This window comes from Dreissena polymorpha, chromosome 3 (genome assembly GCF_020536995.1).
Source record: "Dreissena polymorpha isolate Duluth1 chromosome 3, UMN_Dpol_1.0, whole genome shotgun sequence".
NCBI lineage: Eukaryota > Metazoa > Mollusca > Bivalvia > Myida > Dreissenidae > Dreissena > Dreissena polymorpha.
Window position 1 is genome coordinate 11,248,765 of NC_068357.1, and position 144,179 is coordinate 11,392,943.

Consider the following 144,179-nt stretch of genomic DNA (forward strand, 5'->3'; position numbering starts at 1 on the left):
CGCTGGGGTCGCGTCATCCTTTTGGGAGCGATACAGGTCTAATTCTTCAATGTACCACTCACTCGTGATTTCCTTACCACCAGGGTTTGGTTTAGAAAGTTTGTGTTTCTTATTCATGCAGTTACATTTATTCTTATTTGTCTGCACAGTTGATTTATTTTTTTCTGCTTCTGCCTGTTTTTGTAGATAAGCATCGATTGCCTCTTTTCCAGAGTGCATTTATTTTTTGAAGCGTTGTCTCGTCCCTAAATGCTTCAAACGGGTATAATTGGTTTTGGGAAATCGCTGTCTTGTCAAGTGGGTATATTCCGGTTTTCCTAAAGGCAGACACAATGTCCCGCGGACTCATAGCCTTAAGATAGGCATGACAGGCGATGGCAGCTATATCGTACTTAGTTACGATTTTACCCATGTTGCTTTTCATGTACGCAGCATCTTCACTGTAATAAAACCGCTTGAATGGTCCGAACACTGCGACATCAAGAGGTTGTAAAACATGTGAAGTGTGCGCCGGCAATATAAATATGTGAATGTTGTTGGAAAGCGCCCATTAAATCAAATCGGATGATGTATGAGTTGTATGTCCATCAAGTATAAGTAGGACGGGTCGGTTCTCGTGGTCCCATTTTACATGTTTTAAAAAATTGATTTTTTAGGTAATCCTGAAAAACTGCCGTCGTTGACTACCCGGACTCGGACATAGCATAACCGGCCCCAGCAGCTGCACCTTTCATTAAGTCTTCGTTGAATCTTGTTCCTGTTAAATTATATCATATTATTTAGATTCAATGTCCGAAACATATCGGTAGTATTGATCGAAAAGGACGTAATTTAAGTTTATCACTGTCAATTTATCGTTTTAAATGAGATAAATATTTTGAGTATGGCTTTCCAGTATAACCCATAAATATGTTATAACTTACATTTACGCACCTTTTACAGACGACACAGGAAACAATTGACTTCAGAAATCATTGTAACAGTCGAAGAATTTGCTCGTACTGAGTAGTTTCTCTTTCTTTTATAAAGTCATGTTCGTAATTTAAAATTGTCCGACGTAAAATTCTATAAGCTATGGTTAATGGCATAGATATTCGTTTTTATACCTCACCTTTAAAAACAAAGTATGGAAGTACATGTATGTTGCTTCCAGCTGCGTTGGCACGTACTATGAGGGTCGTTGTTGCTGCTCGTGGGGACGTTACTGAATGTGGTTTTTCTTTGGAAGGGGCAATAATATTGGGCGGTCTGTGTTCTGGACTTATGCCAGTCTCGTCCATATTAAATATCAGGTCTGGCCTGTTTTCAAGATGTAGGTTGTCAATGGTATTCTTAAGATTGTGAAAGTATGTCTGAACGGCCTCTGGGGAAGTATTTTTCGCTCTGTTGGATTCCAGAGCAAATGGCTTAAGGGTTGAAAGCCTTTCTCTCCAACGTCCTAAGAAACCTTAAAGCCAGCAGTTACTTAGGGGTTTGTCTCTTTTCCTTCTTCCAAGCTTGAACGCCAGTTCGCCGGTAAGTTTTTTCATTTCCATATTTGAATAAACATACCCCAATCTTGCACATTGTTCTTCATGTTCTACCAGCTCCAGTTCCTCTTCTGTCTCAAGCACGGTTTCCCTCGCAAAATCTTCAGCATCAACCTTTCTAGAGACTCTGTCCCTCAATGTCTGGAAGGTGACACCATATTCCCTCGCCGCCTTGCGCAGAGACGATCTATGTTCCTTTACATCATTGTAAGCCTTTAGCAGTTTATCTTTTGTATAATTTCTATACTTGCCATGATATCTGGATGGAGTGGTCTGTTGAACGAAAGACAATTATAGGAATTATAGTGCTCATTAATTGTAGAATTTGCAAAAAGATAAACGCCATAACGTTAATTGAGTTAATTGACTACAGACATCGCTATAACCCCATTGCGGGCCTCAATGTTTTAGCTAAAGCGTCTGAGTGATAAAATTAGGTCATTTGATCCGGGTAATCCAGACAGCCTTGCAGACGTAAATACAAATGTAAACACTGACAAAAAAAATGTGAATTAGATGCATATTTCATTAAAAGGATGACTGTTTTGGGGGAAAGGAAGGTTTATATTTTTGAAAAATAGTTAAATTGAATAGATTACTTACGTTTTTAGTTCGCATTTTACACAAATCTGGGGCCAAAATATATCCGGACAAAACTTGTATAGACACCGGGCACCTGCGACCGTTTGGATTGCGGCAAATTTCGCGTGAAGATTGTTCACGAATAGATAGGGCTGAACGAATAGATAGGAAAGAAGGATATTTTCAACACCATTTAGACGCGAGCAGAGTGAAGAATATACACATACAGATAACGTTCAGATCTTCAGTTTGACTGATTCAGTGCAATAGGTTTTATATGCTTACGGTATGAAAAACCTATTTATTTATTTTTCGAAATACAATTGACAAAATACAATAGAAAATCAATTATTATTTAAAGTGTTTTGGAATATCAAACAATGGCTTCATTTTACTTTCAGACACTGCAATGAAAATATAACAACTATGGAAAGACAGGATGTTAATATTCTAACGCTTCCGGAAGACGTCATTTTTCATATTTTCCAATTACTTCCCCAGTTCGAGGTTCTTCACAACGTTCGTCTGACATGCAAAGCCTGGAACCATTATTCGCGACATGGAATACTATGGCGAAGTATTCGAGCTCAAGACTTCATTCGCGCCACATTCAGAATTGAGAATTTTATTAGATTTCTTTGCGATATATCAGAGTACGTAAAAGAGCTAGAAATTGACGTCACACAGATACACAATTTGCAGAAGAAGAAATTCAAAAAATTAAGGAGTTTAAAGTTATATCAGCCATGTCAACCATGGATATCACCAGATAACGATAAGTGGACAGAGTACTCGCTACAAGTGATAACAGGGATGTACCCAACGTTGGAAGTATTACATTTGAATTATGTGTTTACTGACTTCGACATGACATACTGTCCTAAAGATCTGAAAAAGCTCGTAGTTGATCGCTGGTTTATGAAAGAAAGCAACAATGATAAACCTCATCGCACTATTCACGAGAATTTTAAGAACCTTACACATCTGCGTTTGATCAGATGTACACTTACAAATCAGACTGTGCTGGACTTGCTCAGTGAGCTACCGTGTTTGGAATCCATAGAATTATCAGGTACGATATACAATCACATGGACCATGATCTTACAAATGACAAAGAGTTTCCCAAAAAACCATGCTCCAAGAGAATACAGAAAGTTGTTTTGAAAAATATCGTCCGTTCTTTCTATCCGCTCGTATTTTAATACATTCTGGAATCGGCTCACGAAAGTATTCATGATATTGATATTTCTAAAACCAGCCATGGGTACGACACATTGCCATGCCTTCAAATAATTGCAGAAATGTGTGAGCAGCTTGACACTCTAATCATCGGTGACTATAATATATATGAGGAGGACCCTGCATATTTGATAGATCTGGATATAGATTTATATAAATACGAAATAAACAGAGCTATCAGAGATGTGGCCTCCAAAAACCAACATCTGTCTACCGTTAAACTGAACTACGTTGGAGCGATTATAGACGATGAGACTGTTATGCACGTTTTTAAAAACTGTTTGAAACTACAGTGGATTGAACTATTGGGATGTGAAAGTCTTTCAGACAACACATTGGGCAACATTTCAAACGAAGAAAGGCTCCAGGTGATGAAGATATCAAAATGCCAAATGGTGACGCCAGCAGGCATTGGTAATGCCGGCGACTTAGGACATTGAATTTGGAAGCATTTGGGACGATCCAACTTATTTTAGATAGACAGAGCTTGCCAACAATGAACTACTTGACGACTTTGAGTCTCGCCAACTGTTACGAGCTTTCTGATGAATGTCTCGACCAAATCGCAAAATGTTGCCCTATCTTGCGTAGTATCAACCTAACATGCTGTTGCAGAATAACGGACATGGGCTTCGTACAGTTTGCCCAGCAATGTGCAAGAATCACAGAAATAATCCTCAATGATAATGAAGAACACCAGATCGGTTTGACCGACCATGCATTCGCCGAAGTCGCTGAGTGCCACAACCATTTAGAACGATTAACTTTAGGCCGTTTCAGTAAAATCACGTACGAGGCTATACACGAGCTGATTTGCAACTGTCCCAAGCTTACCGAAATTTTGTTCTGCTACACAGACAGAGAATGGTCATTCGATGTCGTGATAACGGAGTCCAAAGTTGACATGACACAGGTCGAAACACTGGAATTCACGGAAAGGCTACGACGGGAATTAGAAAAACTACAATTTCTACGAGAAGATGATTTAGAATATTTATGGAGAAATGTATCTGCGATTCGCTTGCACAGGGACTGTTTAAGTCGCCGCAACAAAGAGAAGTTGTTCACGGACTGGGACAAGGCTGGTCTGCCATGGTTGTAAACATATAAATTGGTTAAAAGACATGTGCTGAATTAGATTGGTGATTATTCATCAATTTCTAGCTCCTATTCCACTACTACATCAACACACAAACATTGATTCTCGCAAAATCGGAAGAGAAACGTTAATATCTTGGATCAGTAAGTTCAAGCGTCTAGAACAAAGGCCTTGGCAAACAGCGTAGACCCAGATGAGACACCGCATGATGCGGCGTCTCATCAGGGTCAGCGCTGTTTGCTTAAAGGAATTTCTGTAAGAAATATTCTAAAAATTGAAATAAATATACTAGACAGCCCTTATTTTGGAAATAAATTGATCCAATTTAGAAGGATGGTAGAGTCCACTAGGCTTAAATGGGTTAATTGAGTTACGGATGTAAAAGCAATATCCGTAACTTCAAAAATGGCATCCCGTCGACGTATGTGTATAATTATGTAGAATAGGTCAATGTTACTATGTTTTAATGTCCAATGTACCAGTGATTATGTCCCTTATCTTGTATGTGTCTATTTAGCTCTCTTCTGAGATTCATTCCCTTTTGTGTGTGTCCAGCCATGTATTGGGATTTCATACGTGTTTTGTCCAGTGAGAATGAATGAGTAATCAAATATACAAGATGTGTATTGGTCAAGACAAAAAAAGTTGAAATTAATTGCAATTGCTGACCATGCTTTCCTTTGCTCCCAGGATGTCAAAAGACATACTTGTTAAAATCTACTATTAATGTTGTTTTTTGTTCATCTAATAAACTGGTGAGTTTTAGATTATTGGTATTTTTCAATTATGTATTACTAATAGTCTGCATTGTTAATGAATTGAACTATTTTAAATATTGTATTTATGTTTTAAAGGTTGTGTCATGGTTTAATTATGTTTAAATTTATTTGTAGGTTTGTATATTCTGTTAAATATGTATATTTATATATATATACACACATTTCCGATATGCTTTCGGCTCATAAAACCTTGGGCTGCGTTTTGATCTATTTCAACCCCTACCCCACTGCGATTAAATTATATTTATATGCATGTATCAACATGACAATTAAAATATCTAGAGTGTTTAATAGGTGTGTGTTCTGAATCATATTACTCATAATAAACATATATTATGACTACTGTGTCATGCCACTGCATGCGTGACAGATGACATTACAACTAAGTTTCATTTCTATATCCCCTTTTGCATGGGAATTCTTAATTACAGAAATAAGTTGTAACTCATTCGTTACGAACAATTTTATATTACATAATAAATGATTTTAAAGTGTCCATGAAATGCACAAAAACAACTGCACGAATGTTACAATGAACATTCTCAGTACTGTCCATTCCAATAAAAACCTGGTGTATAGAAACACAGTACTGAATCTTAAGTGCATTACTTACATCTGCATGAAATCAATAAATGAAACACAGAGTCGAAATTTTTATGAAAGAAATACGAATTTAAGTCCAAACAATGTCATCCCAATGAAATATTAAACTTGTACGACGACACAAAGGAATAGAGCATAATCTTCGAATATGTATTAACAACGTAAGTAGCAGAGCATGAGTAGACTCAATTACTGTCAAAGTCACTATCAGAACCAAAGATTTCTTACTCATCCTTCTTCCATCTCTCGCTGCCACTTCTATTGCAGCTCGCGCTGCATATACTTGATCTACTTGCGGATCGACTGCGGCTTCCGTAACGACTGCGCGATGTCGACAGCGTCGGCGACCTAAAAATACTTCTGCTTTTACTTTTTCTTCTGATAGCACTTCGAGAACTGCTGGAACTATTGCTTCCAGTTGTTGAAATTGACCTAATGTTTTACCGTAAACCTGAACGTCAACTTCCACTCTTACTTTGGATCTGGAGGATGGACCGGGCTTCTACTTCCGGTACTAGAACGAGGTCGTGACCTTGACCCACTTCCGCTTCGGGAACGCGACCTTTATTTTAAAATCGACCTTGAACGTGCCCTTGACCTCTTATGACGTTTTAGCTCATCATCTGAAAAAGAATACAGGTCAAAGTATGATTAGCACACTACAGAATTATGTTAAGATTTTACAATAGTTACATGATTCGGACAGTAATGCATGAAAATATTCAAGTACTGCCATTATAAGTACATTAATAAGCATTCTAGACTCATTTAAAATAGATTCCAGAACAGAACCATTTATTCCGGCAAACACATGTATGAACGAAACTGCGTTTGACTGTTGACTATCGGGCATAATTTTAGGCTTCCAAATATTCTGATAGAGTTAATAAGTATGACGTAATGCTAACACATACACAATCTTATACAAAAAACACGCACGTTTAACATGATCAGGATATAAACCATAGTTAGTGTTCTGGATGAATTCTTCCGCCTCCTCATCCTTCACTTCCTGGTTGCAGCATGGTCATACAAACATTCTTTAAAATACACACTTTTGATGCACAAGGAAAATTTGAAACAATGGTAAACATAGTTTGTTAAAGAACCTAGAAAGGCATATTTCTTAAGGATTCTTACATGTTAATTAATGCAAAATAATTATGACCAATAGAAAACCCCACAAAGATGTGGCTCTTCATTTAAAGACCACTTCAATAGCTGGACATTGAGGTGTCAGTAAATATGTTTCCTAACTTCTGTTAGTCTTGAAATTTTGTTTTGTAGGATTGATAAGTCCTCACATAATCGAGTGTCAAACGCAGAAGGACCTCATAAACTTCGATATAAATACCTAGTGTCTAGCACAGGTGGTTAGCGTGTTGCTATGATTATAATTAGTGAAAACATCATTTTGAATGATAAACAATCATATTATAACGAAAAATCAACTTTTCTGAAAAAAAATCACTATCAAATAAATAAATAAATAAATAAATAAATAAATAAATATATATATATATATATATATACACTTCAACACCGTTATTTCGAAGTCGTCGGGACTGTTAAAAAACTTCGGATTAACGATAATTCGAAATAAACATTTGACAGAAGACTTCTTTGATTCTGTAAAAAATGAATCGTTGTGGAATTCACATGGTTCGGTTACACGCTTACTGAAAAGCGTAAACTAGTCAGATAGCAATAGATTTCCACTTGTAACAAACGGAGGAATAAAACGATTATTTTTCTTGTTTTTATTTTTGTCTTATTACAGAACATATAAAATATAATGAATAGCACAATTGATCAGACATACATACATATTAATACATTTTCGGAAATTAATTAACATTTTTTTAACTAATATGCGATGTCTCTCTGAACACCGGCGTTCGCGCAGACGACAAAGGTGTAATTATCGGCTTTTGACGAGCCACGACAAAGGTGTGAAATTACGCTCAGTATTTTGCAGTTTTGACTTCGGATTAAAGATTGTTAATAAGGTGCGAATTATAGTGTTGGGACCGACTGAATCACTTCGAATTAACGATTTCTACGGTTTAACGAAGTTCGGATTAACAATGAAATTTTATATTAAACAAAGAAGAACCAATATCGGGACCCGAAAAATACTTCGAAATAACGGTGACTTCGGATTATCGGTGTTCGAAATAACGGTGTTGAAGTGTATATATATATATATATAATACTATATTAGGTTCCCCTATATACCTTAATTCGTGTTAATATAGAATAACAAGATGGCCCTAGTTCGCTCACCTGAGAGGAGTCGGTTCATTTAATCTTTACTTAACGTCAAACTTGACCTAGATCTTGTCTAGACAAACATCCTGGTCAATTTTCATAATTATTGAACCAAAACTCTGGCGTATGGAGTGTTTTTGTAAGATTTTACCTGGTGACCTATATTTTGAGTTGACCCCCCTTACCAAACATCAAACTTTGCTTACAAAAATAAATATTTTGACCAAGATTCATAAAATCTGAAACAAAATTGTGACCTCTAGAGTTTTTACAAGGATTTTGTATAATATAATGAAAAATTGGACAATCTAAGGGCAATAATTATGGCATTAATTATGTGATTTTGTTCATTATCAAACTTGACCGAGATCTTTCAGCAACTTGCATAAAGAATGCTTGAGAAGTGTGAATGCTAGAGTGTTTACATACCAAATGTGGACGAACGGACGGCGGACAAAGACCAATTCTAAAACCTCACCTGAGCAATCAGGTGAGCTAAAAAGTGTGTTTCACCGATCTGAGCCATTTTCCAACTTGTCCGAGAAATCAATAAAACCAATGTATTGACTAAGTTTCACGATGATTAGGCAAAAAATGAGACTTCTATAGTGTTCGATCCCAAGGTTTCTCTTTAGTCACATAAGGAAAACTGCCCCCCCCCCTGGCGGCCATGTTTTTTTACCAAACGGGACCATTTGCGAACTCATCTGAGATATATATAAAACCAATAATTTCACCAAGTTTCATGATGATTGGGTAATAAATGTGACTTCTAGACTGTTCACAAGCTTCTTTAACTATATAAATATAAAAAAACTGCCCCCCCCCGGCAGCCATGTTATTCAACTGACCGGAACCATTTTTTAACTCAACTCTCGTATCAAGGAAACAAATGTGACCTAATTTCATGAAAATTGGGCCAAAATGTTACTTCTAGAGTGTTCACATGTTTTCACTATATACATATTGAGAAAAATGCCCCGCCCACTGGCGGCCATGTTTTTTTCACCGATCTGGACCACTTTCGAACTCGTCCGAGAAATCAATAAAACCAATGTTTTGACCAATTTTCATGATGATTGGGCAAAAAATGTGACTTCTAGAGTGTTTACAAGTTTTCTCTATAGCCAAATAAGGAAAACTGCCCCGCCCACTGGCGACCATTTTTTTCAACGGACCGGAACCACTTTTGAACTCAACCAACATATGTGTGTAGAATACAGATACTACTGCACAAACCACTGACTCATCAGCTGGGAACTGCCTATCATCAAGTGTTTCTATCCTTTAATCCCAGGACACTCTCCGGGCAGTGGATCCGTAGTGTTGGCCAAACACTACGGGTCAGTGGTTTAGCGTCCAGCTCTTCTCCTCTCGCATCATCCACAGCCAGTTGGATGCTTTTTCTGCAGCTTGTCCAAGTCTGCCTACAGCCCTCTTCCTGTCACCTCCCTTGATCCCAATGTTGCTGAGCATTCTCCATACTGATTGGGCTGGAAATCCTCTGCACCCTATTTCAACGGGGAACAGCCAGGCACTCCAACCGCGACTTTTACACTGTTCTTGTAGCTCAGTGTACTTTCCCATTTTCCGCTCGTAGGCCTCATCACACCTAGTCTCCCAGGGTACAGTGAGTTCTATCATCACCAGTTTCTTGTCCTTGGGAGACCATATAACTATGTCTGGTCTCTGTGTGGTATGGACTATGTCTGGGAATACCAGCTGTTTTCCTAGGTCGACCTTCATCTCCCAACGCTCTGATTCATCAAGGATAGATGTTGCTGCGGTTCTTGCCTTCTTGGCAGTTTGTCCTTCCTTGACGAATTTGATTGTTGGTACTTCCTTCTTGTTGGTAGGTCTTGTCTTCCTTCTCTCCCGCTCTAGTATGTCTGCTAGCTCCTTGAGGACTGTGTCGTGCCTCCATCTGTAGCGGCCTTGTGTTAGCGCTGTCTGGCAAGATGAGAGGGTGTGCTGCATGGTTCCTGGTTTGTCGCACAGCTGACACTTTGGGTCTTCCACTAACCCCCATCTGTGTAGATTGACTGGAGATGGCAGCAGATCATATACGGATCTCAGTAGGAATTTGAGTCGTAGTGGTTCGTAGTGCCAAATGTCTACCCATGTCAGGTGTCTTTCTGTGGTCTGCCATTGTGTCCATGCGCACTGCCCTCCCATCCCGACTGCTCTGGCGCGCCTGTCTTCCTCTTCTGAAAGCCTGATCTCATACTGGACCATTTGGCTTCTTTCTTTCTTACCGGCAGTGCTCCAGCGTTGTGGATTTTGAACTGCCCAGGCCTTGTCTTCCTATAGCTGTGGTGCCTACGATGTCTTTGTGTCGTAGCCTGCTTTCTGCCTGGGCGACTGCCTGGCTTGCTGACCACTTTCGCCCTGTGCGTGTCTCGATGCCTGCCTTCCATATCATGTCATCTGATGACTCTTTGAGGGTTACCACCAGTCTTCCTTTGGCAACCTTGAACTTTTCAACTAGTGAGGTCATTGGGAGTTGAAGTTGGTTGGTTCTGCCATACAGTCCAATGCTGGTGAAACTAGGAGGGACACCAAGCCATCTCCGGAGATGCCGGTTGATCACTCTCTCGAATCCTTCTACAGTGGTTGTAGCTATCTCGTACAGCATAAGGGGCCACATAAGCCTAGGTAGTAACCCATGTTGGTAGAGCCATGCCTTAAACTTGCCCGGGAGTCCTGTCTGGTCTATAAGCTTCAGGCCATCTTGGAGCTGGTTTTTGACTCTAGTGATGTTATTAGTGTCCTTCAGGCTGGCGTCGTACCACTTGCCGAGGCACTTGACTGGACTGTCAATAATGGATGGAATGTCTTCCCCTTGCACCTGTAGAGTGAATCTTTTGGTGACCTTTCCCTTCTTGATAATCAGGCTCCTTGACTTCTTGGGTTTAAACTTCATTCGTGCCCATGTGACCGTGTCCTGTAGGGCTGTTAGTACCCAGCGGGCCTGTACATGTGTGGTGGTAGTGATGGTCAGGTCATCCATGAACCCCCTGCTGGATGGGAGGTGTATACCTGACGCTGTTTTTGGTCCTCTGGTTTCCCTCTTCGCGGCGTTGATGATAAAGTTCATGCCCATCACGAATAGTACCACTGAGATGGTGCAGCCAGTTACTATCCCCTTCTCTAACCTCTGCCATGGCGTTGTCTGGTCACCGATTGAGAATCGAAGCTGTATGCCATCAAAGTAGCCATTTATGATACCCTGTATATGCTCTGGGATATGATAGTGCTTCATTGCTTCTTCAATAAGCTTGTGTGGTATGGAGCCATAGGCGTTGGCGAGGTCTAACCAGACGACTGTGAGGTCATTGGCGTTCACCTTTGCTTCACGGATGATCTGACTGATGGCACTGGAGTGTTCAATGCAGCCAGAGAAGCCCGGACCCCCTCCCCTTTCTGTACTGATGTGTCAATGTACTGATTGGTTGTCAGGAACGTGGTCATTCGTCTTGCCAGGACAGCGAAGAATATTTTCCCCTCCACATTCAACAGTGAAATGGTTCGGAATTCGGTCACATGTTTGGAGCCCTTTTCCTTTGGAGTAAATATTCCCTCTGCCTGTTGCCAACAATCTGGGACTTTTCCTTTCCTCCATATCACCTTAAGTAGGGTCCATAGTCTTCGTAGTAGCATCGGGCACATCTTGTATACTTTATAGGGTATACCGTTTGGTCCTGGTGCGGAGCCGCTTCTTGCTTTCTTCACTACATCAGAAACTTCCTTCATTGTGGGTTCTTTTATGTTTAGTGGAATTGTGGGTTCTGGGACTGGTTCAATTCTTGGACAGCTTCCTAATGGATTATCTCTTGCTGGATCGGAGTGTGTGTCCTTTAGATGCTGTTGTATCTCTTCCATACTGCTTTCAAGCTTCCCAGATTTTTCTTTGTCTAGGAGTCCTTTGGAAAACTTGTATGGATTGGCTATGAACTCAGCTCGCCTCTTGGCTCGCTTCTTCCGCTTGTCTCGGAGTTGTTCTGCCTTACGAAGATCGGTCAGTTTCTGTCTGAGTTCATCTCTAAGCTGCTGAAGTCCGGGTCTTTCCTCTATATTTGCTTTTTGGTAGGATTTCCTCAGTGACTTCAGCTCTTTCCTAATCTCTGTGATCTGTCGTTGTCTTCTATTTGGCTGTGCAGGGGTTCTGGTGGGTTTCCGTTTCACCTCACCAAATCGTTCTTTGCCGATAGAGTGGACAAGGTTGGTCAGAGACTTCAGTTTCTTCTCTACTGGCCCTTGGAGTGTTGTTTCCAGGATGGTGTTGAGGTCTTCATCAAACTGTTTCCACAGGTTCCTGTCACTTGTCTTGGGCCATGTAATTCTAACCTTCTGGGCTGTGGCATTAGTATTGGAAGCTGTATTTCGGGTGTTGTGCTGTGTGTCTGTGTTTGGCCTCAGGTCTTCTGGAGTACCTAAAAGCTCTAGAAGAGGGTCATCTTCTTCGAAGATGTCGCTGACTTGCGAGACAATGTCAGGATCTGCTGAATTGGTGCGTGGCTTCTCAGCTGCGTAGAGGTCCCAAGTACTGTGGGTTGAGTCCTGACTAGGATCCTCCAACGTCTCACCAGATGTAAAATCTGAGCGTTGCCGCTGCCTTGCCGTGCTCCCGCATGCCGTTCTCCCTTGATGAATACGCAAGCCTCTAAGGTTCTTGCACACCTTTCCACATCTACACTTCACCTCTGCCTTTGTTCCGGTCAATGTCGATTGGACTAGCCGTGTCGTTGTCGTTGAATCCGTCTGATCGAGTCTCTCATCCTCCCCCCCTCTCGGGAAACTCTGGGGGTATTCTTCTATATCGGAGTCTGTAGCTTGATAGTGGGTGTCTTCTCACGAAGACTGCAATCTGGGATGCTACCCCGTCATGCCCCGGGTCCAGTCTGTTCCTGGTGTCATCTGTCTCTCCAGTGTCACTGTTCTATTCTCAGTCGTCATCCAGTCTTTCCTGGAAGTCACTGGTTGCCCAGATATATGATGTGTAGAATACAGATACTACTGCACAAACCACTGACTCATCAGCTGGGAACTGCCTATCATCAAGTGTTTCTATCCTTTAATCCCAGGACACTCTCCGGGCAGTGGATCCGTAGTGTTGGCCAAACACTACGGGTCAGTGGTTTAGCGTCCAGCTCTTCTCCTCTCGCATCATCCACAGCCAGTTGGATGCTTTTTCTGCAGCTTGTCCAAGTCTGCCTACAGCCCTCTTCCTGTCACCTCCCTTGATCCCAATGTTGCTGAGCATTCTCCATACTGATTGGGCTGGAAATCCTCTGCACCCTATTTCAACGGGGAACAGCCAGGCACTCCAACCGCAACTTTTACACTGTTCTTGTAGCTCAGTGTACTTTCCCATTTTCCGCTCGTAGGCCTCATCACACCTAGTCTCCCAGGGTACAGTGAGTTCTATCATCACCAGTTTCTTGTCCTTGGGAGACCATATAACTATTTCTGGTCTCTGTGTGGTATGGACTATGTCTGGGAATACCAGCTGTTTTCCTAGGTCGACCTTCATCTCCCAACGCTCTGATTTATCAAGGATAGATGTTGCTGCGGTTCTTGCCTTCTTGGCAGTTTGTCCTTCCTTGACGAATTTGATTGTTGGTACTGCCTTCTTGTTGGTAGGTCTTGTCTTCCTTCTCTCCCGCTCTAGTATGTCTGCTAGCTCCTTGAGGACTGTGTCGTGCCTCCATCTGTAGCGGCCTTGTGTTAGCGCTGTCTGGCAAGATGAGAGGGTGTGCTGCATGGTTCCTGGTTTGTCGCACAGCTGACACTTTGGGTCTTCCACTAACCCCCATCTGTGTAGATTGACTGGAGATGGCAGCAGATCATATACGGATCTCAGTAGGAATTTGAGTCGTAGTGGTTCGTAGTGCCAAATGTCTACCCATTTCAGGTGTCTTTCTGTGGTCTGCCATTGTGTCCATGCGCACTGCCCTCCCATCCCGACTGCTCTGGCGCGCCTGTCTTCCTCTTCTGAAAGCCTGATCTCATACTGGACCATTTGGCTTCTTTCTTTCTTACCGGCAGTGCTCCAGCGTTGTGGTTTTGAACTGCCCAGGCCTTGTCTTCCTATAGCTGTGGTGCCTACGATGTTTTTGTGTCGTAGCCTGCTTTCTGCCTGGGCGACTGCCTGGCTTGCTGACCACTTTCGCCCTGTGCGTGTCTCGATGCCTGCCTTCCATATCATGTCATCTGATGACTCTTTGAGGGTTACCACCAGTCTTCCTTTGGCAACCTTGAACTCTTCAACTAGTGAGGTCATTGGGAGTTGAAGTTGGTTGGTTCTGCCATACAGTCCCATGCTGGTGAAACTAGGAGGGACACCAAGCCATCTCCGGAGATGCCGGTTGATCACTCTCTCGAATCCTTCTACAGTGGTTGTAGCTATCTCGTACAGCATAAGGGGCCACATAAGCCTAGGTAGTAACCCATGTTGGTAGAGCCATGCCTTAAACTTGCCCGGGAGTCCTGTCTGGTCTATAAGCTTCAGGCCATCTTGGAGCTGGTTTTTGACTCTAGTGATGTTATTAGTGTCCTTCAGGCTGGCGTCGTACCACTTGCCGAGGCACTTGACTGGACTGTCAATAATGGATGGAATGTCTTCCCCTTGCACCTGTAGAGTGAATCTTTTGGTGACCTTTCCCTTCTTGATAATCAGGCTCCTTGACTTCTTGGGTTTAAACTTCATTCGTGCCCATGTGACCGTGTCCTGTAGGGCTGTTAGTACCCAGCGGGCCTGTACATGTGTGGTGGTAGTGATGGTCAGGTCATCCATGAACCCCCTGCTGGATGGGAGGTGTATACCTGACGCTGTTTTTGGTCCTCTGGTTTCCCTCTTCGCGGCGTTGATGATAAAGTTCATGCCCATCACGAATAGTACCACTGAGATGGTGCAGCCAGTTACTATCCCCTTCTCTAACCTCTGCCATGGCGTTGTCTGGTCACCGATTGAGAATCGAAGCTGTATGCCATCAAAGTAGCCATTTATGATACCCTGTATATGCTCTGGGATATGATAGTGCTTCATTGCTTCTTCAATAAGCTTGTGTGGTATGGAGCCATAGGCGTTGGCGAGGTCTAACCAGACGACTGTGAGGTCATTGGCGTTCACCTTTGCTTCACGGATGATCTGACTGATGGCACTGGAGTGTTCAATGCAGCCAGAGAAGCCCGGACCCCCCCCCCCCTTTCTGTACTGATGTGTCAATGTACTGATTGGTTGTCAGGAACGTGGTCATTCGTCTTGCCAGGACAGCGAAGAATATTTTCCCCTCCACATTCAACAGTGAAATGGTTCGGAATTCGGTCACATGTTTGGAGCCTTTTTCCTTTGGAGTAAATATTCCCTCTGCCTGTTGCCAACAATCTGGGACTTTTCCTTTCCTCCATATCACCTTAAGTAGGGTCCATAGTCTTCGTAGTAGCATCGGGCACATCTTGTATACTTTATAGGGTATACCGTTTGGTCCTGGTGCGGAGCCGCTTCTTGCTTTCTTCACTACATCAGATACTTCCTTCATTGTGGGTTCTTTTATGTTTAGTGGAATTGTGGGTTCTGGGACTGGTTCAATTCTTGGACAGCTTCCTAATAGATTATCTCTTGCTGGATCGGAGTGTGTGTCCTTTAGATGCTGTTGTATCTCTTCCATACTGCTTTCAAGCTTTCTAGATTTTTCTTTGTCTAGGAGTCCTTTGGAAAACTTGTATGGATTGGCTATGAACTCAGCTCGCCTCTTGGCTCGCTTCTTCCGCTTGTCTCGGAGTTGTTCTGCCTTACGAAGATCGGTCAGTTTCTGTCTGAGTTCATCTCTAAGCTGCTGAAGTCCGGGTCTTTCCTCTATATTTGCTTTTTGGTAGGATTTCCTCAGTGACTTCAGCTCTTTCCTAATCTCTGTGATCTGTCGTTGTCTTCTATTTGGCTGTGCAGGGGTTCTGGTGGGTTTCCGTTTCACCTCACCAAATCGTTCTTTGCCGATAGAGTGGACAAGGTTGGTCAGAGACTTCAGTTTCTTCTCTACTGGCCCTTGGAGTGTTGTTTCCAGGATGGTGTTGAGGTCTTCATCAAACTGTTTCCACAGGTTCCTGTCACTTGTCTGGGCCATGTAATTCTAACCTTCTGGGCTGTGGCATTAGTATTGGAAGCTGTATTTCGGGTGTTGTGCTGTGTGTCTGTGTTTGGCCTCAGGTCCTCTGGAGTACCTAAAAGCTCTAGAAGAGGGTCATCTTCTTCGAAGATGTCGCTGACTTGCGAGACAATGTCAGGATCTGCTGAATTGGTGCGTGGCTTCTCAGCTGCGTAGAGGTCCCCAGTACTGTGGGTTGAGTCCTGACTAGGATCCTCCAACGTCTCACCAGATGTAAAATCTGAGCGTTGCCGCTGCCTTGCCGTGCTCCCGCATGCCGTTCTCCCTTGATGAATACGCAAGCCTCTAAGGTTCTTGCACACCTTTCCACATCTACACTTCACCTCTGCCTTTGTTCCGGTCAATGTCGATTGGACTAGCCGTGTCGTTGTCGTTGAATCCGTCTGATCGAGTCTCTCATCCTCCCCCCCCCTCTCGGGAGACTCTGGGGGTATTCTTCTGTATCGGAGTCTGTAGCTTGATAGTGGGTGTCTTCTCACGAAGACTGCAATCTGGGATGCTACCCCGTCATGCCCCGGGTCCAGTCTGTTCCTGGTGTCATCTGTCTCTCCAGTGTCACTGTTCTATTCTCAGTCGTCATCCAGTCTTTCCTGGAAGTCACTGGTTGCCCAGATATATGATGTGTAGAATACAGATACTACTGCACAAACCACTGACTCATCAGCTGGGAACTGCCTATCATCAAGTGTTTCTATCCTTTAATCCCAGGACACTCTCCGGGCAGTGGATCCGTAGTGTTGGCCAAACACTACGGGTCAGTGGTTTAGCGTCCAGCTCTTCTCCTCTCGCATCATCCACAGCCAGTTGGATGCTTTTTCTGCAGCTTGTCCAAGTCTGCCTACAGCCCTCTTCCTGTCACCTCCCTTGATCCCAATGTTGCTGAGCATTCTCCATACTGATTGGGCTGGAAATCCTCTGCACCCTATTTCAACGGGGAACAGCCAGGCACTCCAACCGCGACTTTTACACTGTTCTTGTAGCTCAGTGTACTTTCCCATTTTCCGCTCGTAGGCCTCATCACACCTAGTCTCCCAGGGTACAGTGAGTTCTATCATCACCAGTTTCTTGTCCTTGGGAGACCATATAACTATGTCTGGTCTCTGTGTGGTATGGACTATGTCTGGGAATACCAGCTGTTTTCCTAGGTCGACCTTCATCTCCCAACGCTCTGATTCATCAAGGATAGATGTTGCTGCGGTTCTTGCCTTCTTGGCAGTTTGTCCTTCCTTGACGAATTTGATTGTTGGTACTTCCTTCTTGTTGGTAGGTCTTGTCTTCCTTCTCTCCCGCTCTAGTATGTCTGCTAGCTCCTTGAGGACTGTGTCGTGCCTCCATCTGTAGCGGCCTTGTGTTAGCGCTGTCTGGCAAGATGAGAGGGTGTGCTGCATGGTTCCTGGTTTGTCGCACAGCTGACACTTTGGGTCTTCCACTAACCCCCATCTGTGTAGATTGACTGGAGATGGCAGCAGATCATATACGGATCTCAGTAGGAATTTGAGTCGTAGTGGTTCGTAGTGCCAAATGTCTACCCATGTCAGGTGTCTTTCTGTGGTCTGCCATTGTGTCCATGCGCACTGCCCTCCCATCCCGACTGCTCTGGCGCGCCTGTCTTCCTCTTCTGGAAGCCTGATCTCATACTGGACCATTTGGCTTCTTTCTTTCTTACCGGCAGTGCTCCAGCGTTGTGGTTTTGAACTGCCCAGGCCTTGTCTTCCTATAGCTGTGGTGCCTACGATGTCTTTGTGTCGTAGCCTGCTTTCTGCCTGGGCGACTGCCTGGCTTGCTGACCACTTTCGCCCTGTGCGTGTCTCGATGCCTGCCTTCCATATCATGTCATCTGATGACTCTTTGAGGGTTACCACCAGTCTTCCTTTGGCAACCTTGAACTCTTCAACTAGTGAGGTCATTGGGAGTTGAAGTTGGTTGGTTCTGCCATACAGTCCAATGCTGGTGAAACTAGGAGGGACACCAAGCCATCTCCGGAGATGCCGGTTGATCACTCGAATCCTTCTACAGTGGTTGTAGCTATCTCGTACAGCATAAGGGGCCACATAAGCCTAGGTAGTAACCCATGTTGGTAGAGCCATGCCTTAAACTTGCCCGGGAGTCCTGTCTGGTCTATAAGCTTCAGGCCATCTTGGAGCTGGTTTTTGACTCTAGTTATGTTATTAGTGTCCTTCAGGCTGGCGTCGTACCACTTTCCGAGGCACTTGACTGGACTGTCAATAATGGATGGAATGTCTTCCCCTTGCACCTGTAGAGTGAATCTTTTGGTGACCTTTCCCTTCTTGATAATCAGGCTCCTTGACTTCTTGGGTTTAAACTTCATTCGTGCCCATGTGACCGTGTCCTGTAGGGCTGTTAGTACCCAGCGGGCCTGTACATGTGTGGTGGTAGTGATGGTCAGGTCATCCATGAACCCCCTGCTGGATGGGAGGTGTATACCTGACGCTGTTTTTGGTCCTCTGGTTTCCCTCTTCGCGGCGTTGATGATCAAGTTCATGCCCATCACGAATAGTACCACTGAGATGGTGCAGCCAGTTACTATCCCCTTCTCTAACCTCTGCCATGGCGTTGTCTGGTCACCGATTGAGAATCGAAGCTGTATGCCATCAAAGTAGCCATTTATGATACCCTGTATATGCTCTGGGATATGATAGTGCTTCATTGCTTCTTCAATAAGCTTGTGTGGTATGGAGCCATAGGCGTTGGCGAGGTCTAACCAGACGACTGTGAGGTCATTGGCGTTCACCTTTGCTTCACGGATGATCTGACTGATGGCACTGGAGTGTTCAATGCAGCCAGAGAAGCCCGGAACCCCCCCCCCCTTTCTGTACTGATGTGTCAATGTACTGATTGGTTGTCATATAATTATTAAGACAATTTTTTTTGACAAAGTTACATGAAGATTGGGCATGAAATGTAACTTCTACAGTGTTTACAAGTGTTTTCCTTTTTTGACCTAGTGACCTAGTTGTTGACCCGGCACGACCCAGTTTCGAACTCGACCGAGATTTCATTGGGACGAAGCTTCTTACCAAGTTTCATGAGATCGGACAATAAATGTGGCCGCTAGAGTATTTACGAACAAATGTGGACGGACGGACGGACAAAGACCGGTCACAAAAGCTCACCTGAGCAATCAGGTGAGCTAAAAAAGGGTATGGAGATATATGTATTTAAAGTAGGAACCCCGTGACCTATTTCTAAATCAGAGAAATCAGAGACCCCGTAACTGGCGATATGTGTGAATATATATTTATCATACCACCGCATTGATATCTGCCTGATATAACGTTGCCTGATATATTTTTTTATATCATGGCAACAGGAAGTTCTTATATCAGTCAATGTTTGGAGTTACGTGGGCTTTGCAATTAAGTCCACAATTTCTATCAACATGAATCAGGTTCAACAAAACAAACAATTTGATACCAAGAACGTACATATTTTATTCTAGTTTAAAGTCAAAAATCACAAAAACGTTAATTTTTTAAACACCACCACATCCTGCACTACAGAAGTTTAATGACGTCATCAATGGGACAATACATCTTAAATATCGATATAGATATTGCACTCGCAAGTTTTGCACAAAAAGTAAAGACACATGATAACTGTATGCTAATCCTCAACTATTGAAACAAAAGATTTAACACGCTTATGTCAATATTGACACCATCATCAAAATGTCAATCTCCAAATTGGCGTCTCCAAATTATTCGGTGAAGTGTGTTCTTCGATTAAATTTGTCGCTGCAGTACATTCCTGATCTCCAATTCAAGACGTTTATAATTAAAGCGGGCGTACTCTTCCCATTCGTAGTGCAAACGACTGTTTTTCGCTATACGATGTTAAAAATATATGATTATTCCTGTCGTCTTTTCGAACGCCGTTGCTACATGTATGTCAGCGTGTAAAAGCCGGATCAGCAAAATCAGCGGGGATCCGTACGTTTCAATATATAAATGCTTTGTTTTGCAGATTTTTAGGAAAATGTGGTATGATAAACAGAAAAACAGGTTACTGTCCCATCGTTTTGTAATAAATCGTGAGTTCCAAATAAGGTCTATAATGGACAAATATTTAAGGGATGATATTCTTTACAACTATGTTGGCAGCAGTTGTGTGCTGCTTGTTTCCTTGTTGAACTCACTGTTTATTTTACCCATATTTGGGCATGGTTGTTAACATAGCTTTTATATATTTAATTATAAATATGTGCAATAAGCTTGAAAATCAATATTGAACGCGAGAATGTGTTCCTCCAGTCTAAGCCTTTCAAAGTGCCTTACTTTTTCTAAGGAACTTTGTTGACAGCACCATGTTTATCAAAGGATAAAATCTTGGTGAACTTTAGGTTCACACTCTCATTGTGTAATAGGCGTGGCCCGTGGTGTCATGGTATCATTTCAAGTACCGTAAAAGTGATCCTTTTTACACTATCAATTCAATACATTTGACAATAGCATGAAATAAAGATTATGTTATGAATTTTAAAACTAAATGCTGCTGACGCCATTGTGAGGAGAGTAAAAAGGCTAAACGGAATCATAACATATCTTTAATGACCGACTTATCGTAGGTAAATATGAACATGATTTGTATCAATAAATGATAACGTTCTATAATGATGATAGGTTTTAACACATGGAAAAATGAAACAGTCATAATAAACAGCATCAAAAACACCGTGATAAAAACAAGAAGTGTTCTTATAGTGAGCTTTTGATACACAATCATGATATTATGTTTATTCTGCCACATATTTCAGATTGATGATGTGGCAGTTTGGTAAAATTTTCTTTAACCCTTTTCATGCTGGGAAATGTGTCGTCTGCTAAATGTCGTCTGCTGAATTTCTAAAATTAGCATTTTCTTCGATTTTTTTCAAAGAATACTATCAGAATAGCAAACAGTTTGGATCCTAATGAGACGCCACGTTCTGTGGCGTCTCATCTGGATCCAAACTGTTTGCAAAGGCCTTTAAAATTCGGTTCCCGCACTAAAAGGGTTAAGTTAAAACTAAATAGACTTGAAAAAGGCCCACCTGGACCATAGCCTTTTTACAAAGCTAAATAAATATTCAAGCTTATTTTTCTCACAAACTTCTCCAAATGTGTGTTTACTTCCAAGTATATGTGTAACAAATCAACAGACTATTTAAAAGCTAAGGAATGCTAATTCACACATTTGGAATTACAAAAAGAGACATTCATGGTAAGATTTTATAAACTATCACTTAGATAGTTTCTCTGAATGCACTTTTAATGGTTTATAACAAATCAGGCCAGTGATATTTTCATACAGATATTCACATACTGTATTGTTAACATTTGATCGAATGCCATACACTGTTATGAGTTCAAACTGTTTGTTAAAATCTAACAAATACAATTACTAAATGTAGTAACATATTTTAATGATGTTATGAATATCATGTCTATAGTCCAGTAAATAACTGCTTCAACGCCTGCCATCGAAATCATTGATTGTATACACTGATCATCTGTCTTGACAATCTTGACACCAACTATGACTTCACAATACTGTAATCTTGCAAAATGTCTGCAATATATATCTGAACAAAACATTGAACTCCCATACAAATATTCAGAACCCAATAATGTGAATGATGTTTAAACAAAATGATGGTCCACATCCTAATTTAACTATTTCTTTAGTCAATAAAAAAAAAAATACAATAAATTTAATTTGACAAACAATCTGCCTGCTGTGCACCATATCCCCATGTTGATGTCGTTTGCACTTCATTCAGATTTCACTCTGCACAGAATACTTCCAAAATCCATCACAGGCCTCTCTGAAACCTATTAATCACTTAATAAACAGTAACCTAATTTTCCCCATTGCTATTTGTCCCCAAAGCCGAACATGTTTCCCATTCCCCCCATGCCTCCCTTTCCACCGGCCCCTTGTTGGAACTGTCTCATCATGTTCTGCAGACCCTGCATTCCACCTGTAAATAAACATTGAACTATCATGATTAAAGAACAGACACACACACAAATGTTGCTACTCTATGATTTTCTTTTCACAATTTGGGGAATGTATTCCCACAAGGTTATCTGGTGACAACCCTTCAGAAGTTATTTACAAATCATGAAGTTTAACACTAAAACTGATCTATCCATAAGAGATTTTTCATTTAGCGGTATGATTTTTGCCTGAATATGCCAAAATTCTTAAAATTTCCCCAAACTGTCCTGATGAGATGAAAAAGGCAGCCCTTCACCAGCAAATCTACCAATTGCAAATGGTATTGGTTTTACATCAGCTTTTTGGACATTTGGCTAGAGACATCTGACTTCCCTTTTCAGATTTTAATTGTAAGAAGCAATGATAGATCACAAACAAAGATGTCATTATAATTGCCAACTAAATTCTAATCAATTTTAAAGTCAGGACAAGCTAAGTGCCAACAACTGACTTTTTAGGGCACCTATTTAACTGGCGTTGGGAATGTGTTTTTAAACGTCAATGTAAAGTATTGCCCAACTCACCCATCTGGTGTAGCACTCTGGGGTCCATCATCTTAGCCATCTGAGTGTTCAGTTTGGCCATCTGGGTAGGGTTCACGTTCTTGCTCATGTCACCACCTGATAACAACAGTAGGTGTGTCTCACACGTTACATGTGTCATATTCTGTGAAACTACATGGTTTCATATGTATTTAGAAGGGAATGTTTCATATTTGAATGTCAGCAAGATTGTTAGATTATTGTAGGGCTAACATTTATGCCCTCCTGCATAGCATTTTATATTTTATGTATTTGATGTAAAAAAAATTGTTTTGAAACGTTCTTTTTTTAATATAAATATTTTCATTTCCTGAAAAATAACACACTAGTCCTTCCAATGTGCTGCAAAATGGCAATAACCTTAATCAGCCAACAAAGTCAGAATAAAATCAAACTAGAAAATAGTCAATTCTTTCAAACAAGAAACAAATAATGTAATATTCCAAGGATTAAGATGTTTTTATATTTGTATATATATAATTACCTCAATATCTTTGGCCACATAATAAGTTTGTAACTTGTTCTTTAGCTAATTTAATTTTTTATAATGTGTGTATTCATTTTACACAAAAGACGTTAGCAATTAGTAAAATTCCAAATAAGTTATCTAACGACTATTTAACACCATGTTTACCCTTTCCCACTCAGAACCAAAATGAAAATGGCTATGTGCAACAAGCACAAAACCAGAACAGCCTGCGAGAAACTCACAGCCTGTTCAGGTTTTATGCTGTTTGCTGCTCATCAGTATCTAAGGAAAGGTTTGGAAATAGAGTCTTCAAACTTTGAGTCTAGTAAGAAAGGTCTTTAATAAAGTTTAACTTTCTGAGGGACTACAAATGCGTCAAAATAGATATCTAAATGGTAAAGGGGTAACCTACCCTTAAAGAGTCCCTTGATTCCTCCCATCTTTTTCACCATCTGTGCAAACTTCTTGTACTGTGTGAGCAGCTCATTGACCTCCCTTACGGACACACCCGCCCCTCTCGCCACCCTCTGGGCCCTCCCTGCCTGCTTGCTGAACAGACGCTCACCGTCCAGACTGTCCAACTCTAAAAATGCATAGGAGCCTCCTTCTTGGAAAAATGGTCTTAATGCATTTGCATGTTGGGAAATTTGTCGTCTGCAAAAATGTCATCTGCTGAATTTCTTAAATTAGCATTTTCTTCGATTTTTTTCAAAGAATACTATCAGAATAGCAAACTGTTTGGATCCTGATGAGACGCCACGTTCTGTGGCGTCTCATCTGGATCCAAACTGTTTGCAAAGGTCTTCAAAATTCGGTTCCCGCACTGAAAGGGTTAATGCATTTGTGCAGTCTTAATAGACTTATCTACGATGAAACTTTCTGATTTATAGAATTTTCTGTTCAAAGAAAGTCTCTTTTTAATGAAAATCCAGTTAAGACAGAAAGCGTTGACCTTGATTCACGTGCAAACTGCAAAAGACACAATGCACAAGCATTCAGCCCAGTTTTAACAGTACAAGATAAACATGCTTGTTCATATTTATTTTGAGGAAATGACCATATTTGATCTTTTTGTCACAGATTCAGAACAGGGAGTGAAATAAATTTAAAGAAGTAGAACATATTGAAACCACATTTTTGTTATCATTAATCATTTTTTGAAACTATATCATAGGCAAAAACATTTTTAACAAGAGATGTGTTTGTCAGAAACACAATGCCCCCTATAGCGCTGCTTTGAAATAGAATTTCAATATATCATTTGGCAGGTTTAGAAATTAGCTCCCTTTTAAAGCTTTTTACTTCCCTTGGATTGTATTTTTTGACTTTTGACTTTGAAGGATGACCTTGACCTTAAAATTTGTTTTTCTATTATATCCTTTTAATAAATATTACTTCCCTTGTGAAAATGATCTGTACCTGCCAAATGATATAAAATAGAAATTATCTCCCTTAAAACCTTGTTACTTCCCTTGGATTTTGTTTTTTGACCTTGAAGGATGACCTTTACCTTTCACCACTCAAAATGTGCAGCTTCATGAGATACACATGCATGCCAAATATGAAGTTGCTATATTCAATATTGCAAAAGTTATGGCAAAATGTTAAAATTGGGGCAAACAAACAAACAAACCAATGGACAGGGCAAAAACAATATGTCTCCCACTATAGTGGTGGGGGACGTAATAATAGTGTCGAACCAAATCCTCACTTACAAGACCATGTGACATTGACCTTGGACCTGGTGACCTTAAGATTAGTAAGCAACTTCCCCCTTCTAAAAGATTCTACTTTACTTTGCATGATCTTAGCATCAAATCATTCTCAAGAGCATTCTCTTGTGGAAACAAGTTTACTGTGACACACCCCTTTGACCTTTTCTTTTAACCTATGGACCTTAAAATCCATCTGCATCTTTTTTAACTCCCAATTTAAAATCATATAAATGTGCATGGTTGACGGTTTATGTGTTCTCTATATCAAGCAAAAATGAAAAGGCTACAAGAAACAAAGAGGGACTAAAAGGCTAACCTAATGAATCAGATGTTAAGGGGGCTAAAAGGCTTGCAAAAATAAACCATAGGGTAAGGGGACTATAAGTCTTACCGAAACGAATCATAGGGAAAGGGGACTAAATGGCTTTCCAAAATGAAACAGATGGTAAGGGGACTACAAGTCTTATCAAAATGAAATAGAGAATAAATAGACTATACAGCTTACCAAAATGAATCAGAATGAGGAGGGAGAACACGGCTAAGCTAAATGAATGCATTTAAACATTCTATTATAAAAATGCTTGCACTAAGGTTACAACTCTGGAATTTCTGACTGCCAAGGATTGCATAACATAAACAAGAGCACCGCAAAGCGGGTGCCAACGCTCGGCTGTGGGTGCAGTTTTGAATAAATGAAAGCTTGTCAAAAGAAAAGGTAGAAAGGTAATTGGCAAGAGTTAAAGTTTAATATTAGAGGTCACAGTGACCTTGACCTTTGACCTAGTGACCCAAAAATGGGTATGGCGTGTAGAACTCATTAAGGTGCAGCTACATATGAAGTTTCAAAGTTGTAGGTGGAAGCACTTTGATTTTAGAGCCAATGTTAAGGTTTTAGCACACGGACGGCGGACAACGAGCTAGCTATAACATTACCTCTGGTTTCTCTGGAAACAGCGGAGCTAAAAAGCTACACACATCTCAGTCACAAGATTAATACAAAATTTCGCTGTTGTTTGTGTTAATGGTTAGTTCTTTTAAAGTTTTTAAAATACCCCTATAACTTGTGACTTTGAGTTCAGATTTCTCTTAGAAGCCAAGCCTTATTTATAAGTTTAAAGAGGAAGGACTGATGGGTTATTATTAACCATTTATGCCTAGCGTCTAGAAAAAAGGCCTTGGCAAACAGCATAGACCCAGATGAGTCTCATCAGGGTCTGCGCTGTTTGCTTAAAGGAATTTCTGTAAGAAATATTCTAAATATAGAAATAAATATAAAAGACATCCCTAATTCTGAAAATAAATTGATCCAGTTTAAAAAGATGGGAGAGCCCACTAGGCATACATGGGTTAAGGGTGTTCAGTTCTCACCATCGTCATTCATGCTGTCCATGATAGTCATAAGCTTCTTCAGCCTGGCCATGGACTCCTGCTCACCTCCCTTCGTCAGGAAGTCAGAGCTGAACCCTGGGATCATGTTCTGAAATGGGGAACAGAATTTGAAAGATTTTAGCCCTTTGCATGCTGGGAAATTTGTCGTCTGCTAAACTGTCGTCTGCTGAATTTATAAAATTAGCATTTTCTTCGATTTTTTTCAAAGAATACTATCAGAATAGCAAACAGTTTGGATCCTGATGAGACGCCACATTCTGTGGCATCTCATCTGGATCCAAACTGTTTGCAAAGGCCTTAAAAATTCGGTTCCCGCATTGTAAGGGTTAAACTGCTGGATAATGTTCAAAAAAGTTTTTTGTTCAATTCACATGACACAGTTTTGAACTATGCTGAGATATCATTGGGAAAATGTTCTGACCACGTTTAATTGACTAATGACAATCAATGTAGACTCTAGAGTGTTCACAAAGCATGTGTTGACTATTTATGACGGACACCCCACTACAGACATAAGTCGTTCACAAAAGCTCACAATGAGAATGTTGTGCTAATAAGATTTATAAAGGGATTTAAATCAATAATTATTCGGTCCCAAGTAACGTTTCTTGTGACCTTTACTTCTCCTCAATAAGAATTGTCTGCCTTATAAGTTTCAAATTAATAGCTTGAACACTTTAACACTCATGAAAGAAAAAAATGAACATTTTGGAATTACCGTAGGAAACAGAAAAACAATGTCTGGACCCCAATGAAAAAATAATTACCATTAACCACTGTAACTTTTATTGGTTATTATACATAAAGCTTTAGGAAAAAAAATCTAAAAGTAATGTAAAAGAAACAATATATTCAAAAGTGATCAGAAAGCAATATGAATGACTACCATAATCTGTCCGAATGGCCCCATCTTCATAATGTTTTGAAACTGCTCATACATATCTCGTAGCGTGAAATGTCCTGAAACAAAACATGTACATTAAATGAAAATGTACTACATACAATAGGATATATGTATAATAATGCACAAAGAAAACTGTGATGGAAATAGTCAATACTGAGCATGAAGTTTTACATAAAGTTGTTTTGAATGCCCTTAGGGTTTAATAATGGTTAATATTAATAGTGGTTAACAAAAAATTAAAATTCACTTCCTTCCCAACTTAACCAGTAGGGACTACCCTACAGGCAACTAGAGCGATAATTTCACTCTCACGCCCGTGATATCACCCTACGAACCCAGAAAAGCGAAGATCAAGTCGCCGGATTTTTTGAGTAAACAAGACCGGGAAAGAGAAAATCAAGCCGCCCGATTATTTTTGCTCAGGTGTGCTACCACCCACAGGAGATTAGCAAGTTTATAATTTGTTGTTTATCTCACGGTTACAAAATTTACCCCCCGCACGAATTGTTAATTGACCGTGACAAAGCAGTCCCTTAATATTGGTTGCTATAACAACACTCACGTGCCTCTTCGCACGTGCCGTAAGTTGTCTAATGATTACGTGATAATTGATTGATCATCCGATAATTGCAGGTTTTTGGCAGACGGCAAGGTTAAAGAAAGTCGGCAAGAATAATTTAAGAACAAGAGCTGTCACCATAGGATGACTTATGCCCCCCTATAAACGCTTGATAGAAGTTATGAGCTTTTTTTGAAACCTTAACACAGATTTTGAAACCTAAACACGGACCCTAAGTTCAAGGTCACAGGGGTCAAAATTTGTGTGCATATGGAAAGGCCTTGTCCATATACACATGCATACCAAATATGAAGGTTATATCTTAAGGGACATAGAAGTTATGAACATTTTCCAAAACCTAAACGCAGATTTCGAGACCCAAACGCGGACCCTAAGTTCAAGGTCAAGGTTACAGTGGTAAAAATGTGTGTGAGTATGGAAAGGCCATGTCCATATACACATGCATACCAAATATGAAGGTTATATCTTAAGGGACATAGAAGTTATGAGCATTTTTCAAAACCTAAACACAGATTTCGAAACCTAAACGCGGACCCTTTGTTCAAGGTCAAGGTCACAGGGGTAAAAAATTTGTGCGTATGGAAAGGCCTTGTCCATATACACATGCATACCAATAAGAAGGTAATATCCCAAAGGACATAGAAGTTATGAGCATTTTTCGAAACCTAAACGCAAAGTGTGACGGAAAGACAGACAGACGGACAGAGGACAGTCCGATCACTATATGCCCCCTTTTCTTCGAAAGGGGGCATAAAAACCAAATTGTTCAAAGGTCTATTAATTACGTACAGCCACTATAAAGTCCAGCCAGTTTTGTCAGTTTGTTATTCCACCAATAATTACGAGTTACACCCATCATATATAAACAGGAATCACAGTTCATTTTTATACTAACAAGTCATTAAACTACACATAAACATTAAGAAAACACACTTCCTCGATTAGATATAAATTATCCGAGTAGAATTAAATTGCTACGTCATGACCTTCGACTTTGCAAATGGCGGACGTATTGTAACATTAAACTAGTGTTCAATTCAAAGCTGGCAATTCAAATTACAAGTAATACCAGTAAAAGTTGCTGTTTCCAGTTTCAACACACTTTTAAATAGTCATTACTGATCAGTAATCAGAAATGACCAGTATGCACACTGACCTTAACCTGTTTCTTTGTTTTCAACAATTTCAATAATCATTTTACCCACAGTTATTCAATTCAAGTTTATTATTATGTTTAATATTTCAGAGGTAACAAGGGACAAAATTGTCACAAAACCAGGTTTTCAATGTGAAAAAAAGTCTGATAAAGGGAGACAACTCAAACTGAAATGATTGTTTATAATTAACCCCTTTGTTTTAAAATAAATCTATTTTTAGTCCTGCCAACCTTGACCTTGGAGATATTGACGTAATTCCCCGTGCGACACACCGTCCTATGATGGTGAACAAATGTGCCATATGATTTTAAAATCTCACAATGAATGACATAGTTATGGCCCGGACAAGCTCATTTATGGCCATTTTTTACCTTTGAACTCAAAGTGTGACTTTGACCTTGGAGTCTAGATATCGACGTAATTCTTTCGCGCGACACACCGTCTAATGATGGTGAACAAATGTGCCAAATGATTTTAAAATCTCACAATGAATGACAAAGTTATGGCCCGGACAAGCTTGTTCTGCCCACCAGCCTGCCGACATTCGCCAATCTAATAACCAGTTTTTTCCTTCGGAAAACCTGGCTAAAAAATATTATAAATAATACATGGTTACATAATCCATTAAATAAACTTCAAAAACCTATAACGAACAGCCTTGACCAAACAGATTGGTGACATAATATAAGTTATCTATGTTCTGTGGTAAATTCAGCAGTGAATGTGATACCTTGTTTGATCTTCTTCATCAATTCCTCATTATCATCCAGTTTGAGCTCGTTGACCTTGTCTATCAAACCCTCGATATCTCCCATACCTGAAACAGTCATAGATATTGTCTATCAATCCCTCGATATCTCCCATACCTGAAACAGTCATAGATTACGTCTCCAGATGGAACTAGCAAACGTTCACAAATCACAGCATGGATAATTGATTGAATTGTAATCCATGTATGCCAGTCTTAACTCAGAGCTCTTTAAATATATTTATCTTGATTTTGTTAAGTTGCTCTGTTAGTGTTGCAGAAAGCTACTAATGTCTTCTTGTGTGTTTTGAAAATGAGACACATTTTGTTATGAAATCTTGAAAATAGTTTTTGTGCCAAAAAAACTATGGCTACAAAACACATTCCGTATTTAATTAATAATGTGAATCATTTTCTAGAAATTTTATTCAATACCCGTCTTATAGTTAAAATAATAGTCAAGTTGCACATGGATGATATTTGAGGCAACATCTACTGAATTTAGACCCACACTTTGAATGAACCAGGAAAAAAAGCAACAAAGATAACTTACCAAGCAACTTGCTAACAAAAGGCTGCACTTTGAAGGGTTCAAAGTCATCTATGTGCTCTCCTGTACCTATGAAGATCACTGGACTCTTTGTGGCTGCCACCCTGCAAGAAGGCATTTAGTGAACACAATAAACCATTAAAACAAGAGATGTGTTTGTCAGAAACACAATGCCCCCTATTGCACCGCTTTGAAGCCATATATTTGACCTTTGACCTTGAAGGATGACCTTGACCTTTGACCACTAAAAATGTGCACCTGCACGAGAAGTAAGAGATTGAATGGAGAAATATATATTTTTGTATTTTGACCTTTTACCTTGAAGGATGACCTTGACCTTTCACCACTCAAAATGTGCAGCTCCACGAGATACACATGCATGTCAAATATGAAGTTGCTATGTTCAATATTAAAAAAGTTATTAATAAACTTTAAGGAAGGTTAAAGTTTTATGAAAAAAAACTAACAATGATCTTTGACCTTGAAGGATTACCTTGACCTTTATTTTTCACCACTCAAAATGTGCAGCTCCATGAGATACACATTCATGCCAAATATGAAGTTGCTATCTTCAATATTGCAAGTTATAAAAGTTTAACCAAGGTTAAAGTTTTGTGACACACACATACAATGATACAATGACAGACAGGCCAAAAACAATATACCCCCGATCTTTCGATCCGGAGGCATAAAAACATAGTGAAAAGTGAAGCGATCAAATACCATATATCATTACGAAGGAGATTATCTAATCAATAATCAAGAAAAGAACAAAATCTAAAATGGACTTCAAAATCTTATTCAACTTAAAAGCCAATACAATTAAATCACCCACACTTAGTTCAGTTCAAACATAAAAACTGAAGTTGTATAAAGTGAAATTCCTTAGAAAATTATATCCATAAAAATTCCAGGAGGGTTTGAAAAGCAATTGATGGATGTTAATAAACAGCATTTTAGTGCTTCCCGATTGGGATAACAAACATTACACAGTGCGGAATGAGGCTATCAATATCCATTAATTTACATGAATCAGATTGTAGATACATATTAATAAATGTTTGTTTAGATGCAGTTTGATTTTTTTGGGGGGCATATTGACTATTTGACAGTGTTTCAGCCATATAACAGTGGCCAGTTAACCTACTAACAGTTTTCCTGGGTAATATTATTACCAGTGCTTAGTGCCCAAAGTTATGCCAGTAGTTGAAAACTTGAATATGTGGTAGGAAGACGATGGCTGTAAGATTCATATTAATTTCATGACAAATCTCCACAATAGTCAACTGGCCAGGGAGGGAATAAAACCTCTGAAATTTCTGATATCAGTCCAGTGCTTAACCAACTCAGCTATATTACCAAATATATTAAAGATAAAGCCATTTTCCTCATGGTCTATTATTTATTGTAAACGCATGTTTTTTGTGCAATTTTGATTCTCAAATGCTACAGATTCATGCCAACAGATCAAGATGCAAAGCCCATGAATCTATGATACAGCCGCAAAGCCCATGAATCTATGATACAGCCGCAAAGCCCATGAATCTATGTTACAGCCGCAAAGCCCATGAATCTATGATACAGCTGCAAAGCCCATGAATCTATGATACAGCCGCAAAGCCCATGAATCTATGATACAGCCGCAAAGCCCATGAATCTATGATACAGCCGCAAAGCCCATGAATCTATGATACAGCCGCAAAGCCCATGAATCTATGATACAGCCGCAAAGCCCATGAATCTATGATACAGCCGCAAAGCCCATGAATCTATGATACAGCCGCAAAGCCCATGAATCTATGATACAGCCGCAAAGCCCATGAATCTATGATACAGCCGCAAAGCCCATGAATCTATGATACAGCCGCAAAGCCCATATTTCTATGATACAGCCGCAAAGCCCATGAATCTATGATACAGCCGCAAAGCCCATGAATCTATGATACAGCCGCAAAGCCCATGAATCTATGATACAGCCGCAAAGCCCATGAATCTATGATACAGCCGCAAAGCCCATGAATCTATGATACAGCCGCAAAGCCCATGAATCTATGATACAGCCGCAAAGCCCATGAATCTATGATACAGCCGCAAAGCCCATGAATCTATGATACAGCCGCAAAGCCCATGAATCTATGATACAGCCGCAAAGCCCATGAATCTATGATACAGCCGCAAAGCCCATGAATCTATGATACAGCCGCAAAGCCCATGAATCTATGATACAGCCCTCGTACCAGTCCAAGACTATGATACATACGCGCTGAGGGCACCACCACCCTTGGCATGTCCGTCCAGCTTGGTGATGATGACCGAGCCGACGTCCACCTTGGCCTTGAACGCCTTTGACTGGGACTCACAAGCTTGCCCTATAGAGGCGTCCATCACGAATATCACATTGTCTGGTTGCTGGAAAGGAAGTGATCAGTTATAGAGGCGTCCATCATGAATATCACATTGTCTTGTTGCTGGAAATGAAGTGATCAGTTATAGAGGCGTCCATCATGAATATCACATTGTCTTGTTGCTGGAAATGAAGTGATCAGTTATAGAGGCGTCCATCACGAATATCACATTGTCTTGTTGCTGGAAATGAAGCGATCAGTGATCAAGCTTAATTACAGAGGTTTGCAGCGGTGTCCATTAAAAAGTATACTGGTAACATTGTAGGGTTGTTTGAGAACAACTCTTGTTTGATCATTAACAAAAGGCAGATAAACATTTTATTAAAATAGGTGTATTTATTATTTATAGAGGTGACCAATTAAAATTATCATGTTTTAATGTTACTGGGAAGGAAACAATGTAGAACATCCAGATCTATAGCAATTACCAATATCCAACAATCATTATCATACAACATATTGCAGAAAGAAACAAATGTGAAGATTGTTACAAATATTTATGAGTTGCCATTATTTTTGAAGACTTAATATTAATACATCTGTAACATGACCAACTAAATATCATCTATTGAGTTAATTTAAGATGCTCTTATACACTGAAATAAACTTGAATCTATTTTAAATCATAAAACAAAATGATCATAAAAATCAGCAACATACAATGTTGTTGTTCACTTGATACTTAGAATGTTGTTTTACACTTGATACTTAGAATGTTGTTTTACACTTGATACTTACAATGTTGTTTTACACTTGATACTTACAATGTTGTTTTACACTTGATATTTAGAATGTTGTTTTACACTTGATACCTAGAATGTTGTTTTACACTTGATACTTACAATGTTGTTTTACACTTGATACTTACAATGTTGTTGTAAACTTGAAACTTACAATGTTGTTTTACACTTGATACTTACAATGTTGTTGTAAACTTGATACTTACAATGTTGTTTTACACTTGATACTTACAATGTTGTTTTACACTTGATACTTACTATGTTGTTGTAGACTTGATACTTACAATGTTGTTTTACACTTGATACTTACAATGTTGTTTTACACTTGATACTTACTATGTTGTTGTAGACTTGATACTTACAATGTTGTTGTAGACTTGCAACATTTCCTCAAACAAGGAGTCCTCTTGTTTGTGTCGTCCACTTGTGTCCACGATGATGATCTCAAAGTTCTCTGACTTGAACTTGTCCACTCCTTCCTTGGCTATCTCTACTGGATCAATCCCGGTGTAGCTGAAGTATAGTGTACAGTACTAACTTAGGCAGATCTAGCTGCTGATAATAAATACAAACACAGCTGGTTATTAGAAATACAAACTTAGCTGCTTTTTAATGAAAACAAAACTTAGCTGCTTTTTACTGTCATATGCAAACATGCCTATTGCAAAAGAATTTGGAAGACAAAGCTACAATTCAAACGAAAGGTAATCAAATATTTAGGAAACTACTACTTATTATATTTCAATGCCCGTTTTTTTTTTGTAGTAATTATTAATTGCTAAATAACTTGTAATGTGCATTCTTACAGATGGTAGCAAAGCTTAGATTTTGGGGTGGAACATTGCACATATACATGTATCTTCAGACTCAATACAATTCACAGTTTACAATATAAAGAACCTCAGTCAAAATTAAACAAGAGCTTGTAACAGTAGTGCCAAATCCCCCCCCCCCCCGAAATGTGTTTGCTTGTATGACAACATTTGTTTTAGAGAGTAGAATATTTGAAAAACAAATAAAGGGAGATAATTCAAAAACTATGGCTGAAAGAGTAATGGTTCATGTTCACTGCAATTCTCCTAGTTGCCATCTGTTTATATTTCTAGTTTCAAGTAAATCCCTTCAGTAGATTTAGAGTTATGCTCCGGACAAAAATTTACTTTGTAATTAAAAAAAGGGAGACAATTCAAAAACTAAGGTAGATAGTGTTTTGGTTCTTAGTCACTGCACTTCTCCTACTTGCCATCTGTTTATATTTAAAGTTTCAAGTTAATCCCTTCAGTAAATGTAGAGTTATGCTCCTGACAAAAACTTACTTTGAAATTAAATAAAGGGAGATAATGCAAAAACTAAGGTAGATAGAGTTATGGTTCTTGGTCACTGCACTTCTCCTAGTTGCCATCTGTTTATATTTAAAGTTTCAAGTAAATCCCTTCAGTAGATTTAGAGTTATGCTCCGGAAAAAAAAAATATTTTAAAGTTATATAAAAGGGGAGATAATTCAAAAACAAAGGAATATAGAGTTATGGTTCTTGGTCACTGCACTTCTCCTAGTTGCCATCTGTTTATATTCTAAATTTAAAGTAAATCCATTAAATAGATTTGGAATTATGCTCCGGACAAAGTTTTGGACGGACAGACAGATGGGACCAATTACTACATCCCCTCTGAATTTTTTTTTGGCAGGGGTAAAAAACAAATCTGAGTTTGAAAAAGATTTTATGACTAGGACATGCATTTAAATATTTACCATGATTCTGAGGAGCGAATTGCACAATAATTTCACAATGCAAACATTGAGCAATAAGCATGTTAATAATCCGTAGTATAATGTTTCACTGTTTGGAGGGTCCGTGTATATACCGTCTTTTCCTTTTTCATTTTAAATTAGACACAACGAAACATGAGAATTAACGCACATTAGTTCATTTTCCCATTTTCTTATAACCGAAACAAAAACAAAGAACGAAAAAAAAAATTCTTTATATTGATTTTCGTTGTACTAATTATAAAACAAACAACGAAATGTATTTCCCTCTTCAAATTTTGTTTCAATCCTCTTATGACAAAAATCAATGATTAAAACTTGGTCCTGTTTACCGTTCTTGGTTTGATATTACGGTTTACAAAAAACGAAAAACGAGTGGCGCTGTTCAAAAATCTATAAATAAATATTTTTATTCATAGATCTTTGCTCTGTGCTGCTGTCTTGGGGAGGTAGCTCATTCGTGGCTATGCGCGTACTTTTTTCCTTTACATAAGAATAAGTCACTTATTTAGATCGACATGACTTCTTACGTGCATTTTGGGTGGAGGAAAAGACACGCCGTAAGGTAAGAAGACGTGAATATTTTCAGTTGTTATCCAATTAATGCATTTTTCCCAATTGAAATGGTCATGATCTGACATCTGAATGTTTTCCAACATACTGATATTTTATGTAGATCCAACCGATGTGATAGGGCTATAGTTAGTCTCTTATGACACTTCTTTTTCTTCGCCCCTATACTATGCAAATTCAGTACTAAATTTACAAAAAATACTCGTTTCAGTCCTATAATCAGGGAAAGGTCCTTACATTTTAAGAGCTGTAATTCCCCCTCCCCTGAGACCCATATTCCAATTAGGCAGTGGCTAATTGTACCGCCCCGTACAGCTAGACAAGAGGCTAACTATACGGCCCCGTACGGCTAGTCAATAGGCTAGCTGTACAGCTCTGTATGTATATATATATATATATATATATATATATATATATATATATATATATATATATATATATATATATATATATATATATATATATATATATATATATATATCCTTTCATATGGAGAAAGCACAATAATCGGCGGCTGCTAAAACGTCCCCTTTGTTTCACTTTTAACATCACTGTACATAATAGAATGTTAAAGTTGTATTAGTACTGCCAATATTGAAAGAAAAAACAGGAAAAAAGGAGAATTAATAAAAACGTGTTGGAATCATATGAAATGGTTAAGTGCAGGGTGTTAAATATAATTTTCAATTCGTTTGATTAAGTACAAATACATGTTATATTTCACAACCGAACGGTGATATGTCTAGTGATTTTATATTCTAACACGGCACGTGACTTGTTTTCTATAGACAAAGAAGGAAATCAAGCGTGGGTTATTCTGCAATAACTTATGGGCGGAGCTTATACACTGAAAGCACGCGCTGTAGCTAAACAAAACATGCCGATACATTTTCCACCAGCGTAATAATCCGGTATTTTATGAATGAAAGTCACGTGACAAAATACTACGCTATGAACAGAAATGCGTAAACTTGACCCAATTTCCCACGGTGTTCGTCTGCTGCTTCGATACTGAAATGGCTGAAGTTCGAATCGGAGTTGTTGTCTTGTAGATTCAACACTCTTGCGTTAATTTAAAGAGTACAATGAAAACATGTTAGTTTACGCAAGTTGTTGTTCTTAGTTAACCAAACGTGAGAAATGAAATGGGTTTTTTCCATCCAGTTTGGCTGTTATTGAGGGCGGAGATCTGATCGACAGAACAGCCGAAAGCTATTTTTATGGGCGGAGCTTCACATAAAATAGTATGCAAGAAAAATAAGATACATTCTATAAATCTTTAGTAAAAATCGTGTTAGAATCGAAATAATTCGTGTACGTTATAGTTTGTGATCGAATAACCCACGGCCGGAAGTTTAGATGCGTGGTTTCAAATTACTCGTGCTTCGCACTCGTGATTTAATCCCTACGCATCTAAACTTCCGGCCGTGGGTTATTCGACAACAAACTATAACGTACACGAATTATTTCTTAATCAGAAAGAGTTACAACCAAACACCTTATATGAAGCCGCTTTGCGCTTGAAATAATTATATATAATATAATATTAATAATATTGATAATATTAATAAATGTGCAAATTCAATAACTGATTTAACAAAAATTTTAATGTTCCGGAAACAGCGCTCAAGATGAAGGTAATGCTCACAAAATAATAACCTTCCAATGATATGAGTCGTGTTCTGAAAAAACTGGGCATAATGCATGTGCGTAAAGTGTCATCCCAGATTAGCCTGTGCAGTCCGCACAGGCTAATAAGGGACGACACTTTCCGCCTAAATTGGATTTTTGCTAAGAAGAGACTTTATTTAAACGAAAAATGTCATAAAAGAGGAAAGTGTTGTCCCTGAGAAGCCTGAGGACTGCACAAGCTAATCTGGGACGACACTTTACGCACATGCATTAAGGCCAGTGGCTTATTAAATATTTTGTTTAATCAGTTATTAAATTGGCACATTTATTAATATCATCAATAATATTATATTATTTATAATGCCGCTAAAAAAATGAATTTAAACAATAGGTTTCACAAAGAAGGCGAATAGCATGCGCAACGCCTATAGAAACTTCTTGCACGCGTTGAAATGTTTTGTTTTAGACCCTGGTTGTCTCCTAAAATGGAACTCGAATACCATTATAGAAAAGCTTGTATATCTGTAACTTTACGTGTATGATTTGCAGAGAGAAACGCATCTTCAAGCAAGCGTTGGCTTGCGTGACCTGTTAAAGTGCATGCAAAAGTCAAACAATGTATTAGTTCATTCCTTTTGTACAAATCCAGTTTATGTTAAGAGTCATTCGAAAAGTAGAAAAAAAACGTACCTAAAAACGTTATTCACAATATCATAGTTGTAACTAACATGGTATTTTGAATAATGGACTTTAATTAGCGTTAATTTTTCTATTATTATAATGTAATGGTCTTGTAATTTTTAACTAGATCTATTTATTTTCTAATTAGAGTAGCCAACAATAGCTGTCCCACCACACGACTATTCTTCGTCTTTAATTGTCTACATGTATGGATTCAAAAATAATAAGATCTAAGGGAGAACACTGCGCAAATAGATCAATCGTGACTTATCTCTCCAAAACAGCGTAGCACCCCTCATTTTTCGTATACCGTTTTATCAATTCAAGAACGGTAAACGGAAACAGGCACTTTTCATATATTGATGTTTGTATAATTTCAATTAAAACGAAATATTTATAGGGAAATAAGATTTGTTTTTTGTGTTGTTATTAGTACACCGAAAAATGATACAAAGAACTCAACGTTGTTTTTGTTTTTTGCTTTTGTTCCGGTTATAACAGTAAAGAAAATCAGAATATAAACTAATATACGTTGATTTTTGTGTGTTGAATGCAAAATGAAAAAGACAGTATATACAAGGACCTTGGAGCACAATTGTATTTTTATCTAGCACTTAATTTCAACTGCTATTCACCAGAGGTTGAAAACATTTCTGACTGGCCATAGATGCATACCTGCCATAGAATGGTATTCTAGCCTTGGTTGCATTCTGCTTCAGTTGGTCGAAGGCACCAGCTCTAAAAGTATCAGCACAGATCAGACATGTCTTCCAGCCCTTCTTCTGGTAGTAGTATGCCAGCTGGGAAAACGAGAAAATGTTGAGTGTTATGAGGTATAAGGTGTTTTACGAATTGCGAGATTTTGCAAAATTATATTGTCCTTGATAAAAAATGCAATTTAAAATGCATAATAATGATTGTAGTCTTTAAAAAATAAGAGAATACAACACGTTTCAACAGTTTAAGAAGCACAATCTTGATACATAATCAATTTTAAACCAACAGCTTGGGCATATGCAAACAACTAAGTAGATTCACAAGGTTTATAATAAACCAGAAATATAATACTAATGTCGATTCATCAAAACTCATTTCGCTTTTGCCTACAATAGGGGAAAGATCAAGGATCAGCAAGCAAATTCATTAAATTGATATCCCCGCCAAATAAATTTTGTTTATGGATGGGTGTAAAGCTTACGTGTGGTAGAATCCTTTCCAAATAAGGCATATTCAATCAAAATGTGTGATTTGACCTTTGTGTGTGACTTTGACCATGACCTTAGCAACCTGGATCGTATATTTGACACTCAGCTAGATAATGGAGAACTATTGTGGACAGTTATTACAGAATGCCTTGATGCATAGTAAAGGAATGACTAAATAATGAATAATTCAACAAATTTGTGACCTTTGACCTCAATGCATGACCTTGACCTTAGCCCCAAGGATTACCCCACAGATGATTGAGAACAACTTTGGCAAGTTTCATGGCTCTGGCTCATGTGTTAATGGAGATAAAGCTCTATGCTTATATTAAAAAGCATTTTTTCAAGATACAAAGGGCCATAACTCCGTTATTAACAAATGGTGTACAATGCCATTTGGCGTGGATCATCCTCATATCCATATATATAATCATACCAAGTTTCAATGAAAAAAACGCCTAAAGCAATTCCAAGATATGGCTTTGGACACAAAAGTGCTATATTAAAAAGCATTTTTTCAAGCTACAAAAGGCCATAACTCAGTTATTAACAGATGGTGTACAATGCCATTTGGCGTGCATCATCCTCTTATCCATATATATATACTCATACCAAGTTTCAATGAAATCAGCCAAAGCACTTCCAAGATATGGCTCCGGACACACACAAAAAAGTATTTTTTCAAGATACAAAAGGCCATAACTCAGTTATTAACAGATGGTGTGCAATGCCATTTGGCGTGCATCATCCCCTTTTCCATATATATACTCATACCAAGTTTCAATAAAATCTGCCAAAGCACTTCGAGATATGGCTCCAGACACAAAAGTGCTATATTAAAAAGCATTTTTTCAAGATACAAAGGGCCATAACTCCGTTATTAACAGATGGCGTACAATGCCATTTGGCATGTTTCATCCTTTTATCCATAATATATACATGTACTCATACCAAGTTTCAATGAAATCCGCCAAAGCACTTCTAAGATATGGCTCCAGACACAAAAGTGCTGGCCGGCCAGTCGGACAACACCAAAAAAATATCCCTCCGTCTATGGCCGGGGCTAGCAAAGGTACATGGTGCTGCTATGGAATGACACAATAGAAACCCTGACAAGTCTGGTAAAAAAAATAATTCCTTGGCTCGTTTCATATAGGTTATTAGTAAACCACTTGTAACTTAACTTTTTAAGCATTGTTTGCTTCAGTTGCCATTGGATTTCTGCAAAAATCTAATAAGTTTCTTAAGATACAGACACTGCTTTAACCAGAGAGGTGAAACAAAAGGGAGCATAAATTTAGCACCCAGCTATTTCGCTTAGATCTTTCCTTAATACAAGCACCTTGTTCCACTAACCTTAGTACAGGTTGTAGTCTTTCCACTACCCTGCAGACCAACAAACATGATGACATTGTTCCTGGCCTTGGTTGGCGTCCAGGCCTTCACTCCAGGGTCAACAAGCTGTAGAGAGGAAAACAACACAAATGCATGCATTGCCAGAACCTGCATTAAAGGTTTTATAATTTATAAGGTTTAAAACAAATGATTCAATATCCCTTACATATTTTTTTTCAAAAGTTAGTTCATCCCTTGTTCATAAGCTTTTAAGAACAATTGAGAACAGTTAGGGGTATTTTCAGAAATTAAATAGAAGTGTATGGCCAAGAAGAGCTTTTGAAAATATGATATTATCATGTGTGAAATTTATAACAATACATGTGAATATAAATGATGTAATGTACTAACAGAGTCAAATTAGATAATTGATTTTCAAAATTAATTTTATACTATGTTTATGATCCCCCACTAAATTTCAAATAGTGACTAGTACTCCAAAATACATTTCAAAAGGACTTATGCAATATTTTAATGGGTATCTACAAAAAAATACTCTTAACTTGAGCTATTCATGCTTTCCTTCTGACATGCCGGACAACACTAACGCTCATTGGGTTATTGTCGACCTGAAATGGCCCACAAGTCACCCTGGGATGACTAGAAGCCGATTCTTGCCACCCTAGGGCGACTTTAAGCCGATTTTAGTCACCCCCCGGGTGACTAGAGTCGGCTTGAGGTCACCCCAGGGTGACATGAATGGGCTTCTAGTCATCCCCGGGTGACTTCAAGCCATTTCAGGTCGACAATAACCCAATGAGCAACACTAACATGATGCAGGTTATACCTTGACAAGCTCCTTGTACACTGATGACTGGATCATTCTCCTCTTATTGAGACCTCCGGCCATCTCATCAAAGTCAATAATAGACCTGTTAATAATAAAACAATTTAATAATTACTTTATTTTAAATGAAGTTAAACAAATGTTTTTTTTTATTAATGGACAAAACCATTAACAATCAAACTTAATAAAGATCATACAGGTACTGTAATTTAATGTATATTAGTTGTTTTATTTACTATTAAATGATTATCATTTAATTTACATACAAAACCTACAGTTTACACCAGAACGGTACCATCATGGCAATAAAATGCATTATTTCCAATTATAATAATACAATCTACATGTGTAATTCGTAGATTGTTGATCTGACGTTCCTTCTGAAGGATGCAATTGTGTAAAATGTTTGACTTCCTTAATGTGACATATTACTGACCTGACATTCTCTCTGAGCTGCTTAACAAGACGAACATTAACATCAGCTTCCAGTAAGGCCTTGCATATCTCTTTTAGCATACCATCCAAAACCTGAAAATTAAAAAGATAGCAGCAGTTTCACTATAACAGGAATGTTGTTTTTAGCTGTTTATTCTTTTCATGGTGCGTTTCCTGTAAGATGAAAATGTTTTAAATAGACAATTCTTTACTTTACGAATAAGTTAACATTTAAAGTTAAAAAAAAAGAGAATTCTGTATATGTATAATTTAAGTGTGTCATGTATTATGCTAATCTTTCTGGACTGTGTTACCACTGAGAAATAAAATTGTAAATGCAAGAAGTCACCAAAGTATCTGACCTTTACAGCAAAATATGAAAATATGTTTATGTCTTATAAGTGAACTCGTTAACCAAGTGTTTGATTTAAAACAGTTGGAATTATCGTCGAGTATCCCAACATCGTGGGAGTTCTAACATCGTGGTATCCATTATTCTTGTGACATCTCGTCGCGTGCGTTATTTTTCCGCGTGCGACTTATGTCAAAAGTGACAGCGGTTTGTTTACACAGCTTCCGAAAGAAATTCAACAATAATGCGATTCAAACAGGTAAATAAGAATAAATGTATTACCATCTTTCTAAAAAAATGATATTTAACTATTCCATGTTCATAGCACGTGAAAAATTACCGATATAACGCCCTAAAGTGTTGCCCCCATTTATTTCATTTACAGAGCAGACGATGTGACCTTTCCAGGGCCGCGTATGCAAATGATTATTTAAATTTTAGGCCAAGCAATTTTTTTTTCGGTTAAAGTGACTTGATATTTTAGCTGTTTTCTACATTTTATCAATGGTCTGCAATAAAATAGCACTGAGTTAAATGGGTTAAAGTCTCTACTTAAACGCTCAAAATCAACGACAATTTCTTAAAGTATTTCGTCAAATAAATTTAACACCTAAACAATAAGTGTTCCTTATAGAAAAAGCCACAATTTCAACGCTAGATGTGGTATGATTACTAGATTTTTGTAGATACAAATGCTTGTTTTTATTTATTTGTGACCACAATAAATTCCATGTTAATTTCCTGTGATTATATCTATTGATACACACATGAACACTAAAATGGTACCATGTTAAAACCATAATTAAAAACAAGCATTTTGTATCCACAAACATCTAGTCTACCAGACCACATCTGGCGTCGAAATTTCGACAATGACCAAAAGGAACAATGATTTTTAATTGTTTAGCTTTATTTTACGAAATATTGTACGAAATTTTCGTTGATTTTGAGAAGTAATGTTACTTTATGCAGTGATTTTTTTAACCCAATTGGGAACGGGTCCGGTACCCATGCTATTGGGAATTTTTGCATCTTGTAATCACCAATTTGGGGGGAAAAAAAACGAGTCATGAAATCTTCCAATCGGGAAAAATCAAATTGTGCATTTTACCAATTAAAGAATGGTATTTTAATGACTTTGTTTAACTTTTGTCAGCTTTAAATGACACAGGAAAGCAACATAAACTTGTATTCACAGTCTATGACTGCATTTGAAACAAAACACAATCATAATGCATGGAACATCTAGTATATCTTTTACTGTTTATCCGAATACTATACATGTCCGAAATATCATTTTATGTGCCTTACCTGTTTGACTTTAATAATCCAAATTTTCCTTGCTGTTTTTTGGTTTAACAAACCTTATCAAATGTTTGCAAAATCCAGTTACTGCTTTCTCCATTATTGAATCACCATTACTTGTAATTTAAATCGCCAGCTTTGAATTGAACGCGGGTTGAATGTTGTCCGCCATTTGCAAGGTCATGACGTAGCAATTTAATTCTACTCAGATAATTTATATCTAATTGGTTTTTCTCAATGTTTATGTGTAGTATTATTACTTGTTAGTATAAAATATTAACTGTGATTCCAGTTTATATAAGATGGGTGTTGCTCGTAATTATCGGTGGAAAACAAACTGACAAAGCTTGCTTCACTTAAAGTGACTTATATCTAAAACAGTAGTGAATCTACGTAATGAATAAACCTTTGATTAATTTTGTTTTCTTTCATTATTTTTGCCGAATTTCTTTAACCGTGCCCAAAAACCTGCAATTTTCGGATGGTCAATCAATTAGCACGTAATTATTTGAAAACTTTCGGCGCACGCAAAATGGCATGAGTGTCAGTGTTGTTGCAGCAACCAATATTAAGCGACTGCTTTGTCACTGTCAATTAGCGATCTGTGCGGCGGGTAAATTGTGTAACCTTAAGATAAACAACAAACAATAACTTGCTAATCACCTGGGGGCCGTAGCACGCCTTGAGTAGCAAAAATAATCGGGAGGCTTGATTTTAGTTTTTCCGGTCTTGCTTACTAAAAAAATCGGGCGACTTGATCTTCGCTTTTCTGGGCTCCTAGGGCGAAATCATCGGCGTTAGAGCGAAATTAAACGTATTTAATTTACGAATGTTACGTTAAATGTTTAAACCAGTCAAAGATTGAGAAGTCAAATGGGGCGTAAGTTAAAACGGTCTCAAAATACGTCAAATTGGCGTTTTGGGTGATTTTTTTTCTGGAAATTGAGACGGGTCCGGTTCATTTTGGGAACAGGTCCGTAGGTTATTGGGAACAGGTCTGTTTACCGGACCCGTCCAAAGAAGGAAAAAAATCACTGCTTTATGTAAACGCAGCTAATTATATTATGTAAGGATTGGGGATCCCTATAACTGCATCCGGCCATTGCTGGTTCCGAGGAATAAGTTCTGTTTTAATGAGACATACGTACATAGTGTTTTTGTTATTTTCAGTGTTCAAAAGTTAGAACTTGTTAATCACACATAAAAAAATTCTCAGCTAAATAAAAGTTAATTAGTTACAGCAAACAATTGTTTTGAATGGCCTAATGCAAAAAAATAACATTTTGAAACCGGAAGTTGATCAATTTTAACCTGGAAGGTTTACCACGAACTTAGGATACACAGGGACCGAGACGCTGAGCAATGGGTACGCAATTAAAAGGTAGATTATGTAATATTTTGCTGCATGTTTTTTGTTTTATCTACCGTAGTAACATTAACCGATAACCGATGTTATATTAAAGTGTTGAACCGCCAAGATCTCTTGACAGTGTACATTGCGCGAGGCCGACTTTCGTTATTACCACGATGTTAGGATACTCGAGGATATAAAAAGTTAGCCAACATACCTCTTCATTGATGATTGTGGAATTATTCAAAGACCGCAATGCGGTGGTGATTTTCCGTCCTAAATCTGCTAACACCATTTTAAATGTCTATGCGTTTACTGCAATATGTAACTAAATTTCCACTTCTGAAAAAATCGGTTGAACTTTTGTTATGATTGGGTTCTATAAATAGTGTTCCAGTTTATACGTGTACCAATATAAACAATAACTATATTTTTAGCTTTTCATCACATAGCACATACATTAATACTAAAATGCCTTGAACTAGTAACGTTATTTTCAAGAAATCATAGTGATAAAACATAAATTTGACAGATGCTTATCCACGTCAAACGGTGCTACGGTCAAATTCGCCACTATAAATTAGTAAATTGAGCGAACGAAAAATAACTAAAAGGAAGTCTCCAGGCTACACGCGACTAAATAATGCAAGAAAAAAATGTACGTTTCTTAGTTTCAGTATTATTAACTTATCATTTTTGTATTTCCTTTAAAATCTAAGTTAATAACACACGAAATTAAATCATTTATTACATTAAAATTAAGATGAATTGTGTGTTTAACTTGATGCAAACGCTTAGGGACAATATAAAAATGAAATGTTTAGTTAAATGTCAACATCGATCCTTACATATCAAATGCAGCCGCAGACAGGAAGGACTTCCATCACCAAAAAACAGCATTACATCCTACAACCCCCCCCCCCCCTTTAAGAGCTCACTCAGTAAAGTTAGTTGTCTCTGTATATACGGCAAACCGTGGCTGTGGATAGAACTACTTAAACTTGTGTATATTTTTGCTATAACATGATGGGGCTCTTAATTGGCCTTGTATATGCGAAAAGTGTCGTCCCAGATTAGCCTGTGCAATACGCACAGGCTAATCAGGGACGACATTTTACGCTTTTATGGTATTTTTCGTTTAAAGGAAGTCTCTTCTACACGAAAATCCAGTTATGACAGAAAGTGTCGTCCCTGATTAGCCTCTGCGGACTGCACTGGCTAATCTGGGACGACACTTTACGCACATGCATTATGTCAAGTTTTCTCATTCATCATTCATATTCTTGAGAAGTTCAATACGAAAAAGGACTACATGCATGGAACATTTTATTGATCCCCAACAGTTCTCTCCCATATACTGCAGTAACATGATTGACCCGAGGTCGGACTTATTCGATGATTTGTTTTATGAAGAGTAGTCTTTATTCTCAATGAATGCATGAAAGATGTAAACATATCTAAACATGGAATATGTATAAACTAATTTTCAAACAGTTGGAAATGATATAAATACGCGATAAGCATTTTGCAAAACAAACAAACAAACGAACAACAACAATAGCACAATCAGAATTTTTTATGACACTTTTTATTGTAAGGAGGGGTTATACAAAATGCATCATTCCATTATTATCAGTTAAAGCCCATTTATTTTAGCTCGAGTGCAGAGACTAAAAGTAAAGACAAATAGAAAGCCCACGACTTACGGCACACTCTCCTGTCCGTTCCATGGGAAGTACCAGCACTAGATGTCGTCGGACATTACAGTGTCTTAGGTGTATTTGGGTCAGGCAAGAATATTTGTTTAATGTTATGTATTGTCAGACATTGCGTAAAACAACACCAAAATGTTTGTCAGACATTGTAGTAATGAATATCAATGTCGGATATGTCTGACGGTTGTCAGTATTTGTATATGATACTGTCATATGTTCATCTCCGTTTTAAATACAGATTCATAGGGTATAACAATCTGGGAGTTTGTGAGGACTATTAGTTTCATTCAACGCCGTAAGTCTACGTTATACAAATCCAATTTACCAGTCGTTCATCGTTTCAAACGCATTCTCGATTTTTTTTTAATAGAAAAAATCCTTAGTTTAATTATAAATGTATAAGTTGTCTTGTAAACGCATTTTCTATAGCGCATGACAGCAAGCGGACCCGCTATAAAATAACAAATACATCCAAATTTCAATGATTAAAAAAGCGGCAACATTATGGTGTTTATCTTTAGAAACTCAAAACTCAAATTTCACAAAAGATATTAATGTGTTTGCGTGGCGTTTACTTTTCAACTAACGCTTTATTAATTTTTTGACATGATTAAAACGTGATTTCCTTAATTGTATAACCTACAGTTCGTTAAAAAGGTCTTAATTTGAATGAAACAACATATCAAAATACAAAGTGAAAATAAGCTTCTTTTTTTTAATTTCTCTTTCCTTTGATTAAGAATCGTATGTTGCTCAGGCGTGTAACTTTCTATACATTTTTTTTAAATTGTCAAATCCTTTCCAAACAATTACATGTTGCAATAGAATTAAGTGTCATTGTGGTAAAAACGTCAAATATCCATAAGTTGATATATTTTGCTCCCGCGCAAGTGCTCTAGTAATAAAGACGTCATATTCCAATAAATTGGTCTAACATTGACTGAAGTCAACAAGTGTGCGCTTGTAATTACTTTCTATTATTTCCAATCAGAAATATCGCTTTAATGCAATAAAACAGCGGCGCATCGCTCGAAAAGTGTGTTAACTCCAATACGAACTACTTAGAAATTAATTGAACACCGCGAAGATCACTTAACCAAATCCTATTTTCCCTATTTCCTGTCTAATTGAATTTATTTCGCGGGAAATGAGCCTCCGCCACGAGAAATTTGTCACAAAAGCGGTTTGTAATTATCCCATTTCGCGCCGTTTCGTTTAATTCCAAATGACATATTAGCTTTTGGAAATGCGGGAAATAAGCTTCCAGAGCACGACCGCTAGTTGTAACAAAACTAATGACTCCCGCTGTAACCGTATTAGCAGCGAATTTGTTCCTGGAAATTATGACAACCATGATAGGGAATTTATCTAACGGGACGGCTTCGACCTCAGCGAGCGTATAGGGGAAGAATATTATTACTGACGGGCTGTAATAACCCGTCATACGGGGAAAGTAGTTATCATTTTGCAGCGGGCTGATCGATATAATCATCATGCATTGTCAGACGCGATTGATCCTCAGAGATGGCTCCATGTTCATGTTCATGGACTCACAGCTTGCGCATAAACCCATTTATGCCTAGTGGACTCTCCCATCCTTCTAAATTGGATCAATTTATTTCCAAAATAAGGGATGTCTCGTATATTTATTTCTATATTTAGAATATTTCTTACAGAAATTCTTTTAAGCAAACAGCGCAGACCCTGATGAGACGCCGCATCATGCGGCGTCTCATCTGGGTCTACGCTGTTTGCAAAGGCCTTTTTTCTAGACGCTAGGCATAAATGGGTTAACTCTAGATAAACCGTGATTGTTACCCTCCCATCAAATAAATAAAGTATCGAGCTACACAAGCTTTCAAATTTATTTGTATTTGTGTAAATTATTTATACACATGGCAAAGTATACAATTATGAATACATATTTATTTCGTTATGATTTTGCATATTAAACGTACCCAAGCTCTAATATGGGTAATTTAAAGTTCTATCTGTAATGCTTCTAATAATCTTTATTAGTATAGCAACAAATATCGCAAAATACATAGAGACTACACAAAATTTGCAACAAACATTGAACAATTCAATGAAAACATGAAATGTCTTTGAAATAACAGAACATTTTTACATGATCACGTGTGTCCACATGTTATAAGGATAAAAAGCGAATATAAGGTTCGTAACTTTTGAGAAAATGTTATATAAGAGAGTCAGATATCAAATTATGTATAAGTCTCACCAATTAGGCCTACTGACGATTTATCGTGAGAACGTAATTGGGATGATCAACTGCCGAACTGGACGGGGAAAGCGAGCAAAAAATGATTCATGAGTTGCATTTCGAATTTTGGGCGGTGAAAGCAACCATTCAATGATTCAGGAGTTGCATTTCCAATTTTGGACAGGGAAAGCAACAATTCACGGATTCGTGAGTTGCATTTCGAATTTTGGGCGGGGTAAGCAAACATTCACTGATTCAGGAGTTTCATTTCGAACTTTTGGCGTGGAAATCAACCATTCACTGATTACGGAGTTTTATTTCGACTTATTGGCGCGGAGAGCAACCATTCACTAATTCAGGAGTTGCACTTCGAATTTTGGGCGGGGAAAGCAACCATTCAGTGATTCAGGAGTTGCATTTCGAATGTTTGTCTTGTTTGGGATGTGAGTTTGTATTGAATTTTAGAGGACAAAAACGACAAGAGTACCGCATAACGGTTGCCACGCTCGGCTACGGGTGCAGTTTTGAATAAATGAAAGCTTGTCAGAATTTTTTTTAATGGTCACAGTGACCTTGACCTTTGACCTCATCAAGGTGCATCTACATATGAAGTTTCAAACTTGAAAGTGGAAGCAATTTGATTTTAGAGCCAATGTTCAAAACCTTAGGTTTTAGCACGACGCGGACGTCAGACGACACGACGAGCTGGTTATGACAATACCTCGGTGTTTCTCCGAAAACGCCGAGCTAAAAATTAATATAAATCAATAACTATTGTATGACAAAATCATTCCATTTTGTAGAAATAACAAAATCGATTAGTTGCATGAAAGACTAAGACATAGATGTATTGCGACATTTACTGGAATTTAATAACAGATGCAAGCAACTTCGTCCACACAATTATGACTCTGCTGCAAACAAAACCAAAATGCAAGCTCAAGAATGATCGGCATTTAAAGTAACATTGTGTTTTTTGTGGGTTGTAGAATTTTAGGTAACACTTATAAATTATGCATTTAATCATTCGAATTATTGTATACAATTAATTGTAAAAATGGCGATTGTTGAAATTGCATTCACGTAATTTGTTTAACAATGGCGTTTCTAAATTGTTTTCCCGTAAACAATTAAAATCATCTATCATTGATATATGCCTGTTAACCACTTGACCTACATATACAGAGCATAGTCAATATCTACATATCTATTACATATCTAGAGAAGAAATATAACAAGTCAATATTAAATTAACACCAATACATCTCTATCTACCAAAATTAGGAAACTTTATCATAACAAGGGCTGATTGTAAAACATGCATGCCCCCCCATATGGGCTGTCAGTTGTAGTGGCAGCCATTGTGTGAATACAACTTTTGTCACTGTGACCTTGACCTTTGACCTAGTGACCTGAACATCAACACGAGTCATCTGCCAGTCATGATCAATGTACCTATGAAGTTTCATGATCCTAGACGTAAGCATTCTTGAGTTATCATCCGGAAACCATGTTACTGTTTTGAGTCACTGTGACCTTGACCTTTTACCTAGTGACCTGAAAATCAATAGGGGTCATCTGCCAGTCATGATCAATGTACCTATGAAGTTTCATGATCCTAGGCGTAAGCATTCTTGAGTTATCATCCGGAAACCATTTTACTATTTCGAGTCACTGTGACCTTGACCTTTGACCTAGTGACCTGAAAATCAATAGGGGTCATCTGCCAGTCATGATCAATGTACCTATGAAGTTTCATGATCCTAGGCCTAATCATTCTTGAGTTATCATCAGGAAACCATTTTACTATTTCGAGTCACTGTGACCTTGACATTTGACCTAGTGACCTGAAAATCAATAGGGGTCATATGCCAGTCATGATCAATCTACCTATGAAGTTTCATGATCATAGGCCTAAGCGTTCTTGAGTTATCATCCGGAAACCATTTTACTATTTCGAGTCACTGTGACCTTGACCTTTGACCTAGTGACCTGAAAGTCAATAGGGGTCATCTGCCAGTCATGATCAATGTACCTATGAAGTTTCATGATCCAAGGCCTAAGCGTTCTTGAGTTATCATCCGGAAACCATCTGGTGGACAGACGGACCGACCTACCAACATGAGCAAAACAGTATACCCCCTCTTCTTCGAAAGGGGGCATAATAAAATGGTATTCCTTTATTTGTGTTATAGATTGAAACGTATCATATGCATGGCGGTAAATTTCTTCTTGCGAACATAGATCTGAAATCATGCGTTTATTGAAGCTAAATGCATGCAAAAGTTATTAAAAAACTGTTATAGTGTGACTGATAAAAAATAAATCACGAATTCAACAATAAGCCTTGGATATAACAATAACGGATTTCAAAATGAAATTTAAACAAGGGCTGTTTGTAAAACATGCATGCCCCCATATGGGCTGTCAGTTGTAGTGGCAGCCATTGTGTGAATACGTTTTGTATCACTGTGACCTTGACCTTTGACCTAGTGACCTGAAAATCAATAGGGGTCATCTGCCAGTCATGATCAATGTACCTATGCAGTTTCACGATCCCAGGCCTAATTATTCTTGAGTTATCATCAGGAAACCATTTTACTGTTTCGAGTCACTGTGAACTTGACTTTTGACCTAGTGACCTGAAAATTAATAGGGGTCATCTGCAAGTCATGGTCAATGTACCTATGAAGTTTCATGATCCTAGGCGTAAGATGTCTTGAGTTATCATACGGAAACCATTTTACTATTTTGAGTCACTGTGACCTTGACCTTTGACCTAGTGACCTGAAAATCAATAGGGGTCATCTGCCAGTCATTATCAATGTACCTATGAAGTTTCATGATCCTAGACGTAAGCATTCTTGAGTTATCATCCGGAAACCATTTTAATGTTTCGAGTCACTGTGACCTTGACCTTTGACCTAGTGACCCGACAATCAATAGGGGCCATCTGCCAGTCATGATCAATGTTCCTATGAAGTTTCATGATTCTAGGCGTAAGCAGTCTTGAGTTATCATCCGGAAACCATTTTACTGTTTCGAGTCACTGTGGCCTTGACCTTTGACCTAGTGACCTGAAAATCAATAGGGGTCATATGCCAGTCTCGATCAATGTACATATGAAGATTCATGATCCTAGGCCTAAGCATTCTTGAGTTATCATCCGGAAACCATTTTACTGTTTCGAGTCACTGTGACCTTGACCTTTGACCTAGTGACATGAAAATCAATAGGGATCATCTGCCGGTCATGATCAATGTACCTATGAAGTTTCATGATCCTAGGCATACGATTTCTTGAGTTATCATACGGAAACCATTTTACTATTTCGAGTCACTGTGACCTTTGACCTAGTGAACTGAAAATCAATAGGGGTCATCTGCCAGTCATTATCAATGTACCTATGAAGTTTCATGATCCTAGACGTAAGCCTTCTTGAGTTATCATCCGGAAATCATTTTAATGTTTCGAGTCACTGTGACCTTGACCTTTGACCCAGTGACCTGACAATCAATAGGGGTCATCTGCCAGTCATGATCAATGTTCCTATGAAGTTTCATGATTCTAGGCGTAAGCAGTCTTGAGTTATCATCCGGAAACTATTTTACTGTTTCGAGTCACTGTGACCTTGACCTTTGACCTAGTGACCTGAAAATCAATAGGGGTCATTTGCCAGTCATGATCAATGTACCTATGAAGATTCATGATCCTAGGCGTAAGCATTCTTGAGTTATCATCCGGAAACCATTTTACTATTTCGAGTCACTGTGACCTTGACCTTTTACCTAGTGACATGAAAATTAATAGGGGTCATCTGCCAGTCATGATCAATGTACCTCTGAAGTTTCATGATCCTAGGCCTAAGCGTTCTTGAGTTATCATCCGGAAACCATCTGGTGGACCGACCGACCGACGGACCGACCGACATGTGCAAAACAATATACCCCCTCTTCTTCGAAGGGGGACATAAATATATATATATTAAAACAAGTGACGAATTATATAATATCATCCAGTCATGCAATAAATAATTTCATTTGTACAACCGGATTTCTGAAACACTAAAAGCATGGACAATTACCCAGATACTATATGTTAATGCAGAGTCGACCGCCGTTATTTTGAACATCACTTAACCTAACTGAGTAATTCCTTATTTTTTTAAGTATTCCGAACATGCTGATTTTTGCAACATTTAAAAATGAATGACATTTTAATAATGATGATCATGATAATATAATAATAATGATAATAATAATACTAGAAATGTTTAACTCGAAGAATCGTAATTTCGAAGAATTAATCTTGATCCCGGCGACTTCGCAATAACGAGTCCGACTGTATACAAGCAAAAGCCAATTTAGAATTATTATATAAATATATATGAACACACGTTTCTGTACTGACTAGGGCAAGACACAGTCGTGCAACTATTCATATCGCCCTGTGCCAATACGGTTACAAACACAGCATTTCTTCTCACCTCGTGCAAACAAGAATGCAAACGGAACTCCCCAATGTTTCTTTAAAGATACTTCGATACGGGCACACCCGTCGGTACAGAGTCCCCATAGGTCGATGGTTGTTCACCGTCGTTGTTTCTGCTGTCAGACCCCACCCCCACCCCCAGGCACTGAGCTTTTTACTTGTTCCCTAGATTACGGCAACTTTGCCTAACGACTGTTATGAACATGTTTGATTTTGACGTACAATTAATGCCCGTTTCAAACAAATAAAAACTGAACATTTTAGTTTATTTCATTATATTTCAGACATCAATGTCATCGCTTATAGTTTATTCTGATCTCTGTTTTGAACAGCGTCTTCGTAGCTCGGGGGCAGGTCGCCGCCGTCTTTGGGCTCGTTACCCCGACCGGCCCTGTCTATGTGCTCTAGGGAGCTGTATTCGGGCGGTGGCTGGAACGTCACCCTTCCAAGGGGATCATCGTACTCAGTATAGGCCTGATTGTCGTTTCCTGCACCGCTGGTTGAGACAGCCTGAGTCGCCCCATGGACAGTGAATATTGCATTTGCTCGACTAGAATTCGACTGGATTTGTTGCTTAAAGCACGTCTTCCGGAGGATGCTGTTCTCCCCTCGAAGGCACAAGGTTAGGATGACTGCGATGACTAGAAAGGCAATTAGGCCGCCGACGACGCCGCCAATGAGGCCGCTATTATGACTGGAAATCTTGACGCTTGAGCACACTTCATTCGGGCTGTTACAATACTCGTGTCTGTCTGGTCCACACGCTAGGGATCGTTGCACGCATGCCTTTGAACACAACAATTCATCGTTGGCACAAGTTTTATTTTGCAAGTATCGTAACGTGAACATCCGAATTTGTAGACTAACTGATGCGTCTGGTAACATTTTGACGTTAAATACTAGCGTGCTACCTATAGATTCGGAGTAATGAATTGTGTCGATTTTCTCCCCTGAACAGTATTGTTTATATGCTGCATCGCCGTTTTTAGCAGAACTCACAGTAAGCGAATTATTGCAATCGCAAGTTCCGATGACTTCATCCTCACAGTGTTTGTTCAGGTTTAGATACTCGAACCTGTAGGCGATGACGTTATCAGGGTCTGTTACTATCGTCATAGGGCAGTCAGTCGGCTGCTGTAAAAGATTCGGTCCTCTCGAGAAATATAGCTTTCCGCTGTAGTTTCCGGATGCCTGACCGAGTCTCGTTTGTATATTGCAAGGGTTAACAACTGAAATTATAAAGCAAATAAAACGTATAATCAATATGCCAGTTGATTCAACACCGCATAAGTACACAGCTGTTTAAAAAAAATATACGATTCCTTACCGCGCCATTCGATATAAACTTGATGCAACTTTGTCATCCTTGCGATATTCAAGATGGTCACTAAGATCGCAATCAAATTAAAATACGCGTATCAAATTGTTTTATAAGATCAATATACAACTTTTTATGGTATATGAGGAGTGCTGCGTGCAAGATCTGCATAACTTCATTCAAGGCCAAAGGTCATATTAAATCATGTTAGTCCAAGTCCGAAAGTTGGTCGGTCAATGCCATAGCTAAACTGTAATCAGGCGATGGCGATCTTTTGAAAGTGTTACGGAAAACTTCAATGAAAGTATCAATAAAGAAAGAATTATATTGATGTTAGCCAAAACTCATCATATTGGGTAAACCGATAATTTGGACCTCATGGATTTGTATTAGTCCAAGAGATGATCATTTTCACGGTCAAACAAAGGTAATGGTGATATGTGTTGATAGTGAATAAAGATTACATTCATGCAAGTATTTGCGTGTTGTTTGTAGATAAATGCTAAAAAAGGTGATAAAAACCATAATCAAACCGAGAGTCGAAGTTTTGAATGGACGATTCGATTTTTTACGATGTTCCGGAGGTAGTCCGTGTAGCACGATTGGTTTATTAGACACGAGGATTTCGAAGTTAGTCGATGTTTAAATTAGTCGATGTATAAATTACCATATTTTCAAATCGGAATACGCGGCGTTTTCCATTGCAAAAACTTAACACATTTTGGTGAATAGTTGACGTGTTTGAAACTTGTATTAACATCATTATTCTGCGAGTACACCATATTTAGTAAGTTGTTTTAATTTTCGCATAAGGGATATATTTATGATTTGTTTGTGGTTATGTATGCCCGAAAATAGTGTTTGTTGCTCACTTTACCTATTAAACACTTTACATAAAAATGCGGTTACCAGTTGCAACGCCCAGCGACCCGGAGGGTCAATAGCTGAGTGTTGGATCTCAGCGACCCGGAGGGTCAATAGCTGGGTATTGAATACCAGCGACCCGGAGGATCAGTAGCTGGGAGTTGGATTATTGCAACTAGATCAACATATTGCCGTTCTTTAAGCTCTACATGTATCTAGGCATGTTAAAGTGATTCATGGGTAGTAATTATAACATTCGGTGATTTTGTGGTCTAACTATAATATGCAATATACATGTCCCGGTATCCGAATCAGGACTGTTGTTTAACGATAGATTTGCTTCTAACTGCAAACTCATTGATAATCGTGGGACATTAATTTTCGTTGAGTTCGTGGGTAGACCGATCTAAGAATTTAAAGGGACCTTTTCACGTTTCGGTAAATTGACAGGATTGAACACAATTGTTTAAGATTAACAAATTTTCGATGTAGTTATGATATTTGTGAGGAAAAGGTAATTCTTAACATTTTCATATCAGGAGCTCAGTGAAAACCTTACTACCGGTATATTACTATATCTACGATTTAAATGTATTTACTTATATCTTCGACAGATTATTGTTAACCCGACATGTTTGTGTAAAACCTATTGTTTTGACAATTATGCATGATTATGTTATACATTACTAGAAATAATAGTTTCACGCCCCACTCACGATTTGCTGTGTAAGAAGGGTGGTGCGGGTGCGTGCATGTCATTTTTTGACAGCCGAAGTAATCCCGAAGTCCACGGAAAATATTTGAATCCGAAAAGGACCCATTTTCATATTTGAACGTATTTCATTGAAAATCAGGTCTTTCAAAAAGAAGTGCATTAAAACGGACTAGTTCACAATTAGTCAAAATGACGGTTTTCAAACGTTTTGTCATTGATTCAAAAAATAAAATAATGCTGAAAATCGGGGAGAAAAATAACACTTATGACGCAGACTTATACTAGTATGGAAACGATTTAATAATGGGAAGGGTCCGTCGTCATCTAATGTTGTTAAAACTTGTGACCCAACCCTTTTGCTTTTTTCTATACATTCGATAACATCAATTTGTAGTATATCTACTCTATGCACTATGCAACATATGTATATTTGTATGAATCCATATACGAAAAGAAAATGCAATAAAATATTATTATTAAAGTTAAAAGGATTTAATAATTTTGAAGGTGCTATTGCTTTAGTTAAATTTGGTTACAACATTTAAAACAGTTATTTAAAGCATCAACTGCATCCATACATACGGAAAGCACCTGAGGTTAAGGCAATAGACCTTTATCTAAAGGAAACTGGTTCAAGCCCCAATCGGTTAACAATGTTGATTGTTCTCTCTTTCTTTAATTAAATTTTTATTGTAATGGAGCTTCACAAATCCGATGTTAGAATATAGCAATCTAAGGCATTTACTGACACATAGTAAAATATATCAATCTGTGAAGAAGTCACTTTAATTCTGTTTATGTTCAAATCGTTTGATGCAAATGGAAAACAAGATGCTGCGTTCAATAAACGCGTCCCTAGTTGCAATAATCCAACTTCTAGCTATCGACACTTCGGGTCGCTGGGAGTTGTAACTGGTACCGAGATTGTTCATAGAAACGTGCCGCCCGGTATCTTTAATCGGTAACATTAGCAACATAAACTATTGTCGTTTTGATAACGTTTTTTTTGTGTATTTTTTTTTAGTATTTCTCTACAAATGACTCTAATTTATATCGATGATGACAGATATTGTGTTTGTTACGATATATTAGGTTGATTGAATTCGATTTTAAAGACATACGTGAGACATATTTTTTTTCATGGAATTTCGTGTTTTATTTGACTGCGTTAGCTCACAAATAATTTAGAGGCAATTTGCAAATCAGTATGGGCTTAACTAAGCTAGGAACCGTAGCCCGTGACTGCCTGTGTGGATAACTGCAGTAAAATCAAGCAGACGACGAATGCTTTGCTAAGCATCGCATCTGCCTGTTTATAGTTCCCACTGGTACACAACATAGTGCGTATGTATTCAAAAGTATTAGCCTGTGCACACTGATTAGCTGTATCAATGATTTAAAAAACAACAACATCTCGACCTGTGCTTTAAGACACACTCTTTATACATTTAAATTGGTTGTGGCTATTTCAAACTTGCGATAGAAAAAGCCTTAACATAATTTTGAAAACTGAGTTGAGTCTAAGATTATACAACAGCGAACAAATTCAGTGCCTTCAACGCTTTGATTTAAGAAGAACTCTGAGCTATACGTATGTACTCATAAAAGCTCATAGCATGAACAAAGAACTACATATTTCCCCAGTGCTAGATTTGTCAGTATTTATTCAGTGGTATATTGGGAAAGTTTATGTCCAAACGTAGGACCAATTCAAGCTTAAATTAGGTAAGGTGATGTGGGTGTTTTGATTGTGTTCATGAGTAACAACCATGTTACAAGTTTCAAAGTTTTGCAGCAAGGGGTATTGCCATTAGAAGAAACTGGTCATTTCGAGGGCATCGAAGAATTGGGACATGCTGAATTAGTCTCCGTCCTAAAGAAAATAAATGTCAATGTCAAAATGAGGTCAGATGATCAGGCTTGTTGATAGTTTTCAAATACACCATCAGTGTACGTATCAATGAATCTAGCCAGCGACAATGGTATTACTCGAAACGCGTCATTTTGGGTCCGTATAAACAGTTGTTTAAAACATACATTATTTTATTATTTCCGTCATCTACAAAGTCTCGGGAATTTACGCACACAATATTAACGAATAATATGATTTTACAGTATTTCATTAACGGAACACCACAGCGACAAAGTTTGAAAAATAGCTTGACCTCGTGTAAAATATATATAATTATGTGAATTACATACCACGAGGTCCTCGTGGTATTCTGAATAGGGTGTCGCCTAGCGACCGAGAGGTCCCGTCGGGTTCGATCCCCACTGTGGGAGCGCTCTTAAGATCCTCCCCACCCCCCACCCCCATAGACACCGAGTACTGGTTATAGGCCCAAGAAACGGACTCGAGAGCGTTTCAAATAATTAGTAAGTACTTTAAATGCAACCGAGCTAAACAAGATTAGTGTAAATTAAACTATAGAACACAATTATCAGAATATGACGACCATAATAATGGATATATTGCGCACATATATCAAGTTCCAGAACACACATGATACAATACAAATATGAACGTGTGTTTTCTACGTAAAATCAACAGTCTAACACATACATATTGATTTTTGAAATATGTATATGAGTAAATTACATTAAAAAAAACTTTAACACACACACACAAATACACACGAAAATATTGGATTTGTCCATATTGACACGCCATACTTTCCTGCAGGCACAGACGACATTCATTAAACATGTATATATCGATCGTTGCAGAAACAGGTACAGAGATCAATAGCTGTATAACAACATAATTATCAATATAATTATGAACAATATTTATAATTTATTATAAACTAAATACTCACATATTGGATTCGATGAGACTAAACATGTTCCGAGATGTAACACAAATACAAAATGTAATGCTTTCTTTAACTTAAATTTAGTACACGAACAGCCGAGTTTTTCGTAAACTTCCATTTTTTAAGAAGCACAAGTTTTATTATGATCCGTTAGAAATCACATTTGGTTATAAATACGATAAAATATGTTCCTTTCATAAATATATAAACGTTCATGTCGATGAATGCATTAAATCCCGCATTTATTGATATATATTAATATTTAACTTAAAACATCCGTGTATCGATTAAGGTAAAATTCGTGTACTTTCTATTTATAGAAAACGTAATCATGGCGAAAGATAAATCACAATCAGGTAGGGCCTACTTGATTTATATAAATTACCCAACACTTTCCATATGACTAACACATACACGAAAATATAAAACTACTTTATACTAGCCTAACTAGGGTCAACACCTTGATACGGTCGATACAAAGCATTATAGCATAGGTAGTTTAAACCGGTTTCAGTAGTCAGTTGTTTTTTACCTAAGTATGGAAGACTAAGATGGCATGCTAAATGAAAACTGCTTACTGCTATTTGGTCATGTTCGAATTGCTGATTGCCAAATGGTTATCAGCCAATAAATATTTAAGAAGGAGGTAAAATATATGTTATATGTTTTTACAGCTAGCTTTTTATTGTCGAGACTTAATACTTATCGCTAAAACGACATATGCTGATTGTATCACGACCACATGCATTTGCGACTTGTTCACTGACAAATTAAATGCCAAACGTGTATCCGCTATTGACGGTCGGTGCGCAGTTGCCATTGACTGGAAAGGGCTCGCGATTTAAGAGTCAGTGAGAGTCAGTCGAATTCCATTAGCGTAGTTTATAGAAAGTTACTGTTTCAAAACGTACTCGAGACAAGTGCCTTTACGTAGTACATGTGACTTACTATTAAGGCGTGTTCGCATGTTAAGCAGTCGTGTAATTGACAAAATGGCATACATAGCTAAATACATCAACCTATCTTTTTAATGATGCTCTACCTGCATTTATCACCATATATATAATTTTAAGACTTAACATACATAGACAAACACCACCGCGGCTCAAAAACAAGGACAAGAAGCATCCGAAATCGAACAGCTGTAACTCGTCACTCTTTAGTCTTTCTTCCGAGCGGTGCCGGTACCATCCAAGTACACCTAGATGTGTCGCATGTGATCTCGGTAATCCCTCAAAGTCTGGTGACCGGAAATGACGTTGTGAATATCAAGCTCTCCATGACTGTTGTTTAAAGGCACACCGGGAACCTTTATCTCATATTCTCTTCGTCGAAAACAACATGTCAACACGTAGAAGCCTTGCACAATTCTAATACTTCTTTAATACGTATGTAAACACATACTTTTGTTTATTTTATTATTTTATACAAAGATCTAAACGCATTTTTTGTTCTGAGTTGTGCATGATATACATGTAGCTTTGCTTTTTCACTTCAACGTGTTCGGACATGGCGACAACACGTTTGATACACTATTGCAACATTTCGTCCCACCTCGTAGAAACCAATATGCAAACGGATTCATGTATTCACGATATGTACAGTACATTTTATCATAGCAACTATAACCAATAGATAAATACGAAAGATTATCCTTGATCTAAAGTTAACGTTATCAACGGTCTTGAATATCTTAATGAAATACAGCAAAAAATTGAAACGTTCAGTGATCAATGCACAACGGGCACGGGCGATCATGCCTGGACAGATTCCGCAAAGCTGGGAGGCCGACCCATGTCACCGTCAATATTACTGCAAGCCCAATTTACCACGGGCAAGAAGCTGCCGTTTAAAAAAAGATCACTACATAAACTGTATAGTTTTCCACACCGACCTTGACATTAAACTCCACATATTTACCGAGCGTCCGTACGTAATCTCTCGTGTCTATAGACGATTGGGAACAATACGTGTTAACGTCGGTTTGACCCAAATGGCTCGATTTGATCGTCAGGGAGTTTCTGCACCCGCAACGACTTCCGAAACACAGTGGGGGTTGCATCGACACCTTGTGCAGATTGTAGTTTATAACGCTGTCGTTGTCGGGTTGAAGGGTCATCAGGCAGGACACGGTTGTCATTGGTTTAGTGGTGTAGTTCAACGATCCGGAGTAAAGGCCAGTGCCTTCGCCTAGATACACCGTTTTCGAACACGGCAGCGCTTCTAAAAAAAACCAAGAAAGTATAAATAACATAACACCGTAACAATCATTTTGAGAATAAGGATTTACATGTTTATTGGCTACATTTATGTGCTGTAATACAAATTCGAAGATCGACGTGGGTTCAGTCTGCGACCAGGCCATATAACTTGTGTTAGGAATGGTTATGAAATCTTTTTTACGGTTATTATTTCCTTTTGATTCAAGTCATCGTCGGTTACCCACGACTAATTCATTCCGTTACTCTCCAGCAATGCTTGAGAGTTACGGAATGAATTAGTCGTGGGTAACCGACGATGGATTCAAGCAGGGTAGTGGTCAGTCACTGGCATTAGTCTGTGCATTTGGTACTGGTACACCAAAGACGTGTGTTGGTCAACTGGTCGCCGTCATATGAATAAAATACTGTTGTTAACCCATTTATGCCCAGTGGACTCTCCCATCCTTCTAAGTTGGATCCACGTATTTCCAAAATTAGAGATGTCTAGTATATTTATTTCTATATTTAGAATAATTCTTACAGAAATTCATTTAAGCAAACAGCGTAGACCCAGATGAGACGCCGCATCATGCGGCGTCTCATCTGGGTTTACGCTGTTTGCAATGTCCTTTTTTCAGGACGCTAGGCATGAATGGGTTAAGTGGCAAACACTCGAAAAAAAGGATAAATTTAGTTGACTACATATATACCAAATTGTCACGGTGGCGTAGAGATTCACGAACACGCAAATAATGTTGTTATTGTTCATTCGATAGATCAGTCAATCCTACATCGATTCATTACGTACAGATGTTTAACAAACACGTATTTATTAAACGTTGAACACAACGCTTTAACTTCAGCGAACATTTTTTATTCGACTTAATTTTTACGAGAACGAAAATTTTAAGGAAAATGTATTTAAAGTTTTCCTCATACCGTGGTTCGGTTCACAAATGGAATCCTTTCAATTTACCATATGTTGTGCATAAAGTATGACACAAAACACTTCACAAAAGTTATCAGCTTATTACATTCATAGTTCCAACTTTTATTGCCGCAAAATATTTAGTCTGCCGTCCACAATAAAGCAAACATCTACCATATGTCTTCTTGGTCATCAAAGAATTGAATTGGTGCCGTTAAATGCCCTGTTTGAATCAATATTATATAATTGGCGTCGCTCTGGAGAGCGGCGACTAGTATGTAATGCATTTTTGTTTCCGCTTATGGGGGGAGAAGTTATTTTACGGATCAATGTATATATTTTTGTTTTAATAACATCTTGCATAGTGGTGATTTTTTGTGTAAATTAGTGTAAATAAGTACTGCATTCGTGCCTATTACATTAATTACATTTATTGCCAAAAATTGCAAAGCTAATTGTTTTAATTAATAACTGATCCACAACTGATCACAGGGGAAAGATCACAGGGACTGGGCAAATACGCGAAACTTTCTGGTTTTGTATAAAAACAAAACATAATCAAAATATATTTATTTTGTGGTTTTTCTAAATTGCTTATTTAGTGGAGAATCAATGTAGTACGATATTTGACGACCTATCGCGCAAGCAAGTTTATTGGAAGGCGAAGTGGTACGAAAATGTACAATGTATTAGTTTATTGATAGACATATAATAACGATCGCTATACACAACTTTACCAAATAGCAGTACATAACTGATGTCAGCCGGAATAGCTTAGTTGGGAGAGCGTTAGACTGAAGTTGTTTTCGCAACAATCATCTAAAGGTCCCCGGTTCAATCCCGGGTTCCGGCACGAACGGAACAGTTCGGCGGCTGACAATTTTTTTCAGTCAGGTTAATAAATATAATAAAGCTTTATTTTATGTAGACATTTTAAAATCCACTTTACTACAATTGGACATTTTTATTAAAATTAATGGATGCAGCGTGGTGACAACGTTAATTAAAATTTCTTACATCACTTAAATATCTTAAAAAAAAAAACACGTGTTTATATATTAACAAATAAATGCAAACAACACATCTATTATCAATGTATTTTTATGGTTGTCTATCAAAGGCCTTCAGTACTATCCTTACCACATATAGAGCGCGAAGCGCGACACGTATTATTGATTGTAGCAATGAGTTGCGATAAAGGAAGCTGTGCCCCATCAACCCGTTTCCCTAGAGTCAAGCACTCCTCGGAGTTTTTTTTAAGAACCACATATAGAGCGCGAAGCGCGACACGTATACTTTCCAGGTAGTATGGGCCCTTTAGCATTATCCGACCATTACGTCCATAGTTATCTTCCTTAGAAGTTGAGAAATTTTGAAATCGTTGTGCGAAGTCCAAAATTTTCATCCGATTGTTCCCAAACTTGCACAGGTTTTTTTTATCAATGAGGTCCAAATCCAAAGTCTATTTGAGCAATATCAGACCATAAGTCCAGAATTATGTCTCTTTGAATTTAAAAATAAAAGTGAAAAACTGCTTGGTTAGGTGATTATGTCAACATGTTTCATCAGATTCTTTCCAAACTTACAGTGTCTTCATATCAATGAGCATTTTACCTCATTTAAAATGAGAAACATCGGGACAATAAGTCCAGATTTTTTCTATTAGATTTGACAAAATAAACAATTTCCACTTGTTTAAAAGATTTCACAACTTACGTCTGAATCTTTCCAAACTTGTTAAATGTTTTTATATCGGTATAACTCGAACCCTATTGAAAATGATAAATATCGGAGCAATAAATCTATTATGATCTTTTACTGAATTTCAAAGTATTGTGAAATGCAGCTTCTTTATGCAATTTACAGTTTTCATTCAATTTTTTTTCAAACTTTTACAGTGTTTTCATATCAATGAGTACTCAACCCCTATCGTAAATGAGCAACGTAAGAATACGTTCAGAGTCATCTCCCCTTGAAGTTGAGAAAAATATGAAATTACGCTTACAAGATGAAGCAGATTTTTAAAAACCTACAGAGTTCTGTTTCAATAATGAAAACTGCACACGAATGCCAGTAAAAAAAGGAAACCAATGTAAATAAAATGAACTATGAAATATTTGGGGGTTTCAACACTAAATCATAGATAATGGTTATTTGGGGGTTATAACACAACATCATAAATAATGATTATTTGGGGGTTATAACACAAAATTATAGATAATGGTTATACCAGTATCTTTTTCTATTTTGTTAAAAATAATCGGCCAATATATTAATATTTATAGTAGAAAAAAAATCGTTCCATGTAACTTCATTGAGTGCCTTTTACACTGAAATTCCCGACGCCCTTTGATGCTTTGCATCAATACTTATCTTGTATACTAACATAATGAATATAGAATGTATGCTTTCATAGTTAAATATCTGTCATTTATTTCATTGGGAATATTAAAGACGCATAAATCATTGTTTTAAAGAAAGATCCATTTTATTACCCAACATTATTTCTTTGTGATTTTTTCAGCGTTTAACTACGAATATTCACGAATATTAAAGACGCATAAATCACTGTTTTAAAGTAATTACCATTGTATTACCAAACATTATTTAAAGAAGGTGTCTTTTTGAACCATTTTATTAATCCTATCCGACATACGCCATTGACAGTTTGTGTTTCTGAAAATTGTTTTTATCTCTCGTGCATATCTTCACCTACATATGGACCTAGTTCTGGGGAAATTGGGCTTAACCCATTTATGCCTAGCGTCCTGAAAAAAGGACATTGCAAACAGCGTAGACCCAGATGAGACGCCGCATGATGCGGCGTCTCATCTGGGTCTGCGCTGTTTGCTAAAAGGATTTTCAGTAATAAATATTCTAAATATAGAAATAAGTATACTAGACATCACTAATTTTCGAAATAAATTGATCCAATTTAGAAGGATGGGAGAGTCCATTGGGCATAAATGGGTTAATACATCTGCTTTATGTTTCATCCGAGATAAGCATTTACAATCCGCACAGGCTCATCAGGGACGACACTCTCCGCCTACATGGATTTTCATTTAAACAGACCTACTTTAAACGAAAATTTCCATAAAAGCGGAAAGTGTCGTCTCTAATTAGCCTGTGCGGACTGCACAGGCCACGTGACCTTGTGTGACTTTATAGCGGACAGGGTCACTCCTTACCAGACAAAGTTCACATGCGGGTTTGGAGCAACGCTTTCAGAATATGGCTTAAGACCCATTTTAGCATGACAAAGGTCATAATATCCGAACGGCGCAATACTTTTTACTAACATTTGTTTCATGCCGATATAAACGCGAATTCAAGTATTCAAAGTCTATTAAATGTATAGAAAGAGATATTTTAAGTTGAGCCCTAAGTAAAGGTTTGTTTTTGCGGTGTTTTTTTTATACAATTGAAATCGTCTTATACTCTAAATGCATTACTCAAAGTGAGTGATAGTGATATTAATAGTAAGGAACATAATGCTCAAGGGTTGGCGAATATAAACCTGGATTAGGAACCAGCGCAAGTATATTATACACGATTTGTACAGGGCTACTTCCCCAAAAACAATTAACAACGAAAATAATAGCACAGTGCGCTCCGGAAATACGATATTCAAAGGGTAAACAATAAACCTAGGCAGCATTAAAGTTCGAGAAATATGAACGAAACTTAATGTATAGATCACGTCTAAACGAACGTCTTAATGAACTTGTGTAACTCAACCAATGTAAATGATTTCGGTGGGTAGGTTAAATGAAACCATTAACATGATTAAAGGCATTTTCAGTTAATCTTGCACTCACATCTGGATTCACGTTGCGAGAGACAAACGGGTATTTCAATTACAGGCGTACGCTTTGCATTTTTTATTGAAAGATTTTGACATTCTGCTGTTGTTGTTTTTTGTCAATTGTTTTTCATTTATAGTATCAAGTTGCATTTTTTATGGGCATGAACATGGAAATTTACTTGCTGAATAATATCCGGGAACGGTTTAAATAAGCGTGTTAATGAATTACACAATAAACATTTAAACTGTTGTTCCTCTGCTAAAAGCATAAGCCCTGTACACAGCGCGGCATTCATATGACCATACGCATGTATGGAACGTTTGCACGGATCCGTCCCGTTTTAGTACAGAAAACATGAACTTTTACATAATGTTTATGACGTATGTTATAAAACACTGATGTGTATAAAAGACTGTATAGTTATGTCCTTTACTACCTGTTTGTAAGCTACCAGATCCAAAAAAACATCGCCGTAACTGCTGCCACTGCTAGAACATCCGGTCCGCAGTAGCGACTTCCGTTTCCGGTTCTATGCATTGCAAACGATTAAACTGACAACCAACGCTTAAACGTGATTTACCAAACAACTTTCTGGTGCTTTATATGTCTGATATGTGATGTATTTTTATTTGAAGTATATAGAATAAACGTCCGATTTTTCACAACGTTGTATTTATTTTCCTATTTCCAATATATAGAGACGACAAGCAAATGTTTAGTATCCTTTAGTTATGTCTCAATACACATGTATCATGCACATGTCCGATAGTCAGCTGTAGTTATTTTCCTATCATATAAATTGAAATTTCATTCAATTTTAGCATTATCTTGAATAATTTTCCGTGTAAAAACATTGATATTTTCTATATCTTTCTTGATTTTAATACTCTAACGTATACATACATAACACCTTTGCTTTTGAATTATCAAGTAGATTCTAGTTCTTACTTCCGTTTCACGAACCAAAACATGACACAACGCTCTGAATAAAGTTTAACATATCATTCATCTACATATCCGAAACTTTTCACAGACGTGTGTCCCAATTTTCGGTATGATATTACTTAAAGATGTGTAGATTAAGTTGATTGCCGACATTCAATATTTACAGACACTTAATTTTAGTCAAGGACAAGGTAAGGTATCGTAATGTGTGCCATGATTTTAAACGGTTGCGTCGGCGACTTTAAGAGAGCAATCATTTTAATTTTATAAAAAAACTTGCATTTTAGAAAACATTTATTTTGAGTTCTCTGAGATATGTGAAGAAATATTTTAAAATATATTTATCTAAATAAGTATATGCACGTAGAGTCCTTATTTTCTTTTGGCTCACAAACATTTGCGTGAGTTCGCATTTGTACTGGACCTGAACACAATCCAACACGTGTTGTTGACATTCAAAGTATTTGTTTTATGATTCAATACCTATTTAATGTATAATTGATAGAGGGCTTCTAAATAAAAATAAATTCGTGAAATAGGCATATGTATTTTTTAAATCCTTGTCGTTACTTACACGAAATGTCGTTCATATGCCCTATTGAATTATTTAGAGAACATCGATACATGATACTGATAATCTTAACACCCATTGCGCATGCGCAGTCGTGTTAACACCTGCGTTTACAACAAACACAATAACGTTTCCATATACATTCACTATGGACAGTTGTTTGACCATAATATTTTTTTCTTAAATCACACTGCAAAAAAATGAAAATAATACTAAATAACGTGTACCGGAATATAAAAAATCAAATCCAATTTTGAACGATGTACATGTACATATGTAATTGATAACGAAATCTACGGCAATAATTAAATTAAGTTAAAAAATCTGATACAGATTTTAGAAATAAAGATGCAATATCTGATTCAACTTCACTGTAAATCACAGCGTTTAAGTTACATTTAAACCGAAACCACAATTAAAAACGTATTATCAAACAAACCCTAAAGAGTAACCAAGATCAGCCCTTCCACATAAAGGGGTGTTGCACTTCCATTTTGTACTTACGCAGCAGTTGACTCTTCCTTTGTTTCAGATTTATGACCAGATACACGTAATCTAATTAATTTACCCTCTATCTACAGCGTTTGCGTCACATGTCAATGTCCGTATTCACATGTAATGTTTTTTCAATGTTGATGCTATAAGCCATAGGCGATTTCGTGATGTCATATTAAAAGTAAATGTATACATGTACAAAATTTCAAGATATGATACTACTTAATCATTCTACAAGATAAATAACACAGTTGACCTATGCATACAATTGACGAATCAGATTGTTAAATTATGCAAATCATATAAGGCTAGAATAACTATTATTATAATAAAATGCATTTATTTCATATTGAATTAACTCTGTATGCGTAGACACGTAGACTATCATAACATAAATTAAAATGAAAATGTTATGCCAGTATTGGAATATGCTCTAAAAAGGCAGAGGTCCACTTCTCCACTAGTAGATTATAGGGGAAGATTAAGAATACGAAACCCCAAAATAATTTCTGTAATGTCACGTTGAACTGTTCACCATAAGCGTGCGAATGCTTACCTAATACGTATGTCAACTTATAAAAACAAACTGTCACATCTACTTTTTGCTCATTTAACCCATTTATGCCTAGCGTCTAGAAAAAAGGCATTGGCAAACAGCGTAGACCCAGATGAGACGCCGCATGATGCGGCGTCTCATCAGGGTCTGCGCTGTTTGTTTAAAGGAATTTCTGTAAGAAATATTCTAAATAAAGAAAGAAATATACTAGAAATCCCTAATTTTTGAAATAAATTGATCCAATTTGGACGGATGGGAGAGTCCACTAGGCATAAATGGGTTAAATGGTAAAACAAATTCAATTATTCGTTTGTTGTATCGCCATGTCATGTTTCAAACTGTAACCGCTACTTATCATATACAATGTTAAAACAAATCAAATTATTCGTGGAATTAATTCCAATGTCACGTTTTATAGCTTGCATTCCATCATTCAAATGCAGAAACATGATGTGTTTTTTTTAGTTTTCGTTCAAAAGATCTTCTCTGCACTATAAGGTTTTTAAATTGTAAAAATTAATTTCTTGCATTCACATATGGATGAACGTGAACTCTGGAGAGATAATAAATTGTTAAACATTTTGTTTTAATAGTTGTTTTAATTTCTATCAACACGCCTTTCGTTTTTGTCCCAGGGCTAACAGAAAATCGATCGCAGCAATGTGCGTTTGTTTACGACTACACATATAAACCCATGATTTGTCAACATAGTCATTGATGGACAATTATCCTATGTTAAATATAACAGATTATGTGAATGCGATGACTATGTTTAGGACAACTTGCGCTCGTATACTAAAGCCACGTGACCTTTTAACAGCTCAGGTTGATCACAAAACAAAATTACAAGCATAGAGCCGGTTTCTAAGAAAACCAGAATATACTATGGGCCGCGCTCTGTGAACATGGGGTTTGGTTCATTTGCGTAAAGTGTCGTCCTAGATAAGCCTGTGTAGTCCGCACGGGCTAATCAGGGACGATACTTTCCGCTTTTATGATATTTTTCGTTTCAAGAAAGTCTCTGCTGAAAATCAAGTTTATGCGGACAGTGTCGTCCCTGATTAGCCTATGCGGACTGCACAGGTTAATCTGGGACGACACTTAACGCATATGCATTATATATATGTGTTAATTATCGCTCCAGATTATGATGTGCGATCCGAACAGGTTAGTCTGGGACGACACTTTCCGCATAGACTGAATTTTTGTTTAGAAGAGACTTCTTTTAACACTTTGCATGCTGGGTAATTTGTCTTCTGCTAAAATGTCGTCTGCTGAATTTATAAAATTAGCATTTTCTTTGATCTTTTTCAAAGAATACTATCAGAATAGCAAACAGTTTGGATCCAGATGAGACGCCACGTTCTGTGGCGTCTCATCTGGATCCAAACTGTTTGCAAAGGCCTTTAAAATTCAGCTCCAGCGCTTTAAGGGTTAAGAGATGTTGATCCTCACCCAATGTGGTATTCCAATCGGTAAATTGGTACTTATACACGCTATATTGGCATACATTCTCTGGTAATAATCTTTGCTCTCAGCTACTCTTCTTTATCACGAACATGCGTATAAGGCACGTTTCAGGATGTATAATGTCAATTACGTAGCCTTTGGATAAAATAAGCAAAGCGGAAGTAATTTACTTGTTTTTCAAAGTTCCATAGTTACAAGCAAGAAAATTGTTTTGAAAGAGTCAGTAAAATTCTTAAATCCAGACTCGTTCGATTGCAGTTTTGGTTTCTTTAAATTTAAATTGTTCATTAAAAACGAAACTCGAAATTAAATCCAGCGATCGGCGATGGATCAGTTTGGAATAAACCAACGTGATTTGTAACTTTATTTGAGTCATTTCCGCGATGTTTATTTAATTGCAGAAAATCTTATACATACGAATGGGCATTCCCCACAATAAATACAATAAATTAAAGAACGTGTTTATTTAAACAATATAAATAAACAAACCATAGTTATGTTTAAAAGGGCTCGAAAAATGGGTTTAATAAATAAATATACTGACCTGACTGGATTTAGATGAGACACATTTTTACCATGTCAACCACGACGACGTAGAAAAAAAAGTTGTAAAATACCGTATACTTGTACAAGTATTAGTTTATATTGATTAAAATATCACGACTGATATATTACAATACTTGAAAAAAAATTGTTAAGTTTTCATATTTTCAGAATATTTGGTAATACATTTTACTGGGTATGTTTACCAGGTAACTATCAGTTACATATAAATAACGCCAGTAGATTGATCATTATCGTCACGTGGTAAACCCAGGAATGCAAATTGTGCACGCGTAGTAGATTTTATATATCTAATATAGAAAATGATCAATCTACTGGCGTTATTTATAGTGTGTATATCGTTATGTCACCTCTTTTCGCGATGTACTTTCGATTTCACATCGCGAAATTTTATTACCAAATATACTGAAAATATTAACGTTTTTCAAGTAATGTAATATACCAGTCGTTATTTTTTAATCAATATAAACTAATAGTTGTAACAAATACAGTATTTTAGAACTTTTCTTTTTCAACGTCGTCGTGGTTGACAGTCCCTTTAAAGGGGCCTTTTCACAGATTTTGGCATTTTTTTTTAACTTATTCATTAAATGCTTTATATTGATAAATGTAAACATTGGATCGTAAAAGCTCCAGTAAAAAATCAAGAAAAAAAATAAAAAAAGGAAAAGAACATTGCCCGGAGCAGGTTTCGAACCAGTGACCCCTGGAGTCCTGCCAGAGTCCTGAAGTAAAAATGCTTTAGCCTACTGAGCTATTCCGCCTAGTACACATCCGTGACGTATTTTATACCTTATATAAGCAATCTTCGTAGTTTCACAAAATTTAACGACAAAAACAGAACTCTCCAAATTATTCAATCGTTTCGCGTTGCAACGCTTTATAATTTTTAGGTTTTAAAATCGTCAAAAGATGCATATAATGGCTATATTAGAGCATGGTTAATGTTCAGTATTACTGTTTCCTCACAAATATCATAACTAAAACGAAAACTTACGAATCTGAAACAACTTTTTTCAATTTTGTCAATTTACCAAAGCGTGAAAAGATCCCTTTAATACATCACACGACACAATGTTATTACTTTAAAGGGACTTGTTCAACAGAGTTACGTTTATTTTAAATGTAATTAAATGAGTTTACTAAGAAAACTATAATACTTGGAATAGTCTTAAAGCATTACAATATTAAGAGAAAGGGCCTGTCGTGTGGTCCCCGAACTCGAGACGCAAAATGTAAAAAACCGACGTTATCACAGGCCTGATTAACCCATTTATGCCTGGTGGACTCTCTCATCCATTTTAATTGAATCAGTTTATTTCCAAAATTATGCATGTCTAGTTTTTTATTTCTATATTTAGAATATTTCTTTAAAAAATTCCTTTAAGCAAACAGCGCAGACCCCGATGAGACGCCGCATCTGGGTCTACGCTGTTTGCCAAGGCCTTTTTTTTTATAGACGCTAGGCATAAATGGGTTAATAGACAGTAAACCACTCGTTCCTTTTAATGACTGCAAACCGTTTATCAATTGACATTTTAAACGTGAAACTTTCGAAAAGTATGCGTTTATCGGCAAACATGGGCTTTTATTTCACAAATTCAGCATCTATTATGTTAGTAAAACAAGTATTTGCAAAATTTTCAATTCAAGGCGTTACTAACACAATTATTTTTCTGACTTGATATGATGATAATGAATAAATGATATATTTAACTTTTACCTAAATCAGGAGTGTTAGTTTGTTTGTTTAGATATTATGCATGCATCTTTTTTTGAATCTATAAGACTTTTTTTTTAAATTGTCAATTTGCCAACGAGAACATGCCCCTCTAAAAATAAAATAATTCAAATTCATAATTCATTGTATATACACATAGCAAGGGGAACTGATACGAATAAAATATACGATAAACAGTACATTTTGCGTGATTGTGATTGTATACGTAACATGAACTTTATAATATTTACTTTAAGTAACACTAAGTATAATGCATGTGACATAATTAGAAATCATTAAATTGTTGTAATATTGTATAAAGCACCATTAAAAACCATTAAAAACGGCGGCTAATTAAGTGAATAAAATAGTATAAACATGGGTGATTGTTTCCTTATCTGATCTTAAATTAAATGCATTCAAAAAGTGTAATCACAATGTATTTAAATAAATTGACACACATATATTAAGTAAAAAAACCTTTTTACGATCTTTGATATGTAAGTATTCACACATTTTCTAAATTAAATTTGGGTTGTATTGTTGAATTAGTAACACACTGCGGAATGTATGCAATCTATTCGAATGACAGAGTTTATTTAACAACTCGACAAGCCTCGCCGTTATATTATTCTAAGCTTCACCTGATATATTACAAAACGATGGGACAGTTACCTGTTATTCTTTATATGACTAGTACACTGATGAATAAAACGCACAATAGTTTAAATGTAACAACGTTATAATCAAGATGTGAGGTGTTTAAGACGGAAAACAAAAATCACTCACAAACAAAAAGATTATATAGAATGAGATGCTTAATAACTTAAAATCGTTTATCAAAATAAATAACTGAATTATCATATGTGTCGCGTCTTGCGAAAATGGGTCTTATGTCATATGCGACCAGCGTAACTCCAAACTTGCCTGTGCAGTAGTGAGCTTGGTCAAACGCTACGCCGTCCGCTTTAAAACCGCGCATGATTTCGTGGTCTCATTAGGAAATAGAGCAGCTCCTGACCACACTGCACTGGCTGGACCTACGTTGCACTGGCTGTACCTACGTTTGCCGTATATGGAATTAGACCCATTTTCGCATGACGCGGTTCATATGATAGAAAAAAGCAACTTAAACGGTAAATGTTTTCAAAAACAAAAACAATATCACAAAATTAACACGTTCACCGTATGAAATCAAACTGCTCTTCGCTCAATCTAAACACGACTCGTAACCGTCTGTGTTTTAAACTATGGACAGACCTCTTTCAGTTATCAGAAAACCGGGTAGGTCCAATCCTATTTGAGACTATGGCAATTTTAAAAGCACTTAATATCGGTGGCTTACACCAAAAATGTAACGCACTGTGGCGTCCTCAGCCAAAGTTTGGTTGACAACAACGTGTCTACACATCGGATCGGGACAGGTATGGTAAAGTATGACCTGGAAACGTTTCCTCATTTAAAAAGAACAACGAAATAAACGATTCGGTCATGACCTGATGGACATAAAAGCGTGCAAGAAACGTAGACATTCAACACCGCATTTGGGTTAACACCAATAGACGAACATACAAGGGCGCACTTCGTCGTTACGCACGTATTTATTGAACACCGCTGTAAGGTTGTCACCACGACATGCACAATTTGTCTGTATAGTTTACAGACACCCAAACAGGATTTCTCTAAGTGGATTATTCCTATTCTAGTGTCAACATTGTTGACTGCGATGTTTTGATTTATGGCGGAGATTTAATTCCATAACTATGGATAATAACACTAGTTTAATCTAATATAGGTGTCATGCATTTACGTCTTCGTTTATAGTGATCTTATACTGCTGTCTATTTTGGACAGCGTCCTCATAGCTCGGGGGCAAGTCGCCGCCGTCTTTGGGATCGGGCCACCGACCAGCTCTGTCTATGTGCTCTAAAGAACTGTATTCAGGTGGTGGCTGGTAGGTGGCCCTGTCTATAGGATCGCCGTATTCGTCAAAGGCCCGATTGTCGTTTTCTCCACTTCTGGAGGCGACGCCGCGATTCGCCAAGTGAACCGTGAATATTGCATTGGCCCGACTGGAATTTGCTCGAGGTTGTAGCTTGCAGCATTTCCTCCGGAGAAAGCTGTTCTCTGCGCGCAGACACATAGTAAGGATGATTGTGACGACCAGGAAAGCAATCAGACCGCCGACTAAGGCGCCAATGAGGCCACCGTTCGGCTCGGAGGATTTGATGTCCGAGCATACGTCATCAGGGCTCTTACAATACTTATCTTTATCTGGTCCACACGCTAGGGTTCGGTGCACGCACATATTTGAACACAACGCTTCGTCGTTGGCACAACCTTTATTTTGCACGTACTGTGACGAGAACACGCTGATTTGTAAACTAACTGACGCGTTGGGTGACATTATCACACGAAATGTTAAGTTGTTACCTATAGATTTTGAGTTTGAGTAATCAATCGTTTCGGCATTTTCTGCTGAACACAACTCTTTCGTTATTGTAACGCCATTGTGAACATCACTCACAGTTACTGAATTCTTGCACTCACAATGTTCGCTTTCTCCCGCACAGAGGTTGTTTAAGGTTAGATTCTCGAACTTGTAGGCGATGACATAACCACGATCCGTTACCAGATTCATGAAGCAGTAAGTCGGCTGAAATGGATGCACTCTTCCCGAGAAATATATATCTGCGGCGTAATTTCCCGATCCCTTACCGAGTATCGTTTCTTTATTGCATGGATTTACAACTGAAAAAACAACAACAACAACACAATGAACACAACTTAACATAGAACAGTTAGAAATTGTTTCTGTTTCAACAAGAAATGAAACAAAGATTATGTAGCATACGTCAAACTGAATATGTGGTGGGACAACTGCTGTTATTTCATTTGCAACGGCTTTATTCACACGATTATTTGATACAAGTAGCTAATAAATTATTATTTATATTATTATTATTATTATTATTATTATTATTATTATTATTATTATTATTATTATTATTATTATTATTATTATTATATTGTTATTGTTAGGTCGACACTAGCAGAAATAACGAGTGGCTTTAGTTTAAACCTATTGAAACGCTCTTGAGTTCGTTTCATGGGTACAACAGTACTTGTTTGTGTCTTTGGGGAATCTAAAGAACGCTCACACAGTAAGGTGATATCTAGTCTGTTTTTGTGTGTGGTTAATATGTGTTTCAATTTGGTCTGATTTGTGCATTGTGGTGGTCTTGGAACCGCGTCGAGCGAAAATGGGTATTAGGCCATATCCGAGAAATTGCAGCCCCAATTACGCCCCTGCAATCGAACACCTTGATGAGGAGTCGTACCTTCAGATAATTAGACCACCAAACGTTGAGTGACATTATAGCGCTCTTTAACCCTTTCAGTGCGGGAACCGAATTTTAAAGGCCTTTGCAAACAGTTTGGATCCAGATGAGACGCCACAGAACGTGGCGTCTCATCTTGATCCAAACTGTTTGCTATTCTGATAGTATTCTTTGAAAAAAATGAAGAAAATGCTTATTTTACAATTTCAGCAGACGACATTTTAGCAGACGACAGATTTCCCAGCATGCAAAGGGTTAAGGGTCATAGGCACACCGCGCGAACATGCTCATGCTCAATTTATAAACGTGGATGGTTTTACTGATTCAACATTTTAAGATGCAATAACAAATAATTTACCAATTGACCGACTGCGTCCTTACGGTGACATCATGTATACAAACTTGTCACCAATCGCACTCAAATGTAAACAAGCACTCCTTAACATCCCCGAGTTCAATATGAATTTATATTTACTATTAAGACATATCTACTGCACTTTAATCTTTCAGCCGCTTAACCCATTTATGCCCAATGGACTCTCCCATCCTTCTAAATTGGATCAATTTATTTCGAAAATTAGGGATGTCTAGTATACTTATTTCTATATTTAGAATATTTATTACTGAAAATCCTTTTAGCAAACAGCGCAGACCCAGATGAGACGCCGCATCATGCGGCGTCTCATCTGGGTCTACGCTGTTTGCAATGTCCTTTTTTCAGGACGCTAGGCATAAATGGGTTATGTGGTCGGATGTATCGATGATTGTAGCCAGTTTAAACAATGTTGATAAACGTGTCTTAAATTTATACAACTTTTCTTAATGTCATATCAATTGAATTTGAGGATGGACCATTTAATGCAGGACCAGGTTAAGTATATCTTGCATTACAATTATTAAAAAGAGATTATATCAATTGCATCATCCCTCAAATCATAAAATAGTATGAGTAAGGCAAATTATATACACACATGTGTTTGGCAATCCCTTCCGGACAACCCACTCAAGGAAATCGTCCGTGTTTAAAACTTCTTTAAATAGAATCGAACCTTTTTTTTAAACAAGTATTTTTAAACATGTAAAAAAGAAAAATAAACAAACGGTAATTTTATCTTTCATTAAATTTTTCGAGATTTACACAATAGGGCATATCGAAATTCACTTGTTTTTTTTTCCGCCGAAAATGGCTCTTTAAAAAAACTTGAAAATAAATTGACATGTATAAAAATGCATTCTTCTAAAAGTTTGGTTTCCCCGCAACCTTTTTTTGATATGTTAGAGTAAACAAATAAAATTGTGGCATTATACAACATTACATTTGCAAAGGCAAACAACATTTTTTGTAGACAATTGTCTGACCAGAGAGCTGGTCAATATTTGGGACAGCTTACTAAGCAAAACAGTTTTAATGATTTAATGTCAATAATTTGTTTTTAATTCGTTTTTGTTCATGTGAAAATTATACACATGTTAATCAAACGACGTCTTATTTATTTTGTTATCGTGTGTTGATATCTATAATACATGAACGGGGCATTTATAGTACATGTACATGTATATCGATCTTTATGTTCTCGTTTGTGGTCAAAGAAATCAATAATTGTAGAGGTTATCAACCTAACCATGAAGTTATCAAAGCAATATTTATGTTAGAAAATAAATATGTAAGTACTTACACACTGGAATCGATGAGGGTACACATGCTCCGATATGTAGTACCAGTAAAAATACAATCCGTAATTTAACGCCCGAGTACCAGAGATTTTCGCACGTTTCCATCTTTGTTATTTAAACCAGCTTTTGTCAAATTCTTTAGTAATCGTGTTTAATTATACATACTATGCAACATGATCATTTTAGAAATACCCTAACAGTAATTGTGGTTATCGTTTAATCCTTAAGTTATTTATGAGCATGCGTAACAGTGTCGCGCAAGCAAAATCCGTGTATTTTCCTTGTATAGCCAGCCCGTTGGTTACCTAAGCACAGTTTACCTGCCGTATTGATCTTAAACCGCCGTGAGTCACGGCAAAATATCGACTGCGATTGGCGTATATTAAAGGGAGAGGTCTGTGTGAAAACGTAATTTAAGTTTAAAACTTGTAAAATATGTTTTAAGCGTGTTCTGTGGTGAAGCGTCCGTCTTATTTTTAAAGGGTTTTACAAACCTAATGAACCTAATGAACGTATCCGTTTAACCATGTTAAAACATGAGTTCACACTTACTTTGGAAAATATATATTTTTAAACTAGAAAAACATATTAATAATACTTTCGTTTTTATTTTAAGAACATATGTTCGAAACAAAGTACAATAAAACAACTCAGAAAGTTATGTACATGTACTTTGTTCAACTACTTTTAAAAATCAGACTGTCCAAAAGTAGTCAAATTTTCGTAACAAATGAAATTTTGATAACGATTATATTTAGGCAGAAATTTTAAGATAATTTGTTACGTCAAGATAGCAAGTTCGCAACGCAAGACGTTGTATAAAATATTTCATTAAAAGTTCAAAGTTTGAAGACGTTTAAGATTACAACACAGCCTTTGAGCTTTTTACTGTAGACAATTGTGTATTTATTGAGAAACAAATACTTTAAAACGTTCGTAGATAGTTATACGAGTATTACCAATCCGGAAATGAATATGGTGGACAGAAAATACACCTGGAGGCTTTTCAAACGTTTCACTCGCGAAAATCGTATTTATTTTATGACGAATTGTATTAAAACGCTCGTCGACGGTTGATGGAATATATCACATCCAGACAATATCGCAGAAAAAAAATATTATTATGGTGGAATTTAAATGTACTTTGATTTTGAACCGTAAATATGATTCATTTATGAATAATTTACAATTCCAATACTCTAAAGCAGCTGCTTGTTTCTTTCATCCGATAGCAAACGTAATCTGTAACCATGGTATACTTCTTTTCTTATTTAGAATCTGAGAGGTTCTGGCCGTACATTTCCGAAACCAATGTGCCTTTTGCTCTGGGAAAACGGGAGTTGATTCATGTGCGTTAACCCTTTGCATGCTGGGAAATTTGTCGTCTGCTCAAATGTCGTCTGCTTAATTTCTAAAATTAGCATTTTCTTCGATTTTTTTCAAAGAATACTATCAGAAAAGCAAACAGTTTGGATCCTGATGAGACGCCACGTTAAAAGGGTTAACACTCGTCCTAAATTAACCTGTGTAGTCCGCACAGGCTATTCAGGGACGACACTTTCCGCCTAACGTTAAGAAAAGACTTAATTCAAACAAAACTTCCATAAAAACGGTAAGTGTCGTCCCTGGATTATCTGGAACGATACTTTATGCTCATGCATTAAGCCACGTTTTCCCATGGCGCGGCTAAAATATTGCATAATCCTCCCGGGCATCACCATATTAGGAATGTTCGAGAACAATACGTCATTTTCTAGTACGAAAACGTCGGCATTATACACGTTTATTCCTTTATAGATAATATAGCAACTCTTTTTGTCAAACAAATCTCATTTGTAGCACAACGGAAAATCCCGTTAAAAAAAGTGGTGACACTAAAAATCGAGAGTTTTGAGCGCTATAATTTTAGTTGTTTAACGTTTTTAATATGATGATATAAAATCACAAATTATGATAATTTGTTCCTAACTTCAAGCAATAGATATAAATGCAGGTTTAATTCTACAAAGATCTTAAAATGAAAGGGGCATATCGACGGTATTTCCCGTCGATATTGACACGTGTTTGTGAAAATAATGCCTATTCTCTTTTTTTTATGCTGTATAGCCATAACGAATAATTTATCTTAAACACGTGTAATATGGATTTCTGAGCGTTTTCACTTGCTACTTTTTGTTTGACTGTCCAATAGCGTGACGCTATTTGTTATTTTACGTCATCGCTTAAAGTGACGTCTCGCAAACCTTTTGGTTTTATCATGATGTTTAAATAATTTCCAATAGCGTGACGTTATTTTGTTATTTTACGTAATCACTTTAAGTGACGTCTCGCAAACTTTTCGGTTTTATGATGACGTTTAAGTAAATAGTACTTTATTTTGCTGATTTTAAAGCTCGTGTTTAAAAAAGAAAGACTCATTGTCATTTATACAAGTTCATTGGACTCAGCCAGGGGTTTTGTCAGAAAGCTCGCTAAAGGCTTACTTACTAACAAAATTCCTGAACTCGTGTAATCCATATGATATGAGATGAAGTTCATATCTTATATATCAAGTAACATGGATCTATTGATTAATCCATTTATGCCCAGTGGACTCTCCCATCCTTGTAAATTGGATCAATTTATTTCCAAAATTAGGGATGTCAAGTATATTTATTTCTATATTTAGAATATTTCATAAAGAAATTTAAGCAAACAGCGCAGACCCAGATGAGACGCCGCATCATGCGGCGTCTCATCTGGGTCTACGCTGTTGCAATGTCCTTTTTTCAGGACGCTAGGCATGAATGGGTTAAATTGTTTAGGAAAAAAGACGCCTCCAAAAAAAACGATACTTTTACAGCTAAACTAAGATCTGCAGTTCATAAACAACAAAACACGTTGTTTATTTGAAGTTCGTTGAACTAAATGATCCGTTTCAAAAGTGCGCATGCGGTAATCGGTACTTCATTCACATTTCATTTATAAGGATTTTATAACAATTACATATTTATCCGCGTCCACTAAACGTTTTCCCGGGGATTTTTAGGGATCTTTTCACGCTTTGGTAAATTGACAAAATTGAAAAAAGTTGTTTCAGATTCGTAAGTTTTCGTTTTAGTTATGATATTTGTGAGGAAACAGTAATACTGAATATTAACCATGCTCTAATATAGCCATTATATGCATCTTTTGACGATTTTAAAACCTAAAATTTATAAAGCGTTGCAACGCGAAACGATTGAATAATTTGGAGAGTTCTGTTTTTGTCGTTAAATTTTGTGAAACTACGAAGATTGCTTATATAAGGTATAAAATACGTAAAGTATGTGTACTCGGCGGAATAGCTCAGTAGGCTAAAGCGTTTTTACTTCAGGACTCTGGCAGGACTCCAGGGGTCACTGGTTCGAAACCTGCTCCGGACAATGTTCTTTTCCTTTTTTTAATGTTTTTCTTGATTTTTTACTGGAGCTTTTACGATCCAATGTTTACATTTATCAATATAAAGCATTTAATGAATAAGTTAAAAAAATGCCAAAATCTGTGAAAAGGCCCCTTTAAAGGGGCCTTTTCACGTTTTGGTAAATTGACAAAATTGAAAAAAGTTTTCAGATTCGCAAATTTTGGTTGTAGTTATGATATTTGTGAGGAAACAGTTATACTGAACATTTACCATGTTCTAAAATATCCATTATATGCATCTTTTGAAGATTTAAAAACCTGAAAAATATAAAGCGTTGCAACGCGAAACGATTGAATAATATGCTTATATAAAGTATTAAATACATTAACGATTGCATGTGGACGGATGGTCGAGTCGTCTGAGCGATAGACTTTTACTCCATTTACTTCAGAGTTCAGTGGCTCGAGCCCAGTTGAGGGTTACTTTTTGTTCTTTCTTTAATTTTATTCATGTTTTTACTGGAACGTTTTAGATCCAATGTTTACATTAATCAATATAAAGCATTTAATGACAATCTTCATTAAATGCCAAAATCTGTGAAAAGGTCCCTTTAAAATAAAGGTTTTATCAGGCATCTGAAAAAGATAATTCGTCGATGGCCTTCTATATGTCCCTTTATCTGCAGATTTAGTCACTTCCTAGTTATATTGACCTTTTATGAACATTTTTTTAACACCTGTGAGACATTTAACGACGTCTATTAAACGACGTAAAACCAATACAATATAGAGATTAGAAATTGGTTACATACCAACTACATAACTTGAGCGACGATGATTTTTTTCTCTATCTTTGTAGTTAACATTTTAATGGGAAAGCGCTAACATGTATATTACTTTTCAAAAGAAAAAAATCAACAACCATATCTATTTCATTGAATTCTAACAAAATACAGATTATTAACTAAATGGGACATTTTCACGAGTTGGCTGATTAACAAAATTTATAAAAATTGTTTCAGATTCGCAAATTCTCGTTGTAGTTATGATATTTGTGATGAAATAGTAACATTTTCCATGCTCTAAATAACCCATTTTATGCATCTTTTGACAATTTAAAAACCTGAAAATTGTCAAGCGTCACAAACGCGGCACGATTGAATTATTTTGACAGTTCTGTTGTTATCGTTATATTTTGTGATACAACGAGGATTGCTTATAATAAAGTTTAAAAAAAACAAAACACATCACTATCTGTATGAGCACGGATGGCCGTGTGGTTTAAGTGGTAGACCTTTGCTCCTAGGGTCAGTGGTAAGAGCGATGATGAGAATTACTTTTCTTGTTTAATTTTATTCTTTATTTGTTACTGGATCTAATAAAACATTTATAAATTTAAAGCATTTAATGACAAACTTCAATACACGCCAAAATCTGTGAACAGGTCCCTTTAATTTCTAAAACAATTAATTATTAACGCCCAACTTATTGGCGTGGCAAAATCTCTAAGAATGTCTGAAAGTCTAATAAAGAGGGATACTGTAATTTCACGAAGCAAAAATCGTAGTAGGTCTATTGCCATGTGCGACCAGCGTAGATACCGACCAGCTCACGCAATCGTAGTAGGTCTATTGCCATGTGCGACCAGCGTAGATACCGACCAGCCCACGCAATCGTAGTAGGTCTTGTGCCATGTGCGACCAGCGTAGATACCGACCAGCCCACGCAATCGCACACTTTTGAGCTACGTTCTCAGATGTAAAGTCACTTAAGGTTTCGTGGTCTCATTCGAGGATAGGGTAGCTCCTGACGACGTCTTTCATATACGTCAACCTATTTGCTATCTATTTCTGTTCAAGAATCGTTTTTTTGTTTGTTTGTTTGTATAAAGCTCTCAAGTGAACAACGAGCTCAATATAAGCGTTTGGTGAGCGTTTGAAAGCACCTCTTCTCCGCGGCTCTGGAACTTCAAAACGCGACACCGTGAGATCATGATTTGAACATGACTTATATGAAAAAATGACATTTAAAAGCTTTTGCTTTGAAACCACAAGTCCGAGTGTATCATATTATAGCGGTCCTCTACTGGTATTTTTGTTTCAAATCATGCCCATTCGGTCAAAGCTGGCCACTCCTTGGTTGGCATTATTTATATAGATTTATGTATCTTATATCGATTTATTTATCAAAACTATGGATCGTAACGAATATCAGGATATCCGAATATCAAGTATCCGTATAGTAAAAGAGGATCTGAATAATTGATTAAACGATATTGCCCCTTTTGTTATGCACGTTGTGTTCCTCATCATATATTTCGACGTTTACCTGTACAACTGACATCGTTGACAGACTGTCGTTAATCTGTTAATCGGTTGTTGTTGCTCAGCGGGTGCCCGCGAAAGTATTACAATCACTGTCGCCATCGTATTATCGCACTGTCGCCATCGTATTGTCGCACTGTCGCCATCGTATTATCGCACTGTCGCCATCGTATTGTCGCACTGTCGTCATCGTATTATCGCACTATCGCATTGTCGCCATCGTACTATCGCACTGTCGCCATCGTATTGCCGCACTGTCGCCATCGTTCTGTCGCATTGTCGCCATCGTACTATCTCGTTGTCACATTGTCGCCATCGTACAATCGCATTGTCGCCATCGTACTATCGCGTTGTCGCCGTTGTACTATCGCATTGTCGCCATCGCACTATCGCATTGTCGCCCTCTGGATTTAAATATGTAACTACGATGGTCCTAACGGTATTCCGTATACATTCCCGTTTGCACGTCCGTGTTTTGTTTTATGGTCCTTTTGACCGGCAATTGACTCCAATTGGCTACTTGTGAAAACAAGTGTTCTATACATGCCCAGTTTTTAGTTGTTCAATTATTCAATACCAATATACATGTATATCTGTAATAAAACGCGGTATAACTAAAATTGTGTCGTTCTTTACTGATGCATTAACAATCAATTGAGTCGAGTACTGCTGGATATTTGGGTGAATTTCTAAACCTTTGTAAAACGATCCTAGGGTGTAAATTTCGTAAATTGCTGGAGTTTAATTCAGTGTTACGAAGTTTCTTTTAAACGAAATTACGCGGCTTTGATACAATTTGTTTTATAAAGAAATATATTTCTTAATTAATCATATTAATGCGTTATTTTTTTAAATATTGTGTTAACGGCGCTAAGTTACGTATTCACATTGTTAGCATGTTGGAAATGATTGTGTTAGCAGTCTTTAGTAGTTGAATTATAAAAGGTTCCGGAGATCCGGATACTTGTATTTAACTTTCTCCTAAGAAATATAGCATCACGCGATTTGGCGGGAGATGGTTGTGTTTTTGTGCGATGAGAGAAAAACAGTGGAGGAATAATTAAAGTTCGTTAATATTAAGTTTGTTATGCAATCTACAAGTGGTTTAAGTGCTTTATAACAGGATCTATGGGCAAAGATAGAAAATAAACGAAAAACAAGAAAAAGTAGTGATAACGATACTTCGGAGAGACACATTCAAAATTGTAAACAGCAAAAACAGAGAGGCCCCTCTGCGGATAGTGAAGTGCTAGTGAGTTCAGTTTTAAATGAAACAAATTAAGTGCTTTATGGAAAAAATAACGATGGCGTCGATTTAAGTGTGTTTGTAGACCAGTGTGATACACAACAGGATAGTAACAATATGGCAGGGACAGAAGGTGAGCCCACCCTTAACGATGGCGTTTTGGGGACTGGTGTCGATTTAAGTGTGTTTGTAGACCAGTGTGATACACAACAGGATAGTAACAATATGGCTGGGACAGAAGGTGAGCCCACCCTTAACGATGGCGTTTTGGGGACTGGTGTCGATTTAAGTGTGTTTGTAGACCAGTGTGATACATAACAGGATAGTAACAATATGGCTGGGACAGAAGGTGAGCCCACCCTTAACGATGGCGTTTTGGAGACTGGTGTCGATTTAAGTGTGTTTGTAGACCAGTGTGATACACAACAGGATAGTAACAATATGGCAGGGACAGAAGGTGAGCCCACCCTTAACGATGGCGTTTTGGAGACTGGTGTCGATTTAAGTGTGTTTGTAGACCAGTGTGATACACAACAGGATAGTAACAATATGGCAGGGACAGAAGGTGAGCCCACCCTTAACGATGGCGTTTTGGGGACTGGTGTCGATTTAAGTGTGTTTGTAGACCAGTGTGATACACAACAGGATAGTAACAATATGGCAGGGACAGAAGGTGAGCCCACCCTTAACGATGGCGTTTTGGGGACTGGTGTCGGTTTAAGTGTGTTTGTAGACCAGTGTGATACACAACAGGATAGTAACAATATGGCAGGGACAGAAGGTGAGCCCACCCTTAACGATGGCGTTTTGGAGACTGGTGTCGATTTAAGTGTGTTTGTAGACCAGTGTGATACACAACGGGATAGTAACAATATGGCAGGGACAGAAGGTGAGCCCACCCTTAACGATGGCGTTTTGGAGACTGGTGTCGATTTAAGTGTGTTTGTAGACCAGTGTGATACACAACGGGATAGTAACAATATGGCAGGGACAGAAGGTGAGCCCACCCTTAACGATGGCGTTTTGGAGACTGGTGTCGATTTAAGTGTGTTTGTAGACCAGTGTGATACACAACAGGAAAGTAACAATATGGCAGGGACAGAAGGTGAGCCCACCCTTTACGATGGCGTTTTGGAGACTGGTGTCGATTTAAGCGTGTTTGTAGACCAGTGTGATACACAACGGGATAGTAACAATATGGCAGGGACAGAAGGTGAGCCCACCCTTAACGATGGCGTTTTGGAGACTGGTGTCGATTTAAGTGTGTTTGTAGACCAGTGTGATACACAACATGATAGTAACAATATGGCAGGGACAGAAGGTGAGCCCACCCTTAACGATGGCGTTTTGGGGACTGGTGTCGATTTAAGTGTGTTTGTAGACCAGTGTGATACACAACAGGATAGTAACAATATGGCAGGGACAGAAGGTGAGCCCACCCTTAACGATGGCGTTTTGGAGACTGGTGTCGATTTAAGTGTGTTTGTAGACCAGTGTGATACACAACAGGATAGTAACAATATGGCAGGGACAGAAGGTGAGCCCACCCTTAACGATGGCGTTTTGGAGACTGGTGTCGATTTAAGTGTGTTTGTAGACCAGTGTGATACACAACAGGATAGTAACAATATGGCAGGGACAGAAGGTGAGCCCACCCTTAACGATGGCGTTTTGGAGACTGGTGTCGATTTAAGTGTGTTTGTAGACCAGTGTGATACACAACAGGATAGTAACAATATGGCAGGGACAGAAGGTGAGCCCACCCTTAACGATGGCGTTTTGGAGACTGGTGTCGATTTAAGTGTGTTTGTAGACCAGTGTGATACACAACAGGATAGTAACAATATGGCAGGGACAGAAGGTGAGCCCACCCTTAACGATGGCGTTTTGGGGACTGGTGTCGATTTAAGTGTGTTTGTAGACCAGTGTGATACACAACAGGATAGTAACAATATGGCAGGGACAGAAGGTGAGCCCACCCTTAACGATGGCGTTTTGGGGACCGGTGTCGATTTAAGTGTGTTTGTAGACCAGTGTGATACACACCAGGATAGTAACAATATGACAGGGACAGAAGGTGAGCCCACCCTTAACGATGGCGTTTTGGAGACTGGTGTCGATTTAAGTGTGTTTGTAGACCAGTGTGATACACAACAGGATAGTAACAATATGGCAGGGACAGAAGGTGAGCCCACCCTTAACGATGGCGTTTTGGAGACTGGTGTCGATTTAAGTGTGTTTGTAGACCAGTGTGATACACAACAGGATAGTAACAATATGGCAGGGACAGAAGGTGAGCCCACCCTTAACGATGGCGTTTTGGAGACTGGTGTCGATTTAAGTGTGTTTGTAGACCAGTGTGATACACAACAGGATAGTAACAATATGGCAGGGACAGAAGGTGAGCCCACCCTTAACGAAGGCGTTTTGGAGACTGGTGTCGATTTAAGTGTGTTTGTAGACCAGTGTGATACACAACAGGATAGTAACAATATAGCAGGGACAGAAGGTGAGCCCACCCTTAACGATGGCGTTTTGGGGACTGGTGTCGATTTAAGTGTGTTTGTAGACCACTGTGATACACAACAGGATAGTAACAATATGGCTGGGACAGAAGGTGAGCCCACCCTTAACGATGGCGTTTTGGAGACTGGTGTCGATTTAAGCGTGTTTGTAGACCAGTGTGATACACAACAGGATAGTAACAATATGGCAGGGACAGAAGGTGAGCCCACCCTTAACGATGGCGTTTTGGGGACTGGTGTCGATTTAAGCGTGTTTGTAGACCAGTGTGATACACAACAGGATAGTAACAATATGGCAGGGACAGAAGGTGAGCCCACCCTTAACGATGGCGTTTTGGAGACCGGTGTCGATTTAAGCGTGTTTGTAGACCAGTGTGATACACAACAGGATAGTAACAATATGGCAGGGACAGAAGGTGAGCCCACCCTTAACGATGGCGTTTTGGGGACTGGTGTCGATTTAAGCGTGTTTGTAGACCAGTGTGATACACAACAGGATAGTAACAATATGGCAGGGACAGAAGGTGAGCCCACCCTTAACGATGGCGTTTTGGAGACCGGTGTCGATTTAAGCGTGTTTGTAGACCAGTGTGATACACAACAGGATAGTAACAATATGGCAGGGACAGAAGGTGAGCCCACCCTTAACGATGGCGATTTGGAGACTGGTGTCGATTTAAGCGTGTTTGTAGACCAGTGTGATACACAACAGGATAGTAACAATATGGCTGGGACAGAAGGTGAGCCCACCCTTAACGATGGCGTTTTGGAGACTGGTGTCGATTTAAGCGTGTTTGTAGACCAGTGTGATACACAACAGGATTGTAACAATATGGCAGGGACAGAAGGTGAGCCCACCCTTAACGATGGCGTTTTGGGGACTGGTGTCGATTTTAGTGTGTTTGTAGACCAGTGTGATACACAACAGGATAGTAACAATATGGCAGGGACAGAAGGTGAGCCCACCCTTAACGATGGCGTTTTGGAGACCGGTGTCGATTTAAGCGTGTTTGTAGACCAGTGTGATACACAACAGGATAGTAACAATATGGCAGGGACAGAAGGTGAGCCCACCCTTAACGATGGCGTTTTGGGGACCGGTGTCGATTTAAGCGTGTTTGTAGAACAGTGTGATACACAACAGGATAGTAACAATATGGCAGGGACAGAAGGTGAGCTAACCCTTAGAGACATTATGAGCTGTCTTAAAGTTATAATCACTCGTTTAGAGGTTTTAGAAAATAATCTTCTCTAGATAAGTTAGAGGCAAGACTGTCTAGCGTTGAGAAAGATATGAAAAGCCTGTGTGTAGCGCTTGATAGCAGAAATAAAACTGTCGAAGATAGATTGTTGAAACTGCAAGATGTAACTGAAGGGGTCGATATTGGTATAGCGCAAGTTACAAGCATAGTGGATCATATGGAGAAGGAGCGAACAAAAATCCGGGACGATCTTGTATACCTTAAGGTCCAGTCCATGAGAAACAACCTTATTTTCACTGGCGTGCCCGAAAGCAATACGGCAGAAAACGAGACACCGGAAGTCACGGAGAAGAAGCTGCGAGAACATCTCCACTCAGCATTAAAAATCCACAAGGAGGTTGCTGATACCATGAAGTTTGAGCGGGTACATCGAACGTCGAATGAGCGCACTCCAGGAAAACCCCGTTCGATTGTGTCAAAGTTTGCGTTTTTTAAAGATAGGGAAACGATGAGACGACAGTGGAAGCACTTAAGCGGTACTGGATTTAACTTTTTTTTTAACAATTTTTACCGGAAGTAGTAGCTAAACGCCGCAAGCTTCTGCCGAAGATAAGATAGGCCAGAGACCAGGGCAAGCGAGCTTGGATCGCGTTTGATACACTCTACGTAGACGGCCGTCCGGTGCGAGATTAGGGACACGAGAGAGGAGAACTCCAAATTATTTCCTGGAATGTAAATGGACTAACTAACTGTAAGAAAAGTGACCCTTCTATTGTGAATATACTTTCCAATTTTGACATTTGTTTTATATATGAATCGTGGACTAATTCTGATAGCAATGACTACATCAGTCATAACTTTCATAGACAATTTCAAAATAGAAATGCAAAGAGATGTAGTGGTGGTATTGTTTTATATTACAAAGAATGTTTAAAAGATGGTATCAAAATTGTAAAAAAAACAGCATGATTCTATTATATGGTTAAAACTTGATCGTATATTTTTTGGTACTGATGAGGATATATATTTGTGTGGCTGTTACATTTGGTGTGAAGATTCACCTGCTTATAACATTGTTAATGTGGATTTCTTTGATATCTTAGAAATTTATATTGCATCATATAATTATCGAGGTAAAGTGTTAATATTCTGTGATTTTAATAGTAGAACTAGTAATAAATGCGATTATATTATAATGACACATTAAATATAATAACCGATGATATTGATTATAATCCCGATGTGCACTCGGTTAGGGTCTCAGTAGATAAGTCCCACAATAATCACGGGATTAAACTTCTTGACTTGTGTAAATCCTCGAGTTTTCGTATTGTGAACGGTAGGATTGGTAATAGTTGTAAGCACACATATTTTTCACGTAACGGGCCATCTACAATTGATTACTTGCTTTGTCAAGAACGATATTTTTCGTTGATTTAGGATTTTACTGTGAACACTGGGGGCTGACGAGGTCAAAGCGTAGTCTGTTTCGCTACGACGTCGGGTATATGTTTTACTACGAAAACATTGTGTAAATACACTACTTAATCAGGAGAGTTTCATCTTTTCTGGTGTTTATGGATTAGAGAACGGAACACCCAGTTATGGTAGGTACTTATTTTAAATAACAAACTAATAACAAATGCGCGTAGTTGCAACTTTTAAGTTTATTTTGAGCTAAAATTGAAATAAATTTATTTGAAGCAATACATAAGGTGGTTATTCTGTTGAAATGGCAAATTACTTTCCAGGTGAAGCCCCGGTTGTCCCCGGTCGTCTACGGTCGTCCACGGTTCATCCAAGTGGAGTACCGGTTCATCCCGGTAGGGCCCGGTTCATCCCGGTAGATGCCTGATCACGCACTGGGGTTCCACCGGCATCATAGTGAGACTGGGCCTTAACCGCATTGTAACACGAGGTAAATTTACCGGCCGGCATGTACGCAGTAAACAATAACCTGTGACAGAAACCCACTGCCACACCTTTAAAACAATATATTGATTAGGCAATTGCGGATTTGTGCCATTGGGGTCCTACTTTCCACACCTTACGGCTGTTACAGATGTGGATCTTACAGGTAAAATCATGTATACGAATATGAAATTCATCTCAAAATGAGTTGACGATAACCGATTTTCAAGAAAATCGCTTTGATATATATAATGTAAAAATCAAAATCCGTATGAGATACATAATGATCGAAGTTGGGACATGGGATTTACTTTGACATAAGCAGAGTTTCAAGATAAGCGAGTTGGGGATAGCGAGAATCGAATGTTTGTTGATAAAGAGTACCGTATGCTGAAAACCTATCGTCGGTATCTATCAAAATGAACGTATAAGGGATTGTCACAAGGTGAAGATCCGTCATTTTTATTGAGACCGACAACATTAGGTTCTCGACTCTCAACTGTCATCTTATACATGGATTCTTTATTTTATTCGTTTCCTTTGACCTAGTCGTGAATTTAATTATATCATAATAATGTGCATTATCATGTCGACTGTGCGCTTCAAATCATGTTGTGCCGTTGTTACTACCTCTTCCTCAAAGGAAACATCCAGCCACTTCATGACTCTGTATTAATTTTTTTTCTTTAAATCGCCTTTGAGAGATAACCAATACGTCTTCTGTGAGAAACGAATACACGCTAAAGCGTTGTCGTAGCGAGGCATATACGTTTACTGTCAGAGACATGATCATGCCTTATAATAATATTTAGCCTTTATTTCTGATAACTGGGTCACCCTACACATTTCTAAACACACCAGTGGCTTCACGATGCATAGATCAATATGTAAATTGTAAAATTGTGTCAATTAAACACAGTTGTAAACCTTAATTGCATTTTTTAAAAGTGAAACTTGATTTCGATTTGATTAATCAGCGGTATATTTCATGTTTAACCACATAAACCAGACATATCTTTGATTATAACTTGATGTAACAGACCTATCAAATGTCATTGTGCTTAAATTTAGAGTTTTGTTATTAGAAAAGCATAATCTTAACTGTTTTAAACACAATTTTCGACTATTCCGTTCTCGATGTCATGTGTATTTAAACAATGTTTTCGTAGTAAAACATATACCCGACGTCGTAGCGAAACGGACTACGCTTTGATCGCGTCAGCCCCCAGTGGTGAACGATTTTAACGAATTCAGCGATCATGCGTTTTTGTCATTTTCGCTTTATTGTAACCATTTTTCAGGAGATAATCCCTCGTATGAGGAAATCAAAATTAAATGGGACGAATCGTTACGCAATGAATTCCGCTCGGGAATAATAGCAAAATTACCGGATTTCGATTAACAATGCGTTGAATAGTTTTACTGACGTTTTTCGCAGAGTAGCAGATCCGTTATTTTCGAAAACTATTGTTATTTCTAATAAATCCGAATTTGAAGAAAGTGGTAGCTTTAAGCATAAAGGTTGGTTTGATACCGACTGTAAAATCGAACATTTAAACTATAAAAGAATGTTAAACTTATTTAATTCTGACAGAAACGATGTCAATAGAACGCAGTTATTAGAATACAAACGGGCTTATAAAACATTAATCAACAAAAAGAAGAAAGAATACAATCTAAGGAAAGTAACCGAGTTAGAGAGTTTGAAGAATAAAAAACCCAAATATTTTTGGAAATACTTTAAATCTAAAGGAAAAAAAACAAAGGTGAAACTATATCATTAGATAATTTTCGTTCATTTTTCTCAAGTATTAGCAGTGGTATTTATGAATTCGAGAATGATGATGCTGAATCATTTTGTTCCAATAATAATTTTGATTTGCCGAATACTCGATTTCCGGAACTTGATCAACCATTTACTATTAATGAAATAATTAAAGGTATTAATTCTTTGAAACAAAATAAAACTTGTGGAAGTGATTGCCTTTTGAATGAATATCTGTTTGAATGTAAAGATTTATTTCATCTCATATATGTGACCTATTTAATGCAATTTAAACTCTGGTGTTTATCCAGAAAAGTGGACTGAGGGTATAATAATCCCTATACACAAAAAAGGAAATACTTCAGATATTAATAATTGTAGGGGAATAACACTTCTTAGTTGCTTATCTAAACTGTTTACCTCTGTTGTAAATGCACGCATTGAAACCTTTTGTAACAACTTTAATATTCTTTCGGACGCACAGTTCGGATTTAGAAAAGGGCGGTCCACTGTTGATGCTATTTTTATTTTAATGTCTTTAGTACAGAAATATGTTGATGAAAATAAAAGGTTATATGTTATATACGTTGATATGGTAAATTTTTCGATACTATTTATAGAAATGGTATATGGCTAAAGTTATACAAATGTGGTATTCAAGGCAAACTGCTCAGAATTATTAAAAATATGTATCATAATGTCAAATCTTGTGTAAGGCATTGTTCATCATATTCAGAATATTTTAGTTATGCTGTCGGACTACGTCAAGGGGAAGTAATGTCACCTCTACTATTTTCGCTATTTATTGAAGATCTAGAATTTTGTTTACAAGATAGTTCTACTTTCGGTTTGCTTATTGATGATATTATACTTATATTGTTGCTTTTTGCTGACGATATGGCAATAATAGGTAAATCGCCTGAAGAAGTACAATCTCATTTGGACCGTTTACTTAAATACTGCAATACCTGGGGACTAAAGGTAAATATAACTAAAACAAAAATTATGGTTTTCCGGAAACGTGGTCGTCTTTTACCATCAGAACATTGGACATATAATGGTCAACCAATAGAGGTTGTCAATAATTTTAATTATTTGGGTACAGTTTTTAATTATACAGGTAACTTCTCTTTGAACCAAGAATAAGAGTAAAGCACTAAAAGCACTAAATATTTTATTCATTAAATGTAAAGAATATGATTTAAAACCTAAAATGGTATGTCAGTTGTTTGATGCTTTTGTTGGTCCAATTCTTAACCATGCATGCGAAGTTTGGGGCAACACAAAGTCAAAAGAAATTGAACGAATACATTTAAAAGTTTGCAAAAGATTGCTGACTGTTAAACAGAACACTTGTAATGCAGCAGTATATGCGGAGTTGGGTCGGCATCCTTTATTTATAATTCGTTTTATTAGAATTGTTAAATACTGGTTTAAAATTTCAAATTCTGATAATATTATTATAAAAAGTGTATATTTACAAGCCCTGCAAGATAGCAATAAGGGACATATAAATTGAGCTACTAATGTTAAAAGGCTGTTAGACACATATAGATTTTCACATGCTTTTGATGACGTGAATTTGGTCGATGTTAATCTATTTTTACATCAATTTAAATGTAGAGTTATTGATATGTATATCCAGGACTGGCATAGGATTGTCGACAACAGCCCGGTTCTGGACATGTATTGTGTATTTAAACCTGTTTTGTATATGAACATTTCCTTGATCATATTCCTAAACCCCTGAGGGCATACATTACTAAATTACGATTGTCAGTTCTTCCACTTATAATACAGACTGGTAGATATGCTACTCAAAACACCCCAAGAAAAGAACGGTATTGCCTAGTATGTAACGAATTAGATTTAGAAGATGAGTTCCACTTTGTATGTAAATGTACTCAATATATCACTATCAGAAAGAAATATATAAAACCATTTTACTACAATAAACCATCTGTGTATAAATTCCACCAATTAATAAATGGTAATAACACAAATGAGCTATAAATGTTGGCAAAATACGTTAAATATGCGTTAAAACCAAGAAATTCATTTTTGAACACTACTTTGTAGTATACATAGGGTTTTCCCCCTAAACACTGTAATACTGTACTAATACGTGTTATATCTGATCTTGTTAGGCATTTAATTAAATGTTATAACTTGTCATTAAGTAATATATAAATATATATGTAGTTTTTTATGTATTGTAAACCTATATCTAAACATAACACAATGTTAAACAAAATGTTAAAAACGTGACATCATGTATGTATTTGTTATTGATGTATTTAGACGATGTACTCTGTACAAGTCTCAATAAAGTGTCTTGTCTTGTCTTGTTGTCTTGTTCTAAATTAAGAGTGTTAGTTTGTTTGTTTAGATATTAATATTATGCATGCATTCTTTTTTGATATGCATGCATTCGTTTTTGAATCCATATGACTTTTTCGAACTATCATTTTGCCAACGAGAACATGCCCCTCTAAAAATAAAATAATTCTCATTCATAATTCATTGTATATACACATAGCAAGGGGAACTGAAACGAATAAAATATACGATAAACAGTACATTTTGCATAATTGTATACGTAACATGAACGTTATAATAATTACTTTAAGTAATACTATGTATAATGCATGTGGCATAATAAGAAAACATTAAATAGTTGTAATATTGTATAAAGCACCATTAAAGAGACCTTTTCACAGATTTTGACATGTATTGAAATTGGTCTTTAAATGCTTTATATTGTAATACCCTGTATCCGAATACTATATACGTCCGAAATATGTACACTTAAGAATGCCTTACCTGTTTAACTTAAATAATCCAAATTTTCCTTGTTGTTATCTGGTTTAACAACCATTATCAAATGTTTGTTAAATCCAGTTAATGCTTTCTCCATTATTGAATATCCATTACTTGTAATTTGAATCGCCAGCATTGAATCGAACGCGGGTTAAATGTTTCAAAATGTCCGCCATTTGCAATGTCGAAGGTTATGACATAGCAAGTTAATTCTACGCGAATAAGTTATATCTTATCGAAGAAATGTGTTTTCCCAATGTTTATGTGTAGTATTATGACCTGTTAACTGTTTTATTGTTACAATGTTACTTATACAGTTAGTAGTCCTGTCAGATATTAATGCTGGTGGGGAACTATTTCAAGTATTTTCGCGCAATGCTTTCGCATTGCTTTCACTATGTGTTAGATGAAATATTATTATTATGATTGAGAAATGTAATGAAAGCATTGTATAGTTATGCATAATATTTTCTGAGCTTTTTATTGATGTAATGCTTTCTTGTTAGACTTGCAATGCTGTTAATGCAAATGTTGTTAATGTTGCTTAAACCGTTTTACATAGTTAAATACTTTCATGAAAGTCTGGCTCTGATTGGTCGCCAGCAACGCCCAGCCTCAGCAACTGCTTATAAATAGAGCTGTGGTTGATGATGAAGTCAGTCGTAACTCACTAGTCAGTAGTGACTTGACCCAGAATAGTCGCTCATTACTTAACAACCCATTTAAGATGTCGAAAGCCAACAAAGGTAAACACTAACATATACGACTCACTTACCTACGTTTAATCTACATCTGTACGTCATAGTTCTGACTAGTTCTAACTGACATTTTGCATCTGCATTTAATACTATTTAGAATAACTATAAAGAGTGACGACTGATTTCATCGCTTTATTTAATCTGAACTGCTGTTCAAATAGTTAATATCATACTTGTTGTTTAATTAACCACTCATAGTACTGTTTATATGGCAAACGTTAAGCTTCTGCCCTAATAAATAAATAGTTACAGAAACCATCCTGACTTCTTTTTAATGCGTTTGAGTTCTGAATAAATAAAATGCAACATCATCGATACCGCTCGGCTTACAATTTTGGTGTCAGAAGTGGGATACGGATAGATTTTTAGCATCTGTCCACGGCTCACGCCTTGCATTTTTTTTTCACTGTCATATAATAAGTGAACAACAGTAATTAAATAATAGTTTATTGACAATAAGATTAATAACCTTCTGGTCTCTCAAGACACAATACAATTTTTTATCATGGCCTCTTCGCCAGATCCCGATATATCTTTTGATATTCAACGCACACATGGGTCCTCACACGAGGAGTCTTTACTAAAGGAAAATGATATTAATGAATGTAGACCGATATTTCGACGTGAATGCAGGGGTGATCAACCAATAATCACGGGCATCGTGCATGAAAGCACTCCGTATACCGGAAGTGTAGAGACCCGCGACGCGTCAAATAACAACAGGCACGCAGCGCAACAGAACGCCCCCTATACCAGAGACACTCCCGTCACATATCAAAATGATAGACGATTTGGGCACGGCGACAATGTTCCACACGCCTACATGTCATCACCACACCACATGCACGTTAAACCAGACACTTACGAAGGCTCTGGCCCCTTTGAGTCTTACGTGTCACACTTTGAGGACTGCGCTGAATTGAGTGGGTGGGACATGCGAACTAAAGTGTTGATGCTTTCCTCCAGTTTACGTGGCACTGCCAGAACGTATTACATGTCTCTCCCAGAACAGGAACGCCGCGATTACCGCATATTGTCTTCACGACTTAACAATAGATTTGGCACCGCAGGAAAACATCAATATATGTGGTTAACAAAATTCGAGGAACGCAGGCGTGTGAAGGACGAGAGCATTTCGTCGCTAGCACATGATATACGTCAGCTCGCACAAAAAGCATACAGTGAATTTGATCACCGCTCACAAGAGCAGTTAGCGTTACACCAACTGTACAAGCTGATCCCCAATGACATGAAATGCAGATGCATTGACCGTAACTGCACTAACATAATTGAGGCCGTAGCCGTCATTGAGCGCTACGAGTCCATCCTCGGAACGTCAACAACTAATATTAGGGCATGCAATGTTGACACTAGTGTCGAATCGGCGTTAAAACAAATAACCGATAGACTTAGCAACCTCGAGTCCCGCAACTCTCCACAATCAGTACCAAAGAAGTGTTATGGGTGCAATTCTACTGAACACTTCTGGAAATCGTGCCCACAAAACATGAATCACACAAGACGCCAAAGCCCACATTTTAGACACCCATCTGGTCGACCACAGCCGCAGTCTAGACCACAGAACAATCATATGAACATGTCATATAACACCAACCGATCGAACTACGGGGGTCCATATCCGCATGTTCATCAACACGGACGGCAACAGAATGCCCAACCGCCACAAGAATACGTGAATGAGCGACTGCTACATGCAAATCGTTCGCGCAATGAAGACCGACAAGACTCCAACGTCCCGAGCACCAACACCATTGATACCCACACTTACACAAGGAATGCCACTCCCAACGACCAGGAAAACTAGTTGCCGTCGGCTCCACGGGCCAGGAGTCGACGAAGTCATTTCAACGGCCTAAAGATAATATTCCTTCCAATAATGTGCACACTGCAAGATCGGGATCTCAATTCAACAAACTTGACAACGGATTTTACCTGACGACTCATGTTGGGTCGTTGGAAATCAACTTTTTAATAGATTGTGGTGCTACAACTTCTCTCTTGTCTGAGAAAAGCTTAAAGAAATTTGATCCTAAGAACATTGTTCACGTCCGTCCCCAATTAAACGTGCTTAAGACAGTAAACGGTGAGGCCATGAGAGTTGTTGGAAATGTTGATCTATTAGTTCCTATAGGAAACGAGTGTTTTGATGTGTCATTTGTGGTCTGTGACATAGAGGCTGATGGGATATTAGGTCAAGATTTTCTGAGGGCTAATGTTAAAAGCATCAACTACAAACGTTCATGTCTCATGATGGGTGGTGATGTAGTACCATTGTGGACTGGTGGTCAGGCTTTGCATATCTGTAGAGTGGAATTACAGCAAACAGTTGAGATTCCTGCGAACAGCACGATGATGGTTCCTATTAAAATTCCACAAAAAGAGCATTTATCCGAGCTTGGTTTGGTTGAACCATCTTTTCATTTGATGGCTACAAAAGAGATAAGCTTGATGGGTGGTGTTGTGAGCATCTCTTCTGATCCAGTAATGACTGTACTTAACTATGGCAATTCATCTGTCAGACTGTATAAAAATACAAACCTGGGGACATGTGAGTCTTATTTTGAACCTCCTATGCAGCCTATTGAGAGGGTTGCCTGTGTCCAAGAACAACATAATGAAGAATTTTTGCCAGACCATCTTGTTGACCTCTATGAGAGGAGCTCTCAGCACTTAAATGATCAGGAAAAATCCGAATTTGTTGATCTTCTGTGTAAATATCAAAACGTATTTTCTCAGTCATCAGAGGATATTGGCCTCACTAATCTGGTCAAGCATAGAATTAACACAGGTGATGCCGTCCCAATCAGACAACCACCTAGGCGTCTTCCTTTTGGCAAGAGGGCCATAGAAAAACAAGAAATTGAGACAATGCTTGACAGAGGCGTCATTGAACAATCCTCTAGCCCATGGGCATCGCCTATCGTATTGGTCACAAAGAAAGATGGCAGTTGTAGGTTCTGTGTTGACTATCGCAAACTCAATGAAGTCACCATAAAGGATGCCTATCCTCTACCTCGTGTTGACGACTGCATTGATGCCCTCTCTGGTTCTCGTTTCTTCTCCTCATTAGATCTTAACTCAGGATATTGGCAGGTGGCTATGAATGAGAAAGATAAAGAGAAAACTGCTTTCACAACCACAATGGGATTGTATCAATTTACATTAATGTCGTTTGGTCTGGTAAATGCCCCGGCTACTTTTGAGCGCCTCATGGAAAATGTTCTGAGGGGTTTGCAATTGGTTGAATGCTTATTGTATATGGACGATATCATTGTCCCATCCAAGTCAGTCCATCAGGGCCTTGAGCGACTGGAAAAAATCTTTCAACGGCTCAAAAATGCAGGCTTGAAATGTAAACCCTCAAAATGTATCTTTTTTCAGAAGCAAGTTAAATTTCTTGGGCACTTAGTTTCGGAAGAAGTTGTTGCCACCGATCCAGCAAAGATATCAGCTGTGAGAGATTGGTCAACTCCAAGAAATGTCAAAGAGGTCAAATCTTTTCTTGGACTATGCTCATACTACCGTCGATTTGTGTCTGGTTTTGCACAAATTGCAAGGCCCCTGCATAAAATATCTGACAAGGGTACTGCTTTTCATTGGACTGAGGAATGCGAGCGTGCTTTTCAGCACCTCAAAACCTCACTGACGACATCACCCATTCTCGGATATCCAGTCCATGACGCCCCGTTTGTCCTCGACACTGACGCAAGCGACTTTGCAACGGGTGCTGTCTTGTCACAACTGCAAAATGACAAGGAGGTTGTGATTGCCTATCACAGCAAAAGCCTCAACATACATGAGCAACAGTACTGTGTGACTCGAAAAGAACTTCTCGCTGTATTAAACGCCTTCAACGCCTTTCATCATTTTCTCTATGGGCAGTCTGTTCTTGTAAGGACTGACAATGCAGCTGTGTCTTGGATGCGCAACCTAAAACAGCCAACAGGTCAGGTCGCCAGATGGTTACAGATCTTGGGAACATATGATTTCACTGTTGTACATCGGCCCGGGACACAACATAGGAATGCAGATGCCTTGTCACGAGCTCCATGCAGTAGGTGTGCCAAACAACAAGGGATCACGGAGACTTTCACACATGAAAACTTGATAAATGACGACACTCCATGTGGAGAAGAAACATCTCCAGTGGTTAACACTGACACCGTGCGAATGATCACAAGAAGTCAGAATGATCCATTGATTGTCTTCAAACAGACATCCTACCCAGTTCAACAGTGGTCCTTGGGTGATATCAATTCACAACAAAAGTTAGATCCTTCGCTGCTCTTCATAATACAGTCACTAGAAAGGTCATCTATCCGCCCTTCTTGGCAACAAATCTCAACTCAGAGTGAGTGTGTCAAAAGTCTCTGGCGAATGTGGGACCGGCTTTCTATCACTGATGGATGTCTAATGCGTTCTTGGTTTGAGAAGAACAAATCTTCACGCCAGGTCATTGTACCTGCAATAAGGCGCCAGGAGTTGATGAGGTACATGCACGACATTCCTTCCTCAGCACATTTGGGTACTGACAAGATGCTTGATAAACTCCGCCAGACTTTTTATTGGCCTGGTATGACTACCGATGTGGAAAAATATTGCAGTCAATGTCACAGCTGTGGCGCCCGAAAACCACCTAAGCCAAAGAAGGCTCCACTTGGTTCTCAGCCTGTCCTCGCCCCTCTAGAAAGAGTTGCTCTTGACATTCTAGGTCCTCTGCCTCGCAGCGAAAAAGGCAACACGTATGTTCTAGTGATCTCTGATTTGTTCACTCATTGGACAGAGGCCATAGCCATCCCGGATCAGCTTGCTGAAACAGTAGCAAAAACGTTTGTGAATAATTATGTCAGCAGATTTGGTGTCCCATTACAAATTCACACAGACAGAGGCACAAACTTTGTGTCCAAATTATTTGCAGAAATGTGCAAGTTACTTCAAATGCATCACACTTTTTCAACTCCTATGCATCCACAGTCAAATGCTTCAGTGGAAAGATTCAATCGCACACTAGGGACCATGCTTAGCATGTATTGTCAAACAAATCAAAAACTATGGGATGAGTATTTGCCTCAAGTTATGATGGCTTACAGATCAAGTACCCATAAAACAACTGGTCAAACCCCAAACAAAATGGTTTATGGAAGGGATGTCGTATTACCTGTTCAGGCATTCATCGGTCTTCCACCGCAAGACTCGGGCAACACTGACTTGGAGGCCACAGATGACTACGTGAAAGAACTTCGTGAGCAGCTTGAAGAAATCCACTCGCTTGCTCGGGTCAGCCTGAAACAGAAACAAGAGTATCGGAAACGCCATTATGACCTTACAGCCAAGAGTAGAGCTTTCAAAACAGGTGATGCTGTATGGGTTCATGACACCTCTCGGAAACCTGGAGTCTGTACTAAACTGGGAGCTAATTGGAAGGGCCCATACATGATAGTCAAAAGGATAGATGACCTCGTTTATCTAATCAAGTCTTCTGCCAGCGGACCAATTAAGTCAATTCACATTGACCGTCTAACGGCATACAAGTGCACAAACCTACCAAGTTGGTTAATTGACCAAAGAAAAACACAATAGATGTTCACATGACAACCAAGAATTATTATAATATTATTTATTAGCACAATCAGGCCTCTTTAACAGTTTTAAACCACAATATATTTTTTTTAATCCATAATCCATGTTTACAAATGACTGATGTTCATCATAGATGCATACAACATATCCTTATATCCAGGAACTCTTTAAAGTTGTTAGAGATGAGTCGATCTAAACTCTAATGTATTTTCATTGAATATTGTGTGTTGTTGATTCCTGTAGGAGAATAATTTTTTTATGCTTGTGTAAAGTTACCTGATAGTCCGGACGACAATTCAGTGGCCTGATCAACCACAGTAGATTTGTCTTAAGTTTTGTACGAGGCTTTTCATTTTTGCAATGAGATTGCGTAGACGTGAGGTCCGCAATGCGTTTTATTTCCTGGAATCAACAATAGATAGAAAACAATGTTAATACAAGATCTAGGGTTTAAGAACAGATTTTTTTTATTATAAGGAAAGAGTCCTCTGGATGGATACAATAAAGCTAGGAAAGCTTTTAAAACAGGGATAGTTGTACATAACAGCATTCATATTTAATGGCGATGGATTCAGTTGTTTTTGTTTAATACAAACAATTTAGGATTAAAATTTGGTAGTCTATTATTTACATATAAATATATAACAATGTTATGTTGGTATCATATATCACACTACAGGCAACACCATTTTAGAAACCTTGAATGTTTTGTATATTGCAGGCAAGACCATCCACAAATGTAGTTACTGCTACGAAATATTTACTTGTCACCGGGATGTGGTGCACCACACCATCAAAGCGCACCAGTCCTGCGAATTGCTGTGTCCATGGTGCATTAAGGCTGAGCATCTCTTCCGTTATCCCGCGGATCTCAGCAGGCATACCCAACATCAGCATCTTGAAGTCTACCACTCCTTGCCCCCACGAACCCTGACAGCAGCCAACTGTTTCTACTTCTCCAAGGTGCCAGCACAGTACATGGAACTTTTTGTTGCTGTGTCTGTATTCACGTCCCTAGAAGCCCAGTTCGCCATGAAGAGTGTTGCCCAGTGGTGCACTGGTCGCACTCCTGGGGCCTCACATTGGATGACAGGTTGGCAGCTTGCCAAGTCCACCTCCACCAATCCCCAGATTTCATCATCATCAGTGATCGCCTCTTCATCTCAGAAAACCACTGACCACTCCAAGACTCCTTCATCCACCACTTTACCACCGTCCTTCCCCCTCATCTTGAAATCTATCGACATTTCGAATGGGGCCGTCAAGATTTTCGTTTCATCGGAAACCCACCTCTATCAGGTCAGGCTGCTTCAGCAGGCTCGTAGTAGACCCGAGGTGATAGGGAGAATTGTGACCCTCTCCGCTACAACCGTAGAAATGTTTATCGCCCCACCTGCTGCAAAGTTTGAATTGTGTCCTGATGACGAAGCACGGAAACACATCTCCAAACTGCTTGCCATCGACGCAAATGATCTAACCACAGTCCGTCAGATGCCCTACACATTGAAGAGGTCCCTCCCAATCCATACAACCCACATAGCCAAGAAGATTTGTGCCAGTCCACTGCCGCCTTCTCACCCACCTACACATCCATCGAAGACCCCATCCATCACCCCTATTCCGCAACCTGTCTCACCTGTTTCAGATCGTAGTCAATCATCAACATCATCCTTGCATGATCTGAAAACACCATCACCTTGTTCTCTAGGATCTCCTTCACCAATCGACCTTGAGAATACTACCCCTTCAACAAATGTCCATGCAGCCTCCAGCACTCACACAACTACAACAGACTCCAGTACAACTGCTGCTGCGACCATTCCCCAAGTATCTCCGTTGTTTTACAGACCACCTCCAGACTGCAGTACTCCCTTACTCTACGTCCCATCATCATGTGCAACGCCAAGTTATCATCCTACAACGATGACATCCTTCAGGCCCGTACAAGCAAGAGTCCGCTTCGCACCACCAACTGTTCCTTCCTCTCCTTCAGCCCCCATCTACATCCCCACTCCTAAAAATAACGACCTGCAACAAATGGCTCGAAGCCTCTTGTCTACTGGAAATATGCCAGTCCTCCCTCCAGCACCCAGAGAATGGAGTCTGGTCCCTGATGAAAGCATTCATCTGACCCCCTGTCTATCGTGGCCACCAAAGAATTGGACATCATTTTCACCAGAAGAAAAGGGTGTCCTCACTGAGTATGCTGCTGGTGCGCTGGAAATGGCAAGCGGAATTCACCCGATCCAGCGCCAAGTCCTTTTGTATAAATACAGCTATCTTTCACTGACTGGAGCCATGATTCCTCCAAACAAGGACACACAAATGATTTTCTTCAACTTCAAAACAGTTCGGGACATTGCTCTTGGGATAAGTACCTTCCCAAAGGAATTCCAGAAGCAGTTTCTTGAATGTCTTCAACCTTTAAGTCCTGTGGACATGGTGAAGTTTGCTGCCGTCCCATTGAGGCTAACGTCTGAATAAAACCATTATGTTACCTTGCTGCCCTGATTCCGATGTCCTGCTACCTTGCTGCCCTGATTCCGATGTCCTGTTACCTTGCTGCCCTGATTCCGATGTCCTGTTACCTTGCTGCCCTGATTTTGATGTCCTGCTACCTTGCTGCCCTGATTCCGATGTCCTGTTGCCTTGCTGCCCTGACAGTTAACCGACGCCCTGCCAAAGACCCTGATGCCCTGTTGCTGTCCTGATGCTCTGTTCCTGCCTTCTGACGTTTCGTTCCAATCCTGCCTGTGATCTCTGATGCCATGTGCCAGTTTGCTGATGCCTCGCGAACTGACATTTCAAAATTGATTAATTATTTGCATAGACATTATTGTGTGTGAGTTTAAAGTATGAGCTCATACTATATTGTAAGTATGGTAATTGATTAAATGTTTATGTGTAATTAAGTGTTTTAAAATAATATTTTGAGATATTCTGTTTTCAATAAATAACTTTTATTGACTTTTTTTTTTTGTTTGTTAAAGAACGTAACCTTTAATTGGGTAAAACAAATACATTTACGTGATACTAGTTCTTGCATAATTGTTCTTGAGTCTGCAAACTAGGGTGAGCTTCATAAACTGTGTCTGAAATCAAAGCACTGAGAAGACTTGATTGTTCCTGAAACAGAAATGTAGTGTTATTTATGCATTGTTATTAATGTGTTAATTGTTCAGTAATTGTTATTCTTTCATTTCAAATTTGTATATATCTGTAAGTTTAAATTTTTACTTCAAACTTCAGGAGAAGTTTATGTCTTTAAGGTGGGGGAAGTGTAATACCCTGTATCCGAATACTATATACGTCCGAAATATGTACACTTAAGAATGCCTTACCTGTTTAACTTAAATAATCCAAATTTTCCTTGTTGTTATCTGGTTTAACAACCATTATCAAATGTTTGTTAAATCCAGTTAATGCTTTCTCCATTATTGAATATCCATTACTTGTAATTTGAATCGCCAGCATTGAATCGAACGCGGGTTAAATGTTTCAAAATGTCCGCCATTTGCAATGTCGAAGGTTATGACATAGCAAGTTAATTCTACGCGAATAAGTTATATCTTATCGAAGAAATGTGTTTTCCCAATGTTTATGTGTAGTATTATGACCTGTTAACTGTTTTATTGTTACAATGTTACTTATACAGTTAGTAGTCCTGTCAGATATTAATGCTGGTGGGGAACTATTTCAAGTATTTTCGCGCAATGCTTTCGCATTGCTTTCACTATGTGTTAGATGAAATATTATTATTATGATTGAGAAATGTAATGAAAGCATTGTATAGTTATGCATAATATTTTCTGAGCTTTTTATTGATGTAATGCTTTCTTGTTAGACTTGCAATGCTGTTAATGCAAATGTTGTTAATGTTGCTTAAACCGTTTTACATAGTTAAATACTTTCATGAAAGTCTGGCTCTGATTGGTCGCCAGCAACGCCCAGCCTCAGCAACTGCTTATAAATAGAGCTGTGGTTGATGATGAAGTCAGTCGTAACTCACTAGTCAGTAGTGACTTGACCCAGAATAGTCGCTCATTACTTAACAACCCATTTAAGATGTCGAAAGCCAACAAAGGTAAACACTAACATATACGACTCACTTACCTACGTTTAATCTACATCTGTACGTCATAGTTCTGACTAGTTCTAACTGACATTTTGCATCTGCATTAAATACTATTTAGAATAACTATAAAGAGTGACGACTGATTTCATCGCTTTATTTAATCTGAACTGCTGTTCAAATAGTTAATATCATACTTGTTGTTTAATTAACCACTCATAGTACTGTTTATATGGCAAACGTTAAGCTTCTGCCCTAATAAATAAATAGTTACAGAAACCATCCTGACTTCTTTTTAATGCGTTTGAGTTCTGAATAAATAAAATGCAACATCATCGATACCGCTCGGCTTACAATATTGATAAATGTAAACATTGGATCTAAAAAGCTCCTGTAAAAAAATCAAGAATACAATTTAAAAAAGAAAAGAAAAAAGCAACCATCAACAGGACTCGAACCACTGACCCCTGGAGTCCTGGAGTAAAAGTCTACCCACTTACACAGTACAGCTCACGCAAAACCAACAAATTCCGCGATCCGCGGAGTTTGACGACATCAATTGTTCGCGGAGTCGACTCGGCATCGACCATCTGGTCGCCGAGTCGCCGTGTCTGTTCGCCGAGACACGCCGCGGCACGCCTCGGCATGATGCCGAGGAAATTGTTGGTGATATGACGCTGAGTCACTCGGCGAACAATCTTATAAACTATAATTTACCTGGGATAGAAACTGATTACAAGTTCCGAAATCATGATGTTTATTAAATGTAGATTAACTACGTTCGGACAATTCCTCTAAATAAAATATAATTTAAACACACTGTATCGTTACCGTTACGCTGTTTCAGTTCCTTCATTACTGAAACAATTAGTGTATTGTATACTGACTGCAGCTTCTTGGGAAAACAGGGCTTAATGCATATGCATAAATTGTCAACCCAGTACCAGAGACTGTCTTTAAACGAAAAACACCATAGAATCAGAAAGTGTCGTCCTTGATTAGCTTGTGCGAACTGCACTGGCTAATCAGTGTGCACAGGACACCACTTATTGGACATACATAAGGCCCCGTTTTCCCTGAACGCAGCCAATATGTACAGATTTCAATGACAAACTGGCCAATGTCGTCGCACAGGCTGTTAAACACTATTGATTACATACACACACCCACTGTCTGCAGTGTACCAGTGGTGAAGCATAAACAGGCTAATCAGTGTGCACAAGCAAATGCGGTGGTCATCGTTCTTAGGGTAGTTAAGAGCAGACCGACATGCAAAACACAATGCCCCCTTCTGCGCCGCTTTGAAGCCATATACTTGATCTTTGACCTTGAAGGATGACCTTGACCTTTGACCACCCAAAATGTGCAGCTCCATTAGATACACATGCATGCCAAATATCAAGTTTCTATCTTCAATATTGCAAAAGTTATGACCAATGATAAAGTGTTCGGACGGACGGACGGACTGACGGACAGACAGACAGACAGACGGACGGCTTGACGGACAGTTCAAAAACTTCATGCCACTCTTCGGGGGGCATAAAAAAAACACGTACGTATGCCAAATACTGCTGTTCACAGAACATTATTGTATTTCAGCTAATGGAACCACATATATCTCAGACACGTGAAGTATCATATGCAAATGATGATGATGATGGTGATGAAAATGACAACGACGACCACGACGCCGCCGCCGCCCCGCAACCGCCGCCGATGCTGCTGCTGCTGCTGCTGATGATGATGCTGATTATGTTCAATATCACGACCGCATTTGAACATAGATGTAGAAGTGGACCGCTAAACATTAGAACTGACGTGTATACATGTACATCGAACAAGCATAATAGGCTTCAATTTAACCCTTTACCACTTAGATACGTATTTTCACGCATTTGAAGTCCCTTGGAAAGTTATATTTAATTTAAGACCTTTCTTACTCGATTCAAGTTCTTAAGCCTTCATCTACAAACATTAGATACTGATGAGCAGCAAACAGCATTAAACCTGAACAGACTGCGAGTTACTCGCAGGCTGTTCTGGTTTTATGCTGTTTGCACATAGCCATTTCCACTTTGCTGATAGGGAAAGGGTTAAACGAGTGTTCTGATTAAAAATAAGTAGCTTTTCTTCACATGGACTGACTATTAAAGATAAAGACCGCAGAAGCACATTGGCAATCGAAATAGCGCGAATTCTGTACCCCGCAAATTCATGTGTTGAACATTACGTTAAGAAAATAAGAACACTGTCATTACATTATTCTTACAAAATTCCTTGCGTGTTCCTTCCAAAAGGTTGTAATCGTAACACCATTATACGTTTGCCTTACATATACGTATCGGAGGCAATTATACGTGAAGTTTTCCGTGGTAAACCTTTATCATGATTTTTGGCAAAATATGCATTGAAATATTTGGTATTTATACCTGCTCTAACTGCCACACTTAAAATGATCGCATTACCAAAAAGCTTTAAAATTACGACGAAAATGATCACCTGAACACTATTTTAGACTTAAATAATCAATTTACATAATCGCGCCTGTAACTTAAGAAGCCTCTCCAAGCAAATATTCAGCAATCAATTCAACCATGACCTACTTAAATACAATGGCTGTTTATACAAGTTAACATGTAATATAATGTGATTCACATAACTACTGAAAACCACACTATGGCGCATAGGCGTTTGCACGTAACAGGATTAAAGATCTTAACTACAATGTAAAGCGTGTTGTTCATGAATGTTCCTTATTCTTGATCATACAAATAGTTGTCTGAAAAGGCTTGATGTATAATACAATGCATATTGCAAAACATTTACAATGGCAGGAAAATAATATGATCGGAAGAAACACGTATTAAATATCCTTGCATAATGACACATCAGACCACCATGGCATGCACCCGTTTAATTGTTCTTAAGTGTTAATACTCTCTTGGTTAGTCGTTGGAAATTCTACACATTCGATACTTATCTTCCTGTTGTCATGGACAATTAAGAAACTATATTCAGCCTGATGGTATGCAAAATATATTAATGTAGAGCAGGCTTGGCTGGGATATTGATTTTATCAGACCGCCATTCCCGGGCATTGTATCAGATTGCAAAGATACAATACGTATTCAAATGTTTGTTTGAAAACTAACGGCGCACTGTCATGTTTTCAGCGCTAACATGCACGTAAGCCATGCTTAAGTACGGTATACTTTTCCACAATGAAATTGAGGCCTTGACATAAATTATTGCATTTTTAAGAGGGTTTTAACATGCAATTTAGTTTCAGTTTCGTAACATGTTACCGCTGTGTGCTGTAAACATTAAGCTTGTAACATGATGCGGGAATAAAAGTAGGCCTGTTAAAGGGAGCTTACACTTTTGAATGAAATAAGAAAACGAATAAGGTGTATTGCCAATATATGAAGGTGTGTCCCCCATTTATATGTGGTACTATATTTTTGTGCTTTATTATTCACATATCCATAATACTTATAATGAGTTTATGGAAAAGACGATTATATAAAGTGCAACATGGTAGATAATAAGACGAGACTTAATGTCATTTGCAGTACATAGGATATACACTTTTTTTATTAAAAAAACAAACATAATAAAATGCAACATGAATTCAAAACTATAAATATATATAATAAAAATATGTTATGTGTTTCTATTATACAATTAATCGATTTTATGATGCTTGTTTCAAACAGAAAATGATAACTGATCGCACTTAATAAAATAACTCATCCTATTACGTGTATATCCCAGTAAACCATGTCTCGTAGGAAAAGAATATAAATACACATCTAAAAACTTTAAGTGTATTATCAATAACGTAAATAATGGCCAGCTTGTAGGGGAATTTTCTTTTCTTTATTTAAGAGTGTGCAAATCTAGTATCAGTTTAACGATCGGTATGTCCAGTTCCGAAAATTTGAATAACAAATATATATCAAGCATTTGCGTTACACACGGACGTTTTATACATAAAAGTAGTTAATAAGATATCAGCTATGTCTGCCCGACTTAAGTTATTCATTAAAAATAATTGGCATTGCAAATATGTTCTTCCCATTTCACAAAATCTTAAGAAGCAAGCCCAAAATAAAAGGACGTACTTGCAAACCTATTTTATTATATACAAAAACAAGCTTTGCAGGGGTATCGATTGCAACAGACCGGGATTTTCCAAAGCCGTATCAGATTTCACAAGTACAATTTAAACTTATGAGGCGTTCGCCATGGGTCTTATAAATATTGGGTGTATTAACATAAACGAAATATCAAGCGCACAAGCCCTCCCGTTCATCATGTTTAAGGTACACGATCTTCAACAATAGACAAATACATACTAGTAATACATGCCATGGCCAATGCGTCCCAACAATATATACCAGAGTGCAAGCTCCATTTTTATTTTATAACGGGTATTTGAACATAACATACATACTTTGGAATTTTTACAAGTTTAAGATTTATAAAAATATGTTATGTTAAAGGTTTAATAATCGTACGGTCAAATAAAACATTATATCAAATCGCTGAAGGCACTGAAGTTGTTCGCTATTGCATAATCTTAGTTTTCAAAATTATGTTATAGCTTTTTATACCGCAAGTTTGAAATGCACACAACCCATTCAAATTTATGAAGAGTGTGTCGCAAAGCACAGGTTGAGATGTGGGTGCACTGTTTATCCTCATATTAATGTTATAGAGATAACTTAGACAAAGCAACAACAATATGTCTCTCTTTTTTCGCAGATGGTTGCTGCACTGGCAGCCATCTTTAGAATTTTGGTTGCCTTGCTAAAGAATAACAAGCCTAGAATCATGTACATGTTGTAAAATGTGTATCTAATACTACATTTATTTTCTTTAAATTATTGAGCAACAATTTTGGCGACATGACAGACGTTTAAAGCAAGTCTCGTTTCCGAAATAATCTACGGGATTTAACTGTGTTAACTTTAACTCAATATAGATCTTGTTATCGACATACACTAAATTGTTTTGACAGATGACGTCCGATTGATAATTTAATTAAATGTATGCAGATATAGAGAAATGTTAACAATCGCACAGCGTATTTTCTGTGTATGTTTCTATATTTCGATAACATGTGTTATAGATTAGTATACAATCAATATTTGTAAATAGTTATACTCGGCGAATCGCCGCATCTACGCGGCGTTACTCCGCGAATCGATGCCGAGGAAAAAACAGACGCGGCGTCACTCCGCGAAATTTCGCCGAGTGCCTCGGCATCATGCCGAGTAAATACGCGGCGAAAATACGTTAACAGAAGAATCTGTCCGCGGCGTAGCCGCGGACTTTGTTGGTTTTGCGTGAGCTGTACTATACATCACATGACACAATGTTATTACTTTAAAGGGACTTGTTCAACGGAGTTACGTTTATTTTAAATGTAAATAAATGAGTTTACTAAGAAAACTATATTACTTGGAATAGTCTTAAAGCATTACAATATTAAGAGAAAGGGCCTGTCGTGTGGTCCCCGAACTCGAGACGCAAAATGTAAAAAACGACGTTATCACAGGCCTGATTAACCCATTTATGCCTGGTGGACTCTCTCATCCTTTTTAATTGAATCAATTTATTTCCAAAATTATGGATGTCTAGTTAATTGTTTTCTATATTTATAATATTTCTTACAGAAATTCCTTTAAGCAAACAGCGCAAACCCTGGTGAGACGCCGCATGATGAAGCAAACAGCGCAGACCCTGATGAGACGCCGCATGATGCGGTGTCTCATCTGGGTCTACGCTGTTTGCCAAGGCCTTTTTTCTAGACGCTAGGCATAAATGGATTAATAGACAGTAAACCACTCGTTCGTTTTAATGACTGAAAACCGTTTATCAACAGACATTTTAAACGTGAAACTTTCGAAAAGTATGCGTTTATCGGCAAATTTGGGCTTTTATTTCACAAATTCAGCATCTAATATGTTAGTTAAACAAGTATTTGCAAAATTTTCAATTCATGCGTTACTAACACAATTATTTTTCTGACTTGATATGATGATAATGAATAAATGATATATTTAACTTTTACCTAAATCAGGAGTGTTAGTTTGTTTGTTTAGATATTATGCATGCATTCTTTTTTGAATCTATAAGACTTTTTTTTTTAAATTGTCATTTTGCCAACGAGAACATGCCCCTCTAAAAATAAAATAAGTCAAATTCATAATTCATTGTATATACACATAGCAAGGGGAACTGATACGAATAAAATATACGATAAACAGTACATTTTGCGTGGTTGTGATTGTATACGTAACATGAACGTTATAATATTCACTTTAAGTAACACTAAGTATAATGCATGTGACATAATTAGAAATCATTAAATTGTTGTAATTTTGTATAAAGAACCATTAAAAACGGCGGCTAATTAAGTGAATAAAATAGTATAAACATGGGTGATTATTTCCTTATCTGATCTTAAATTAAATGCATTCAAAAAGTGTTATTGCAATGTATTTAAATAAATTGACACACATATATTTAGTAAAAAAACTTTTTACGATCTTTGATATTTAACTATTCACACATTTTTTTAATTAAATTTGGGTTGTATTGTTGAATTAGTAACACACTGCGGAATGTATGCAATCTATTCGAATGACAGAGTTTATTTAACAACTCGGCAAGCCTCGCCGTTATATTAATCTAAGCTTCACCTGATATATTACAAAACGATTGGACAGTTACCTGTTATTCTCTATATGACAAGTACACTGATGAATAAAACGCACAATAGTTTAAATGTAACAACGTTAAAATCAAGATGTGAGGTGTTTAAGACGGCAAACAACAATCAATCACAAACAAAAAGATTAAATAGAATGAGATGCTTAATAACTTAAAATCGTTTATCAAAATAAATAAATGAATTATCATATGTGTTGCGTCTTGCGAAAATGGATCTTATGTCATATGCGACCAGCGTAACTCCAAACCAGCCTGTGCAGTAGTGAGCCTGGTCAAACGCTACGCCGTCCGCTTTAAAACCGCGCATGATTTCGTGGTCTCATTAGGAAATAGAGCAGCTCCTGACCACACTGCACTGGCTGGACCTACGTTTGCCGTATATGGAATTAGACCCATTTTCGCATGACGCGGTTCATATGATAGAAAAAAACAAGCAACTTAAACGGTAAATGTTTTCAAAAACTAACAATATCACAAAATTAACACGTTCACTGTATGAAATCAAACTGCTCTTCGCTCAATATAAACACGACTGGTAACCGTCTGTGTTTTAAACTATGGACAGACCTCTTTCAGTTATCAGAAAACCGGGTAGGTCCAATCCTATTTGAGACTATGGCAATTTTGAAAGCACTTAATATCGGTGGCTTACACCAAAAATGTAACGCACTGTGGCGTCCTCAGCCGAAGTTTGGTTGACAACAACGTGTCTACACATCGGATCGGGACAGGTATGGTAAAGTATGACCTGGAAACGTTTCCTCATTTAAAAAGAACAACGAAATAAACGATTCGGTCATGACCTGATGGACATAAAAGCGTGCAAGAAACGTAGACATTCAACACCGCATTTGGGTTAACACCAATAGACGAACATACAAGGGCGCACTTCGTCGTTACGCACGTATTTATTGAACACCGCTGTTAGGTTGTCACCACGACATGCACAATTTGTCTGTATAGTTTACAGACACCCAAACAGGATTCCTCTAAGTGGATTATTCCTATTCTAGTGTCAACCTTGCTTACTGCGATGTTTTGATTTATGGCGGCGATTTAATTCCCAAAATATGGATAATAACACTAGTTTAATCTAATATAAGTGTCATGCATTAACGTCTTCGTTTATAGTTATCTTATTCTGTCTGCTGTCTATTTTGGACAGCGTCCTCATAGCTACGCTTGCCGTATGCCATATACGTCCTTCTTTTATAGTGATCTTATACTTCTGTCTATTTTGGGCAGCGTCCTCATAGCTTGGAGGCAGATCGCCGCCGTCTTTGGGATCGGGCCACCGACCAGCTCTGTCTATGTGCTCTAAAGAACTGTATTCAGGTGGTGGCTGGTAGGTGGCCCTGTCTATAGGATCGCCGTATTCGTCAAAGGCCCGATTGTCGTTTCCTCCACTTCTGGAGGCGACGCCGCGATTCGCCAAGTGAACCGTGAATATTGCATTGGCCCGACTGGAATTTGCTCGAGGTTGTAGCTTGCAGCATTTCCTCCGGAGAAAGCTGTTCTCTTCGCTCAGACAAATACCGTAAGTAAAGATGATTGTGAAGACCAGGAAAGCAATCAAAAAGGGGACTAAAAAGGGGACAACGAGGCCACCGTTCGGCTCGGAGGATTTGATGTCCGAGCATACGTCATCAGGGCTCTTACAATACTTATCTTTATCTGGTCCACACGCTAGGGTTCGGTGCACGCACATATTTGAACACAACGCTTCGTCGTTGGCACAACCTTTATTTTGCACGTACTGTGACGTGAACACGCTGATTTGTAAACTAACTGACGTGTTGGGTGACATTTTCACACGAAATGCTAAGTTGTTACCCATAGATTTTGAGTTTGAGTAATCAATCGTTTCGGCATTTTCTGCTGAACACAACTCTTTCGTTATTGTAACGCCATTGTGAACATCACTCACAGTTACTGAATTATTGCACTCACAATGTTCGCTTTCTCCCGCACAGAGGTTGTTTAAGTTTAGATTCTCGAACTTGTAGGTTATGACATAACCATGATCCGTCACCAGATTCATGAAGCAGTAAGTCGGCTGAAATGGATGCACTCTTCCCGAGAAATATATATCTGCGGCGTAATTTCCCGATCCCTGGCCGAGTATCGTTTCTTTATTGCAAGGATTTACAACTGAAAAAACAACAACAACAACACAATGAACACAACATAGAACAGTTAGAAATTGTTTCTGTTTCAACAAGAAATGAAACAAAGATTATGTAGCATACGTCAAACTGAATATGTGGTGGGACAACTGCTGTTATTTCATTTGCAACGGCTTTATTCACACGATTATTTGATACAAGTAGCTAATAAATTATTATTTATATTGTTATTATTATTATTATTATTATTATTATTATTATATTGTTATTGTTAGGTCGCCACTAGCAGAAATAACGTGTGGCTTTAGTTTAAACCTATTGAAACGCTCTTGAGTTCGTTTCCTGGGTACAATAGTACTTGTTTGTGTCTTTGGGGGATCTAAAGAACGCTCACACAGTAAGGTGATATCTAGTCTGTTTTTGTGTGTGTTTAATATGTGTTTCAATTTGGTCTGATTTGTGCATGGTGGTGGTCTTATTGGAACCGCGTCGAGCGAAAATGGGTATTAGGCCATATCCGAGAAATTGTAGCCCCAATTACGCCCCTGCAATCGAACACCTTGATAAGGAGTCGTACCTTCAGATAATTAGACCACCAAACGTTGAGTGACATTATAGCGCTCTTTAAGGGTCATAGGCACACCGCGCGAACATGCTCATGCTAAATTTATAAACGTGGATGGTTTTACTGATTCAACATTTTAAGATGCAATAACAAATAATTTACCAATTGACCGACTGCGTCCTTACGGTGACTTCATGTATACAAACTTGTCACCAATCGCACTCATATGTAAACAAGCACTCCTTAACATCCTCGAGTTCAATATTTATTTATATTTACTATTAACCCATTTATGCCTAGCGTCCTGAAAAAAAGGACATTGCAAACAGCGTAGACCCAGATGAGACGCCGCATAATGCGGCGTCTCATCTGGGTCTGCGCTGTTTGCTTAAAGAAATTTCTGTAAGAAATATTCTAAATATAGAAATAAATATACTTGACATACCTAATTTTGGAAATAAATTGATCCAACTTAGAAAGATGGGAGAGTCCACAAGGCATAAATGGGTTAATCTTTCAGCCGCTTAACCAGTGGTTCTGAAATAAGGTGTCCGAGTTGTCCGAGTCGTCAATTTCCCCTTCCGGACAAGCAGTTTTTCAAAGCTGGCTCGTCCGGGGACAAGTAAAATTTCCGTGGTAAACATTTTTTGAGAACGTAACTACTCCAATTTCCGAAAATCAAAAACGAAAGTTTATATAAATAGCTAATGATTAATCTGGGGACTGGCACACGTTTTCAATTACGAGGTAGGTAATTTTCCGATAATAATTATTTAATGTAGTAAACCAGTCCACGCGTATATACATGTAGCAACAGTCAATCACGCATAAGATAACATTTTCAGTAGAGAAACCAGCACACATGTCTATAGCGACAGCCAATCACGCATCAGATAACATTTTTTGTAAATTGCAAATGGCCTCATACATGTTCTACCGACATGCAGCGAACATTATATGTTTTTTTTAATAAAATGACTTCAACGTCAAGCCATGACGCAAAAAAGACCAATGATAAAATCAGTTCGGCGTCATAGAAGACAAGAAAAAACAAGTATGAATATGATAAAGCCTATGACGCCAAGCGGAAACGAGAATTTGTTAACCCTTGGCTAAATGATTCCCCTTGGCTTGAAAATGTTGCCGGTGTGTGTAAATGTAAAATTTGTAAGGAGTTTTCTTTATTAGCAGATAAAGTATGTTTATATCATTTTCTTGATTAGTAATGATCTTTTCTTTACCTTTCTTTTAAGTACGGACAAGTACTTATTTGGTACGGACAAGTGAATTTGTGGGCCCAGCTTGTCCGTGGACAAGTAGACTCTTAAAATATTTCAGAACCCCTGCGCTTAACTATTGTGGTCGGGTGTATCGATGATTGTAGCCAGTTTAAACAATGTTGATTAACGTGTCTTAAATTTATACAACTTTTCTTAACCCATTTATGCCCAGTTGACTCTCCCATTCTTCTAAGTTGGGTCCACGTATTTCCAAAATTAGGGATGTCTAGTATATTTATTTCTATATTTAGAATAATTCTTACAGAAATTCATTTAAGCAAACAGCGAAGACCCAGATGAGACGCCGCATCATGCGGCGTCTCATCTGGGTTTACGCTGTTTGCAATGTCCTTTTTTCAGGACGCTAGGCATGAATGGGTTAATGTCATATCAATTGAATTTGAGGATGGACCATTTAATACAGGACCAGGTTCAGTATATCTTGCATTACAATTATTAAAAAGAGGTTATATCAATTGCATCATCCCTCAAATCATACAATAGTATGAGTAAGGCAAATTATATACACACATGTGTTTGACAATCTTTTCCGACAACCCACTCAAGGAAATCGTCCGTGTTTAAAACTTCTTTAAATAGAATCGAACCTATTATTTAAACAAGTATTTGTAAACATGTAAAAAAGACAAATAAACAAACAGTAATTTTATCTTTCATTAAATTTTTCGCGATTTACTCAATAGGGCATATCGAAATTCACCTGTTTTTTTCCCGTCGAAAATGACTCTTTAAAAAAACACTTTAAAATAAATTCACATGTATAAAAATGCATTCTTCTTCTAAAAGTTGGGTTTTCCCGCAACCTTTTTTGATATGTTAGAGTAAACAAATAAAATTTTGGCATTATACAACATTACATTTGCAAAGGCAAACAACATTTTTTTGTAGACAATTGTCTGACCAAAGAGCAGGTCAATATTTGGGACAGCTTACTAAGTAAAACAGTTTTAATGATTTAATGTCAATTTTTTTTTTAAATTCGTATTTGTTCATGGAAAAATTATACACATGCTAATCAAACGACGTCTTATTTATTTTGTTTTCGTGCGTTGATATCTATAATACATGAACGGGGCATTTATATTACATGTACATGTATATCGATCTTTATGTTCTCGTTTGTGGTCAAAGAAATCAATAATTGTAGAGGTTTATCAACTTAACCATGAAATTATCAAAGCAATATTTATGTTAGAAAATAAATAAGTAAGTACTTACACACTGGAATCGATGAGGGTACACATGCTCCGATATGTAGTACCAGTGAAAATACAATCCGTAATTTAACGCCCGAGTACCAGAGATTTTCGCACGCTTCCATCTTTGTTATTTAAACCAGCTTTTGTCAAATCCTTTAGTAATCGTGTTCAATTATACATGCTATGCAACATGATCATTTCAGAAATACCCTAACAGTTATTGTGGTTATCGTTTAATCTTAAAGTTATTTATAGGCATGCGTGACAGTGTCGCGCAAGCAAAATCCGTATATTTTCCTTGTATAGCCAGCCCGTTGGTTACCTAAACACAGTTTACCTGCCGTATTGATCTTAAACCGCCGTGAGTCACGGCAAAATATCGACTGCGATTGGCGTATATTAAAGGGAGAGGTCTGTGTGCAAACGTAATTTAAGTTGAAAAATTGTAAAATATGTTTTAAGCGTGTTCTGTGGTGAAGCGTCCGTCTTATTTTTAAAGGGTTTTACAAACCTAATGAACCTAATGAACGTATCCGTTTAACCATGTTAAACATGAGTTCACACTTACTTTGGAAAATATATATTTTTAAACTAGAAAAACATATTAAAAATACTTTCGTTTTTATTTTAAGTACATATGTACGAAACAAAGTACAATAAAACAACTCAGAAAGTTATGTACATGTACTTTGTTCAACTACTTTTAAAAATCAGACTGTCCAAAAGTAGTCAAATTTTCAACGATTATGTTTAGGCAGAACTTTTAAGATTCTTTGTTACGTCAAGATAGCAAGTTCACAACGCAAGACGTTGTATACAATATTTCATTAAAAGTTCAAAGTTTGTAAACGTTTAAGATTACAACACAGCCTTTGAGCTTTTTACTGTAGACAATTGTGTATTTATTGAGAAACAAATACTTTAGATGGTTATACGAGCATTACCAATCCGGAAATGAATATGGTGGACAGAAAATACACTTGGAGGCTTTTCAAACGTTTTACTCTCGAAAATCGTATTTATTTTATGACGAATTGTATTAAAACGCTCGTCGACGGTTCATGGAATATATCACAACCAGACAATATCGCAGAAAGAACATATTCTTAAGGTGGAATTTAAATGTACTTTGATTTTGAGCCTTTAATATGAATCATATATGAATAATTTACAATTCCAACAATCTAAAGCAGCTGCTTGTTTCTTTCATCCGATAACAAACGTAATCTGTAACCATGGTATACCAGTACTTCTTTTCTTATTTAGAATCTGAGAGGTTCTGGCCGTACATTTCCGAAACCAATGTGTCTTTTGCTCTGGGAAAACGGGACTTGATTCATGTGCGTTAACCCTTTGCATGCTGGGAAATTTGTCGTATGCTAAAATGCCGTCTGCTGAATTTCTAAAATTAGCATTTTCTTCTATTTTTTTCAAAGAATACTATCAGAATAGCAAGAAGTTTGGATCCTGATGAGACGCCACGTTCTGTGGCGTCTCATCTGGATCCAAACGGTTTGCAAAGGCCTTTAAAATTTGGTTCCCGCACTGAAAGAATTAACACTCGCCCTAGATTAACCTGTGTAGTCCGCACAGGCTATTCAGGGACGACACTTTCCGCCTAACGTTAAGAAAAGACTTAATTCAAACAAAACTTCCATAAAAACGGAAAGTGTCGTCCCTGGATTATCTGGAACGATACTGAACGCTCATGCATTAAGCCACGTTTTCCCATGGCGCGGCTAAAATATTGCATAATCACCCCGAGCATCACCATATTAGGAATGTTCGAGAACAATACGTCATTTTCTAGTACGAAAACGTCGGCATTATACACGTTAATTCCTTTATAGATAATATAGCAACTCTTTTTGTCAAACAAATCTCAATTGTAGCACAACGGAAAATCCCGTTAAAAAAGGTGGTGACACTTAAAATCGAGAGTTTTGAGCGCTATAATTTTAGTTGTTTAACGTTTTTAATATGATGATATAAAATCACAAATTATGATAATTTGTTCCTAACTTCAAGCAATAGATATAAATGCAGGTTTAATTCTACAAAGATCTTAAAATGAAAGGGGCATATCGACGGTATTTCCCGTCGATATTGACACGTGTTTGTGAAAATAATGCCTATTCTCTTTTTTTATGCTGTATAGCCATAACGAATAATTGATCTTAAACACGTGTAATATGGATTTCTGAGCGTTTTCACTTGCTACTTTTTGTTTGATTGTCCAATAGCGTGACGCTATTTGTTATTTTACGTCATCGCTTAAAGTGACGTCTCGCAAACCTTTTGGTTTTATCATGATGTTTAAAATAATTTCCAATAGCGTGACGTTATTTTGTTATTTTACGTAATCACTTTAAGTGACGTCTCGCAAACTTTTCGGTTTTATGATGACGTTTAAGTAAATAGTACTTTATTTTGCTGATTTTAAAGCTCGTGTTTAAAAAAGAAAGACTCATTGTCATTTATTCAAGTTCATTGGACTCGGCCAGGGGTTTTGTCAGAAAGCTCGCTAAAGGCTTACTTACTAACAAAATTCCTGAACTCGTGTAATCCATATGATATGAGATGAAGTTCAGATCTTATATATCAAGTAACATGGATCTATTGATTAATCCATTTATGACCAGTGGACTCTCCCATCCTTGTAAATTGGATCAATTTATTTCCAAAATTAGGGATGTCAAGTATATTTATTTCTATATTTAGAATATTTCATAAAGAAATTTAAGCAAACAGCGCAGACCCAGATGAGACGCCGCATCATGCGGCGTCTCATCTGGGTCTACGCTGTTTGCAATGTCCTTTTTTCAGGACGCTAGGCATGAATGGGTTAAATTGTTTAGGAAAAAAGACGCCTCCAAAAAAACGATACTTTTACAGCTAAACTAAGATCTGCAGTTCATAAACAACAAAACACGTTGTTTATTTGAAGTTCGTTGAACTAAATGATCCGTTTCAAAAGTGCGCATGCGGTAATCGGTACTTCATTCACATTTCATTTATAAGGATTTTATAACAATTACATATTTATCCGCGTCCACTAAACGTTTTCCCGGGGATTTTTTTTACTTTAAAGGGGCCTTTTCACGTTTTGGTAAATTGACAAAATTGAAAAAAGTTTTCAGATTCGCAAATTTTAGTTGTAGTTATGATATTTGTGAGGAAACAGTTATACTGAACATTTACCATGTTCTAAAATATCCATTATATGCATCTTTTGAAGATTTAAAAACCTGAAAAATATAAAGCGTTGCAACGCAAAACGATTGAATAATATGCTTATATAAAGTATTAAATACATTGACGATTGCATGTGGACGGATGGTCGAGTCGTCTGAGCGATAGACTTTTACTCCATTTACTTCAGAGGTCAGTGGCTCGAGCCTAGTTGAGGGTTACTTTTTGTTCTTTCTTTAATTTTATTCATGTTTTTACTGGAACGTTTTAGATCCAATGTTTACATTAATCAATATAAAGCATTTAATGACAATCTTCATTAAATGCCAAAATCTGTGAAAAGGCCCCTTTAAAATAAAGGTTTTATCGGGCATCTGAAAAAGATAATTCGTCGATGGCCTTCTATATGTCCCTTTATCTGCAGATTTAGTCACTTCCTAGTTATATTGACCTTTTATGAACATTTTTTTTAACACCTGTGAGACATTTAAAGACGTCTATTCAACGACGTAAAACCAATACAATATAGAGATTAGAAATTGATAACATACCAACTACATAACTTGAGCGACCATGATTTTTGTCAATATCTATGTAGTTAACATTTCAATGGGAAAGCGCTAACATGTATATTACTTTTCAAAAGAAAAAATCAACAACCATATCTATTTCATTGAATTCTAACAAAATACAGATTATTAACTAAATGGGTCATTTTCCCGAGTTGGCTGATTAACAAAATTAATAAAAATTGTTTCAGATTCGCAAATTCTCGTTGTAGTTATAATATTTGTGATGAAATAGTATTACTAACATTTTCCATGCTCTAAATAATCCATTTTATGCATCTTTTGACAATTTAAAAACCTGAAAATTGTCAAGCGTCACAAACGCGACACGATTGAATTATTTTGACAGTTCTGTTGTTATCGTTATATTTTGTGATACAACGAGGATTGCTTATAATAAAGTTTAAAAAAAACAACACATCACTATCTGTATGAGCACGGATGGCCGTGTGGTTTAAGTGGTAGACCTTTGCTCCTAGGGTCAGTGGTAAGAGCCATGATGAGAATTACTTTTCTTTAATTTTATTCTTTATTTGTTACTGGATCTAATAAAACATTTATCAATTTAAAGCATTTAATGACATACTTCAATACATGCCAAAATCTGTGAACAGGTCCCTTTAATTTCTAAAACAATTAATTATTAACGCCCAATTTATCGGCGTGGCAGAATCTCTAAGAATGTCTGAAAGTCTAGTAAAGAGGGATACTGTGATTTCACGAAACAAAACTCGTAGTAGGTCTATTGCCATGTGCGACCAGCGTAGATACCGACCAGCCTTCGCAATCGTAGTAGGTCTGTTGCCATGTGCGACCAGCGTAGATACCGACCAGCCTTCGCAATCGTAGTAGGTCTATTGCCATGTGCGACCAGCGTAGATACCGACCAGCCTTCGCAATCGTAGTAGGTCTATTGCCATGTGCGACCAGCGTAGATACCGACCAGCCTTCGCAATCGTAGTAGGTCTATTGCCATGTGCGACCAGCGTAGATACCGACCAGCCTTCGCAATCGTAGTAGGTCTATTGCCATGTGCGACCAGCGTAGATACCGACCAGCCTTCGCAATCGTAGTAGGTCTATTGCCATGTGCGACCAGCGTAGATACCGACCAGCCTTCGCAATCGTAGTAGGTCTATTGCCATGTGCGACCAGCGTAGATACCGACCAGCCTACGCAATCGCGCACTTTTGAGCTACGTTCTCAGATGTAAAGTCACTTAAGGTTTCGTGGTCTCATTCGAGGATAGGGTAGCTCCTGACGACGTCTTTCATATACGTCAACCTATTTGCTATCTATTTCTGTTCAAGAATCGTTTTTTTATTTGTTTGTTTGTATAAAGCTCTCAAGTGAACAACGAGCTCAATATAAGCGTTTGGTGAGCGTTTGAAAGCACCTCTTCTCCGCGGCTCTGGAACTTCAAAACGCGACACCGTGAGATCATATGATTTGAACATGATTTATATGACAAAATGACATTTAAAAGCTTTTGCTTTGAAACCACAAGTCCGAGTGTATCATGTTAAAGAGGTCCCCTACTGATTTATTTGTTTCAAATCATGCCCATTCGGTCAAAGCTGGCCACTCCTTGATTGGCATTATTTATATAGATTTATGTATCTTATAACGATTTATTTATCAAAACTATGGATCGTAACGAATATCAGGAGTTCCGAATATCAAGTATCCGTATAGTAAAAGAGGATCCGAATAATTGATTAAACGATATTGCCCCTTTTGTTATGCACGTTGTGTTCCTCATCATATATTTCGACGCTTACATGTACAACTGACATCGTTGACAGACTGTCGTTAATCTGTTAATCGGTTGTTATTGCTCAGCGGGTGCCCGCAAAAGTATCCCAATCACTGTCGCCATCGTATTGTCGCACTGTCGTCATTGTATTATCGCACTATCGCATTGTCGCCATCGTACTATCGCACTGTCGCCATCGTATTGCCGCACTGTCGCCATCGTACTGTCGAATTTTCGCCATCGTACTATCTCGTTGTCACATTGTCGCCATCGTACTATCGCGTTGTCGCCATCGTACTATCGCGTTGTCGCCGTTGTACTATCGCATTGTCGCCATCGCGCTATCGCATTGTCGCCCTCTGGATTTTAATGTGTAACTACGATGGTCCTAACGGTATTCCGTATACATTTCCGTTTGCACGTCCGTGTTTTGTTTTATGGTCCTTTTGATCGACAATTGACACCAATTGGCTACTTGTGAAAACAAGTGTTCTATACATGCACAGTTTTAGTTGTTCAATTATTCAATACCAATATACATGTATATCTGTAATAAAACGCTGTATAACTAAAATTGTGTCGTTCTTTACTGATGCATTAACAATCCATTGAGTCGAGTACTGCTGGATATTTGTGTGAATTTCTAAACCTTTGTAAAACGCTCCTAGGGTGTAAATATCGTAAATTGCTAGAGTTTAATTCAGTGTTACGAAGTTTCTTTTAAACGAATTTTGATACAATTTGTTTTATAAAGAAATATATTTTTTAATTAATCATATTAATGCGTTATTTCTTTAAATATTGTGTTAACAGCGCTTAGTTACGTATTCACATTGTTGGCATGTTGGTAGTGATTGTGTAAGCAGTCTTTAGTATTTGAATTATAAAAGGTTCCGGAGATCCGGATACTAGTATTTAACTTTCTCCTAAGAAATATATCATCACGTGATTTAGCGGAAGATGGTTGTGTTTTTGTGCGGTGAGAGAAAAACAGTGGATAAATAATTAAATGTTCGTTAATATTAACTTTTTTTATGCAATCTACAAGTAGTTTAAGTGCTTTATAACAGGATCTATGGGCAAAGATAGAAAATAAACGAAAAACAAGAAATAGTAGTAATAACGATACTTCGGAGAGACACATTCAAAATTGTTAATAGCAAAAACAAAGAGGCCCCTCTGCGGATAGTGAAGTGCTAGTGAGTTCAGTTTTAAATGAAACAAATTTAGTGCTTTATGGAAAAAACAACGATGGCGTTTTGGGGACTGGTGTCGATTTAAGTGTGTTTGTAGACCAGTGTGATACACAACAGGATAGTAACAATATGGCAGGGACAGAAGGTGAGCCCACCCTTAACGATGGCGTTTTGGGGACTGGTGTCGATTTAAGCGTGTTTGTAGACCAGTGTGATACACAACAGGATAGTAACAATATGGCAGGGACAGAAGGTGAGCCCACCCTTAACGATGGCGTTTTGGGGACTGGTGTCGATTTAAGCGTGTTTGTAGACCAGTGTGATATACAACAGGATAGTAACAATATGGCAGGGACAGAAGGTGAGCCCACCCTTAGAGACATTATGAGTTGTCTTAAGCACTCGTTTAGAGATTTGTAGTAAAAAGTAAGGTCACTTCCAACAGCCTTGCTGTTTGGCTAGCTTATTAGCGACGTGGCTAAAGTGTCGGACTACCACTCTGGAGGTCGTGGGTTCAATCCCCGGCTTGAGCTCAGTATTTTCACATTAATGGCGACGAGGCAAAAAAGTACTGTGAATGCGGGAGTCGGTCTGAGCTGTTTAATGGTTTCTGGGAGGGCCATGCGGATGCAAGACATGCTGTAGCGGCCGTGTCTGGGCCTTGAAACATTAAAAGGGGGAGGAGTGTAGTAAAAAGTTATGTCACTTCCAACAGCCTTGCTGTTGGGCTAGCTCTCTAGCGACGTGGTTAAAGTGTCTGACTACCACTCTGGAGGTCGTGGGTTCATCTCCACTCAGCATTAAAAATCCACAAGGAGTTTGCTGATACCATGAAGTTTGAGCGGGTATATCGAACGTCGAATGAGCGCACTCCAGGAAAACCCCGTTCGATTGTGGCAAAGTTTGCGTTTTTTAAAGATAGGGAAGCGGTGAGACGCCAGTGGAAGCACTTAAGCGGTACTGGATTTAACGTTTTTGAACAATTTCCACCGGAAGTAGTAGCTAAACGCCGCAAGCTTCTGCCGAAGATGAGAGAGGCCAGTGACCAGGGCAAGCAAGCTTGGATCGCGTTTGATACACTCTACGAAGACGGCCGTCCGGTGCGAGATTAGGGACACGAGGGAGGAGAGCTCCAAATTATTTCCTGGAATGTAAATGGACTAACTAGCTGTAAGAAAAGTGACCCTTCTTTTGTAAATATACTTTCCAATTTTGACATTTTTTTTATATATGAATCGTGGACTAATTCTGATAGCAATGTAGCGCTTAACGGCTACATCAGTCATAACTTTCCTAGAAAATTTCAAAATAGAAATGCAAAGAGATGTAGTGGTGGTATTGTTTTATATTACAAAGAATGTTTAAAAGATGGTATCCAAATTGTAAAAAAAAACAGCATGATTCTATTATATGGTTAAAACTTGATCGTATATTTTTTGGTACTGATGAGGATATATATTTGTGTGGCTGTTACATTTGGTGTGAAGATTCACCTTCTTATAACATTGTTAATGTGGATTTCTTTGATATCTTAAAATATGATATTGCATCATATAATTATCGAGGTAAAGTGTTAATATTTGGTGATTTTAATAGTAGAACTAGTAATAAATGCGATTATATTATACCTGACACATTAAATATAATAACTGAGGATATTGATTATAATCCCGATGTGCACTCGGTCAGGGCCTCAGTAGATAAGTCCCACAATAATCACGGGATTAAACTTCTTGACTTGTGTAAATCCTCGAGTTTTCGTATTGTGAACGGTAGGATTGGTAATAGTTGTAAGCACACATATTTTTCACGTAACGGGCCATCTACAATTGATTACTTGCTTTGTCAAGAACGATATTTTTCGTTGATTAAGGATTTTACTGTGAACGATTTTAACGAATTCAGCGATCATGCGTTTTTGTTATTTTCGCTTTATTGTAACAATTTTTCAGGAGATAATCCCTCGTATGAGGAAATCAAATTTAAATGGGACGAATCGTTACGCAATGAATTCCGCTTTGGAATAATAGCCAAATTACCGGATTTTAATAGAATTGTTAACGATATAAATTGCTATTGTAATGAATAGATTAACAATGCGTTGAATAGTTTAACTGACGTTTTTCGCAGAGTAGCAGATCCATTATTTTCGAAAACCATTGTTATTTCAAATAAATCCGAATTAGAAAAAAGTGGTAGCTTTAAGCTTACAGATTGGTTTGATACCGACTGTAAAATCGCACATTTAAACTATAAAAGAATGTTAAACTTATTTAATTCTGACAGAAGCGATGTCAATAGAACGCAGTTCTTAGAATACAAACTGGCTTATAAAACATTAATCAACAAAATGTCTTTAGTACAAAAATATGTTAAAGAAAATAAAAGGTTATATGTTATGTACGTTGATATGTTAAAATGTTTCGATATTATTTATGGAAATGGTTTATGGCTAAAGTTATACAAATGTGGTATTGAAGGCAAACTGCTCAGAATTATTAAAAATATGTATCATAATGTCAAATCTTGTGTAAGGCATTGTTCATCATATTCAGAATATTTTAGTTATGCTGTCGGACTACGTCAAGGGGAAGTAATGTCACCTCTACTATTTTCGCTATTTATTGAAGATCTAGAATTATTTTTACAAGATAGTTCTACTTCCGGTTTGCTTATTGATGATATTATGCTTCTATTGTTGCTTTTTGCTGACGATATGGCAATAATAGGTAAATCGTCTGAAGAAGTACAATCTCATTTGGACCGTTTACTTGAATACTGCAATACCTGGGAACTAAAGGTAAATATCACTAAAACAAAAATTATGGTTTTCCGGAAACGTAGTCGTCTTTTACCATCAGAACATTGGACATATAATGGTCAACCAATAGAGGTTGTCAATAATTTTAATTATTTGGGTTCAATTATACAGGTAACTTCTCTTTAAACCAAGACTATCTAGCTGGTAAAGCACTAAAAGCACTAAATATTTTATTCATTTAATGTAAAGAATTTGATTTAAAACCTAAAACGGTATTTCAGTACTGTTGTTTGATGCTTTTGTTGGTTCAATTCTTAACTATGCATGCGAAGTTTGGGGCAACACAAAGTCAAAAGAAATTGAACGAATACATTTAAAATTTTGCAAAAGATTGCTGACTGTTAAACAGAACACTTGTAATGCAGCAGTATATGCGGAGTTGGGTCGGCATCCTTTATTTATAAATCGTTTTATTAGAATATTTAAATACTGGTTTAATATTTCAAATTCTGATAATATGATTATAAAAAGTGTATATTTACAAGCCCTGCAAGATAGCAATTAGGGACATATAAATTGGGTTACTAATGTTAAAAGGCTGTTAGACACATATGGATTTTCACATGCTTTTGATGACGTGAACTTGGTCGATGTTAATCTATTTTTACATCAATTTAAATGTATAGTTATTGATATGTATATCCAGGACTGGCATAGGATTGTCGACAACAGCCCGGTACTGGACATGTATTGTGTATTTAAACCTGTTTTTGTATATGAACATTACCTTGATCATATTCCTAAACTCCTGAGGGCATACATTACTAAATTACGATTGCCAGTTCTTCCACTTAGAATACAGACTGGTTGATATGCTTCTCAAAACACCCCAAGAAACGAACGGTATTGCCTATTATGTAACGAATCAGATTTAGAAGATGAGTTCCACTTTGTATGTAAATGTACTCAATATTTCACTATCAGAAAGAAATAAATAAAACCATTTTACTACAATAAACCATCTGTGTATATATTCCACCAATTAATAAATGGTAATAACACAAGTGAGCTATAAATGTTGGCAAATTATGTTATATATGCGTTAAAAGCAAGACATTCATTTTTGAACACTACTTTGTAGTATACATAGGATTTTGCTCCTAAACACTGTAATACTGTACTAATACTTGTTATATCTGATCTCGTTAGGCATTTAATTAAATGTTATAACTTGTCATTAAGTAATATATAAATATATATGTAGTTTTTTTTATGTATTGTAAACCTATATCTAAACATTTGTTTGCTTAGATATTATGCATGCATTCTTTTTTGTTATGCATGCATTCTTTTTTGAATCCATATGACTTTTTCAAATTGTCATTTTGCCAACGAGAACATGCCCCTCTAAAAATATAATACTTCTAATTCATAATTCATTGTATATACACATAGCAAGGGGAACTGAAACGAATAAAATATACGATAAACAGTACATTTTGCATGATTGTATACGTAACATTAACGTTGTAATAATTACTTTAAGTAATACTATGTATAATGCATGTGGCATAATGAGAAAACATTAAATAGTTGTAATATTGTATAAAGCACCATTAAAGAGGCCTTTTCACAGATTTTGACATGTATTAAAATTGGTCTTTAAATGCTTTACATTGATAAATGTAAACATTGGATCTAAAAAGCTCCTGTAAAAAAAATCAAGAATACAATTTAAAAAAGAAAAGAAACAAAGCAACCATCAACAGGACTCGAACCACTGACCCCTGGAGTCCTGGAGTAAAAGTCTACCCACTTAGACCACTCGGCCACCCATACTCATACACTGAGTGATGTATTCGTAGTATCACAAAATATAACAACAACAGAACTCTCCAAATTATGCAATCGTTTCGCGTTGCAACGCTTTATCATTTTCAGGTTTTAAAATCGTCAAAAGATGCATATACTGGCTATTTTAGGGCATGGTAAATGTTCAGTATTACTGTTTCCTCACAAATTAACCAAAAGGTAAAAAGGCCCCTTTAAAACGGCGGCTAAGTGAATCAAATAGAGAGTATAAAATGGGTGATTGTTTACTTATCTGATTTTAAATGAAATATATTCAACACGTGTCATAGCAATGTATTGAAATAAATAGACATATAAAGTAAAAAAAACTTTTTACGTTGGTGGTTATTTAAGCATTCACATATTGTTTTATTAACATTGGGTTGTGTTGTTTAATTAGTAACACACTTGTCAATTTTATTTAAAAACTCGCAAAATATCTTGGACATTTTTATTATGCTATAATTTTCAATACCGGATTAAATACTTCTTTTATGCGTGAATTTGCAATAACGTTGAAGAAAGCAATGCCATTAATGACATTTACACGCATATGACAAGTACACTGATTGAATTGAATTGAACTAATAAATAAATCGCACAATAGTTTTTATATAACACAACGTTATAATCAAGATGTGAGCTGTTTAAGACGGCAAACAAAAATCACTCACAAACAAAAAGATTCAATAAAATGAGATGCTTAATAACTTAAAATCGTTTATCAAAATAAATTACTCAATTATCATATGTGTCGCGTCTTGCGAACATGGGTCGTATGTCATCTGCGACCAGCTTAACTCCAGACCAGCCTGTGTAGTCGCGAGCCTGGTCAAACGCTACGCTGTCTGCTTTAAAATCTTCTATTCGCTTAATTTAAACACGACCAGTGATCTTATACTGCTGTCTATTTTTGACAGCGTCCTCATAGCTCGGGGGCAAGTCGCCGCCGTCTTTGGGATCGGGCAACCGACCAGCTCTGTCTATGTGCTCTAGAGAACGGTATTCAGGTGGTGGCTGGTAAGTGGCCCTGTCTATAGGATCGCCGTATTCGTCAAAGGCCCGATTATCGTTTCCTCCACTTCTGGAGGCGACGCCGCGATTCGCCAATTGGACCGTGAATATTGCATTGGCCCGACTGGAATTCGCTCGAGGTTGTAGCTTGCAGCACTTCCTTCGGAGAATGCTGTTCTCTGAGCACAGACAATCAGTGAGTATTATTGTGACGACCATAAAAGCAATCAGACCGCCGACTAAGGCGCTAATGAGGACACCGTTCGGCTCGGAGGATTTGATGGTCGAGCATACGTCATCAGGGCTCTTACAATACTTGTCCTTATCTGGCCCACACGCTAGGGTTCGGTGCACGCACATATTTGAACACAACGCTTCGTCGTTGGCACAACCTTTATTTTGCACGTACTGTGACGTGAACACGCTGATGTTAAAACTAATCGACGCGTTGGGTGACATTTTCACACGAAATGCTAAGTTGTTACCTATAGATTTTGAGTTTGAGAAATCAATCGTTTTGGCATTTTCTGCTGAACACAACTCTTTTGTTATTGTAACGCCATTGTGATCATTACTCACAGTTACTGAATTCTTGCACTCACAATGTTCGCCTTCTCCCGCACAGAGGTTGTTTAAGTTTAGATTCTCGAATTTGTAGGCGATGACAAAACCACGATCCGTCACCAGATTCATGAAGCAGTCAGTCGGCTGAGATGGATTCACTCTTCCGGAGAAATATATATCTGCGGCGTAATTTCCCGAACCCTTACCGAGTATTGTTGGTTTTTCGCATGGGCTTTCAACTGAAAAAAAGAACAACAACACAATGAACTCAACTGAACATAAAACAGTTAGAAATTGTTTGTGTTAAAACAAGAAATTAAACAAAGATTATGTAGCATACGTCAAACTGAGCATGTGGTGGGACAACTGCTGTTATTTTATTATGAAATGGCTTTATTCACACGATCTAATATTATTTTTCACAAGCAGCAAATGATTATTATTGTTATTAGGTCGACACTAGCAGAAATAATGGGTAGCTTTAGTTAAAACCTAATTACTGGCTACACTCATCAATACACCCGACCAACACTAGTTTAGCAGCTGAACGATACTTATGTGCAGTAGATATGTCTTAATTAATAGTAAATATACAATAAACATTGAACTCGGGAATGTTAAGGAGTGTTTGTTTACATTTTAGTGCGATTGGTGACGAGTTTGGATACATGTAGTCACCGTATGGACGCAGTTCGGTCAATTGGTAAATTATTTGCGAATATGCGAATATCAATTCTGTTATTCGAATACTGACTATTCAATCGAATATTCGAATATCCGAATAATTTTGCCATCCCAAGTTAAAATGTTGAATCAGTAAAACCACCCATGTTTATCATCTGAACATGAGCACGTTCGCGCGCTGTGCCTAGAGGCCACTCTGTCCGCTATAATGTCACTCAACGTTTGGTGGTCTAATTAGCTGAGAGTATGAGTCTTCATTAAGCTATACGAATGCAGGGGCGTAATTGGGGCTACAATTCTCGGCTATGGACTAATACCCAATTTCGCTCGACGCAGTTCAAATAAGACCATCACCATGCACAACTCAGACAAAAATAAAACGCATCTTGAACACAAAAAGAGACTAGCCCAGGAAACGGACTCGAGAGCGTTTGAATACATTTTCGGCGTTTGATGTATTCGAGCTCAAATAATTAGGTTTTAACTAAAGCTAAAACAATTTTGATAAATGTGTCTTAAATTAATACAACTTTTCTTAATGTCATATCAATTGGATTTGATGATGGACCATTTAATACATGACCAGGTTAAGTATATCGTGCATTGCAATTATTAAAAAGTGATTATATCAATTGCATCATCCCTAAAATCATACAATAGTATGAGTAAGGCAAATTATATACACATGTGTTTGGCAATCCCTTCCGACAACCCACTCAAGGAAATCGTCCGTGTTTAAAACTTCTTTAAACAGAATCGAGTCAATTTCTGAACAATTATTTGAATACATGTAAGAAATACAAATAAACAAACAGTTATTTTATCTTTAGTTTAATTGTTCGCGATTAACACAATAGGGCATATAGAAATTCACTTGCCTTTTCTGTTGTAGATGGCTCTTAAAAAAAATTACTGAAAATACATGTTAATTGGTTCCTTCCCCTTATAAATGTTTAGTCTACATGCAAACATTTTTTGATATGATAATGGAAACAAATAAAAATATGGCATTATACAACACTTAATTTACAAAATAAAACAATCTTTTTTTCAGTTTTTGCATCATCTAGACGAACATTGTCCGACCTAAGAGCAGATCAATATTTTGTACAGCTTACTTTAAAGAAGAGCTGTGTTTGTGAAACACAATGACCCTACTGCGCCGCTTTGAAGCCATATATTTTACCCTGAAGGGTGACATTGACCTTGACCTTTTACCACTCAAAATAAGCAGCTCCATGATACACATGCATGCCAAATATCAAGTTGCTATTTTCAATATTGTAAAAGTTATGACCAAGGTTAACGTTTTGTGACAGACACACAGACATACACATACAATGACAGACAGACAGACCAAAAACTATATACCCCCGATCATTCGATCCGGGGGCATAAAAACAATGAATATCTGAGCCTCGTTCTTGGAAAACTGGGATTTATGCATCAATGTAAAGTGGCAGTCTGCACGGGCTAATTAGGATCAACACTTTCCGTTTTTTTTTCGTTCATAGGAGGTCTCATCCTAACACAATCCAGTGGAGGCGGAAAGTGCCGTCCCTGATAAGCCTGTTTGGACTTCAGAGGCCAATCTGGGACTATTTACATTTAAAGCACATGCATTAAGCCCAATTTTTTCAAAAACACTGCATCATATATTACGCATGAACAGATGAAAAGAAAACAATAAACACATTCACTGTACACAATAAGAGTATAACAGACATACAATGGGGATAAGTGCTGTATTAAAACCCATAGGGTTATGGTTGTATACAATTGATACAGTCATAGCCATACATATCCTAAACAGTTGTGTAAACCATGTAAACGTATTGGGCAAGTGTTCAGAAAGCTCCCTAAGGAAATCTTAACCTTAGTTGCAAGGTGCACTTTAGGATTACATTATGCACTGACTTCTAATTGAAAAATGTTTAAACTACCAAACATCGTAAACATATTAATGAGTCAAACTAGAAACGTGCGACAGACACTGATGGTCCCACACCACATGTTTGGACACAGATAATTCAACTATATATTCTAGGATGGACACAACGAGGTTTGACGCAAAGAGCGCCATAATTCCACAAAAACCGGTCAGTCTTTATTAGTTTTTTAGTTTAAACTTTATTTCAAGCACATAGTGCATGTAAACATGAGCACATGTAAACATTATTCGAAATGTACAGATACCAAAGTTAAATGTGCTTTGGATTGGAAAACAAGGTCGATGTGACACTTATTTAAATTCCTCTCCGTTTATGTGGAGTTGCGACTGTAATCATTGTGGTCAGAAGTCGAACTGTAAGTGTTTAGATTACATGTGAAAAGGGTAGGAGAAGACAATATCTAAGAAAAGTATTTAAAAAAAACGAAATTTAAAAAAAACTAACAAGAAAAAACGTTATTTTATATGTAAGCTTGGTATACGGTCTGTTGTAGAGCAGCAGAGAGCCGATTACACATATGTCGCAAAACGTTTCGTTGCTATGATATATCGCTGTACAGCGCAAAACAGACATTCGTTTTCTGCAAGAGGGAATCAATCATACCCATTTAAGAGATTATTTGTAGTAATAGGGCACCATATATCGGCAAAGCAGTGGGTTCTGAGGTTTGTATAATGTGGACATCTTAAGAGAAAGTGTTCGATTGTTTCTGAAGATCCACGGGAAGGGGGAGTTTACTAGAGACCTTCTGTATAGATCATAGTTCAGACCGCTACAGTCGAGTCGAAGACGTGTGGGTAGGATTTGTCCAGTTCGTGAACCGCAGTAAAAAAGAGGAGAGGATTTCTTTTTAGCTTTATTGAGGGCGTTTTTGAATGATTGTACATCTGGTGAATTTTGTATTGTTATGTGCAGTTGATTCCACTCACGTATTGTTTTGGGTAAGAAGGAAAAACTGTATGCTTGCGTGCGTGCTCTGGCATGTCGAATATGTCTTAAGTTGTATCCGTCTGGTTGGGGTTGATAAGTATGTAGAATTAGATCTGACATGTAGGGTGGTGAGAATCCATGTGACATTTTGTAAAAAAAAATTGGGCGATGTTGTTTCCTTCTTTCTGAGAGTGTGTCCCATTTGATGTCGTTCAGTAGCTTTTAGATGTTGCAATATTTTGTTGCTCCTGTACATATGCGTGCAGCTTCCACTTAAACTGATTCGAGTTCTTGCTTTAGGTATTCGCTACAGTTGTCCCAGACAACATCAGAGTATTCGAGTGTAGGGTGGATAAGTGAAAAATACATTTTTTGAGACAGGAGCGGTTTAGGAAGAATTTAAGCGACCTGAGAATACCGATAAGTCTCCAAGCTTTTTTCAGAGTAATTGAGATATGTGCGTTACATTTTGCGTCAGAGGAAAGGGTAAGACCAAGGTGCTTGTGGGTGTCAACTTCTTCGATATAAAGTGAATTCATTATTAAAGGTGGGTATTGTGGTTTACTCCTTTATCTGCTGAAAATAATAGATCCAGTTTTCTCGAATGTATCGATGCAAGGGCGTTGTTTAAAGTTGTTGATGCAGTTATCGGATCTTCTACAATAATGTAGAGACTGGTGTCGTCGGCAAAGAGCCGGATGTTTGAGTTAACAGAAGAAACGATATCGTTAATATAGGCGAGGCAAAATAAGGGGCCAAGGATGGAGCCTTGAGGGACGCCTGCTTGTATATGGCGCCAGGATGATGTAGATTTTGCATACACAACGCGTTGTTTGCGATTTGACAGGTAAGACATAATCCAGTCAAGTAGAGAGTCGCATATTCCAAAAGACGAAAGTTTTGTGATGAGACCAAGATGCCAGACTCGGTCGAAAACCTTTGACATATCGCAGAATACAGCACGCACTTCCTTGCCCTCGTCCATCGCCTGACATATGTCGTTGTAAAGACACGTAAGTTGATTAACGGTCGAGTCGCCTTTGATAAAGCCAGATTGGAAAGGGGTAATTAAAATGTTTGTCGTTAGGTTATTATATATGTATTGGTGTATGCAGCGCTCCATCAGATTACCGGGGCAACTAAGTAGGGAAATCGGGCGGGTGTTGGAGGGTTAAGAAGGTTCTGATTTTTGAAGATGGGCGCAACGTTACCAAGTTCCAAGAATCTGGGAAATACGAATTCTGCATGAGCTTATTGAAGAATGTTGAAAGGGGTATAGGGAAAGTTCGTGTATGCCTTCTTTTAGAAGCCTAGGACTGACCATGTCTGGGCCACTTGCCTTGCTTGGGTCAAGAAGAGAAAGAGCGTCTTGAACGTCTTGGGGCGTAATGGTGATGCTTCTCAAAGAGGATTCCGTAACACGATTTATTGGTGGAGAACAGTGATCTCGGTCGTCGACAGTTGACTGAGAGGAAAAGTAGTTGTTGAGAAGATCAACTTTCTCATTGTCAGTAGTTGCCTCGTAATTGTGGTCGTATAATGTTGGTATTGTTTGCGTTTGTGTTTTGTTTGTAAGTTGTTCAGCTGTTTTAAACAATGTTTTAGGAGATGTGTTAGGTTGATTTAATTTCTCAATTAATTAATTTTTATAGTTTTGTTTTGTCTGGCGTATATGTGTAGTGACTAGATTTCGTGCGTGTTTAAACTGTGACCATGCTTCTGGTGTATTTTACTTTTTTGCTTTTTTTATGAAGTTTTTGCCTATTTTTTTTATAAGAGTTATAATCAGGTGTGACATCCATGGGATGTCATGAGGTCTTACTGTGATTATCTTGTTTGGAATATTTTGGGATGCTATTGATAGGATTGTGTCTGTTATTTTCTCGGTAATATCATCTAGGTCGTCGTTGTCGAAAATGCTGTTCCAGTCGGTCGTCCGTAGGCCAGCTCTGTAATCATCATAGTTTCCTCTGTCGAAGACCCATATACGTCGTTTGAATGGAGCTGTTCTGGGCTTATGAAGTTGAAGAACTACCACTACTGGACAGTAAAAACGAGTTAAGTTTGGAATGAAAGGGTCTGCAACAAAGCTGGATAGTATGTGATTTGTGTTTTTTACAAAGATTAGATCGGTAAGTAAGCTAGAGTGTTCTGTGATGTGAGTTGGTGAGGAGATAAGTTGTTCAGCGTTATATGATGTCATAAGGTTTATGATTTTTTTTGGGGATTTGGTGAGTACATTCATATTAAAGTCACCAGTGATGATGATATTATCGTAAGACATGGTAAAAGCTTGATCAATGTTATGTTCTAGTAAGGTCCAGTGGTCATTGTTTGCATTCGATAGACGGTAAATGCCCGCCAACAATAATAAATTATTTTTTACCATGATATGCACATTAAAGTCATAAAACATAATATTTTATAGTGGAAAAAAGGGGCCATAATTCTGAAAAACTAATAAAAGCTAAAATCCATTTCTCTGCAATAATATAATTTATTATGGTCACTCATCTGTGAATTCCACTGTTGGGGAGAGAGCCTGAAGTTTGGACTATTTCCATAAAAGGGATAGTATATTATGAGTGATTTTTTAGAAATGCATGTCTTATATTAAATTGATATTGTAACTTAAGATTTTTTGTGAGTTTTGGCCTTTAGCATTAACTGGTATTCAAAACTATTATAGACATCGTACACTTGATATTGAATGTAACAATACGCTCACCTTCAGCACACTGCAGCCCAGTCCACTCGAAGGGGCACGTGCAGATGTAGGAACCATACGAGTTGTGACAGGTGCCTCCATTCTGACATACTGGTGATGTCTGGTCACACTCGTTCACATCTGAAAAGCCAACAATGTCATAAAATACTGAGCATGGAAGCCTTGCTCTGGGAAAATGGGGCTTAATGCATGTACGTGAATTGTTGTCCAAGATTAGCCTGTGCAGTCCAAAGACTAATCATGGACGATAACTTCCGCTTTAGTATTTTTTGTTTAAAGTTTAAATGAACTGTTTTCTTAGTGAAAATCAAGTTTAGGCAGAAGGTGTCGTCCCTGATTAGCCTGTGTGAACTGCACGAGCAAATATGGGACAAAACTTTAAGCACATGCATTAAATCCTTTTTTCATATAGCAAGGTTCATTTGTAATACATCAGACTAAAAGAGCTGGTACTTCTTGTTCATTTGTACGCTTGCATGAAAGTAGACCATGTTAGTAGTCATAGAAATCGCAAGTTGGACCAACCAAGACTGATTTTTTACATGATAATTGAGCAGTGCTTTGGAAAAATGGGGCTAAATATTCAGTTTTACCAAACAAGCATCAGGTCTTACATTATAAAGTGAGACCAAGATAATGAAACAAACCCACCTGGGTGTGAATATACAACCAAACCATATTAACCGTTTCCCACTCAGAAGCAAAGTGAAAATGGCTACATGCAACCAGAATAAAACCAGAAGCGCCTGCAAGTAAGTCAATGTGTGTTCAGGTTTTAACACTGTTTGCTGCTCATCAGTTCCTTAGGGTTGGAAATGAAGCCTTAAATTTGACATTTGGAAAGGTTGCACTCGTTGAAGTCTTAACAGTATGCACAAGGTGACATTGGTCAGGTTGCAAACATTGAAATCTTCAATTAGTATACAATTTGGATTCTTATTTAAATACAAGGTAATTGGTGTGTACGTTTTTGCAAATTAAAGCAATTCTCGTTAATTAAAGTGGCTTTTAAACAACAACAACAAATAAGGAAAACATGTTATCACAAGAATTTATACACTACAGACCAGCAATCAAAAATGCCCCTGTTTACTGCTCTCAGTTTTACAAACAAGCACTAATGTTAATTTGATAAATACAATTTTTCTACCAATCTAGTATCATTTGAAAGCTGGAAATCTTACCTTTACGAATACATAAATATACTAGATATTTTTTGCGAATTAAGAGGCATAAATACCGTTCCTAATAGAAACACAAATACGGGTTCAACAATATGTGTACTCGTCGCCGCGACTGAATTTTTCGATTGCCAAAATGTAAATTTAAAACATAATTATTTCTTTTGTCAAATTTACCGTCAAGTAGATACTTATTTTTAAATCTTTTTTTCAATTTTGATATTTTAATTCATTTTGTCCTCAAATAAAACGAGATTTTAAACATTTATTATGAATAAATCTTAAGGAAAAGCGGCTCAAGAGACGAGTGTTTTGATTTGCTGTTCAGAAAATTTGTACGTCGAAGTACAAACATGTACGTCGAAGAACAAATTGTACTTCGGGGTAAAAATATATAAATTCGAAGTACACATTTATGTTTACCTAGAAGGCTACATAGACTTTCGACCCAAATGGTACGCCGTACCTAACAAGTGTAATCTTACCGTCGCTGCATGTCTTGCCGGTCCATTGTGGGGGACACAGACACTGGTACCCCCCTCGTACGTTGATACAGTGGCCGGAATTCATACACGGGTTGTTTGTAATACACTCATCAATGTCTGGAGGACAGACACATGCATAAGTAGGGGGTATTTTTATTATTTTCATTTTGTTGACGATAAATGTCGCAAGAAACGATAAATATCGCAAATCCTTTTGACGATATATGTCGTAACTTTAGCAATAGCTGTCGCAACAATTTCAACTGCCGATATATGTCGCAACATTAACGATAAATGTCGCACACCTTGTATTGATTACTATATGTTTGTTGAATGACCGTAGTATCATTATCTAAGTTTATGTATTACTACTGTGCAAACGCACTGGCATATGCCGGAGTTTGTACTGGCATACTGATGAGCTGACTGAGGAATCATATGTTATTGTTATTTTTTCAATATCGTTGCCTTCAAATTATACTTAACATATTGGCAGCGGTATTCACTGACTTGCTTCAGAGTATCAATCTAGTGAAAAATACCTCATCATCGATTATCAGTGAACTGAGCCTTTTGCTAGTCTGTTAGTTATTTCCTTTACTGTCGTGAATATAAAAGTATTTGGTAAGTAACAGTGTCAAAGATCATCCTCCGTACACAGTAACTTTGTTTTAATAGATTCCCTAGCCTTTTGGAATTTGAACTCGTATCTTTTTAAACTAACCAATCACGAAATGGCCGCATTTACATTAAACATGTATATATTATCTGACACAAGTTGCCGTTTTATATCATTGTTTGTTCAACGAATTCAGAAATTTTGTTAGTAAGCGAGCCTCTGGCAAGCGTACTTATTACTTTCCTGGACGAGTTTAATAAAATGTAGTATGGAATGACAACTTGTGTCAGATCGTTTTTAGTTGTTCCCATGCAAAAAACTAAGGTTAATGCAAATTTTGCAAGCCAGATTGGATATAATTTATTCATATTTGCTTAAACTCATAACACACATTTCATGCGGTGAATATGCGACTAATAAGTGAGAAAAATAACAACCAATTAAACCTTTTATAAATTAAATTATTTAAAAACGTAATTTTTATAACTTAATTTGATGAGAAAGTATTTACCCATTGACACTAACGAAAAATACGTCAAATTAGGATTAATGCATTGCAAAAGATAGTACGTTCGTAACAAAAATATTGGTGACCAGGGGGAAGGGGCGAGTGTGGTAGAGGGCAGTTGACTAGCGACCGGTCACCGATACCTGGTAGATGAGAAAGAAGTGTAGCGGAGATAGCACACATTTCATGCAGTGAAAATGCGACAAACAAGTGACAAAAATCTACAACAACAACAATTCAAATTTTTTTGCTTAATTTAATTATTTAAAACGTATTTTTCTAACTTAATTTCAAAGTCAGGATATTATATTTTAGCATTTCCGATCGACAAAATCGCCAATAGCGATTGAATCTGTGAGTTGGCGATTTAAGTTGAAATTGTAAAAGAAAGGGTAATTGTAAAAAAAATCGAGGTTACTCTATATATTTTATTGTATTCATTAGTTTAAAAAAGATCGGTAAGCAGCTGGAGCGTGTACATGTACGTCGCGACCGCGGCGAAAGTCACCCGCATAAGTTTTCCTTGAAGACTCCGAAGAATCGCCAACCGGATTGGTAATTGTTCGTAGGTGGATAGTGGTTACACTACAGCGTCTGATGAGAGCTGGATATGGGAACTTCTGCGGATGGCTGTGTTAATCAAGCGAGTACCGTTATTCCTCGACCCGGACGTCCTCTCCTGCTGATCACGTTGATTCAATTTGGCAGGATCGCTAAGCGGAATGGTAATTGTCCGCAGGTGGATAGTGGTTTCACTACATCGCCGGAAGAGGGAGGTAGCAGCGTAAAGGACGGGAGTGGCGGACCTTAGACAAAGATACTAACCAGGATTTCAATGGGTGGCCCCATGAAGATAATGGAAAAGTCCCATGACGGCGGTACCCAGTACGCTCAACGTTCTGGGGTTCGGGTCGACGGCTTGTGGCGTCAAGAGATGCAATACAAGCGGCGCAGCGCGCGAGGAGCGCGAAAAAGTTTTTTTTTAATTTTCAGCACTCCCTTGGCGGAGTAACCTTGTCCTTTTAAGCGCAACCAGGCATGTATTGTCTTTAAATTGTCTACCAGTGCGCATTAAGGTCTATTTGGATCAAACTTATTTCTTTGGCGAATATCCGTCAGCCGAGGTAAATTTGACAAGCCACATTACAGTCATATGTGTTGACATAGATGCGTAACGAGAAATTCACAGTTAACTTTCTAGTCGCCAAACTTTGATTTTCGCCGTCCAATCGGTTCCGAGAATGCTTATTAAGCTGGGGTTAACAGCAACTATTACGTTTGATTGACGTCGGTCGCTTGACGTTGGTCAGCGTTTACCGCAGATTGTTTTACAAATAATTACAGTTTTACCATTTATGTAATATAAAACGGTAAAATTAATTTAGAACATTAAAGACATTGTCGGGCATCATCCTCACACCTTTAACTGTAAACAATAGTTACTTTTGAAAAGTTAAAAGCAAATAGTGAGCAATTGAATCCTTATGGCGAGTAAGTTGTGGAAACAACAACCTTTGAAGAATCTACTCGGTAGCAATTTAATTTTAGTACATGTATATTTCGCTTTTCTATAGCAATGTGTTTGCTGATTTAAGTTCCTTCTTACGCATCTATAAAAGCGTGTTTTTATAAAAGTGCGATATTGTTGCTGTTGTCTGTCAAGTTCCACGCATGAAAAGCGTGTGTGTTGCAACAGACTAGGAGCTGTAACTAAATATAGACGTGCAATTCAGTACATGTAGTATTTTATGATGAACAAAGTAAATCAGAATACATGCAGGTGATGAGAAAGTATTTACCCATTGAAACTATAGAAAAAATACGTTAATATACGACTTAAACATTGGGGTAGATGTAATGTGTAATTGATTTACACATAAATCACGTGACTATGACTATCGTGTCTTACTGTTTTTGCATACATTTTATTCCTTCGTAACAAAACGCGAAATTCGTTTCTGTTTTCTTTTCCAATGGACTGTCAACCATCATACAAGACAAACCAAAGAGAAACATAATAATTCTAATGGGTGACTTCAACGCCAAGATCGACAGTGACAACAAAGGATATGAGGAAATCGTGGGGAAGCAAGGGTTAGGCGAGATGAACGACAACGGGTAGATATTCGCCGATCTGTGCGCCACAAGTAACCTGGTCATCGGAGGAAGTGTTTTCCATCACAGAATGATACACAAGGCAACGTTGGTGTCACCGGACCTGTCAACGGAGAACCAGATTGACAACCTGTGCATCGTAAGAAATTTCGTCGCTCTCTTCTGTGTCAAGCGATAAAAAGACGTTGCTTCGGGCCATCATCTCCGTTTCGCCCGATTGAAACTAAAGCTGAATAAGAGTTGGACAGGGGGGCAGCTTACGCTAACCTTGCAACACTGCCACACTGAAAGATACCTGGAAGCAAGAAGAGTTCAATGTTACTCTCTCCAACAAAGTCCAGGTCCTAGAGAAGTTGCTTGAAGAAGTGACGATAGAGTAGAATTGTCAGATCGTGAAAAAAGCAGTGCTGAATAAAAGACGCAGTAGACCTGCATCTCCGTGACCATCAAGCAGGCGTTCGAAAGGAAAGATCGTGCATGGATTTGAACGCAACCCTTCGCATCATTCTGAAACATCCCTGGAGTGGAATTCGCCGTTGTATGTCAACTTTATTGACTATGAAAAAGCGTTCGACAGCGTTGACCGAGAGTCCCGGTGTAGACTTTTGAGACTCTACGGAGTACCAGGATAGATCAACAACATCATCAGGAAGTCTCATGAAGGAGTGACCTGCAGAGTCGTTCATGGCAGACAGATCACGGACGCCTTTGAAGTGAAAACCGATGTGAGGCAAGGCTGCTTACTCTCACCTTCCCTGTTCCTGCTTACCATAGACTGGGTAATGAAGATATCGACGGAGCAGAAGCAGAACGGTATAAAGTGGACACTGTTAAAACAGTTGGAAGACCTCGACTGTGCCGATAATCTAGCTCTTCTCTCCCACACCCAACTCAGTTAGACTGGGCCTGACCATCAACAGAGAGACGAGCAATGTGTTCAGGACCAACACAGCCAACAACACACCCATCACAGTCCAATGCGAGGCGCCTCCAGAGGAGAAAAGCTTTACATATCTCGGCAGCATCCTGGACAACCAGGGAGGAACGGATGCAGATGTCAGAACCCGCATCGGTAAAGCACGAGCAGCCTTCCATCAGCTGAAGAACATCTGGGGATCCAGCGAAATTGGCATTACCACCAAGATTAGGCTCTTCAATACCACTACTCGTCTGTGGAACAGAGACCAGGAGAGCCACTGTCACCACCATAAAGAAAATACAGGTCTTCATCACACCTGCCTCAGGAAGATCCTCAAGATCCGCTGGCCAGACAATACCTACAATGATGAATTATGGAGAAGAACAAAGCAGCAGCCATTTGAAGAAGACATCCTTCAGAGACGTTGGCGGTGGATAGGCCACACCCTTCGCAAGCTTGCATCCAATACGACAAGGCAATCTTTCACATAGAACACCCATGGGAAAAGTAAGAGAGGACAGCATAGAAACACCTGGCGCCGGCACCTGGATACAGATGCTAAGCAGATAGGCCAAACATGGGGGCTCCTGGAGAGACTCGCCCAGAACCGAGACGCCTGTGGGAAGCTAGTTGGCGGCCTATGTCCCAGATGAGACCACAGGCGAAGATGAGATGAGAGTTTATTCTTTGAGAGTGTGTAAGCTTCTCTCATAATGCTCGTTAAAGATAACACCGACATTGAATTCAACATCAAACTTAAGAGCTTAAAAAATCTTAAAACGGAACTTCTTTTTTGAAGTATGAAACATAAGTTATTCGAAAGCAAACACATCATAATCTGACCCAGTGTGTGTGCGTGTCCTTAAATTGTGTGAGTTACTGAAAAACTACCCGTGAAGTCTGCAAATGTGTAGCTTGTACTGTCACTTAAGGCAGAGTTTATGGTTTTTGTTAACATTTCTACCATTTTGTCAGTGTGTTGTGTCAAAAGGAACGATTGTTTTCTTTCAATATTATATTATTTAATTCTATCAACTTCTGCCACATCACGACGTTTCAAACCAACGTTGTTATGAAAGCAAACTTTCCTTTAAAACAAAATAAGGTAAAATACGTTCGTGGGCAATGAAGCCGCGCTTTAAAGCGATTTGATCTAGAGATTATTTTCAATTCCTATGCAGCAAAGTGTTTATAGCTCCTGTCACGGATTATTGCGTATCAAGCGACTTGTTGTTTCAACTGCATTTCGAAGAATTGCGAATTGTAAATTATTATCATTTTAAAATACATTTCCATTAAGTTTAATGCCCAGGGTTGCGAGAGAATTAACATTTTTTATTTGCATACATGTTAAACCTTAAATTTTAAGAAATGTCATTTTAATATTCAGGGTTGCTCATGCGTTTGCGCTAAGTTATTTAACCACGATTTAAAGTGGTTTTGGAAATGTATCTTTATATCTTGATAAAATGTAGATTTGTTTTGAGTTTGTACAAAATAAAAAAAAATAAAAGCAAGTCGCAAAATTTAGCTTACAAGGATCAGATGTTTTTTTTAATTTGATGAACTTGTATACAATATATTTTGCTAAATAAAAGAAAGAAAATTATTTTTAATGTTGTTATATATATATACATATAAAGCCTATGTTTTTTGTTCGATTATTTATGCGTAAAAAAACAACATGGGTAATAATACATGTGTTATCAAATCGTTATCATGTTCTATTTATAGAAATATTAACACATTAACTTACAAAATCCGACTTTTTTTTAGAACGTACAATACTAGATTACCAAAGAAATTCAATAAATAAACACTTAACGTTAGCCTATGTTTTGAATTTATAAGAAATACATACATTTACCAAAACATAGTGTGTATTTCTTTTTGTTCAGTCAACGTTATGATCGATTTGAGCACCTTCGTAAGCTTCGTAATTGATATTCGTGTATTATTCATAGAGACCAAACAAAATACTTATTTCATTAAATGAACGCCATTACATTCAGATTATAACACAACTTGATGAAAATTGTATAACTGTGAATTTAGTTCTAGGTTGGCGGCTAAAGATATTATTATTCTGAATTTAACCCGATTCATCTAAACACTTGTGAAACATAACATAATAAAATATGCATCATTTATTGGTCTATGTTGTACAATTGCTGTAAGTTTTTATTAATGTCTAAAAGTGGCCTACAAGGCAATTAACAACATTAACAACAACAACAATAACACTTGATATAAA

General features: G+C 37.7%; 9 protein-coding genes and 1 non-coding gene across 20 annotated transcripts in view; 1 reads left to right on the forward strand and 9 right to left on the reverse strand.

Annotated features, from left to right (window-relative positions):
* Positions 1-10,354: 10,354 nt before the first annotated feature.
* LOC127871183 (uncharacterized) lies at positions 10,355-11,365 on the reverse strand. Its single transcript, XM_052413925.1, has one exon. It carries the CDS (start codon positions 11,363-11,365, stop codon positions 10,355-10,357), a length of 1,011 nt encoding a protein of 336 aa, XP_052269885.1.
* An 80-nt stretch (positions 11,366-11,445) lies between these two features.
* Positions 11,446-13,161, reverse strand: LOC127871187 (uncharacterized). Its single transcript, XM_052413929.1, has 2 exons — positions 13,137-13,161; positions 11,446-12,935 (listed from the first exon to the last, which is right to left on the reverse strand). Exons 1-2 carry the CDS (start codon positions 13,159-13,161, stop codon positions 11,446-11,448), a joined length of 1,515 nt encoding a protein of 504 aa, XP_052269889.1.
* A 73-nt stretch (positions 13,162-13,234) lies between these two features.
* On the reverse strand, positions 13,235-16,950 carry LOC127871188 (uncharacterized). Its single transcript, XM_052413930.1, has 4 exons — positions 16,926-16,950; positions 16,238-16,533; positions 15,321-16,190; positions 13,235-15,253 (listed from the first exon to the last, which is right to left on the reverse strand). Exons 1-4 carry the CDS (start codon positions 16,948-16,950, stop codon positions 13,235-13,237), a joined length of 3,210 nt encoding a protein of 1,069 aa, XP_052269890.1.
* Positions 16,951-17,023: 73 nt separating this feature from the next.
* LOC127871195 (uncharacterized) lies at positions 17,024-18,175 on the reverse strand. Its single transcript, XM_052413940.1, has one exon. It carries the CDS (start codon positions 18,173-18,175, stop codon positions 17,024-17,026), a length of 1,152 nt encoding a protein of 383 aa, XP_052269900.1.
* A 2,641-nt stretch (positions 18,176-20,816) lies between these two features.
* LOC127872986 (signal recognition particle 54 kDa protein) lies at positions 20,817-45,517 on the reverse strand. The gene is made up of 14 exons (XM_052416519.1): positions 45,169-45,517; positions 41,945-42,036; positions 41,509-41,593; positions 40,683-40,787; positions 38,797-38,921; positions 33,830-33,980; positions 32,583-32,731; positions 30,326-30,426; positions 29,755-29,841; positions 27,270-27,343; positions 26,363-26,471; positions 23,692-23,862; positions 22,793-22,888; positions 20,817-22,248 (listed from the first exon to the last, which is right to left on the reverse strand). Exons 1-14 carry the CDS (start codon positions 45,244-45,246, stop codon positions 22,142-22,144), a joined length of 1,530 nt encoding a protein of 509 aa, XP_052272479.1. The 5' UTR covers positions 45,247-45,517; the 3' UTR covers positions 20,817-22,141.
* A 3,000-nt stretch (positions 45,518-48,517) lies between these two features.
* LOC127872992 (uncharacterized) lies at positions 48,518-66,601 on the reverse strand. Of its 7 annotated transcripts, none has more exons than XM_052416531.1 (5): positions 66,466-66,601; positions 59,095-61,314; positions 52,676-54,607; positions 52,373-52,530; positions 48,518-51,798 (listed from the first exon to the last, which is right to left on the reverse strand). In XM_052416531.1, exons 2-3 carry the CDS (start codon positions 59,207-59,209, stop codon positions 53,679-53,681), a joined length of 1,044 nt encoding a protein of 347 aa, XP_052272491.1. In that variant the 5' UTR covers positions 59,210-61,314; positions 66,466-66,601; the 3' UTR covers positions 48,518-51,798; positions 52,373-52,530; positions 52,676-53,678. The 7 variants fall into 7 exon arrangements, with proteins under 7 accessions (XP_052272491.1, XP_052272494.1, XP_052272493.1 ...); XM_052416534.1 differs by having other exon boundaries at positions 48,518-50,568; positions 50,859-51,798; positions 52,373-54,607; XM_052416533.1 differs by lacking the exon at positions 52,373-52,530 and having other exon boundaries at positions 48,518-52,101.
* On the forward strand, positions 62,984-63,073 carry Trnaf-gaa (transfer RNA phenylalanine (anticodon GAA)). The gene is given in 2 exon segments: positions 62,984-63,020; positions 63,038-63,073. It is a non-coding gene; the product is annotated as a tRNA-Phe (tRNA).
* A 3,913-nt stretch (positions 66,602-70,514) lies between the features above and the next one.
* On the reverse strand, positions 70,515-77,680 carry LOC127872991 (uncharacterized). Its single transcript, XM_052416528.1, has 2 exons — positions 77,368-77,680; positions 70,515-75,101 (listed from the first exon to the last, which is right to left on the reverse strand). The coding sequence occupies exons 1-2, from the start codon at positions 77,468-77,470 to the stop codon at positions 74,149-74,151; spliced, it is 1,056 nt and encodes a 351-aa protein (XP_052272488.1). The 5' UTR covers positions 77,471-77,680; the 3' UTR covers positions 70,515-74,148.
* LOC127872989 (uncharacterized) lies at positions 70,515-117,276 on the reverse strand. Of its 5 annotated transcripts, none has more exons than XR_008045875.1 (3): positions 116,922-117,276; positions 112,279-113,862; positions 70,515-73,610 (listed from the first exon to the last, which is right to left on the reverse strand). XR_008045875.1 is itself a non-coding variant. In XM_052416525.1 (3 exons), exon 3 carries the CDS (start codon positions 113,750-113,752, stop codon positions 112,817-112,819), a length of 936 nt encoding a protein of 311 aa, XP_052272485.1. In that variant the 5' UTR covers positions 113,753-113,862; positions 114,565-114,653; positions 114,848-115,405; the 3' UTR covers positions 109,742-112,816. The 5 variants fall into 5 exon arrangements, 4 of the variants coding, with proteins under 4 accessions (XP_052272485.1, XP_052272484.1, XP_052272482.1 ...); XM_052416525.1 differs by lacking the exons at positions 70,515-73,610; positions 116,922-117,276 and adding exons at positions 114,565-114,653; positions 114,848-115,405 and having other exon boundaries at positions 109,742-113,862; XM_052416524.1 differs by lacking the exons at positions 70,515-73,610; positions 116,922-117,276 and adding exons at positions 114,565-114,706; positions 114,848-115,405 and having other exon boundaries at positions 109,742-113,862.
* Positions 117,277-128,663: 11,387 nt separating this feature from the next.
* Positions 128,664-144,179, reverse strand: part of LOC127872987 (neurogenic locus notch homolog protein 2-like) — a 19,992-nt gene continuing 4,476 nt past the window's right edge. The window contains exons 2-4 of the mRNA XM_052416520.1: positions 137,765-137,881; positions 136,099-136,218; positions 128,664-130,043 (exon numbers count right to left, since the gene is read on the reverse strand). Coding sequence (XP_052272480.1) covers positions 129,103-130,043; positions 136,099-136,218; positions 137,765-137,881 — 1,178 coding nt within the window. The 3' untranslated portion in view covers positions 128,664-129,102. The remainder of the gene's footprint in view (positions 130,044-136,098; positions 136,219-137,764; positions 137,882-144,179) is intronic.

What these genes read in the sequence shown, in the direction of transcription:
- LOC127871183 (XM_052413925.1), bottom strand. Translation starts at nt 11,365, where the DNA reads ATGAAGCACTATCATATCCCAGAGCATATACAGGGTATCATAAATGGC.
- LOC127871187 (XM_052413929.1), bottom strand. Translation starts at nt 13,161, where the DNA reads ATGATAGGCAGTTCCCAGCTGATGA. An exon ending in AGGCAGTTCCCAGCTGATGA is followed by an intron (nt 12,936 to 13,136) that starts GTCAGTGGTTTG and finishes CCCACTATCAAG; the next exon opens with CTACAGACTCCGATATAGAA.
- LOC127871188 (XM_052413930.1), bottom strand. Translation starts at nt 16,950, where the DNA reads ATGATAGGCAGTTCCCAGCTGATGA. An exon ending in CTAATGCCACAGCCCAGAAG is followed by an intron (nt 16,191 to 16,237) that starts GTTAGAATTACA and finishes CTGTGGAAACAG; the next exon opens with TTTGATGAAGACCTCAACAC. An exon ending in ATCAGTACATTGACACATCA is followed by an intron (nt 15,254 to 15,320) that starts GTACAGAAAGGG and finishes GCCATCAGTCAG; the next exon opens with ATCATCCGTGAAGCAAAGGT.
- LOC127871195 (XM_052413940.1), bottom strand. Translation starts at nt 18,175, where the DNA reads ATGACCTCACTAGTTGAAGAGTTCAAGGTTGCCAAAGGAAGACTGGTG.
- LOC127872986 (XM_052416519.1), bottom strand. Translation starts at nt 45,246, where the DNA reads ATGGTGTTAGCAGATTTAGGACGGAAAATCACCACCGCATTGCGGTCT. An exon ending in CAGCTCAGAGAGAATGTCAG is followed by an intron (nt 41,594 to 41,944) that starts GTCAGTAATATG and finishes TATTATTAACAG; the next exon opens with GTCTATTATTGACTTTGATG. An exon ending in TGTACAAGGAGCTTGTCAAG is followed by an intron (nt 40,788 to 41,508) that starts GTATAACCTGCA and finishes TCCTCTCTACAG; the next exon opens with CTTGTTGACCCTGGAGTGAA.
- LOC127872992 (XM_052416533.1), bottom strand. Translation starts at nt 59,209, where the DNA reads ATGGAAGTTTACGAAAAACTCGGCTGTTCGTGTACTAAATTTAAGTTA. An exon ending in AGTCTCATCGAATCCAATAT is followed by an intron (nt 54,608 to 59,094) that starts GTGAGTATTTAG and finishes TTATAATTTCAG; the next exon opens with TTGTTAACCCTTGCAATATA.
- LOC127872991 (XM_052416528.1), bottom strand. Translation starts at nt 77,470, where the DNA reads ATGGAAACGTGCGAAAATCTCTGGTACTCGGGCGTTAAATTACGGATT. An exon ending in ACCCTCATCGATTCCAGTGT is followed by an intron (nt 75,102 to 77,367) that starts GTAAGTACTTAC and finishes TTGTTTTTTCAG; the next exon opens with TTGTAAATCCATGCAATAAA.
- LOC127872989 (XM_052416522.1), bottom strand. Translation starts at nt 117,024, where the DNA reads ATGGAAGCGTGCGAAAATCTCTGGTACTCGGGCGTTAAATTACGGATT. An exon ending in ACCCTCATCGATTCCAGTGT is followed by an intron (nt 113,863 to 116,921) that starts GTAAGTACTTAC and finishes TTGTTTTTTCAG; the next exon opens with TTGTAAATCCTTGCAATAAA.